Source organism: Rhizophagus irregularis, chromosome 32 (genome assembly GCF_026210795.1).
Source record: "Rhizophagus irregularis chromosome 32, complete sequence".
NCBI lineage: Eukaryota > Fungi > Glomeromycota > Glomeromycetes > Glomerales > Glomeraceae > Rhizophagus > Rhizophagus irregularis.
Window position 1 is genome coordinate 947,640 of NC_089460.1, and position 126,128 is coordinate 1,073,767.

Sequence of the window (126,128 nt, forward strand, 5' to 3'; positions counted from 1 at the left end):
ATAGTAATCATAATATAAAACTAAAGCTCTGAATGGGTTGGTTCAGTGCAGTTTTTTTTCGGCTCAAGTAGGAACCAAAACTGAATGAAAATCAAACCAGAACTAAGGTTGCTTGCTGAAACCTAGAGGTTTAGGCAAGATGGCATTTCGCCGAAAAGTGAAATTCTGCCAAAACTATATTAAAGTTATATTAAAAAACTGGCAAAACTTTAGAGAATGGTGAAACTGCCAAAACTTATTATAAATGCCGAAACTGCTGAAACTCTGCCAAAACTATAATAAATCTATAGTAAAATTTTGACAAAACTAATCGTAGGATTTTGAAGAGGTTTAGACAAGCAACCTTAACCAGAACTGTCCAATTCAGTTCAGTTTTATCTGATGTTTAAAAAAATGTGAAAATTAGAATAACTCGGCAATAGCGATCGATAGAAGACAAGCAATAGCTCATTGTAATTGTATCAAATCAAGACAATGTAAAATAATTTTTCTAGCCCTGGCTGATCACGAGATAATCAATGCTAAACAATTTTTAAGAAATTAGCGCTAGAATCATATCTATTAATCCTAAAGAAATAACCTTGGCATCATTCGATAGATCTTAATGAAACAAATCTAATGAGCCTTTTTTTATTTTTTTATGATCATTACATAACGAGTTATCTTAATTTTCACATTTTTTTTAAATTTTTGAATATCAAAAAATAAAAATTCTGATCTAAGATATAACCCATCATCTACTGATTGCATTGGAATGATCTTTGGCTCATTAGAATCGTCTCAATGAGACGAATTGAATGACAGTAAAATCATGTCTTTAGCATCAGTATATCACGAGATAAATCATGCTAAGCAGTTTTAGAAAATTAGCATTAGAAAGGGATTTATCAGTGCTAGAGATATGATCTTACCGTCATTCAATTCATCTCATTGAGACAGTTCTAATGAGCTAAAGATTATTCCAATGCAATCAGTGAATGATGGATTATATCTTAGATCAAAATTTTTATTTTTTGACATTCAAAAATTTAAAAAAATGCAAAAATTAAGATAACTCATTATGTAGTGATCATAAAAAAATGAAAAAAGGCTTATTAGATTCATCTTATTAAGACCTATCGAATGATGCCAAGGTCATTTCTCTAGGATCAATAGATACAATTCTAGCGCTAGTTTCTTAAAATTGTTTAGCATTGATATCTCATGATCTATTGAAGCTAGAGAAATGATCTTACTACCATTCAATGCGTCTCGATGAGACTATTCTAATGAGCTATTGCTCATCTTTATACTATTACTGGTTGCTGAGTTATTCCAATTTTCACATTTTTTCTTAAAATAAAATAGAACTGAACTGAACCAAACGGTTCCAATTCTAAAATCAATCTGAAAACCAAACTGAATTTTTGGTCAGTTTCGGATTGGTTTCTGGTTCAAACTGGAACTATTTGGAGTTTTATATAAAACTTTATTTTTTTTAGTTTGAAACATTTCTAATGTTTCTTTTATTTTTTATAGGTCAGGACTTTTAAATTTTAAATCATCAATTTGAAACATTAAAATTTAAAAATAGTAAGTTTTGTTGCGAAACTTTACTATCTTTTTTTATTTTTTTATTAATTAAACATTTCTTTTCATTTTTTAGAAATAATTGTTTTTGAATATTCAAAAACTTTTTTTTTATTTAATTATATAAATTTAATTAGACAATATATATTAATATAATTATTGTATTTTAGTTCAATCAGGTAAGAATTATATATGAAACTGAAATTGGTTAATTTTGACCTCCAAAATGGTCGAAATGGTTGAAATGATTTTGACTTGAGCCCCTCCAAAAGTCAAAATGGTCGAAATTACATCATAGTCATATGATTTTATAGTAAACAATAATATTAAAATTCAAAGTTAACGAACTCCGCATCCAGTGATTCGACTTTTATGATCTTTACATGGTTGGATTTAGCTCATTGAGAGGATTTCAATGATATGTATTTCATATTTGTAGCATTAATATTGACGGAGTTATTCACGTTTAAAATTTGGTATTAAATAATCTTATAATTTTTATAGTAAACAATAATTTTAAAATTCAAAGTTATCGAACTCCGCATCCAGTGATTCGATTTTTATGATCTTTACGCGGTGGATTCAGCTCATTGAGAGGATTCCAATGATATGTATTTCATATCTGTAGCATCAATATTGACGGAGTTATTTATGTTTAAAATTTTATATTAAATTATAATTATACAAATCATATGACTATGATGTAATTTTGACCATTTCAACTTTAATTTCAACTTTTGACCTTCCCAAGTTGAAATATTTCTACTTTTGGGTTTTAATTTCGACTTCATATATAGTAAGAATGGTTGCCAAAACTATTTTTTCAAAATTTTAGTTTAGTCAAAATTTAATTTGAAACTATTTTTTATAATAAACTTAATTGCTAAAACTGTTTTTATGCTTTTCTGAAACTAATTATAATTTAGAAAAGTTTTGAATTTACTAATTTTTTCATTAAAAATAAAGTTTTTGAATTTCAGATTTTTGAATTTTATTGTTAAATAAGTTTTGGGTAGCAACGCTACAATTAAGTGATTGTCAAAATCACATTTCCACAGGGCCCCTGAATACATATATAATGACCTTGTCGTACACTCAGGCTAGATTTTTTTGTGTGTTCATCGTACAGTTACACAATTTGCCTTTTTTGATGGTATTGTGGCTTGACGTTCGAAGTACACTTAATATGATTATCAAAAATTTTTTGTTGTACGGTTTATATTAATCTAAGATCAATTCGTAGTACATGACATAAAGAATCGATGTATATGATGTACAATTGAATATAGATTTGTAGTACATATGATGTACGCGTTATATAATATTTTTATGGTTAGCAATTATAATTTTTTTTTTCAACGTTCTTTGTTTTAAATGTTTTAAATGGAAGAAAAAACAGCAACAGTGAAACGTAAAGCTTATGTACAAACAAAATTGAATTTTCCTGTAAAAGTAAATGATAGTCCTTCCACAGAGAGAAAGATACAAAAAGACAATTCTACACTCTTTATAAATGCTAAACAGGCAATAAAACCAAAAGCCCAAATTAAAACTCAAAGTAATCGAAAGATACCGATACTTGGTGAATTCTTAAAAGATCCAAAATTAGAAAAACTTAGTAATAATCAAGTTTATTGTCATTATTGTGATACTGGAACGCCTATTACTTTACATCGGATTAATGATGGCTATCGATTATGGCAGCATCTTGAAACAAATATGTATAAAGATAACATAATAAATACTGAATCAAATCCTTCCAAAAAACTTCGTACCACTTTTCTGAATTTTGAAAGTAAACGAAAAGAAACTTTAAATACAGGAATGCATTTAGAATCATCAGGAAAAGGTAATTATTTAATTATTTAATAATGTTCAAAGAATAAAAGTAAAGAATCTTATCCAAATTCTCTATTTTTAGTGTGCCATGGTTTTTATTCTAAATCATTTGCAGCATTAAGCACGATATGGAACATCAACAGATAAATACAAAATTTTACGTGATGATAATCTTTTTGATAAAAATGTTAAGGCACATGGATATATCAAAAGCAACGAATGTGAAGGTTATACAACATCCAAATATTGTTCCAAATGTGGTATTTTAGCACAAATGGATGCTGTACAAAAAAGGAATCGACGTTATCGAACTTATTGCACAAATTGATTGTTTGTTTTTCCTGAAAGAAGGTCAACCAATACCTGCAAGTATTATTTCTCAATTTGGAGATAGTTGGGCTCAATACGATATCAAAAAGCTGCATGAAACAATAATTACTTCACTTAAACATCGACCTGGACATACAAAATCAACAGAATTACAACAATTATGCACATATGTTGAAAAAGAAGTATCAGATCATTCCTATTATGTAATAGTTAACAAATATCCAGCACTTGGACGTATTATTGAAGCAGTTGAGACCCATGGGCTTGAGAATTGGGTTAGCCAATGTATAACCTTTTTAATTGACAAAACATTGGAAGAAAATCGACCTATATTTGTTGGAATGGCACAAGCTGTAACAAAAGTTATTGATAAATTGCAACGTGGTGTAACTTCTATGAGAGGAATTGGAGAGTATCATGAAAGTTTTATTGATTTTTTAGTTGTGCTTATGTCTATTAGCACTTTAGCAACACGTTGGCTCACAGCAAATTTGGCTGGACCAACAATTCGATTTTTACGGCATAAAAGAAATGAATCAGATATTTATTATAATATATATGGAATAAATACATCAAGTTTTCCAGATATTATTACAATGTGGCGTAAAGCATATGATTATGCTGGTCCTACAATATGTGCAAAAGATCAAACAAAAGTTGCAGAATTGATTGAAGTTTGTAAACAGCGGCAAAAATGGATTGGATGTGTGCTATTGAAGATACTATAATTCCAACAACAATGACAATAGAGGAACTTCATAATAAAATTAGCAATTTTAAAAAAGCAACATATATTACAGTTTATGCTCTTTCAGCTTGTATTCCTGGAATACCGCCAATTGTGATTGCTGTCAATCCGTCAGACCAAACGGAAAAAGCAGAAATTAATACACATGATAACAATTTAATTATGAGAGAATTAAATCGTGCAGGAGCTATGACAATTGGTTTATATTTTGATGGTGCTACTCTTGATCGGAATTGGTTAGGTGAAGTTTATAGCGAAGATCCAACTTTTACTTGTGAACTTGCACTTAAAAAGGTAAGATCTTTAATAAAAGATTTTAAATAGCAATAATTAAAATGGACTTTTTTTTATTAGAATACTTCTATATTCAGTAAAATGAAATATCCTATAGCCTTACATTTGATGGATAATTCATTACCATTTATTTGTGGAACGGATATTTATCATTGTGTGAAAAAGGGTAAAATATTGTAAATATATGCTGTAATTATATTTGATTTTATATAAATAAATTTTTATTTGATTATTAAGGACGAAATATGCATAATAGTGAAACAAGAGTGTGTCCAATTGGATATTACATTATGTCTACTGAACATTTGTGGATTTTAAAAGAAAATTCTGAAATTTATTCAGGTTTAACAAGTAATATTCTTAATCCTAAAGATAAGCAGGCAGATGAATCAGCTGAGAGATTTTTTTCATCATCTGTTTTAAAAGGCAAGTAAAATGTGAAGTAATTTTAGTTAAAAAATACAATTAATAATTTATTTATTATTCATAGGCTTTACAGATTATTCTGTGAAAAATAATGATGACGAAATGTATGGTGACACTTGTTACCATTTTTTTTGTGGAATTTTGTTCGAATCATGGAAATCACATAGCATGGCCCATATAGATCGTGTAGGATTTGCTTGGGACGCATGCATTTTTTTTGCAGGAGTACAACATTTTTTAAAAGCAAATCAAGCCACGTGTAATGGAAATAAATTTGGAATATCTTGGCAATCATGCGATGATTTTATCTATCTGGGATTAACCTTGATATTATTAATTCAACAATGGCCAAATTTTTATTCAAATTATCCTTTATGTCCGTGGATGATTTCTACTGCCTTTCTTGAGCATATATTTGGCTGTGCACGATGGATTATTGAAGATTTTACCGTACTAGATTTCTTATCAATGAATGAAAAAATTTTAAAAAATATTATGATTGAAATGAAAGGTTAGTAATTTAACTAAAACTTATTAGTTATTTTAAAAATAATTAAATTAATTATATATATAATCTTAGGTGATTTAATCAGACCAGATAATAATGATAGTTATAATATCAAATTATCCACAGTTAAAGAAAAATTGCCAAAAAATTTGACGGATTTTCCATCAATTTTTGATATTGATAATATGATAGAAAAGGTATATATTACATTATTATCTTATATTTATCCATCATTTATTATTATTAATTGTATGTTACTGAAATTTTAGACTTCGTATGCTATGAAAATTATACTTTGCAGTCTTGGCATAGTAGTAAATAAGGAAATTTTTTCAGAATTAATTCAACAATCCTTACATTCACTTAAAAAAATAAATAATCATAATATACCTATGGAGAACACAAGTGAAACTGATGAACTTGAGGGTGAATCAGAGGATGAATTGGATAATGAATGTGATATTGGCAAATTGCTCACACGACATCAACAACGCATATTGAATAGATCCAAATTTCCTGAACATCTTGACGTTCCTAATAATGATTTAGATGAAATGGATAATGAAAATACTCAATCAACTTTGGAACTGGATTTTGAGGATAATTTTTTTGAAAAGATAAATAAGGCATTTGGAAAAACTCATGAATTGAGTCCATTAGCAATAATGCAAGCAATGTCATATTATCGAGGTAATTTGAATTTAATTTTTTATTATTCTTTATTTTCAATGTTTTAATAAATTATTTGATACTTTAGAAAAATATGATTACTTTACTCAAAAGGAAAAGAAAAAAGTTGGAAATAAAGCTACACTCAATAAAAATAATCTCACAGTAGTCACTGAACTAGGCACAATGGATATTATGGCTGCCGTTCGTCAGAACCGATTAAGTAATACTGAACATCAAGCAAGAACAAAAGGACGAATTACACGATGGAAAACTGCATGCAAAAAGGTCTTTGATTCCACAAAAATAAATCCACAATCATCTAAATTCAAAAGAGGAGATTTTTATTATTATTGCGAAAATAGTCATTCTATTGTCATTGCTGAAATTATTGCAGTATTTGAGGTAAATTATTTTAAATTTTTATTATTTTTACTAAATTTTTTTATTATTCTTCAAAATTTATGGTTTTTTTACAAATTTAAGAAACATGGATCAAGCTATGTTCGTGTAGATTTATTATCTGGTTTAAACGAAGGAAAAATTCATGCACGCTTGTATGATCTCAAGCCAGATTCAGCATGTGAATTTATTCCGATTATAAGCAAAGACCGTACACAATTCACATGTGAGTCTAATCCATTTCGTTTCATTGCACATTTGGGTTCTGTATTAGAAGAATATCATGGTACTTCTCACTGGTTAGGAAAAACACTAAAATTAGGAGATCTTCAATATGCGACATATTTCCATTTTGTTGGAAAGTCCTGCGAACTTGAACAATCCATTAAAGAAGCAGAAAAAATAATGCGGATGAGAAAAAATAATGCTAATTCTAACGATGAATAGTTTTAAAATAGTTTTTTTTCCTTCTATAACCTTTAGTAGTACATGTGATTTATCAATAAACTTTTGTCGTACATTGTATTTGCTTTTGATTCAACTTTGTCTGTACACTCTATTAGAACGCAAAAATTATATATAAATTTATGTAGTACATTTAATAATAAATTTTAAAATATATGTACACTCTTTATTAAAATTTTTATGTACACTTATTATAACTGTCAAGGACGAGGTTTCATATATGCGCCACAGTGGCATTCAGGGGCCCTATTTCCACCTTATTATGATTATATCACTAAGGGTATTATATCAACGGAAATTTAGTACATTGATTGCTTAAAATCTACAACAATCCAATTATAATAAGAGGAATTTACATTAGATAATGTATTTGTATTGATATTGTATTTTGTAAATAAATTTACAATATTTTAAATTAAATTTTATACAATAAAATATATGTTAATAAATTAATACTACATTATTAATGATTATACAATAACTAAAAAATATAATTACTAATTTGCTATATGCATTTTTAATATCAATATGCATGTTTTTATATATTGTTATATACATTTTTAAACTGTTGTTATTTTACTATGTGTAGCTTTATACTTAAATGAATATTATTTTACATATTTCTAAATATTTTTATAAGTGGCGTTGATTGATAAAGGGTTCATTTCCTTACATTTTTTGGAATTGAATAACACATAGTATTTTTCAATACTTTATACATCTGTTTAAAATTTTCTGATATATATAGATTTATATTAGACAATATATACTTTGCTAAAAATGACACTTTTTTTGGCATATATTTTTAATGTTTTGGTACTAGTGTTTCAGAAGTATTTATGTAATTATTATATTATTTTGTAATAGTAAAGTATATTTGTATTATTTTTGTAATGTATTTCAAAATAGTTTACAAATAGGTTACATATAACAACAGAAATATTGCAAACTAAATAAATTGATATTAGTTTTCTATAATTACAACATTATTTTGTAATGGTAAATTATAATTGTATTATTTTTGTGATGTACTTCGAAATAGTTTATGAATAGATTACAGATAATAATAGAAATATTACAAAATAAATAAATTGAAATACATTTTATATATTTGCAATAGTTATGTATTATTTCAGAAATAAATTTCTTGAAATATATTTACAATACTTTAAATGCATATACAATTATATAAACTGAGACTTTGGTGAAAAAATCACCTGACTCTAATCGATCTGCACAAACAAATCTGTTTTTTTTTCACATCCTTATTGTTAAAAATAACAAAAAAAAGAGATAATCATAAACTTCGTAGTCACGCTCAATTAAGGCAATGTATTACTAGACCTACACTAAAGATGACTTTAGTAAGGCTTTTTTTTTTGAATTAAAAGAAACTTCATACACTTTGCCAGCTGATGGGATAGCTTATGACCTCTAACTTCGTAAAATTTTTTAAATTTTTAAGCATTAAATCGGTAAGTTTATAAAATTTTTTGTATAATAAATATTTTTTTTTCTCTCTCACATTATTTGCATTTCTGTAGCATTTTTATTATTATTATTTTTTTTTACCTTTTTTTTTCTCTTCTTTTTTTTTCCTTTATGTATCATAGTGCATCATTTTACATTTTCATCTTTTTTCCCCATATTTATACTAAAAAACCTGCATTGCTAATAATTAATTAAATATTAAAATATTTTTTTTTTTAGTTGTTTTGTCATTTTGTGATAGTTAAGTATATCAAAAACGTAATTGCAGAATTTTGAGTAAAAGAAAAAAATAAAAAAAAATAGTTTATTTATGATTAGAAAGTTTAAATAGTTTAAATTTTAATTTTGCGTTATAACAATTTTTAAAAAATAGACCCTGTTTAATGTCACGTATAACAGATAGGCGTAGTTCAATGATGGATAATCTTTTCTTTTAAAAGCTTAAGTTTAATGTCTTTCCCACTCTTTCTCCTTTATTAATTTTTTTTTTCACATTGACGTTAACAAGCTATTGAGTATTTGAGTATGAATAACTGATAAAAATTAAAGAAAATGAACAAAGTTCCTAATGATTCAAAATTAAGAAAACTGAATATCTCACAAATAGTGTTCTTAGGTGAGTTTTTTTTATTTTTATCAATTTTTTTTCTTTTTTTTCGTTTTATATAATAATTTTCTTTTTTTTATAGGTTTATCTTCATTTCGGCCTTTAGATATAATATAGTTGGCAAAACAAGCAACATTTATTATTCATGAAGTATTTCAAGCTACTCAAAGGATTTTTTTAATGGTATTAAATGGAATATTTTCAAAATATTATATTTATTATCCTTGTAACACTTGGAAATCAGTAAGTGAGCAAAAATATGTGTGAGGTTTTGGGCTTTTTTAAAAGAAATTTATTAAATAAAAAATTAACAAACTTTGGAATTTTATTTTTCCAGGTAACTCATTCTTTTAGATGGCTGATACGGTACTTCAAATTTTTGAAATGTGGGATTTTGATAAGGAAAGACAAAGTAGTTTTTTTTTTGACACGTGGACTTTGGTAATTCTTTTTAATTTTTAATTTAATGAATGAAAGGTTATGAATCATGATTTTTAAATTATTTTCAGTTTTTTAGGTGACTTTTTCGGGGTCTTTAGGCATGCAAATTACGGTATGTTTTTATATTCTTAGACTTTATATATTAACGTAATATTAACCTATTGATTTCATTTTTGTTATTTTTTAGATGGTCTTCAGCTCTTTGGACGCAAGTTTTATTTGGTAAGATATTTTTTTTAATTCTTTTCTTTAACATTAACAAATGGTTACTCACTTTTTTTCCTTTTATAGATGACTTGCTCTTCAATCAGTTTTCATGGATATATATTTTTGGACGCGAATTTTGCAAGTTTTTCTTTGATTTTTTCTTTTAACAAATGAATGATTGCTAATATTCATTATATTTCTTTTTTCAGATGATTGGTTCTTCAACTTTGACTTCTCAGACATATAAAAACTTGGTAAGATGCTTACTTTTTTTTAATTCTTAAACAAAACATTTTACTAACATTTTATTTTACTCTATTTTAGGCTGCCAGGCTTTGTATCTATTGAGAAAGTATAGTACATATAGATATATTAATGGAAATATAGCCACTCAGTTTCTTGGAGTATTTGGACGTGAAAAATTTGGTAATAATGTAATAATAAGTTAATAATATTATGTAAAGATTGCACAATTAATAAAATATTAATTAAAAACTATACAAAATCGTTACAAAATTTTGTATGATTATTCAGACTAATTAAAAAAATAATACAAAATCATTATAAAACTATTGCTTAAGTAATTTAAATTTATTTCAAAATGCATTACAAACCCATAGAAAAATAATTACGAGCATGTTGAGATGAAATTATAAGCCTAGATAACATGGTTGTAATACATTACAAAATATTTTTGTGGGTTTTTGTATGGTTTTAAAAATATAATACTACAAATTTATGTTACAAAAAGTATCATTTTTAGTAAAGTATTAATATAATTATCACATTTTAATTTGAAGAAAGATCAACCAGGTGATTGTCAAAATCACATTTCCACCTTATTATGATTGTATCACTAGGAGCGTTATATCAACAGAAATTTAGTATATTGATTGCTTAAAAATCTATAGTAATCTAATTATAACAAAAGGAATTAATTTTACATACAATTTTATATTAGATAATATATTTCATGTTGTACTGTATTTTACAAATAAATTTATAATATAAAATATAGACTGTTGCTAACTTTCTCTCTGAGTGAAGATCACTTAGGGTGATTTCACCTAGGTGATTCACTCACAATTAATTTATTAAATTTATTAAATTTGATTGGTGTAAATTTTAATGTTTCTCACTTTGTAATTTGCATATAAATCTTCTGCAAATTTTTTGAAATTTTTTGATTGGCTAAATTTTTAAATATATAATAAACAATGCTTAAAATATTTTCACACTAAAAGTTTATAGCAATTTATTAATTTTCAATAGATTACATGAATCATTGATTAAAAAAAACAAACTCATACTATCCAAAATACTAGATTTTTTGATAGGAATAACAAAAAAAAATGAGTCACAATGATAAAGAAAAGAGAATATGTGAATAAAAAAAGGAAAAAAAATGAGGGTGAATGGGAATGAAAGAAACAAAGGGGAGATTGAAGGAGAAACGAAATGGAGCAAAGGGGAGTGAAAAAAATGAAAGGAACGAAAAAGATTAAGTGGAAATGAAAAAAAATGAAAAGAATGAAAGAGAGACAAGATGAAGCAAAGAGGAATAAAAAGAATAAAGGGTAGTGTAAAGGAATAAAAAAGATAAAGCGGGAATAGAATAAAATAAAAGGAATGAAGGGTAGTGTAAAGAAATAAAAGAGATAAAATGGAACAAAAAAAAATGAAAGAAATGAAAATAAAATAAAAAATAACAGAAAAACAAAGGAAGAGAAAAATAAAAAAGCAAAAAAAAATGAAGAGACGAAAAAAAACAAAAAATGGAGAAGGAACGAAAATGAGATAAATAAGGGATCAAGTAAAAACCAAACCCATAAAATAAAAGAAGAAATAAAGTTAGTAGGGAACGGAAATTACATGCAATAAATAAATGAAAACAAAAAAATAAAAACATACCTTAGTAGTTGCAGAGAAGAACTGAAAGATCTAAAAAAAGTGAAATACAAAATGTAAGAAACGAATATAAGAATGAAGTAAAAAATAAGAAACGGCCTAGTGCTGGACATATATACCTTAATTGCAAAGCCAAAAGAGCTAAAGGACTTAAAAAAATAAAATAAAGTTAGTAGGAAACAAAATGCAAGAAGCAAATATAAAAAAAGAAAGAAACCGTATCTTGAGTGCCGTGCAAAGAAGCAAAAGGCCTAAAGAAAAAAAAGATTATCTGAGTACATTTAAAAAAAAAATAAACAAATATAAAAAATGATCAGCACATTAATTAGCCAATAAAATTTAAATGAGATGATATCACCAGGTAAAATATATAAAATTATCAGGTTAAATCATCCTAGGTGAAAAATTGCTAAATTACCCTAGGTGAAAATTAGTTATAATCTAAAATATATATGTTAATAATATACAATAAAATATATGTTAATAAATTAATTAGTGTTAGCACTTGACTGTTTGGCCAGAGTTGGCCATTTGGCCATTTGGCCAGTTTAGCTGGCTAAACTGGCCAAAAAAATCTTTGGCTGCGGTCAAATGCCAATACGTTTTTATACATTCACTGGTTGAAATTAAAACTTTTGACTATTAAGAGCTTTTGGCATAATTTTTACCGATTAGTTATGTGATTCGTCACATTTTTTGATCAATGACAAAAATCAGTAAAATTAATCACAAATCAACTAAAATTGATTTTTAAATGAAAACTTATTCAGTCTTTTAATGAAAAATCAACTTATACCGATTGTTATACAAAAAATTGTTCTTTTAATATCACAGGTTGAAAAGTAAAAAATTAGACATCAATCAGTCACCAATCAGACAGTTTGCTAACTTTTAATCTAGTGATCAAAAAAGGATGAAATATAGCTTATTGGAATCATCTCAACAAGACGAATCTAATGGTAGTAAAATTGCATTTCTAGGATTAATACAGGATCCACTTACTTATAAAATAGGCTTTCAGGCTTAAAATAAAAATCATATATAAAATTTTTTTGCAGATCCTATTATAAAAGAAAATTTTATATTACATTATTATGATTTTTTTTCTTTTTAACTAATTAACCAATAGAATTTAAGAAAAAAGTAAGGTAAAAACTATTAGTAAAAGGCCAATTTTCTTTATTATAAGTAAGCAAGATCCTATTAATACTTGATGAGAAATTAAATAAAATATAAAAATAAAAATATATTATTTATGTTTCATTTATTTAAATTTTTTATTAACTATTAATCCTAGAAATGCAATTTTACTACCATTAGATTTGTCTTGTTAAGATGATTCCAATAAGCTATATTTTATCCTTTTCTGATTACTAGATCAAAAGTTAGCAAACTGCCTGATTGGTGATGGTATTTGGCAAAAATGCCAATCAGTCACACAATCAGTTACTAATCAACTACCTGATTGGTAACCGATTAGTGACTGATTGATGCCTGATTTTTACTTTTTGACCTGTGAGATCATTTAGTAAAATTATATTAATTGGTTATATAAATCAATACAATTTTGCCAAATTGGTCAAATAGTAAAAATCAATAACTAATTGATAATAATTTGGCAAATCAGTTGGTAAATGATTGAAATCATCAGATGATTTAGATCAACATTTTACAGGTCTTTTTAAAACAAACTTTTAAACTTTTAAAACTTTTCGCTTTCTTCGCTTTCTCTCTTTCATCTATAAATATACATATTGAATTAGGTAACTTTTTATTAAATCAAAAAAGTTTTGAAACTTTCTTTAAAAAATGTTTTTTATGTTAAAAAACATTTCTTTTTATACTTTTTGTAAAGAAGGTAAATTTTAAAAGAGTTTCAAAACTTTTTTTTAAAAAAAATGTTTTTAACTAAAAGTATTTTTTCTTTATATTTTGCAAAAAATTGATTCTGGCGTAAATACCATTTTCCTAAGTAAAGTTTTAAAAGATTTTTGAAACTATTTTTAAAAAAAAACGTTTTCTAACTAAAAAACATTTTTTTATTTATTTTAATAGAAAATCGATTTTGGCGTGAATATTGTTTCCTTAAATAATGTTTTAAAAAAAATTTTCAAACCTTTCTTTAATAAAATGTTTTTAATAAAAAACATTTTTTTTTATTATTTTTATTTGAAAATTCAGTTTCAATATGAATATCAATATTTCAGATAAAGTTTTAAAACTAAAGTTTTGAACCTTCATATTTGCCGATCTGCAGAATTAACAAAATTCGTCTAAATTAAGGAATTTGACAATAATTTAATAAAAATTAGGTAAATTAAGTTTTGCAAAAATGATCATACTTGTGCTACATGATCATATGACAGATATTAAGAAATTACTTCAACAAAAAGTAGTATTAAAAAAATTTTTTTCTTTTGTAAACTCCCTATTAAACTTCCTATCAACTCCCTCATCAACTTTTCAAACAGTTTTTACATCAAGTAAGTTGAGAATTTTTGCAAGTATATTTATAATTATTTTATATTAGATACAACTTAGAGCTGTTTTTTTATTTTTTTTTTATAGTTTAAGGGCATGCCAGAAATCACCTGATTTCGCTCAATTAGAAACCTGACCCCCACCCCCTAGGTGATCACTATTTGATTAATTAGAAATTTGATTGGCTAAAAAAAAAATTGTGGACAATTGTAAAATGAAACCGATTGTCTTAATTAAATAAATTATAAAAAATTTTTATCTGATCTGATTGTCATTTCTTTCTTTGAAAAATGCAAAGTTTTTTAAAACTGCCAAAATTTAATAAAACCTTCTTTTATAATGAATCCCAAGATAAATATCAAGAATTTTGTAATGCATATGCGTATTATAAACTAAGCTGATCTTTGTGATTGAAAACGCAGGTCGAAAAGTGAAAAATCAGGCATCTATCAGGGCACAAATTGGTCACCAATCGGGCACCAATCAGCTACCTGATTGGTGACCGATTGGTGCCCTGATTTTTCACTTTTCGACCTGCGAAACTAGAGCTCCGAATCGAGTCTGAATGCTTAAAATTATAAAAATATAAACTCGACTCGATTTCAGCCGAGCGACTTGCCCGTCAAACTGAATCGAGTCGAGTTGAATTAAATCACGTGATTTTAATTCGGCTATGCCGATCATTTCCTTTTTTTGGCGATAGCCGTTCCACAAAATTCCATTTTTGTAATTTTCAAAAAATTTTCGTCTCGGATTTTGTGTAACATAATTTCCAAAAAAGGAAATTCCATAAATTTGGCCGGAATTATGTTTAATTCGGCTTAACTCGACTCGACTCGATTTTATTAAATTATTAACTCGACTCGAATCGATTCGATTTGATTGTAATTTTCAACTCGACTTGACTCGACTCGACTCGACCAACTCGCGAGTCAACTCGACTCATTTCAGAGCACTATGTGAAACCAAATCGTCAAAAATTATTGCAAGAATGTATAACTAGGACCCTGAACAATACTAATATAGGTAAGAGCTGAAGATGCGTCACCATATTAGTGGCTATCAATATGTTAGAATTTGGGAATGCGTACAATCATCGAAAAATTTTGATAAGGTTAGAATTTGATTTTGCGTAATTTTGATTGGATTTTAGGATGGTAAGATGTCGGATTTGCTTATTGTTGGTACATTTTTGGATTTTTTTTTCGAAAAAAAAATCTTTTCTGTATTGCATACATAATGTTTCATTAGAAATATAGTAAAGAGCGATTGGCTAAACATAAATATGTTGCTCATATTATTAATGCAAAAAAAAGTAGAATGTATATGTAGGAAAGATCAAATTAAACCGCAGATATGAAGTAAATTATTTAAATAGACATGTAGCACGTTCAGAGGCATCAGAAATTTCTATTGGTAATATTTTAAGATTAGTAAGATTAGTAGATAATGAAAAAATATTATTTTGATTATTTCGGAAGAGAAGGAATTATTGAAAAGATGATTGAAAAATCTTAATGAAATGTACTGATAAAATTAATAAAAGAGCCAATTAAAATTTTAAAAACTGACTTGAAGTTAGAGGATTAGAATATGTATTTTGTAAAAATTTCAGGGGTTAGGAGCTATAAATGCATACTGATCATAGTCAAAAGTGCTGCGTACAGCTAATAGTAAATTTTTTTTCCTGGACCTTACCTATATCAGTATTGTTCGGGGTCCTGTATAACTGCTTGGAAAGAAGTTAGAAAACAGGATACTTCTTTTATTGAAAATAAAATCCATGAATATTATAATACTATAACTCCTACTATTCATTCTCATCAAAATTTTTTTTTATCACATCATACTCCTACTGCTTCTACTTCTACTCCTACTTCTACTCCTACTACTTAAAAACACACTTCCATTCCGCAAAATATTACTACTCCAAGACTGATTGTTAATGAGTTTATTGATACTACAATAATACAAACTAATGCTAGATTACAACAAAACGTGACCAATAAAATTAATTCAGCCATAAAAAACATATTGGAATGTCAACAAATGGTAAAAATTACCACAGATGAATCATTAAAGTTATGTTAAAAACTAAAATAATTGAAGAACAAAATACTTTATCAGAACAACGTGTATTATTAAGTAAATTGAAACGATATGCTGAAGCTCAATCAAAATTAAGAACAAAAAAAAAAATTATTAGAAGAAGGAGTTGTTGAACAATATAATACTCTGAAAAGACCATTTGCAACTATGAAAGATCCAGAATTATGGGATAAGATTCATGATAGTGTTGAATTTGGAGCTACCCATGCTAGACGAAGAAAAGTGGTTATTAAAGTAAGGACAATAAAGCATTTACGTGAAACTTTAGAAGAAAAGTATAATACCTACTTATCTCGCCAATGCTTATTCACTTATTTTCAACCTCACCATCAAAATACTTTTGCTGCACGTCGTCATCATCATTATCCAGCAAAAGTTGGTCTTACCTCTGTAGCATGAACAGATATGAAATCACATGTTGATGAACACTACTATTTAGCGTCTATTAAAGTAGCGAAAATATTTGCTGAAGTATTTGCAGATGAGTTAATTATCATCTCTCAAGATGATAAAGTAAAGATTGGGTTGGGTATACCTGCAGTTGGCCGTACATTTAAAACAATCCAATCTGTTAATGAACCCGTAACTGTTGAAGACCATGATTTTCTAACAGGCTCAAAAATGAAACTCATACCTTCCATTTATTTAGTTATTAATCCAGCTGATTCAAGTAATACACTTCGAACTGGTCAACTTTTCATATTCATTAGGCCAGAATATTTTATTGGAACATCATCAGCAACTCACATCGTGGATTTAGAAAGTACTGTTAAAAATGAAAATTTTTCTAATACTCTAAAAAAAGAAAATAAAGTTAGACCAATTTGGGTTCTTCTTGTTGATGGTGGACCTGACGAGAATCCAAAATATATGAAAAACATTATTCAATATGCTCACCTTTTTCATTCTCTTGATTTAGATTACCTAACTGTTCGTACTCATGCCTCAGGTCAAAGTGCATATAATCCAGTAGAGTGAAGCATGGTTTCTTTATCTGAAAAACTCGCTAGTATCACTTTACCTATAGAGGAATTTGGGCCACATTTAAATAGTCAAGGAAATGTGATAGATGAAGAGTTAGCCAGACGAAATTTTGAATATTCAGGAAAAAAATTGTGCGATATATGGAAATGAAATGATATACATGGAAAATCTGTTACAGTAGAATATGTTGATCAGGAGAGAAATCCATTTGATGAACCTGAACCTTCAATATTATGGGAATGGATAGAAGAACATACACAACTTTGCCGCTATTCACTGGATATAAAAAAATGTAAGAACCGAGAGTATTGCAGTGAATACAGAGCTCCAGATGCAGTAATACTCTTAGATGAAAACAATGGATTTCTTCCTCCAACTACCAAAGGAAAAGATGGACATTTTATTAATCCAATTCATGCACTTCAATATCATGATAAACTTAAAATCCTTGAATATAATCGTTATTGCCGTCAATTCCACACAAATTACATCAGCATTTGTGTTATGATGTATGCAGCAAATATTTTCTGACTCTCAAGTTTGTAAAGGAACATAAGCGCAATATACACTCACATTATAATAAACGTCGTACTCAACAAAAAAGAAATTCAAAATGAACGGCTAACGAAACGGAAATGGAATGTGTAGTTATTCCATTAAACTTTAATATTGCTGAAGATATTATTCAAAGAAACCCATAGCAAGAAATTGAACAGAATGTTCGTGAAGTTCAGTCGGATAGAGAATAATAGTTTGTAATAATTAAGTTTGTAATTATTGAAATTATTGAACAGTTCATTGTTTCTTGTATGAAATAAAAAAAAATTATGTCATTATGCGTTGTGCTTTGAACTTTATTTTTAATTTTAACATATGATTGGTAAACTTAAATGAGATGTAAATCACACTGCAGTTTTATGGATAATTTTTTAAACCGAATTATTATCATTTCAGGTGGTGCAGTAACTGATGATCACTAATTTTGTAATGAAAAAAAAGAATTTTTTTTTTATTTTAGATTTATAATAATATTGATTTATTTTTTATAGTTTAATAGTTTCGGAAAGAAACACTTCATATTAAATTTTTAAAATATATTTATTAATAAATAACTTTATAATACATTAATAACATTAATAACAAATATATATGAAATAAATATTAAAATAAAAATAAATAGAATAAATAAATAAAAAATATGAATTATTATTATTATTTTATAATATAAATCTATAAAATTTCAAATCAAAGATCCAGAATAAGGATTCTTTAAGGATCTGTAGCGTAAAAATATACTGATGGTATATATAAGAAATTTACCAATAAAATTACATTATTGGGTATATCACGTGATTATATCAACGTGATTGCAGGACCTGACCCCTACCCACCCTCAAAATTACGTGATTTCTGGCACGCCCCTTATAGAAAAAATTTATTTAGAAAGCAAAATTATTCAAAAAAATCTTTCAATAAATAAATAACTCTAGATATTAATAACGATATTTTAGCAAATTTAGATTATATATTGATTAGTTGTTTAATTAAAATCTATTTGATATTTATTATTGATTATTTTTCAGTTGATTTTTTTTCATTAAATTATTAAATATTCTGAATTTTGTAAAGTTTTTCTTTTATATTTTTAATAAACTAACTTTATAATATTTTTTTCCTTTTTTTTAGAAACTCCTTTTACTGGCTTCAGGTTAAAGAGGTAAATATTTTGGGAGAGATCTTAAAAGTTTTTTTATATATTTTTTGACATTTTTTCTTACGTAAGAACGGGTTTTGATCGATTTTAATCAGTACTATGCCACATAACTGATGATTGGCAAATTCTGCAAATCAGCGAATATGTTTTTAATAAATATTTTTAATAAAAAACATTTTTTTTTTATTATTTTTATTTAGAAATTCAGTTTTGGTATGGATATCATTTTCCTAGATAAAGTTTCAAAACTAAAGTTTTGAAACTTTTTTAATAAAATTTTTTTTATTTTATATAGGAAATCAGCTTCAACATGAATGCAATATTTTCAAAATTTCTTAAAAAAAATATTTATTTTAATGTTTTTTTTTTATATTTAATTATAAGGATATCGTTTTAGCATAAATACCAAATTCTAAAGATAAATTTCAAAAAAAGAATTTTAAACCTTTCTTTAATAAAACATTTTTATATTAAAAACATTTTTTTTTACTATTTTTTATATAGGGATATCAGAGAACCCCGTCTACTACTAAGATATGTTACCAGTAGAAATTTCACTTTCATATGAAACCTTACCTTAGGATTTGCTTAAATTCTATTGGTTAATTAACTAAAAAGGAAAAAAAATCATAACAATGTAACATAAAATTTCCTTTTATAGTAGGATCTTCAAAGAGTTTTATATGTAAACCTTACCTTAGATCACAAGGTGACCTATCTTAATAGTAGGCGGGATCCTGATATCAAATTTGGTATAGATACTGAATTCCAAAAATAAGTTTTAAAAAAATTTTAAAACTTAAATATAAAAAACATTAATTTTTAATGGCTTTTTATTTTTTTTGTAGGAATATTAGTTTTAGCATAGATACCAAATTCCAAAGTTAAGTTTTAAAAAATTTTAAAATTTTAATAATAAAAAATATTAATTTTAACGTTTTTTTTATTTTTTTGTGGGAATATTAATTCCAGCATGGATACTGAATTTCAAAGGTAAATTTTGAAAAAAAAATTAAAACTATTAAAAAAAACATTTTTTAACTAAAAAATGTTTCTTTTTATTTTTTTTTTGTAAAGAAAATCAGTTCCAACATGAGTACTGATATTCTAGGTAAGTTTTGAAAGAGTTTTGAAACTTTATTAAAAAATATTGATTTTTTAACGTTTTTTTTATTATTTTATTGTAGGAAAACAGTTCTGACTTGAATACCAAATCCTATTAATAAGTTTTGAAAAAAATTCAAAACTATTAAAAAAAACATTTATTACCATTTTTTTTTTATTATTTTATTGTAGGAAAACAGTTCTGACTTGGATACTGAATTTCATAAGTTAGTTTCAAAAAAAATCAAGACTATTTAAAAAATGTTTATTAAAGTTTTTTTTTATTATTTTATTGTAAGAAAACAGTTCTGACTTGGATATTAAATCAGGATCCTGGACATTACATATACAACTCAGTGGTAACTTTTTCGCAAATTGACCTAAATTTCACAAAAAAAAATCAGTTTTTTGCAATTATCTCGGCATCCAGTAGTTCAATTTGTATGAACTTTTTTTTTTGTTTTGTAGCTCTCATCAAGCTCTACAAAATAAAAAAAATCTGCATAAATCAGATTACTGGATACTAAGATAATCGCAAAAAACAGAAAATAAAAAAAAAGCAAATTTGGTTTTTTTTTGGCAAAAAGTCAGTTGTGAGTTCTATAAGAGATGTCCGGGTCCTATCAAATCCCATAAGTTAGTTTTAAAAAAATTTTTGAAACTATTTAAAAAAAATGTTTATTAACATTTTTTTATTATTTTATTATAGGAAAATAGTTCTAACTTAAATACTGAATCCTATAGGTTAGTTTGAAAAAAAATTGAAACTATTTAAAAAATGTTTATTAATTTTTTTATTATTTTATTGTAAGGAAATGGTTTTAACTTGAATACCAAATCCCATAGGTTAGTTTTAAAAAAAAATTTGAAATTATTAAAAAAAATGTTATATTAACAATTTTTTTATTTTCTTTTGTAAAGTATCAATTGTTTCCTTAGATAAAGTTTTGATAGATTTTTGAAATTTACTTAAAAAAAACTTTTTTAGCTAAAAAATGATTTTATATATTTTTTTTATAGGAAATCAGTTCCAACATAAATACTGATATTTTAAGCAAAGTTTCAAAAATTTTTAAAACTTCTTTAAAAAAAAATGTTTTATATTAAAAAAACATTTTTTTATTATACTTTTAGTAAAGAAAATCGGTTCTAATGTGGATACCAATATTTTAGGTAAAGTTTTAAAATTTTTAAAACTTAGTTGACCAACCATTTCTTTACTTTTTTTGTAAGTTTCCCCTTTGAATTTTATCAGATCAGGTAAATTTTTTACAAACCCAATTTTTTATTTAAAAAATGGGTTACTGTTCTTTTTTTTTTGCATTGGTAGGTTGTTTTCAGACTTTTATCAGGTTAGGTGAAAATTATAGGTAAATGATGTATATAAATAATAGATAAATAATAATTTAATTGCTGATCCACATGTGATCGATAGAATTTATATAATAAAATGCAGCGCAACATTTATATATAAGCCATGTCGATCATGTTTTTATATCAAACAAAATTCAACCATATTGTTATACAATTGCGTAATTTAACACCTGCAATATACGTTTAAGATCTTAGAAAAAAAAAATTTTTTTATAAAAAGTTTTTTTTCTTTGCAGTTTATAAAGTTTTATATGTAGGAAATAGAGATTTCATAGTATTTACTACTATTTTACTTCTATGGTATAAACTCTTTAACTTTTCTTTGACGCTTATAAAACTTTTTTTGATTATTATTTCTGTCAACTATTACATTTTTAATAACACTACGCACTTTTATATCTCTTTTTCTTTCACAAATATGTCCAGTTTATAAAAAATATGAATATAATGAAATATATGAATAATAAAAGGACTTTTATTAAGTTTTAGCATAATTTCAAAATAGAAATAGTTATCTTGAATTTTTTTCTTAAAAAATAATAAACAAGTCATATAAATATGGACATAATAATGAAGTTCTGATATAATAGCACCAGTTGCAACAAGTTTTTTGGGAGTTATATATGTATTTGACGTTGTTGTTTCTTGGGAAAACAGAGATTTCAAACGGCATTTTTTTTTATTAATTAACATAACGCCGCATTTTACTATGTAAATTCTATCGATCACATGCAGATCGGCAATTAATATGTAATTTTTAATAAAATAAATTAATAAAATTTAATCAATAAATTGTTATTATAAAATTAAGAGATAATTTATATATCGCACATGTAATATCATCGCATCCTAATATATCATGTGATTTTTATTTTTTCAAATGATGTAATTGATGTAAATCTATGATTTAAAAATGATGTAATACTATATGATTAATAAGCTTATTTTTTTAGTAACAATTGTTTGTCCTCTCCTTTTTTTTCGCACAAAGCCACAAAAATAAAAAAAAAATGGCCAGTTTTCGTTACTGTAAATATTAAATTTTTTGCTTTAAATTTTGTCATTGAAAGTCACTTGGAATAATACTTTTTCAACTTTTTATCATACAGATGACGATTTTACTTTGAATGAAGATAAAAACAAAAAACTAATGAAAGTTAGTATAATATATGTTTTACATTTGTGGTTATAAACATATGAATTAATGTAATTTTATATAGGTCTGGAAGACTTTGATATGACTGTCCTTCCTATGGGATCTGTTATAGGTTCAGAATTAGAAAACTTTAATGTATCTAAATATCCTTTATTAACTCAACCTGTAGAATTAGTTGTTAGTTCACGTTTTAGTTTTTGAAATATCGCTGAATATTATATAAAAGAGAATGGAAGACAGAAAGGTTTTATTATTAATCAGTATTGAGTTGAATATAGTAAAATACAGTCATCCAATACCACTGATCGAACTGTAAGAAAAAGAATATTTACTTGTGAGTATGCTGGAAAATACAAGCCTAAGAAATTAAAACCAATTGACTAGCAACGCAACAAAGAATATAAAAAGATGGATTGCAAATGGTATATTAATTTAAGCAAACCAGAAAGCAATAATTTTGTATGCATTACCTTCATACAATCTGAACATAATCACGAACTACTTGCTGATAATATAAGATTTGCTGCAAAATTTCAAAGGTTTGATCAATCTGTAATGAAGGAAATTGAATGTGCAGTTATATATGAACGATATGATGCTTACACTATAAGAAACTTGTTACAACCATTATTTCCCAACCAGATCTTTTTTACTCAAGATATATCAAATGCCATTCAAAAGATTAAACGCGAAAAACAGATTTCTGGTTCAGATGCATCTGTCTTATTAAAATTTCTTCTCAAACAACAAAAGGAAGAGCCAATGATGTTTGTACAGCCATTAATTAATGTTGATAGTAACAGATTGTGTGGCATATTTTGAATGACGGCAAATCAAATTGATTTATGGTCTCGTTACTCAGATGTTATTTTATACGATAACACTTCAAAAACTAATAAGTACAATTATCCACTGTCTTTATTTATACTAGTTGATAATGATGGAAAATCATGTTTGGGAGTTCAAGCCTTTTTAAATGATGAAACACAGGAGAGTTATGAGAAGATCTCAAAAAATACATAAAAAGATTATATTTGAGTTTGCTTAAAAAGAACTAAAATTTTCATAAAAATCTTGCCTTTTTTTAGATAGTGCCAGCCTAAATTTTATTGTCCGTTTTGATACTGGCCAGCATTATCATAATTCCAGCCCTGAAAAGTTGCTTATTTTAAGCCAAAATCTTGCCGATCATTTATAACCTCCATATGTATTTTTGGGGGTCCTGTAATGAGTGGGCCCTACAATAGACATTGGACGCAACAGGATCTAAACCAAAGGTTATTTTAATTGGTATGGATCCAGTTATAGATGCTGCATATAGAAATGTATATAAAAATACCTATCACATTCATTGTATTTGGCATATATCTCAAAATTGCCAAAACGACTTAAAGCTAAACTTGGAGTTGTAAACTTTAAACAATTTGTTCATGATTTCTGGAAAATGTAAAACTCATTATGTTTGGATGTTTTTGAGCAATGATTTCAAAATCTATTGGAAAATTATCCTAATAGTAACGAGTATTTGCATAATCCAATTTACTCAACACGACATTCTTGGGTACGTGCATTTATAAGCCGAATATTTACAGTTAGAATGCAATCAACACAACATGTTGAATCAATTAATGCAATTGTTTATAAAGCTATTTCTTCTAGTTCAACTATGGCTAAAGTTGCCTGCCGAAATTAGGGAGTTTCAGCATGTTGAAATTGTCGAAATTGTCAAAACCTAAAAATATTACGTTTCACATAATAACTTGGCATCTAATGATCGTAGAATGATGCACCATAGCTCGTTGAAATCGTCTCATAATGACGAGTCAAATGGTAATTAAATCATCTTTTTATTTTGCTATAGTTTTACGGCCAAGTCTCCCTTTACTTCTTATGAAGCATCATCGGACTAGTATCCTATCATCCTCAAGAGGTAACCATACTACTGAGTACTTATTTTTCCTCAAGCAGACAGTACCATATATGAGGACATCCCCCATTGGGCCACATTTAAGGCTGATCTGAAGCTAGAAATACACCGCCTACTTGTCCTTAAACCCATTGTATGATACTGGTATGGTAGCTGTCACCTATAAACAACAATAGTCCGAAATTTTGAAATTTATTTATTTATATTGTGTAACTTATGTTTTAAAGTACTTTGTCAAAATATTAATTGCTGCGTAAGCGGCAAAATTTTTTTTTTGTCATATTACATGGAATTCTTATGGATTTTCATGGAATTTTTGTAAAATCCATAAAAATTACATGAAAACTAGTCCGAAATTTTATATTTTTATTATTGCTACTTATTAAAATTATCCAACTTTAACCCATAATATTAATTAAAATTCTTATTAAATTCTATAAAATAATCCGATAGAAATGTTCAGTACATGTTGCTATATCATTTTATCAGTCAATTTACAATTTATAAAAATTTGAAGTCACTTAATATTAGTGTGGTTTATAGGTGACAGCCACCATACTCAATTTATTTTACGACCTTTAGAGAGCACCTACTTTCATGGAGGACTTTCAACAGGTAACATCAACCATCTAGTACCCTTCCATACCACCATTTTAGGTACGAGGAATCTTGCATCAAAGACCACTACAGTCTACCTTCACAAGCACTGATAGTACAGTTGTTTATCGTAAGTGGTATACTTTGGCAGTCATTCAGACGAGAAAGTAAAGCGAGTATGGTGGGTATCGGCCATCCAGGGATCAAATCAATCAGGGACCCAAAAACACCATGACCCTTAGTTGAAATGTGCAGCCTAACTGTACACACTAATTCACCATGATGCAGTTCAACTACGCTAATCCCTATACCTTCATGCTATTGGTTGTAGCATCTGCAGTAAAATTCGTTTAATTTCCGTGATTAGTGGAATTGAACCTGCGACCTGACACGCACTATACTCAGGCTTAATGAGGGTCTCAGTCACTTACCACTGAGAAAGGGTGATCAACCCTTTAAATCATCTTTTTATGATCACTAGATGCCAAGATATTAAGCAAAACATCAAAAATCGGCATTTTGTATTTTATGATACTGCGCTATTTGACGTTTTACTTAATAACTTGGCATCTAATGATTGTAGAAAGATGCACCATAGCTCATTGGAATCGTCTCATAATGACGAGTTGAATGGTGGTTAAATCATCTTTTTACTTTGCTAGAGTTTTACGGCCAAGTCTTTTTCTACTTCTTATGGAGCATCATCGGACTAATATCCTATCATCCCCAAGGGGTAATCATACCACTGAGTACTTATTTTGCCTCAAGTAGATAGCACCATATACTGTATGAAGACATTCCCCATCGGGCTACATTTAAGCGCCGATCTGTGGAATACACCGCCTACTCATCCTTAAACCCATTGTATGATATTGGTACTCAATTTATTTTACAACCTTTTAAAGCATTTACTTTCATGAAGGACTTTCGATAGGTAGCATTAACCATCTAGTACTTTTCCATACCACCATTTAGGTACAAGGTCTCACTCAAAGGCCACTACAGCCTGCGATTACCTAGCACCGATAGTACAGTTGTTTACCAAAGTGGTATATATACTAACTCGGACGGGAAGTAGTAGGCATATCGTTCAGTCACCTGCATGGCGGGTATCAATCACCAGTGATCACTAACCAGGACCCAAAGAGTAGGGAATTGAACCCCCATAACCATGCTATCTGTTCTGTGCACAAACACCTTGGTTGGTCTAAGACCTAACAGAAAGTCTAACTACAGGACTGCGCACATGCCAATAGCCTCATAGGAAACGTTAGAAAGACACCATGACTCTTAGTTGAAATGTGCAGCCTAACTGTACACACTAATTCACCATGATGCAGTCCAACTACACTAATCCCTGTACCTTCACGCTATTGGTTGTAGCGTCCGCAGTAAAATTCTTTTTATTTCTGTGGTCATGAGAATCGAACTTGCGACCTCACCATACTCAACCACCTATTGCCTCTTATGAGACTAATCTCGGGTCTGTGTCCTATCATCTTCACTGAGCAACCATTATACCGAGTACTTAATTCCTTAGGCAACAGCACCACTATAGAAGACATCCCCATCGGGCAATTTTAGACTGATCTGAAGCTAGGTACACGCCGCCTACTCATCCTTAATCTATTGCATGATACTAGTACTCAATTTATTTTTACGACCTTTAGAGAGCATCTACTTTCATGAAGGACTTTCAACAGGTAGCATCAACCATCTAGTACCCTGCGATTACTTAGCACCGATAGTACAGTTGTTTACCCCAAGTGGTATACTTTGTAGTGACCATTTGGACAGGAAGTAGCAGGCATCTGTTCAGGATCACCCCTTATGGCGCATCAACCACCAGGGATCACCAACCAGGATCCAAAGAGTAGGGAATCGAACCCCATAACCATGCTACCTGTTCTGTGCACGAACACCTTGGTTAGTCTAAGACCTAACAGAAGGTCTAACTACCACTAAGACATTGCACCCTCAGCTTTACCATTTAGAACGACCATCTAGCCATTACTGACCTCAAGTGGTATTGTAGAGTGATTACCCGGACAGGAAGTCCCCCCTAAGGTATAGTAGTGACCTCAAGGACAGGACGGCGCACATGCCAATGGCCTCATAGAAAACGTTAGAAGGACACCATGACCCTTAGTTGAAATGTGCAGCCTAACCGTACACACTAATTCACCATGATGCAGTCCAACTACGCTAATCCCTGTACCTTCACGCTATTGGTTGTAGCGTCCGCAGTAAAATTCTTTTATTTCCGTGGTCATGGAAATCAAACCTGCAACCTCACCATACTTAGGCTTAATGAGGGTCTTAGTGACTAACCACCGAGATAGGGTGACCAACCCTCTTAAATCATCTTTTACGATCACTGGATGCTGAGATAATAGGCGAAATGTCAAACAGTGCAGTATCGTAAAATACAAAATGCTGATTTTTGACGTTTTGCTCAATATCTCGGTATCCAGTGATCGTAGAAAGATGATTTAACCACCATTCGACTCGTTGGTATGAGACGATTCCAACGAGCTATGGTACATCTTTTTACGATCACTGGATGCCAAAATATTAAGCAAAATGTCAAAAATCGGCATTTTGTATTTTGCGATACTGCATCATTTGACGGTTCACATAATAACTGGGCATCCAATGATCGTAGAAAGATGCACCATAGCTCGTTGGAATTGTCTCATAACGATGAGTCAAATGGTAGTTAAATTATCTTTTTACTTTGCTAGTGTTTACGGCCAGACCACCCATTGCCTCTTATAAGACTAATCTCGGGTCTGTGTCCTATCATCTCCATGGGCAACCATTATACCGAGTACTTAATTCCTCAGGTAACAGCACCACTATTGAAGACATTCCCCATTGGGCCATTTTAGGCTGATCTGAAGCTAGGTACACGCCGCCTACTCATCCTTAACTAATCCATTGCATGATACTGGTACTCAATTATTTTACGACCTTTAGAGAGCACCTACTTTCATTGAGGATTTTCGACAGGTAACATCAACCATCTAGTACCCTTCCATACCACCATTTTAGGTACTAAGTTTCATTCAAAGGCCACTACAGCCTGTGATTACTTAGCACTGATAATACAGTTGTTTCACCCGCAAGTAGTATCTTTTGTAGTATTCTTCAGACAGAAAGTGCAGGCATCTGTCCAGGATCACCCCTTATGGTGGGTATCAACCACCAGGGATCACTAACCAGGACCCAAAGAGTAGGGAATCGAACCCCATAACCATACTACCTGTTCTGTGCACAAACACCTTGGTTGGTCTAAGACCTAACAGAAGGTCTAACTACCACTAAGACATTGCACCCTTAGCTTTACCATCTAGGATGACCATCTAGCCATTACTGACCCCAAGCGGTATCGTGTCGAATTCACCGGACAGAAGTCCCCCCAAAGTATAGTAGCCGACTCAGGACAGCGACGCGCACATACCAAATGGCCTCATAGGGAACGTTAGAAACACCTTACGATTCCCCGGATTGAAATGTGTGGTCTAACTGTACACACTAATTCACCATGATGCAGTCCAACTACGCTAATCCCTGTACCTTCATGCTATTAGTTGTAGCGTCCGCAGTAAAATTCTTTTTATTTCTGTAGTCATAGGAATCGAACTTGCGACCTCACGCTTCGAAGCTTAATGAGGGTCTCGTACTTAACCACTAAGATAGGTTGACCAACCCTTGGTTAAATTATCTTTTTACGATCACTGGATGCTGAGATAATAGGTGAAACGTCAAATGGTGCAGTATCACAAAATACAAAATGCCGATTTTTGATGTTTCGCTCAATATCTCAGTATCCAGTGATCGTAAAAAGATGATTTAACCACCATTCGACTCGTTGTTATGAGATGATTTCAACGAGCTATGATGCATCTTTTTACGATTACTGGATGCTGAGATAATAGGTAAAACGTCAAATGGCGCAGTATCACAAAATACAAAATGCCAATTTTTGATATTTCGCTCAATATCTCGGTATCCAGTGATCGTAGAAAGATGATCTAACTACCATTCGACTCATCATTATGAAACGATTTTAACGAACTATGGTGCATCTTTCTACGATCATTGGATGCCAAGTTATTATGTGAAACGTAATATTTTTAGGTTTTGACAATTTTGACATGTCAAAACTATTTTGGCATTTCAGCATTTTGACAGGTTTTAGTTTCAACATTTTGACAATAGTCTGTAGAGTTTCGGCAGGCAACTTTAATTATGGCTGATGTAGTTGAAGTTTTGGACTCTTGGATGTAAGGTTGCCTGCCTAAATCTCTCCAATATTCTACGATTAGTTTCGCTAAGATTTTACTATAGTTTTATTATAGTTTTGGTAAGATTTGGCAGTTTCAGCATTTTGTCAGGTTTCGCTTTTCTCCAACTATTTAATAAGACTTTTATATAGTTTCTGCAAAGTTTTGCTATTTTGGCATTTCGCCAACTTGCTAAAACCCCCTAGTTTTACCAGTAATCTTACTCAGATGTAAAAAGAATCAATGAATAAAGATTTTTTAGCATAGAAATTTAAATCAATAACATTTTATCAACCATTTGTTGTGAATAATTTCTTTAGTAATATTAATAGTGCTATCAAAAAATACTTTTCACCACGAATTGTTCAAGAAATCTATAAACAAATGTGTGAATCAGTGCTTTATAAATGTGAACAACTACCCCTTAACGAGGCCTTTGAATTTATTGATGATCAATTGGTAAGAAATGATTTGTTAGTGAAATTAGGATAAGGAATTAGTTTAGAATTAGAAGTTAGGGTTAGGATTAGGGATTAGGGGTTAGGGGTTAGGTATTAGGGATTAGGGATTACCGAATTAGGATAAGAGTTTTTTAATTAAATTTATTGTTTTAATTATTTTAGGATCAGGACGAATTTAATAAATATAATGCCAATTCTAATGATAATCAAATAGTAAGATGTGTTTGATGTGTTTTGTATTTGTGTTTAGAACTTTATTAAGTTTATTGATGATATTTTTTACATCTTTAGGATATGAGTAATCAAAATAAAGAGAAAATTGAAAATATTGAAGATTATTATGACTTTCGGCAAATATATTTAAAGGCTTTAATTAGTTCTGTTTTAAGAAAATCAACTCAAGTATATGAGCTTATTCCTTATATGCACTAACCTCATATCAGCATATTTTAATCTTCAATAACAGAACTCATTTATGTACATGTTTGTTATTAGTTTCACATGGAATTGTATGTCACCATTATTATTTTAAATTTATGATTGAGAATTCAAATGCTTTATTTCATATAGTTAATGCCAATAAGATGGCTTCATGATAGTGTCTGGAATTGTATTGACTCCATTTTTGATGAGCCATTATTTATTGGTAAATCATCTAAAAGTTTAAATCAGATTCAAGTTAATGATATTCAGAAACTGAATTTCATTCCAAGGCATCATAATAACATTCAAGAAGTTCAGATTTGGCAACATATACAAAAAAAATTGAATATAGTAGACTTATAGGACATTTCAAACGAGCTTTGGATTATTCATTGAAAGATAATGACCAAAAGAATTTGGACGATATTTTATTAGCTTATACTATTCATGAAAAAGAACAAAAGCAAATGACAGGTTACAATCAGAAAGAAGAAATGTCGTTCTTAATGATAATATAAATTTGGATAATGAGATGAAGTTATCTGATGGGCGTGTTTATGATGTAAATGATATTATAGATCCAATAAAACATCAAGGTAAAGAACAAAGGTAGACCTAATACTAAACGATTTAAGACTTATAATGAAGAAAAAAACAAAGTGAATCAAAAAGAAAATGTGTACAAGATGGATGGTAATGTAAATGATAATGATGATAATGTTAATAGACGTAAATGTGATTTATGTCATAAAATGGGACATTATACTTCTAAATACCCTAATAAAAGGAATAGCTAATTTATATACTATAGCGATTTTAATTGTATTTTATAATATGTAATATTTTAATAAAGTATTGTACGATATCACATGTAATAGATCACATGATCATATATAAGCGATGAATAATATTTTCCGCATACGCGATGATCTAAAATTAAAATCAGCTAAATGTACAAAAATCAGTAATAATTATTAGGTTTATTAATAATCATCAATTTGATTTTACTGATTTATTGCCAATTTTAGTGATCGATTTATTGATAAGTAGCAGGTATTACAGTGCAAATCACCTATAAAATTAGTTGCCAATTTTTTTGGTACTGATCGGCTAAGGTTAGACCAAATTTTATCCAACATTCAGCAATTTAAAATTTTGCCAAAATGAACTATTCTAATCAGTGATTGTTATACACATTTTTAAACGATTCAGTTATTATTTTATTATATGTAGTTTTACATTTAAATGGGTGTTATTTTACATGTTTTTAAACATTTTTAAATGGGTTAGTTTACAAAGGGTTCGTTATTCAATACTTTTTAGCATTAAACAACATATGGTGTTATTCAATATATTTATACACCTACCCAAAACTTCCTGATGAATAATAAAATTTGGAAAATATGGTAAAACTGACAGAAAATTTGAATTATTATAATATAATATAATAATATAAAATTATCGTATAAAGTAGTAAATAAAATAATAAAATATTATATTATTTATAGCAATTTTTTATGCAATGTTACAAACTGATTTAACGTATTATTCTGTATTATCTTCACAGATTCATATAATTTTACATTAATCTGTGTTGACATAGAACAATGTACTGTTTTACATGCATTTAATTTACTGATGTAGTTATAATATTATTACAAAATATATTGATTTAATATTGCTTAAATTTTAGAAGAATTCAGTAAAATTATCACTTTAATATTTATAAAGTAATATTTTATGATATTATTTTATATTATATTGATATTGTATTTATTTTATATTTTTTTTAAAAAAAATTATTATTAATATAATAATATCAAAATGATATTGATTTAATATTTTATCAAGTAATATCTTTAGTATGATATCATTTTGATATATTAAATTATTTTTTTTTTGCTGCAGCACATATAATTCTTTATTAAGATTTTGAAGAGACAAGTTTTAATACAATACATATTGAACAGGTCAAAAATCCTAATTAAATACTAGGAACTAAAGTCTATTAATCAGTTGGATCTGCCTATTAGGTGATTGTTGGTACTTCACTTGGGTTTAATCACATCCAACCTTTAAATGTAAGTTGAGCTTGCTTTTACTTTCTGACTGAATTAAAAATCCTAAAAAAAAAAAAAAATTCTTAAATTAAATAATATATTTATTTTATATATCTATTATTAGATTTATGAAATTATAAATGTAATTTCAAAGAATTTAATAAATGATTTATTATAAATGGAATAATATCAAATGGAATAATATCAAATGAACTTAATAAAAATTACAAAAATGTTTTCAAATTTACAATAATTACTTAATATACTAGAATTCAATTTAAAATTAAAATCATTATATTGCAACTCTATTTGATTTCTTATGAATTAGAAATTTTTAACATAATTACAAATAAAAGTAAATTTAGAGATTATTGGAAAATAAATACAAATTTTAAAAATAAGCTGTAAAGGGTGATTGCTTAATAAATCAGAGTTATCAAAGTATATTATATAATGAATTATGAAAATTACTAAATTATTAAACCTTATTCTCTACGTAAATTATCCAGCCTTGCCTGCAAGGCTGCATCATTACTAGATTCCATTTCCTCAGCTTGTAGAATTTTTTCTTTTTGTGATACTCTTTCAATTGAATTTGGAGTATCTACCAGCTAATATTTTAAAATAAAATATTGAGTATAGAATAATGAAATAACTCCTTGGAAATAAACTTTGCAACGTACCGATTGATCCAAACTAATACCAATCTCATCCAGAACCTGATTCACAATCTCATCGCTTTCTTCTTCATCATTCTCTTCTGCCATGGTGTCATCAATAACATCATTCATCATATCTTCTTTCATATCCATAATCTCAGATTCTTTCTCAAATTCTGACATAATTTTTTGCATTGCTGGTAGATTCATTTGTCGATTCATAGATTTCATAGCCTAATGTATTTTTTAAAAATATGATTGGTAAAATTACCTAAGAAAATTTCCTTTCGTACAACTTACCTTTGTTGCTCCTTTCATAGCTTCAGACATTTGTTGGTTAGATCTTAGAGTCTGTAAATAACAAGATATTTATAAATATTGTAATAAATAATTTTACAAATTTATTGGAATAATTAAGTACTTGAATTCGCAATGAAACAGCTTGAAGTTGAGTTTTCATTGCTTGAAACTTTTGAGAGTATCGTCGAGTTCTAACAAGATCTTTAGCCATAATTTTACATGCGCTCTATTTGTAAAAAACTATTTAGTAATTCGCTTTATAATATAACAATAATATGATGAAATTGTTCATTAATTTCCTAAAATTTGGAGTTGAATTCGAAATTCTGCCGGTAACATACCATTTGGTTTGCCTTGGCTGCTTTTTTTATATCCGCTATCAATTTTTTTTCGGATGCGTCAAGTTTTGTCTTTTCACGATCCATTTCACGCTGCGCTTTTTGAAGAGAACGTTGATGTTGCCGCAGCATTTCAGCCGGAGTCTTTTGACGACCAAACAACATTTCCTAATAAAAGAAACATATTCAAGTGAATATACGTTTCAAGAATTCATTCTTATGTTTCAGAGAAAATAAATACAAGAGTAAACCTTTACTATACCATCATTTTGAGCGTTGTTTTTATTTTCGTGTGAAAAATAGATATGTATTTGGTGGGGTTGACCTTTGAGTATTTATATCAGGAAAGGTTGCGTTATACATACATTTCAAGATAATCTTACTATGCGAGGAAAGTCTTGTGACCAAAATTTTTATCTTTTTTAAAAAAACATGCCTTCTTGTAAAGAGTTGCGCCAAGAACTTGTTAATTGTATGCTTAAATCTGACTGTGTTCTTATAAAACGGCATACTGTCAAAGGTGAAATATCGTTCATAATAGAATACAATATAAAAATAATGCGTTCAGGTCCTAAAAAAATGTTTCGATTTTTCTTACTTCGAGTTTTTTTCCCTTAAGAATGTTTACAGCCAGAACATGCCGAAGATGTTCCCAAAGAATGTCAAAGCATCCGAAAGAGTCTCTTTGAATGCCGAAGGGGTCTGGTATGTTAATTTTTCGAATTACTTTATTTTTCTATCAATATAATATATTTACCCGTAATTACTTTAGCTTGATATGCGGACGCGTTTTCGAGGCAATAAAACATAAACACATTCAAGCGGAGTTTATGCGATAGTATCTTTATATAAATTCAAAGCATTGACATTTTTCTACCAACTTTCTTTTGAGTTTAACGAGTAACAAAATTTGCAACATCAAAATATGGTCTTGATTGTAAATTTCGACACAAAACGGATAGCAGCAAGTTACACTTTATGAAAGTAAATAATTTAATAAATACAAAAATTCAATTACAGTATAAGGTTAGTTTTCACTTAGAATAAAAAGATTTATTGAATCTTAAACCCTCATTCCTCACTTAAGTTCCAAAGTAAGTTTCATACTTAAATTAACACGAGAATTAAAAACTATAGATGATTAAATGAAACAATTATGTTGTCTAACAGATAAAGAAAGGACATAAACTTTTAATTTATTGCTCGACTATAACATATCAGCTGATCTTCGGACTATACGTTGGACTTTCTTCTTGAATGCCGGATAATCTTCACGCCAGTCTTTCTGTAAACGAAAGATAAAATAAAAGAATTAGTTATTATCATAAATAGAACGTCAAACATCTAAATAAATTCTTACGGCAGCTTCGATATTTGCGGGAGATTCATCATTAGGTGTTGAAAGCATCGAGATAACACTCAACAAAATGGTCTCAACTGTATGCACTGGCATCCATCTTTCACCTGCATCCTCGTAGCCATATTTATCTTCACCAGGAGGGTGCTAATAAAGGAATAAGATTATCCCAAGCATATATTGAATATACGATAAAAAAGAAAGGATTTAATATATTTCTTACCAAGATTGAAATACAAACTTCGCCATCAGGGTAAACTACGGTGATAAAATTAATTATTATTAATATGCACGTAGTAAATTATTGTTAAACAATCGATTGTTCAAATACCATTCGGGTGCCACATTTCAGATATGAATCTCAGCTTTGGAGGCATCAATGGATAATCCTAATTTAAACAATGAATATCATCGGTACATATAATTTATTGTTTAATTTATCAAGAAATTTACAGCTATATCAAAGAATTCATCTGATCTGTTATTACTTGCCTTTGGAAACGTCATCCTTGCTTTGAAAAACCCACCTTCACTATTTAGGTTGAATCATTAGGATATTAATATCATTCAAATTAGCAATATGATTCGGATATAAAATTATCATCATTTTGTTCACTTACTATAAAGTATCTGGTGGGCCAATAATCATAATCTCCCACTTTAATAATAAAATTATCAGACAATGCTAAAATATGTAGCTAACACAGAACTAAAATCTTTAGAATCTCATACCTTTACAAGGAAAATTTAAAATTAGCTCAACTATTTTTTTTTTTTTTTAAAAAAAAAAATAATAGAAAACAAATAAAACAAAATGGCAACTTTTATACCTCATAAATGTTATCGTTGTCAACAAGTCCTGCCGAAAACCCTTCTACGGGATGTTTTGATAGTTCTGATTCATTAAACAGATAGGAGATAGGAAGAATAAATAAATAGTCTGTGATTGACTTTAAAGAACTATTCATAACGATTACCTTTAAGTTGCTTTTGAAGAAGGAGAGCGGATTGTAGAGTAGTTGCTGGAGACGCCATAACCGTTATAATCGTTAAAAGAGCTTGAATCTTGGATTGTTAATTTTGAGTGATTAAAAAATAGCAGGACTCCGAGTCGCGAGCAATTGTCATTGATCGGACTTGAATGAGAGTTCCGACAATAAAACCCTAGTAGATTGAGCAGCCAAATCAGGCTAGATCCAACGTTTGTGCAAATCATAACTACATAAATTTTTCTTAAGTTGATCTCTCTCTATTTTCGTAGTTTATTTACTATGGCTTACATTAAAACAATTGGGGATTTAGCCGCGTTCAATAAGCTTATTGCATCGCCAAAATTGGTAGATATATACGTTTATAATAGTTAATTACGCGCTTGTACTATTTTTTAATTCTTGCATGTTAATTATAGACAGTTGTTGATTATCATGCGACATGGTGTGGTCCATGTCAAACGATCGCGCCAGTTTTTCAACAATTGAGTACGCAATTTAAGCATGTAAACTTTGCAAAGGTAAGTATATATATTTGAATTCAATTAGCACATTGAAATCCATGCTTAATACTCTTTTTAGGTCGATGTTGATCATGTTAAAGAAGTCGCGACCAAGGAGGGTGTTACTTCAATGTAATTTCAGCTTTTTTTTACAAAAATTTCCTGGTCGATTTGATTCATATTGTAAATTTTTATATTTTTTTTTTTTTCTGTTAATGGCTGTAGGCCAACTTTCAAATTTTACAAAAATGGAAATGAAATTGCGAAATTAACTGGCGCTAACCCTGGCGGACTCAAAAACTTGATCGAACAACATGCTGGTACTCCTGAAGAGGGTGGATCAGGCTCTTTGAATGTTCAAGGTCATGTAAGTGAACGTTATATATTGCTTTTCCACATTTCCTTTTTTTTTCAATTTATTTAATACAATTTTGTGGTTATGAATTTCAGACGGATATCAACGAATTTATTACACTGAAACAAGTTGATTGTCTTAATCAACAAGAAAAAAATAATGTTAGAAATATCTTTGATAAAAATGACATGTATTTGGAGTCCGATGTTGATGAACAACTTTTGATCTCTATTCCTTTTAATCAAGCCGTAAAGATTCATTCAATAAAACTCGTTCCAAGAGACATGGGTAAATAATTATTTTATTTTTAAGTTTCTAATGAATCTGGATGTGAAAATTTAGAATACTCATTATCTTTATTGCTTTTTAAGAACATGCCCCAAAGACAATCAAGATTTACGCCAACAGATTAAACATTGGATTTGACGAAACAGATTCAATCGAAGAGACGCAAAGCATCAATTTGACTAAAACGGATTATGAGAAAAATGATATTATTCCTTTGAGATTTGTTAAGTTCCAAAGTATCACAAATATTGCTGTAGGTTTAATTTGAACAATTATTATATATCTATATTATTTCTTATATCTGACCCGCATTTTTTATTAGTTATTTGTAATGGATAATTTAGAGGATGAAGAGACAACCATTATCAAGGAATTGCGTTTCATTGGGTAATAAGTTTTTCCTTTTCTTTTTATTAATGCAATTTCCTTCAATAATATTTTTCTTATGATTCTTACTTTGTGTGTAGATCTCCGGTGGAGACAACCAATATGGAACAATTGAAAAAAATAGAACAATAAATGATTGTATAAGACTTTATTTAACGGTGTAAACCGTTTTTATTTTACCTCAACTTTTCATTGTTTCTGAATATGATCAAATCTTACCTTACTATACAATTAAAATGTTTTAATTTATCATGTATTATGTATTATAAAGATGGATTAATAAAGTATCGATCTGTCTACAAAAAAGTAGTTAGAGGTTCTCTTTATGTGAGTACGAAAAGGCGTCTATACAGATTGTTATTACTCCAATTACTATTTCAAAAGCTAAAAAAAAGGACAAATTAATTAAACTTAGTCAGAAATCTAAATTTATATATATTATATATTTACCAATTAGGACAATGACAATCCATTCAAGTTGTTCACCTGTAATTCAGAAAATATTTTATAATAATAGTATAGCATATAATATGATGGAAGCCAAAAAAAAAATTACAAACCGTGAGAACTTGTCAAATGCTCTTTAAGCATATCTAAAAGGTCACCTGCAAAGTAATATTATTAAATATTTAAATTGGATTATTTATAAGCTTAACATTTGATAATGAACATACTTATTACGGCAACTCTTTGATTTAATAGTTCTACACGCTGCGAAATCTCAAGATAGCCTTTGAAAAATCAAATTAGTAACTAAGTAATACAAAATATGTAATAAAAGACTTAAGGTTTCTTACCTCTTATTGCTGCATATAAAGGTTCATAAGAGGGTTCCGACCAAAATATTTCGGGAGTATCTAAAATATTACTAACCAAATTTACGTTGATTCTCATAATGAACAGCTGTAGTGATCATAACAAAGCATGTCTCAGTGAAGTTTAACAATTAAAATTTAATTACAGTAAAAGCTGAAAAAAAAATACCTGTCCAATTTTCTTAGTAATTGCCGATCTAAAGAAGAAATACTACTTTAGAATTCGTTTAACTAGAAATAAACCGATATTATAATCACAGACCTGGACATTTGAACTTTTCCTGTTTCTGCCATGGTTTGTGGAATATGTTTAGTTACTTCAATTGTTTCTTCAATTAATCCTTCAAATAATGTCATTTTCACAGATTGTGCAATAGCATGAGATATTGTAAGTTTGATCATGTAATTGCCAGAATTTTTAAGAGTTATCACATCATTATAAATTCTGAGATGTTCTCGTTGAATTAATTAAAGAACAATATTGCAATGTTAAACAAAACATAATATTACAAAAATCACCTTGGTTGATACGATGCAGCGTAATTATAGCGAAATTCCTCTGTTTCAACATCATCAGAAGCTACAAAATTTAAATAATTAAAATTTGCTGTACACTACTTAATTAATAGAAAAAATATAATTCCAACCCAATTTTTCATCTTCAAATGGAACAAGTTCGTACAATAAATTCTTTTCTTCATCTTCTTTCATGCCCCATATAACTACAACACCATATTCAAAGAGAAAAACTTCAGAAATATGCTCTTGCGGAAAGGGTAAAAGTGCCGGATCATCAAGACCCAAAAGATCAGCCGTTGATGGTGGCTCATGTATCTTGAAGGTAAATGGTGTATAGATACTAAAAAAATTAAATGGCGTGAATCTTAGAATCTGTTGAATAGATTTATTATGATACATATCTTACCATTCATCAACACGTATGGGCGCAGTCCCATTTTTTGATTTACGACCTTGAAGATTTTTGAATAGCTCATCTAACCGATAAGCTCTAAATATGGAATATTATAATCATATTGGATAAACTGAATTTAATGAATTTGAAAATTTTTTCATATATAACTTACGAAGCAGTGCAGTAAGCGGTTACTCGAGGAAGTAAAAGCTTTTCTTGTTTACTAAATTTTTCTGCTTCAATTCTAGCGGTACCTTGAGGTAATTGTCCGATTTGATTATAAATTTCACACGTTTCTGTGGGAGGAACAGTTTGTTGTTCTGTTGGGAACAACGTGAGCTTTTGTGAAGTTTTCGTTGTTCTATTTGGTTGCTTAGCTTTTGTTCGTTGCCTGCCGGAGATTTCGGGTTGAGGAATATTTACTCCTTGTCTTTGCTGAGAAGAGCTTGGCAAAGGAGCAATAGTTGGAAGTGGTGTATATTGTTGTCGCTTTTGCATTGTGAACAGTGAATGATAAAAAACCCGTGAATTTTAATTTAATATTTAGTTGATGGTTGATGAACTCGAAACCGCAGTCACGCACAGACCACCATCACCTGATTCCAATTTTGGAGTTTTTTTTTTTTTACTACGAAATTAGCCTTTTCATTTATATTCGTGTAAAAATGATCAAAAGAAAAACAAGGAACATTAGGACTAAACTCAATAGCGATGAAGAAGCCAGTACTGATACAAGTTAGTACAATTTTACTTTATTTTTAATTACCTGAATATAGATACCTTTCCTTATAGATTCCTTCTACAGGCTCTTTCATTTCTGTTATAAAGTCGGAAACAGAAAAGGATCAAAAAAAAAAACCTAAAAAGGGTAAAGCTATCCTTAGTTTTGGGATTGATGAGGTATGTTCATTTACAATTACTTTTTCAGTTTATCTTTTATAAACATTTTGGAAAGGTTCCACCTCTTATTTATATAACTATTTGAAGCAACATTGTTTGATTGTTTATAGGAAGAACAAGGCGAAACCTTTCAAATAACAAAGACTGCTGCAAGTCGTCGTCTTGCAAAGTCAAAATCCAAGAAGCTTCATATTGATCAGTTTAGTATCTTATTAGAAAATTGGCATTAATTTCTTAATATACTTGACTCTAATGTTAAAATTCTTTTTTTAATTAGTCAATCAATTTCTCAAGATTCAGATCAAATAACGCCTTCCTATACTGAAGAAATGTTATCAGAATTACGTGCTAGTACACCATCAGCGCCGGCTTCCTTTCAGTTTCAGGATAATCTTGAAAAATTTTCATCCACTCTTGGTGAAGGTATTTTATAATCGGATAAATTTTTTCGGCTGACATTTGATGGTTAAACATTAATTGTGTTTTATTTTCAGGGAATATTTTTGGTATACCCGATGCTAGTGCTATTAGTGCAGCTAAAAAGGAAAGAGAGATGCGACGAAAGAAAGGATTATCTGATGCTCCAGATTATATTCCTTTATCAGAAGATACTGATGTAATGTATTTATATTTGGGCTGGGCCAATATTTAATTTTATGTTTAACACTCTCAAGATTCTGGGATACCAAAAAATTGAGATATTTTTCTAATGAGAATTCTCATATCTGGATATATATTTATTTATTTCATATAATTTATTGTTCAGAATAGATTATTACTCTTTTCTCCATTTTCGTTCTTACTCCATCTTTTTGAGTAAAAATTATTTGTTAAACATAATTTTTAATTGGTGCAGATTTAAAATTATTAGCTTTTATTATAATTACTTACTAATTATATTTTTAAATAGATTATAACTACATCAGGCAAGAAAATGGAATCAAGGTTGGTTCGTGAAGAGGATGAGTTGGGTGAAGCAGATGAAGGTCGGTATTCAATAGTCTATTTATGATTCCATGAACAGTACTGAGCTTATAATAAAAATGCAGAACTTGAACGATACATGAATGAAAAACTTGCTATTGGAAAAAAAGCCAAAAAAGAACAGGAACGTCTTAAAAAAGCAGATATTGAAGAAATGATCATGGATGTGTATGTGTATATCTTTTCTTTTTTTTTTTCCTAAAAATTATTAAATTATTTTATAAATAAATATATAATTATTATAGAGATTTTGAAGATGAAGATGATGAAATGTTACAATGGGAATTAGAAGCTATGAAAGCGGGTGGTCATATTCCTAAAAAATATTCACAAAAAACTCCTGATCTAATGAAACAAGTGAAACAAGCTAGAAGTAAGTATTTATTTAATTTTATTTTTATTTTGAATTACTAATTAAATTTTTAAATCATTAAATATATCTAATTTCATTGTTTAAGTACCTACTGTTGTTCCTGTTCCTACATTAAGTGAAGTTCAATCGCATCTAGAGAGTCAACTGATAGATTTACAAGAGCTTTATAATAATCACCAAGCTGAACTTACTCAAACACAAAGTGTACTTGACAGTATTACGTCTTCAAACGCACAAATGGATATTGAAATGCAAAATACAAAAAAACGTTATACCTATTTTCAAGAGCTTAAAACGTTTGTTGAAAATCTTGTAGAATTTCTTGATGATAAGGTTAGAATTATAAATAATTAATTTAAATAAACAATTGTATTTAATATTTAATTTGAACTACTATTATTTTTAATATATTTTGTGTATATATCTAAGTTTCCAATACTGGAGAAACTTGAAAAAGATTATCAGGAAGTACTCATTAAAAAGTCACAGCTTATTATGCAAAGAATTATGGAAGATGATACTTATGATATTGAATTATTCAGTACAAGTAAGTACAAGTTTTTCTTACAATTGCAAATCATTATAAGTGATGAATGAATATAATAATATATATTATTTATTTTTCAAAAGATGAAGCATATGTAAATTCTGATGTTAGCAATACAATTCGTCAGCAAAGAGGACAACAACGTGATCATAGACGATCTCTTCGAAAAAATAATACACATGTAGATAAGTTAGAGGAAGAAGGTTTTTCTACAGACGAAGAATTAAGTATAAGTGATGAAAAAGAAATTGCTAAGGAAATAGGTAATCATCAAAATCTTATTTTTTATTTTTTATTTTTTTTATTTTTATTTTTATTTTATTTTTGAACTATTATATTATTTTTTATTATTAATTAAAAAGGTTTTTTTTATAGATGAAATTTCATATCACCATACTAAGTTATTTGAAGATGTAACTGATGATTTTAAATCAATTGAATTAGTAAAATCTAAATTTATATCTTGGAAAACCGAATTTAATGATGATTATACAAAAGCATATGGAGGGTTAAGTTTACCAGGTGTATTTGAATTTTATGTTAGATATGAAATAATGTTATGGAATACATTAAAGGTATAAATTATTAATGATATTTGGTATTATAAATATTATATTAATTATATTTGACAAATTATAGTTTGATCGTATGGAGTGGTATAAAGTTATTTCAGAATATTCTATTCCTGAATCAAATACAAGTCAAATAAGAACAGATGATGATTTTACTATTTTAAGCAAAGTTTTTGAGAAGATAATATTACCAAGAATAGCATATTTAGTAAAAACTTTGAATCCATATTCTTCAAAACAAACAATGTCTTTTATTGAAATATTTGGGAATATATTAAACCACATAGACAGAAAATCCCAGAAGTTTCAGGTAATTAAATCAAGTATTTCTTTTGAATAATTTTAATTATTTAATTTTTTTTTTCTTTTTTTTTTCCAGGATGTAATTAACGAAGTTTCAAAACGTCTTCAGAATGTAGTTATGTCTCTCGAAACCATACCTGAGAACATAAATATACCAGCTGATTCAAATAAGGATATTTCAACAGCACAAGACCGGTACTTTTGGCGCAAATACAAGGTTTGATATAAGTATTTTAATATTAGCGCGTTTTATGAATCTCCTCTAATTTTGTATCAATCGAATAGTTGTTAAGAAACCTTATAATGTGGAAAGAGTTTGTTTCAATAGATGTTCTTCGATCATTATCAATTGATTGTTTACTTAATCAATATTTATTATGTATTTTAAACAATTCATACAATTCATCAAAAGCAGAAAAATATCAAAAGGTAAAAAAAGCAAATTATTATACACATTATATAATTATTATATACATTTTAAATTATATTATTTTTTTCAGATACTTAATATCATTCCAAGTGATTGGCTTTCTCCGTCTTTATTAGAAGAAATTGCACGTGGAGCTGCAGGATTTTAATTTAATAAATATGCCAAAAAATCCAAAGAAGTTGTGAGCTTTTTTAGCCTATACTGTGTATGATATTTCTTCAAAGGAATACTGTCTGATCAAAATTCATCATAATAATTTACATATGTGCTCAAGTGTATAATTAAAAAAATAAGTTTCTCTTTAATATAATAATCACGACTTAATATCTCAGGAAAGAAAAGGATGAGCAAATTTTTTAGCTATTAAATTTAAATTGCAAATTGCAAATACCTAAATAATATTCTACAGAAATATGATCTATATTAAAACTAAGGCTAAAGTTGATGTTACGATAATACATTATTATACATAACACGTAATTTAGTTTTTTTTTATCAAAAAAAAAAAGTGACACAGTCACTAATAAATAGATTTTAAACATCATCTCCATAAAGTTTCTTTGAAAGCTCAACTATATGTATCAATTGACAACTAATTCATCCCTTTCTATAATAACTCTATCAGTTTCCAAATCTGATTCACCAGAAGCATCTAATTTTTGCCCAACTTCAAAACATTCTCGATCTATCTCAAAGAAACATTGTGCTGGTATTTCAGTAACTTCCCCATTGTTATGTTCTGTGCATTTACAGGGTGCTGTATCTTCTGTCGAACCATAATCACTTGATCCTTCCTCAACTTCTTCTTCACAAGTTGAAGAAATAGGTGTGCTAGGACGTCGAATAGGTGTCAATTCAAAAGATTCTACTTTCTTCTTAAGAACCGTTCTTTCAGCCTACATTAAACAGGTTAATATACGATGCGTGATAAAAAATTTTACAGACAGAATTCCCAAACAGGATCAATTCATACTTGTAACGCTTTGCATAAGTTTACTAATTTTGCTTGCTTTTTTTTTGCATCCTCTATAGCTTTCTGATCCCTTGCCCGCTGGAGTATGCGGATAAATATCGATTCGTAATTATGTGTATTAGCATACCTTCACCAAAATATCCACATAGGTGGAAAAACAATAATAAAAGAAGAAGAAATAGTGATAAAACGAAAGGTTGAAGGGAAAGACACATTGGATTGTTCAATGTGCGCTCAATTTCCCAAGTAGTATATGAAAATCTTAATATAAATTAATAGTACCTCTTCGGCCATCTCTAGAATGTTCTTGTTCATTATATCACATTTTCCTTTAATCGACGAATTTTCTTTTTCAAGTTTCTTTGTCTTTTTGGTCATCTGCGGTATTAAAACGCCTATAAGAGAGTAATATAAATGCATCTGTATAAAACTGATAAATCACAAGCGAAATGGTCAAACCTGTTCCATTTCTTTACGGAAAGTAAGAAAAAGTTCATTGCTCTTATTTAACGTTTCCTCAACTTGCTTAAACTTATCTACGTAAACATTAAGCTGTTTACGTAATTCTGTTTCTGTTTTAGTGAAAGTTTCTACTTGTTCCTTTAAAGAATTGATCTAAACAGCAAAAAGGAAAAAATTATTTGTAAACATAACATAAAATAAACTCCTTAAATAAGTAAATATTCTAACTTTTATCATTTCTTGTTCGGTTAATTGCTTTTGTTGCTGTAATTTTGCTTCATATAATTGCAATTCCAAATCTTTAGATCGAACAACACTTTTGAAGTGTTTCTCACGGAGCTCATATTGTTCTAAGAAACTGCGGAATTTATCTTTCAATCTATTACATCGGAATGAAGTGAAAATAAAAGGTTATTCTATTAGGACAATCGTACTTAAATAATTGGAAGAAATAAAATGTACTGATTTAGAAGGTTATTTATCTAGTAGATAAATTACTAACGCTTCATTATCCTCCGCTCGTTTTTTTTTCTCGTCAGTATCTTCTTCCATCTTGGATTTGATTTCCCAGATAGTATTTTCAAATTTACTCGATAATTCCTCGCGTTTCTGTTGTTCGCTAGCAGCCAAGCGCTTGCTTTCTTCCTACAAAGAGGATGCATTAACTAACGCCTTATAATTTAATAATGAGAGACTAAATTTTGCAAACCTTAATACGTTTATTTTCTTTCTGCAATTCTCGACATATGTTTTCAAATTTATGCTTCATTAAATTCGCTTTGGACAAATCACTCCTAGCTAAGAGAAAATTATATGTATGAGAATTTTATTCAATAAATGTAAATCATATTAAATTAACAAGAAGATATATGTATACCAGCATCCTTCTCTTTTTGTAATTGTTCATTGCGTTTCTTCAACTTTACATGATCTAGTTCAAGGCGTTTCATATCTTGAAACTATAAGCCAAATAAAAAATTAAAATGACTTATTATCAAAATCGGAAGAAATTAAAAATTTATAAATTAATTATGCTTACCAATTCCATGTACCTTTGCTGTATCATATCAAATTTTTCCATTTGATCATCACGGGAATTGATGGTATCTTTTATTTCTTTGCTTGCTTTTTTAACAGCTTTAGCTATTTAATAGTTAAAAACCGGTTTATTAATTGAAATAAAAGTTTTTTTTCAAAAAATATAAACAAATAACTGTTATTAAATATATAGTTAATGTAAAAGAAAAGTATTAAAGTAGTTCTGTACCGAGTTCCTTTTCCTCTTCATCCTCAATTAACGATTCATTTTCAAGCTGCGTGATTTTGTTCTGAATCATATTGTTAAGTTCCTGAGGATCCAGTGGTCTCTTTTTAGACGACGCGCCATTCTTTTTCGCATTTGCAGGTGAGACGGAGGGGGTAGTTTTAGATGAAGTAACTTTTAGATTTGCTTTTGAAGGTACGGGAGCTTGCTTCTCGTTCATTTCCGGTTGACCTGCTTGGTTTTCGGGATCGTTTGTCTTTGAAGTTTCAGTAGTTGGCATTATTAAGAAAAGTCGTTCTCGGAACGTATAAGTTAGCACAAATAACTTAAGAAATAGATCAAAAGAAAATTCCTCTCTTTATTCGGAAATGAACAAACAGTAAAAAAAGTCTACTTATAAAGTGGCTGTAAATAATAACGAATTTTTTTTTTTTTTTTTTTTTGATCCGATTCAACCCGTAAATAATTATTACTCATTTTATTAAAAAATAATTTTATTCATTATTCATTATGCAGCTCGTGGATCTCAGATCTTATAAACAATACGATCTTGTAAACTTACAGTAACTTGGTACATACGTTAATTTTTTATTCATGTATTATATTAGTTGAAAAGATTATTTAAGCAAATTGTGAGTATAATTAAAATCAATATTTATATTCCTATAACAAAATTAATCAAAATGTCAGAGAAAAAAATAAATAAATTTCTTTTTACAATGATTATTAAATTTTTTTTTTCTTTTTAGGATATTATAGATAAGTAAAAAAAGAGAAAATTGAATCCTCGTCACTTTCAGTTACAACACCTGTAAAGACCTGCTCCAAAAATTATAATAATCAGATTCTTTTTATAATATAATGAAAGATAGATTGTAAAAAGTTTACATTCCTTAACATTCCTTCTCTAAAATTTCTTAATAAATACCTCAATCTTGTCTGTTCCTTTTATTTTTCTTCTTCTTATCTTTTTCTTCTCGAGAGCTTTTCTTGATCTTTTTTTTTTGCACTTCACCTTCTTCGTTTGAGGCTTTTTTCTTTGATTTTTTCTGCTCTTCTTCGTGAGCGCTTTCGTCATCGTCGTCCTCCTGGGTTTTGCGCTTTATGGGCTTTTTCTTTGAAGATTCCGGATTAGGGTGTGGCGCACTTTTCGCGGACGTACTTGATCTCACCTTTGAACGTGATGAGCGAGAATTAGAAGGATTTGGTATATCTTCTTCATCTTCTTCATCACTTTGAGATGTGATGGACTCTGAATCAGGCGTAACAGAGTCAGACGTATCATTATTTTCTTCAACACCATCAGGATCAACTGCTGTTACCACTAGATCTTTATTTTTCTTTTCCATATAAGTCTTAAGTTCGGTTTCATAGGTTTGTTTAGCCTCCTCAAATCTATGCTCATATATCTATAATTTAAGATTAAAATTCATTAGGAAATTATATTGATAAAAGTATAGTTCTTTATTTTTTAAGTAAAATGAATAACGAACTTCTTTTTCCTCCTTTTGCAAACCCTTCCAACGGGCACTTATCAAATGCACTATTTCTGGCCATTGTTTATCTGGATTTTCCGCTTTTACTTGACTGGCAACCTCTTTTTGAAATAATATAAAAGCATTCTGTGGTTTTGTAGGTGCATTAGGATCACGAGGTGGTCTTGGCTTACGTGTAGATTTCTTGACTCCGTTTGCAGCACGTTTACCATTTTGTTGAGCCTTTTGATCATCATCTAGTGCTTCTCCATCGCCATTGAGAGCATTATTGAGCAATTTAATAAGAGTACTATTAATATCGCCTTTTAAGAAATCCTGAAGATTGACGTCTAGAGGGTTATTTTCTACTAAATTTTCATCGGTTTCGGCAGAGAGCGCATCCGCAGTTTGTAAAAGACTTACAACAGCGGCTTGTAAGCTAATAGCAGTTTTTCGTAGCCCTTGTGCCTTAAAATAAGTTGTTTGCGTTTTAGGTCACAAGGATTTCGCGTTAATATTTGATTTTAAATTTTAGAACGCTTACCGCGACTTTCAACCGCCGTTTATCATCGATTTTCGCAGACATAACCACAAAACCAACTTTAAAAAAGTATAAAAGCAAAAAAGAAGGATCTTACGCCCTTATAAATTGTGAAAAACGTTATATTATATAGAAAGAATTTTCAATTACACGCGAAGAGAAGCAATTTTAGTGTATAAACAGGACAAACAGGACAAAAAGGTGGTAGGTTTGTGGACTTTGAAATATACCAATTAGACCTTGTTATATTCATAAAATGCTGATTGAGGGGATCAGGCTGGTTATTTTTTGGGGACTGATTTGGATACTCGTGTTGTTTGGCATACATGTTATGATCTTATTTGAGTGGTTCATTCTTTTTTGGGTTACCATCAGTCATCAGGTCATCATCGTTTTGGGCTAATCTTCATAGATAAAATCAGAAGTACCTCATTTTGGATTGATCATGAATCAAATTGTATATATTAACTGTTAATACAGAAGACGTGTACTGTATAACAAGCTTTTCACTACTTATTAAAATAAATCTGAAGCCCGAGCCTGGGAATTGAAGGATTTTAAATAATGAAATAAAAAAAATTTTAATATGGGTTTTAGCGCATTTAAAAGTGACAACTGTGGTGAGAAGATAAGCAATTTACTGTAAATGATCAACTTTGTGCCATATTTATTGGGGTGTACCCTTTTTCGTTAACTTGACACAAAATTTTTGTATTCATACATTAAAGAAATTCGTATTTGTTTATTTATAAACTAGTTTAAGTTATTGAAATTAGCATTTATAGAATTTTGTAAAAATATTGTCGTGTCCAATAACTTATACTCCAGTTCATAAGTTGATCCGCTCGCGCGTTTTTTTCAAAAGAATTCAATTTAACCCTAAAAAAACTATAGTATGACAGGCGAGAACCTGTCTAATTTGTAAAATGTGAATTGAATTTTCAAACGGACTTTTTCTCAGTCTGAAAGGTTGTAGTTTTTTTGCGAGAACCGCGGAGTAGCAAGCAATTTTATTTTCTGTGTCGAAGGATCGCAGCAATTAACAGTTAAATATTTGGCGGTTTTAGACTTCGTATAGTTTATTGGAGGCGAAACGTCAATAACATCAGAAATTCTGCATCACGAAGGACTAAAGAATTGATATCCACGTTTTATGTTTTTGGTCACCTTGGACCCATTTGAACACTTTTTAATTCAAAAACAATTTATAACAACTAACCGCGTTAATCTTTTAAGAATGATAATCAGATCTTATGAAGGAGACCGATTGCATTTGCAGATTCTGATGTGAGTCTTGCCACGTTCAATCTTAGATATTTCTCGGTTTTTATGAATGTATTTAATGATATTAACTAAGAAAGGATTATAAAGGTATAATAAAGTTAATAAAGTTCAAGTTGAAAATTTGGGCAAATTTACCGCATGTTATTTTCTTGGTATATATACGTAATATCACTGTTAACCAATATATAAGACCTGAAACATCATAATTAAGGTAGTGATAGGATAAGTGATATAAACAGAATATATATTAAAAGAATATATTAAATTAAGGTTATGTGGAGTTAATACTTTATACTTAATATTATTGAACATCTTTATAGTCACTATGTGCTTTTTACAATAAGTGGTAAAGCCAGTTTACCTTTAAAAAGAAATACTAACTTAAATGTTGTTCGTTGTTAGAAACTCCTATAAACTGTGATAATGTTGTATAATTGTTAATATACCTCCAAATATCTAATGTTATGCGATATAACTTTTATACATTCTATTAGCAATCATCTATAACCGACATATTTTAAGACGTTGCTACCATAATTCTCATTTAATGATTGGATTGAAAGAACATAAGTGTATAAGAATGGACATCTTATTCTCAAATAAAATTAAATCTATTAAAAACTTCTCTAATTATTGTCATTTATCATTTTGAGCGTATCTATAAAAAGCTTGCCTCATTTTCTTTAAAAACGTAAAGAAGTTACGATTGGTATTTAATTGTGACAATATTTCATCCAAATGTTCTATCGGTGGACTACATTCTAGAACTTTCGATCAAATCAAATAAATAAATAAATAAATAAATAAAAAAACAAACCAGCATTATAAAAAATTCTTAAAAATTATACTTTTATATATAGAGTGCCGTTCTTCTCCTAATTGAATCGTGAATTTGCATGGACGCGACAAATCTTTCTCATATATGCATGTAAAAGAAAAAGTTATAACATTTTCTAAAATTGATTTGTAAATATTAATAACACGTTTAATGAATAATACATGGTACAATAAAAATCACCTCTCAATCCAACCATTGCGAAGGCTAATTTATCCGCATAGCGTTTTAACTCTGGCTCATTTTTTGAAAGTTGAAGTTGTAATGCTTGTTGCTTTGCCATATTGGCTTTTGTTTTGAGTAAAAGCATTAAGATAAAATAAAAGAAAACAAAAAGTATATTCGATTAAAACAAATAATAAAATTACCATCACGTCGCTTTTGAATATCTTTTTTCACATTCTCGATTTGATTCTTCCAAGTGTTGATACATTCTTTTATCATTTCTTTTTTGTACTTCTTTTCTGAAATTTCTGTTTGTAACTTGCTAATATCCCTTTTCTCTTTTTCCTTTACTGACGAATAAGAAACACAAATTCAATAATTTCGAAAAAGATATGAATTGATTATTTGAATGGATCAATTGCTCACTTGCAAGATCATCTTTTTGTTTTTTCTCAGCTAATTTGACTTGTTCTATTAGTTGAGATTTTGTTCCTATATTATAATTGAATAATTTTAAAAATTATTAGAAGCATTAAAAGTAATAGATAATTTTACTAGAGTATTTTTTTTTACCCATACCCTTATCTTCTGAAAAAGTACTTTGCCATTGTTGTTTTTTTAATGTTAAACTATCTTTTGTATTATTAATATAATCGATAAATTCGTCTTCAAATAATTTATTTTTATGTCGGACTGTTTCATAATTAAAGTTCACTCTTGATATGAAAAAAATATTTGAATTTTTAGTATCATCTTTATAAACTACTGCTTTTGAAGGAGTTCTAGATGGCGTTGAAGAAGCAGAATACATTCTAAAAAAAAAAAGTGAAAATAATAAGCTAATCTGAGTCGCGTTAAAAACGCGTTTTTTATTCCGTAGACTCAGCCACTCAGGTCACTCAGGTAATACAAGATCAGCTGATGAAATTCGGCTTATCAGTTATTTCTATGACTCATATTTATCATAAATACTATGATCCGATTCGTTGATGATCAAAGTGACGTATGAAAAAAATTATAAAACGAGAGAAGTGCAATTTATTCTTCTCCCTTCTGAATCTCCACCCAAGGAAAAATACATCCAAAAGTTAAGATTATGTGAGTATCCAATTCATCAAATTACAATATTATCATAAATTTTGTATCTTGGCTCCGTATCTACAATTATTCCCAATATGTGTTTTATCTTCTATAATTTTTTCTTTATTTTTTTTTTTTTTTTTTTTTTTGAGAGTGACCTAACTTCCAAATTACTGTCTTGAAATTAAATATCCATCATAGCACATGGCTGACTCAGGAACGGCCGATAGTCGTGGTGGTAAGTTAAAGCAGTTCATTTAAAACAACGGGGAAACACGTAGCCGAGTTCAGAGATTATTTATATATATATATATATCAAATATTCGAAACTTTATTTTTCTTTTCATTTAAGTAGATAATAATTGGTTGATCTATTAATATAACTTGTTATCACAGGACGTGGTGGTTTCGGACGTGGTTTCGGACGTGGTGGCGATAGAGGCCGAGGCCGGGGACGCGGTCGAGGTCGTCGTGGTGCACGTAAGGAAGACGATAAAGAATGGTGATTGTTATTTAAATTATCGAGTTATATAATTCTTTAATTTTATAGTAAAATATTTACGTAAATTTTTGATGTTTTATTGTTTAATTTATTAATTTAGGGTTCCTGTTACGAAACTTGGACGTCTAGTCAAAGAAAACAAGATCAAAACCATCGAAGAAATATATTTATATTCATTTCCCATCAAAGAATTTCAAATCGTAGATCGCTTAATCAGCACTACATTAAAAGATGAAGTCATGAAGATTATGCCCGTTCAAAAGCAGACCCGTGCTGGTCAGAGGACTCGATTCAAGGTTATTACAATTATACAAATATTTGATTTTTTTTAAAAAAAATTTATTATTTAAGATTATATAAATAAATGGACTCTTTTTTTATAGGCTTTTGTTGTAATTGGTGATTCCAACGGACATGTAGGTCTTGGGGTTAAATGCTCCAAAGAAGTGGCGACAGCTATTCGCGGTGCTATTATCCTTGCTAAACTTTCAGTAATTCCTGTCCGACGTGGATATTGGGGTTCGTCTCTTGGTGATCCTCACACTGTTCCTTGCAAGGTTACTGGCAGATGTGGTTCCGTTATATGCCGTCTCGTCCCTGCTCCTCGCGGAACCGGTATCGTCGCTGCTCCCACTCCTAAAAAACTTTTACAATTAGCCGGTATCACTGACTGTTATACTACGTCTCGTGGCTCAACTCGTACTTTGGGTAATTTTGTTAAAGCCACCTTCGCTGCCATTGGCAATACCTACGGCTTCTTGACCCCTGACTTGTGGAAAGATAACGAACTTAAGCAGTCTCCATATCAAGAATTCAGTGATATGTTGCAGAAGGCTCCTGACAAGAGGAAGAGTTAAGCTGTCGATGTGTCATTCTAATTATTCAACTGCTATAACTTTTTTCTCAAGAAGACAGACTCTTATCTTAATAACAATTTGTGTTCATTCAAATAATAAAACAAAAAATTTATTTTATGTTTGTGTGAATAATCAATATTGGTTTATTACTTTGTATAATCAATTTGAAAATTTTTTTCTCTATGTTAGAACTTACAGACATTAAATTGTACAAAAAGAAAAATCATATTAAACGTTTTATTAAGTGTTTCGTAGTTTCGTAATGTCTATTATTATAATAAACTGTCTAATTAAAATCTAAAGCAAGAATTTTAATAGATCAAGTGAACGTATTAAAAACAGATATAAACAAGTGTGATACAATCCGAAATCCATTTCTAGATTAGGAATATAATTAAAAATTTAAACTTGCAAACTTATTGAACAAGATAATATATTAAAAATCATAATCTTCGAAAGACTATTCGTAAGATATTGTAAAATATGGTTAAAAAAAAAATTTAATATTCTAATTAAAGCGAATAAAGTTATGCAATAAATAAATAAATAAATGAAAAACACGAATGATGAAAAGAATTTAGGCAATGATCGGCAGAATAAATTGATAACATAATCTAGGATAAAAAGTTCTTTTCCCAATGTAAAATTTGAACCAGTTCTAAGAATGATATAGTCTTTTGGATGTCGTAATATTAATAACGTTATACAAACTCTCTTAAAAAATTCGATATTATTTGTTGTAAATCAATTTCTAGAAGTGTCTATGGACCTTCCGATAGTGGATTAGCGAAAAATGACTTTGCCACAATATTAGCCACAATGTGATTCAAAGACGCGACTTAGAGATTGCGAATACTTTGCAAATTATGAGGTTAAATAAAGGAAAATAATTGTATCGTTCTCTATTCCTTTCTCAAACAAATTATACTACTACTCACTATGAGTTGACTGGCGCATTAATACATGATTGACTTCGATGAGGTTTCAGCCGGAGCAAATTTCTGTAGTTTTTTTTGAAATTCTTGAAATCTTTTATATTTTTTTAATTTTGATAATTAGATTGTAATAATATAATTATAATTTAACTTTTATTTGAACGTTATTAATTGAACTAATAATGTAAAATTGTGAATGATTTTAATATAGACGATGAATTCAAAATGCATATGTAATACAAAATTGAATTTTCACATTTTACATAACATTGCCTCATATAATGATAATATAAATGCAGCACGGCTTTAAAGTTTTAAAAAGACTCTAAGTATGTTTTAAATCTATTACAATTATTATAATAATTACTCATTTCTCATCTTTTTTTTTTTTTTGATAAACGCATTTCTTTATTTTAAATTTCATATTACATCGTAAATTTAGAAATACATATGAAATTAAGCATTTCTCATCATTTAAAAATGATTAAAGAGAAACACTAATTTATGAATGAGATTACAATTTTTTTTTTTACCGAAAACATACGCCAAATATGAATACGATTTTTAGCTTAGCATACAATTAAAAAAAACAACAAAAAAAAAAATCAAAAAAGTATTCCCAAAATTGGTCATTATATTTGCATGTATATGCAAACGCCACATCTGACATCTGATCAACAGATTTAGCTGCCACAATGAAAACTAACAACTTGAGCAGCCGCACTTACGAGTTTATTATAAACTCGTGACGTGGAGTAACACCATCTCTGGGTATAAATGCGGTATGATTCTGGATAACATTTCGTGGAAATTTAATAGCTATTGATTCCGCGTCAGCTTGTTAAAAAGTTAACTGCTAAAAAATGACGAATAAGTCGGAATCAAAGGCGTTTCTTGAACCTGGCACTTTCCACTTTGTAAAATGGAAAAATGACATACGTAAATGTTATAAACTTTTGAGTATTTTTGCTTTTAACTTTTTTCCATGAACGTAAACAAAATATATTAAACAGGTATAAGTTTAAACATGTAGCACGAATAATCTTAACTTTTAAAAATTTTTATGAAAACAGGCAAAGCTGAAATTCTCGAAAAAAGGATCTGTGAGGATAGTTCTAACGACTATATTTACTACGTGCACTATGAAGGGTGTAAGTACTACTACTTATTTATTACATTTTCGTTCTTATCACCGAATAATCCAAATAAACAACATAAACCAACCTAATTTTTTGAAAATATCGTATAAACTTCTTAGTTGACCGAAGACTTGACGAATGGGTCACCCCTGAAAGATTTGTTAAAGCCGTGGTTACTTCCTCGTCAGGAGCAACACCAGCAAAACGGGCTGGAGTTGACGAAGAAGCAACTGACGAGGGAGAAGCATCTTATCAAAGTCGATTTCCCAAAAAGCGAAAACTTAATGACGGTGGTTCTGTAAAAGGACCAAAAAGGGTATTTACACTTCAACTATTTTTGCTCTGTATACCGCTACATACAACTTTGGCAATATGTTGATTGAGATCATATCATTTATTCATTAAATGGTGCAGGAAGATGCTCTTGAAAAAGAGCACGAGAAGAATACAAAGGTCCGAAACATTGGTGCTGCCGTGTTTGGACAATACGAAATCGACACGTGGTACTATTCACCTTTTCCTGACGAGTATAAGTACCTCGAAAAAGTATACTTTTGTGAGAGATGCATGAAGTATATGAAGATGAAAGAGACATGGGGGCGACACATGGTATGTAATGTAAAGATACATTAAAATATAGATCTTTTACTTGACATTTTCGTTCTAATTGGATTCCTCTTTATATTTCTATTATAATATTTTTAAGTCTCTTTGCGATCACAAATGTCCTCCAGGAGGGTTAGTTTATGAAAGTGGTCGAAATAAGATATATGAGATCGACGGAAAACTGAATAAGGTAACTTTATATCTTGCGCACGTGATCATACTTGTATAAGGTTGTATGACGTATGAAGTATGAGATCATATACGGTTTTAACGTTCTGTTATCTTATACATATATTACATTATATTTGCTCTTTAGCTTTACTGTCAGAATCTTTGCCTTTTGGCAAAATTTTTTATCGACCATAAAACTATCTACTATGATGTAGAAGGGTTTATTTTTTATATACTGACCGAGAATGACGAGAACGAGGAGCATGTCGTAGGATACTTCTCGAAGGTATGGATAATAGGGTTAAAAAGAGTTGTTAATAAAAGTTGTTAATTTTATTACGCTATTATAATTGTTATATCCAGGAGAAAGTATCGTACGATAATAATAACTTGGCCTGCATATTGGTCTTTCCGCCTTACCAAAGACGAGGACATTCGCAATTGCTGATTGAATTCAGTAAGTATTCTTTATCTTTATAAAATTTGATATAGAGAAAACTTATATGAAGATTTATTTATATAATTAGGCTATGAACTTTCTAAAAAAGAGGGTAAAATTGGTTCCCCAGAGAAACCTATTTCCGATTTAGGAATGAAAGGATACCGCGCTTATTGGAACAAAGCAATACTTCGTCTTCTAAAGAATTGCAAAGGAGCAGACGTAGGTATAGGATCTGTTTCAGAATCCTCGCCGTTTTCAGTGACACCACCTGAAGCAGATAAAATCATTACCGAGGATCATGAAGACACACTGCAAAAAAAAGATGAGATAATCACGATCTCCATAAATAAAATCTCCGAGATGACTGGCATTCGTCAGGACGACGTTATTGAAACTTTTCGTGAGTTAGGATTTCTCAAATATAGAAATCCACTACCTTTCATAGAAACTACGGCTACATCAGCAGTTACTATTCATCCAATAAACAATGTAGTGAACGGAGATCATCGACACGAGCCATACCATCAGGTTCATAATCATAACTCGCACAAGAACCAACAACACAAATTGCATCATGATGAAGAATACACTCAGAAACGTAACCAAAACCGTTTTGTATGTATAACGAGAAGAATGGTCGATGACTACATTCGAAGCCATGGTATAAGGCTCGAGAATAGGGTATTCGACGTTCGTGGTCTCAAATGGGTTCCCGATGGAAGCCGTTAAGACGCAAGGGGCTAAAGTAATATGACGATGAACTTTCTTTGTTTATCGTCTGTCACAAAGTCCTTTACTAAGTATTAAAACATCTATCGAAGGGAAATGAAGACTTTGACCGTTGTTATTGCATTTTTTTACAAAGATAAAACCTTTCCTCACGTTTTATCATCCAAAGTATATCAATAAGGCAATTGATAAATAACTTTGGCAGTTTCAATTAATCTTTTTAATGACGAAGAACTTTTCTTTGTTTATCGTAGGCAAAGCCTTCATGTCAAGGGGAAATGACACGGCTGTTGCAGATAATTTTTACGTCGACTTGTTTTTCGTCCAAGAGCAAATATTTTATGGTTATTTATAATTATTATCTCATTAATTTCTCGTCGCAAGATCGTCAACAAAACCAAAAAAGCCTATTGATTTTTTTATATGACACTTTTTATTTATTTACGAAAAGCTAATGGCATCTTAAATACGATATAGATTTATTATTTTCATGGGCCGTAATTTCTTTTATTATGCAAAATCTTGCTGACTAGCTCTTTCTTCTAGATCTTGAGCATCAAATTTTTGAGATAATACAACACAAGTTAACCTACTTTTTGTATCATATGTTGCCAACGGTAAATTGAAAATCGGATTATTCCCTTCTTTGTAATTGTGTGGTAACACTTTATTAAGGTTCCATACGTTAATGACACCATCAGAAGAGATGGATGATAATAATGTAAAAGGCGCACTATTATTTGGCGGTATTGATTGAATAATTGATATGTCCTTGATCCTATATATGAAGGTTAGTACTATATTCTTTTGAACATGATTTTGTTTATATGCAATATTAACTTACCTATTTTTATGTCCCAATAACGTTATCAAACAATTACCGCTCTTAACTTCATATACCCTTATGGCCTTATCTTCGCTTCCTACAATCAGCAAGTCACCCAGATGCTCATGTTCATAATATTGCATACAAAGAAAACGAGAATTGCCACTTTGAAATCTCTGCAATATTTGAGCATCCTTTATTTATTTATATTATAAATAAAAGTTTGTTGGAAACAAACATTATTTATTTTTAATTTAATACATATTTGATTCAACAGATAACTTAATAACTTACTGAAGTGCTGTATATTTCTATTTCTCGAGCCATTAAAATTGCATATTGTTCACCTGATGAATTCCATAAGATGATTTCACCCTCTAATGAAATAATTCAAGATTATAAGAAAATGGTCACTAAGAAGAAGTTTATTTCAATAAATACCTCTTCCAAGTTTGTTTACGCTGGCCTTTTGGCCAGCCAATAAATTCCATAAGCGAACAGTTTTATCATTAGATACCGATAAAGCTATTTTGCCAGATGGATGAACCGCTAAAGAATTTACACGTCCCTTGTGACCTTTTAAAGTTTTTAAACATTCCCAATCTTTGGTTCTCCAAATACATATTGTACCATCTTCGCTTCCGCTAAACATATGAGTTTTATTAAAGAATTGAATAGTTGTTATAGAACCTTCATGTTGTAACAAGGATCCAAGTTCCTTACGTTTTCTCAAATTGTATAACCTTTTATAGTAAAAAATGTTATTTCTTATTTTACTAATCAAATATTACTTTCAGATTGATGTATTTAAACTCACTTTATAACCTCGTCAGTACTTCCTGAAGCTAAAAATTTGCCTCCCACCGATACTGTTTTGATACATCCAGTATGAGCTGAAAAGACAAAGATCGGATCTAATTTTAATGAAAAATCATCCTTCAAGAATAAATTATTTTATTAGATTCGATTCAAAAAGAAAAATTAAAAATAAAAAAATAAAATGTATACATCATCAGAGCTTTCGCCGGACTTTATCCAATGAGCATCAATTCCATATAAAATCCTTTCATAGCTTCCTGCAATAATTAAAAAATCTTTAACAATGATTTTGTCCTCTGTGTCTAACGAAATAAGTTCATTTGTTTGTTCCTTAATTTGTAATTTGTTATTAAGTTTAAAATCAGACTTGGTCGTAGGTTGGTTTGAAATAGCTTTTTGATCAATTTTTTCTTTTTTCTTTAATTTATTTTCTTGTTTTGTTATAGAATTCGAGAGGCGCGTTTTCTTCGACTTTGGCATATTTTTCGAAAGAGATGTAAAAAAAATATTCAATGATCCAAATAATCAGTACCAAATATTTGGATCTTATCACAAAAAACGTATTCCGAATTGTCGGATGTACTAAAAAAAAGCTATAAATAGATTTAAAAAGAATTTGTGCGAATATTCTTTAAAATTTGCAGTTAAATTTATATTACAATTTTACAATTACACCCCTTTTCAAATCACGAAAAAGATTACGTGTTTTGCAGTTGAAAAGGGGAAATTTTTTGGGTTTTCTCTTCGTTAATAAATAAACATATATATAGCTGTTTAACTTTCTTCATTTTTCTCCTAAAATTTTTTTTTTGGTCATTTTTCGCGTTTATTTATTAATTTTTTTCTTTATTATTTATTTAATTTATTTGTTTAAAATTTCTTTTTGATAATAAAATTTTTACGTACATTTTTGTTTACTTTTTACTTTGGCTATATTTATAATTAACAATGGTAATGTGCTTTGTATAATAAACTAGATGCTTTCATTACAAAACTATTAAAAGGCGATTCATTATTTTCAATTTATTCGTTTGTTCAAAATAGAGTTCCTCTACCCAGGCCGATCCAGAAGAATTTTATGTCAAACAAGATAGAATAGGCAAGAGCTATATTATTTGAAATTATGTAATGAACATATCACATAATAGGAGGCTTGTTAGAATGGAAGGAGGAGTGCTTAGGATTGATTGGTTTCAATTCATTGATCATCATTAACATTTTTAAACAAAAACTTCATGATATTTAGGTAAAGGATCTTTTGGTGAAGTATTCAAAGGGTAAGTAAATAATTATTTTTTTATAGGAATCTTCAAATAGTAAGAAAAAAAAAGGATTGAATATTATCATGGAGAGCTTTCGAAGAAAGCATAATAATATAATTAGAGAATAATTAAAATATTTAAGCAGACTGTTAGATGTGCAATGTTTGAGATGAATAGTATAGCAAATAAGAGTATTAAGTAATATTGTTTATAACAATCACTTAGTTTTGATAAAAAGACGAAAACTCCAGTAGCTATTAAAATTATTGATCTTGAAAATGCCGAGGATGAAATTGAAGATATTCAACAAGAAATTTCAATCCTCTCACAATTGGATTCACAGTATGTTACAAGGTAACTTCAATAACATTATTGAGCTATGCTACATTTGAAGTACAAAATTAAAATCTTACAATTACGGTAAAAATGTATTGTAAAGATATTATGGCTCTTACCTTAAAGGAACTCATTTATGGATTGTAATGGAATATTGTTCTGGCGGTTCTTGTTCAGATTTAGTAAGGATTACTTTTTTAAATTTTCATTTCTTTAAAACATATATTGATTTACCTTTGAATATAGATGAAGCCAGGAGTCATCAAAGAAGAGTATATAGCGATTATATTAAGAGAACTACTGAAAGGATTAGATTATCTTCATAACGAAAATAAATTACACAGAGGTTTGTACCTTATTTATTTTAATTTTTCATATAAACATTGTATAATACATCGTATATAACTAATAAATTCGTATTAAAAATAGACGTCAAAGGTTCGTTAAACAGTCTTTATTGAATATTTGTTACAAAGAATTTTTTCTTTGAGTCAGAACTGAAAGTTGAATCATTTACAACAGCGGCGAATATTCTTTTAAGTTCGACTGGTGATGGTACGTAAAAGTGATATAAATTTATAATCATGATGAATCGCAATATCTATTTGTACTAAATTTTGCATTATCGATCCGCAGTGAAGTTGGCCGATTTTGGAGTTTCGGGACAGGTAGACAAAATCTATATATAAAGCCTGTATTTTGTTATTTGTTAGATTCCTTTTGTAGGACTGGGTAAACATTTAAGTTCATTCATATAGCTTACAGCAACTATAACAAAGAAAAATACTTTTGTTGGGACGCCGGTAAGTGTTACGAAATCATTTTCCCACTTTTCATATATTAGTAGATTTACTTTGATTGATCTGATATTTTACTTTAGTTTTGGATGGCACCTGAGGTTATAAAGCAATCAGGATACGACTTCAAGGTAAATAAAAAAGGGTTCAAATTCTTGTTAATATATCTTAGCTGTTTTAACAAATATGCCGATTTTTTAGGCGGATGTCTGGTCGTTAGGTATAACCGCCATCGAACTTGCCAAGGGTGAACCGCCTTATGCAGATCTTCATCCAATGAAAGTACTTTTCCTTATTCCTAAAAATCCACCTCCAACATTGGAAGGTTACTATTCTAAAGCATTCAAGGAATTTATCGCATTATGTTTAGATAAAGATCCTAATAACGTAAGTACAATTTAATTATAAGTCTTCTACAAGTTTAATAGTTATCAAATGAAATATTAAATTTACGAGTAAATATTTAGAGACCTACGGCAAAAGAATTACTTAAACATAGGTTTATTCGTAGTGCGAAGAAAACCTCCTATTTAACAGAGTTAACCGAACGACATGAAAGATGGTTGGCTGAAGGAGGTTGTCAGATAGATTCTGAGGAATCAGATAATTCAGAGAATGGGTATTTCTTTCTTAAATTACTTTTAAATTTTCCATACCTGATCTATTTTATTTATTATACTTGAATCTTTTTACTGACTTTAGTGTCGATGATTATGACGAGACAAATTGGGAATTCGAAACTATTAAACAATCCAAAACAAGGTCACCAAATTATTCAGATGATGATGATGATTTGAAAGATTCCGCTACAATTGGACCATCAAAAGGAAAACAAGCAAAGGTAATAATTGATTTTTGTCGTTGATTTCAATTTATATTCATCTTAATATTAACTTTTAATGGTATTAATTCAAGGCTATGAAGGAAAATGATTCTGGTTACGATACAATCAAACATGTAGATAATGAGTGCGTAGAACTCTATGGTCATCCAGTATCAGGTCCAGATGTTTTCAAAAAAGTGATTGTACCATCAATCGATAAGGTATGCATGTAACAAATTCTATAAATAAGATTATGTATTCTATTATCTTAAAAATTACTTTTTTATAATTTGGAATAGTTGCGTAAAAAAGCTCCCACCCAAAAGGCTCAATTCACTTTGGATGCCTTGAAAAAAGCTTTTGAGGACGCTGAAAGGGAAAATCCGGGAATAAGTGAGACATTTATGCATGCAGTGTTTCAAAGATATGATGAAGTTAATCCTTAAACGTGTTATTATATTTAAAAGAATGTGAACGAATGCAATTTTTATTGTATATATTATATATTAAATTATCTCGCTCTAAAAATTGAGTACTGTTTATTAATAATTTTATTGTTTATTATATAAATACTTTTTATTTCTACTCTCCTTTGTTATTCAGCACTTATTCCCCCTATTTATATAGTTCGATTTAATTATCCTTATTATAAACAGAGAAACATTGGTATATACCCAACAAGTACACTTAAATGTTCTTTAAAATATCGTTATTTATTAACATGCGGATGAATCACTTAATGAGTCTAAAAAAATTTATCGAATGTTCTATTAATAATACAAAAATTGATTATGCAATGAATAAATATAAGACGAATAAAATCATTCAGAGTAAATTAATTACTTAATTAAATTAAACTATTTTACCAAAAAGTCAAAAAAAGTTTTAACTCTTCTAAATTACAACATATATCTTTAATCGGTTTTCCCAGATGTTCTTCCACTAACATTTGCCAATTATTCTCAATATCTTGTCTATAAGTTACTAACATTCTAGAAAGATTTGGATGAGATACCGAAATATCATAATTGTCATTCCAAGCTCGATTTGTAGGCAAAAATGTATTAAATAATGATTCTACCCATTCGGAATATGAATTAGTATTTGCTGGATGATAAAATTCAAATTGATTACGTTCTGATGGCAAGTCACTTGGTGAAGCATCGTTATCTAATTCAGAGCCGGAATCAGTATCATCAAAAATATTAATTACAGAACGACGTGAAGATGGGGGGTCAGCAAGAGAGACCCAAGCGTCGATTCGGTTTAAAGTAGACTTATTCATGACAACTAAATTCATTAATGTAGAAAGAGGTAAAGCACCTCCATCAATATCATGCCAAGTTATTAATTCTTCTAATCCTTTACAGTGTTTAGAAAGAATAAGAAAGTCCTCTCCTTCATGAAAACTGGATACTTCAATAATTAATTTTTTTAAATTTTTACATTGTTGAAAAATAACTTGATAAAGATATTCTTCTTCTTCTTTGTTGAATTTAGTACCCCACCAAGTTAATGAATATAAATTTGGTAAATTAACAAAAATTGATACAAGATTTTCAAACTCTAAATCATCAACGACATAATAATCTAAATTAAGTTCTTTTAAATCATTATTTTCAATTAACTTAACTATACATTTTTTACCAACTTCTCCTAATGGCCTACCACTTTCATGCCAAAATTCTAAACTTTCTAAATCACGTAAAAGACTCAAAGCTGAAGAAAAATAACTCCCATGTCTTTGGAATTCTCCTAAAAATCGTAGAGATCTTAAACATAATTTACGAACTTTTCTAGAAGAAAGAATTTCTACCGCTTTAGCTAAATATTTTGTAACTAAAGTTGTAGATTTAACGACTTCCATAACCGCAATGACTTGTGACTCTGCATATTGTTCTCTGGGACTAATTAAAATTCCATTTGCGTTAAAACATTGTGTTAAAACTGATGGCAAACGAAACCAAGGGAATTCATTTTCTCGATCACAAGAAGTAATTGAAATTGTACGAACTAAGGAAGCATAATTGTAATATGCTATTTGTTTACCATTAACATTACTGCTAATCGAGATCGAGTCTGCGAGTTTATTAAAATCTATATGAGGCCCTATAATAATTTTATCATAGAGTTTACGAACAGCAAAAGAGCTAAAAGTTTTATTGACCAATAGTAAGGAACGTAGGCTTCGGTAATCGGAAAAGAAATCTACGATCTCTTTCCATAATTCAGGCGGTAAGAGGGCCATAAGAATAAGAAAAAAAGATCTTCAATACATATAATAAATTATTTTAATTTGCATATTATACAAAAATAGTAAGACAGTTTTCACCAAGCTTTCGGGTTTAAGTAATACATTCTGATTATCATTTCAATTTCAGGAAGTTATGGAATACCAACAAATTTAGCGTAAATTTGAATACTCGTACTTAGTTTCGTTGGTCATAATGAGTCTTTCTGTGAATTTCAACACCCATTCTAAAGCACTTTCGTCAACTTATCAATCTGTTCTTAATGGCGATAAAGAAACAAGCTGGGTGCTTTATGGTTATGACAAGGGAAACAACGATTTGAAAGTTTTAGAAAAAGGAGGTAAGAACACTTTTGTTATTTTAATCAATTTCTTAGTCTTTAACATTACGACAACGACTTTATAGCCGGAGGACTTGAAGAATTGGTGGAAGAATTTAACGATGGAAAAATTCAATATGCTTTTGTTAGAGTGATAGATCCAAATACTGAATTACCGAAGTTTGTTCTTATCGGCTGGGTAATGTGTTTTCTACATTAATGTTTATACTCTTTTTTTCATTGATTCTTTATTCAATATATTTCCGCTCGATCTTATTTAAATCAGTGTGGTGAAGGGGTACCGGAAATCAAAAAAGGATTGTTCAATTCACATTTTAACGAAGTTTCAAAGTTCCTAAAGGTTAGTGAAATTTTTTCATTTGTCTAAATAAAATTTTTTTTTTAAAAAAAACAAAATCTAAATAATGGAATCTATGTAGGGTTATCATCTCCAAATTAATGCCAGATCAGAAGTAAGTTTCCCTACGCTATTATAATATGAAAGAATTTTTATATACTTACATTTTTTATCTTAGGATGATGTTGATCCAGAATATATAATGAAACGTATTAATGAAAGCGGTGGTTCTAAATATTCAATTAATACTAATAAGGAAAAGTCGAGAAAGGAGGATCCAATTTTACCTGTTGTATGTTATTGTTTTAGTAGTTATTATTTATATTACTTAAAATATTTCAAATATATATTTCTAATATATATTTTTTAAATATATAGCATTCTGCATATGAACCAGTAAAAATTCCAGATATTACTGCGTTACAACGACAAGCTCCTCGTGAAGCAATTAAGCCTGTTGTATGTGTACAAAGAAAAAAAGTCTTAGCTTATTAGGCATTATATATTAATTAATTAATGTTCATAAAGGGTTCGGTGTATCAACCCGTTCAACTTCCAAAACCAAAACCGCTTGGTACACGATCAACGTGGACAACCCCCGCCGAGGAACCATTACCGTCTGGATCATCTCCAGCAGAATTAAAAGCACTTAGAGAACGCGATCGCGCTGAGAAGGAACGTGAAAGAATAGAACGCGAAGAGAAAGAACGTGAAAACAAAGAACGCGAAAGAATAGAACGTGAAAAGAAAGAACGTGAAAGAATAGAACGTGAAGAGAATGAACGTGAAGAGAATGAACGTGAAGAGAATGAACGTGAAGAGAATGAACGTGAAGAGAATGAACGCGAAGAGAATGAACGCTTAGAAGCTGAGCGATTGGAAGCAGAACGCCAAGAAGAGGCTGCCCGTAGAGAACAAGCAGAACGCGAAGAACAAGACAGAATCAGACATGAGAGAGAATTAAGACAACGCGACATAGAAGAAGAAAGATCAATAAAAGCTAAAGAAGATCAGGAAAGAATGGAGAAGGCTCGTAAGGAGAAAGAAGAAAGAGAGAAACGGGAACGAGAAGAAGAAGAAAGACAGAGACTAGAATTTGAACGCGAACAAGAGGTTTGTTATTAATAAATTAGTAAATCTTAAAAAAAAAACCGATTAAGAAATTTTTTAATATTTTTTCAATTTTCAAAATTCTCACCAGCAAGAAGCTGCACGTCTTCAACTCGAGCAAGAACAACAATTGGCCCAGGCATTATTACATTCATTTTAATTAATTCGTACTCATTATGTTTAATGAATTATTTAAAAATTACTATTTAATAAATTTAGACCACCACAATTTCTGCTGAATCAGCTGATAGTATAACAGCAATAGTTCAATATTCTTATGATGCTAGTAAGTAAACATAATTTTATTTTCACTTCATAAAATGAAACTTTTTTACCAGATTTTTTTAAAAAAAAATTTTAGGTGAAGACAATGAAATGTCGCTATTAGAAGGTGAAATTATTAGAGATATTATCCAATTAGATGAAGGATGGTGGCAGGGTACTAGTGCGGATGGATCCAGGTCTGGGCTTTTTCCAGGTAAATGATTTATATAAATAAATAAACCTTTTTTCCCTAAAATGCATCAAAATAAAACTCTTCAAATATACAGCAAACTATGTCGAAATTATTGAGAATGTGCCTGAACAAGTTGAAGAAGTTGAAGCTGAACAACAACAAACAGTTGATTCGGTACAAGAACAACACACTGCTAAAGCAATAGCATTATACGATTATTCTGCAAGTGAAGAAAATGAAATCTCATTTTCGGATGGAGATATTATCACAGACATTGAATTTGTTTCAGAAGATTGGTGGAGAGGCAAAGCTCCTGACGGGACAGTCGGTTTATTCCCAGGTAAAAATTAAATTATATGCTATATAAATTTTATCAAAATTAAGCAATTTTATTTATATATTAATCTGTTTATTTTTAGCTAATTATGTGGAATTACAGAATTCATAATAGTGTATTTGGATACTTGGTAGATTTTATTAAATTAATTTATAATAAAAATTGTATAAATTATAACTTTATTTCACGTGGTGCTTATTTTAGGAAGTTCAATAATTTATGACAATCTATTTATTGATTGAAAATTATATATAAATGTATAAAAAGTTAATGAATTTTTCTAAAGTTCATAAAATACACCAATATTTTTTTAGTTTGACTAAACTTCGTTATTTGTCATCTCCGTAGAATTGGGCTTTCTCTTTTAATTTAAAGAAAATTACAATATACAACCCAGAGATCTCCATCATCTCTAGTTTTACCATAGCCTTTGCCGTAAATAAAGCTTAAAATGGAGGACAACACATCTAACAAGACGGAGTTTTGTATTAATGGTTGTGGATTTTATGGGTAAGCAGACGCAGAGCTTATATTATATCTATTAAGAAGTCTAAACTAAAGAAATATGTTTTTTCTTGGTTTTAACAAGAAAAAACATCTAGAATATAAATACTTTCGTTCAATAATTTATTATATGTATACTATTATACTAAATCAACCTCTCTGTAAAATTAGCAACCCCATTTACAACCACATGTGTTCCAAATGCTTTAAGGAATGCAATGCAAAGAATGGACAAAGTGGTACGGATTGTTGCATAAAATGAACGTTTTGTTTAATACTGTATAATAAATAACTTATTGTATCAATTATTTCTAAAAGCTGAGAAGCCTATAGAACCTGCCATGCCCTCTTCCGCTTCAACAAATCAGCCTCTTACATCCACACCCTCATCCACAACTACAACTATTGCTACAGAAGAAATCCAAGAATCCATTGCTACACCTACTTCTGAGCAAGTCTTACCTCAATCCAGTCCTCCGATTCCTACTGAAGATCAACCAAGCCAACATACACGACCGGTTCAATCTAACAAAGCTCGTTGTTTCATGTGTCGGGCCAAAATCCCTTTAGCTAAGCAAACTATTAATAAATGTCGATGCGGTTAATATCATTTTATGATTGTTATAAGAAATTTACTTTATAAATTTTTGAGAATTAATTCTTTATTTTTAAACTTTTATTTTTGATCTCTTTAGAGTATGTTTTTTGTGATACCCATAAAGTACCCGATAAGCACGATTGTGACTTTGATTTCGCCAAGATGGGTAAAGATATTTTGGCAAAGAACAATCCGAAGTTGAATGAAGTGCACAAAGGTGGACGTTCTTTCAACAGAATTGACTAAAAACATTATTTTCGAAGGACTATTTGAATGCGGATTATATTTGAAATATGGTCTTATATGCTTTCGGAATAACGGTCATTGCATTTCGTTTATTGTCGTGAAGCAATTTTATGGACATTATTTTTCGCTAGTTACTAACGAAAAATCAAAGAGTTTTTTTTTCCTCATAGACTTACAAACTTTTTTTTTTTGAATTATTAAATCAACACTTGATTTTTCCTTTTACATTCATTTTTTGGGAGTTTAATGGAACTAACAAAACGCATGATATTTTACAATATATTTGATAACAGATACACTTTGTGAATAATGGACTTGGCTCCATGATTCGATCTTATTAAGTAAATGGCAAATATTATTTTTATATTTTTTTTATTAAATCCGACTGTTGTTTTTTTACATGTTATAATCTCTTCATGTTTAAAACGTTGCGTAGCTTTGAACAAATCATTTAAAATGATTTGGATGATGGTGATAATAAGGACGATTATAGTGTTTGTAACTCTTCCTAAAATTTTATTATTACTACTATTACTACTATACTTAAAGATATTAGTTGAATTGAAAAAAATGTAAATTTTAATATGAACCTTGGGGGAATTTATTCCTTTTTCTTTTATATTCCCTAATGAAAGTTTGTTCAGTTGTTATTTATTTCAAATATTTATTAGTTACAAGTCCTTAGCCTCCTTTAATACATATATTTTTTTACCTGACCTAACTAAATTACCTTAATTACAAGATAAAAGACGTGCAACATAATTTCACAACCTTGAAACAAATGATAATATTTTATTAATTTTATTAATTGAGATTAAACCAACATAAATAATAACGAAATCAAATAAACATAGTTTTCTTTATACAACTATTCTTGTTTTATAGGAAAAAAAATATATTAAAATTGTTATTTCTTTCCCTATAAATAAATAAAAGTTAATTTGATTTAACAGAAAAAATGAGAATATAGTACAGTATAATTACACACACCTTTATCATTTTGGTTAAAGCATACGCTGCTCCAGTCGTGCCAACAGCAAGACCTCCAAAGAATAAAGCCACGAAACCTTTTCTAGAAGGACCACCAAGAATCCAAAGAGGTGTACTAGAATTTGTCTTGAATAAAAGATAAATTGTTATTCAACGAAACCAAATATAAAAATAGAAATATCTTCGTAACTACCTGAAAGAACTTTTGATATTCAACAACTCTATTTGGCTTATCTACTAATCCTGCCATTTTATTTAAAGTGAAGTTTTTTTTTGTTTTTCAGATAGGGAAGCTGAATGATAAATTAATCGATTGTTACACGACAAATTTCACAAAAACTTTGCGCGTAACTGAAAAATCATGAGATATGAACATCAAATCCTAATCTAATCTAATCCCTAACTAAGTAACTATCAACTTACCTAATTAACCCCCTCCGATATAAAATCTTTTTAAAAAAGTTTTATCAATTAATTCAGCTATTAGTCTTTGAGCATTGTATCGAAATATGGAAGTTAAATCTAAATTTCCATATTTAGACTAGATCGTTTACTTATTGACGCGAACATAGAGAGTAGATTATCAATAATTTTATTACACTGCCACTTTTATTTCATAGCCACATTTTCGTCTTTTTCATTGTTGATTACATATGTTTAAACCTCTCAGAAAATGACTTTTTCTTTTTCTTTTGCTTCTTTTGTCTAATTCAATATTTTATTATAAATATGTTACATATCGAATACCTTGATATCCTTCAAAATCATGGCTCAATAATAAATGAACAGATGAAGGTATTTTATTGTAATAAAAAGTTATTAATAGCTACTTTTTTAGAAGGTTTAATATAAATTGTATTTGACTTTTAGCCATCTTCTTTACATGAAATAGACCTAAAACGAGAAAATAACTGTAAGGCAGTAGAGGAGTATAATGATGATATAAAGAACCATCAACCGTTTACATGCAAATGTGAGAAAGCAGCTAATCAATGTGATAAACCTACACATTTCTCTGCCAACCTCGCGAAATCCACAACTTCTCATAATGAAGAATCTTCTCGCTGGTTACCTAAACAGAATAGTCCGATTTTAGAAACCGAGAATAATACTGAAGATAATGTCAGTTTTTCAGAACTAAAAAAAGTTAACGAGACCTTGGAAACACGTGATGAAGCATATGATGAAGAAAAAGAATTATTAAATAAAATTAATGAGATTTTGAAAATGGACAATAGAAAAATAAGGGATAAAGTCAATAAAATGCGGGTCAACGAATTGAATCGAGACTCAAAATCTCATGATTTCCTTTTGCCTTGCGATGAAGATACTGGATGCGTTTGTGACTTTTTGCAAGTATATGAAAAACATGCATCGTTTGACAATAATCGTTGCAGAATGTATGAAAATGTGAACAATGATATTCCGCGCATTAATTACGTGCCGACTACAAACGATTCGATCCATGAGGTATTTTGATCGTTTACGATTATTTTAATACTCAGAAAATCATTATTAAATTTAATTTTTAATTTACGGAAATAATCAAGAATGAATTTAGATATTTGATACGTAAATATACTCCCTTGAATAACATACCTCGCGGTGAGATTGATGAACCAACACGTGTATACGGAAATAGCTTTTATAATCCCGCGTGTTTGAATAATGAAAACAATACAATTACAAATTTAGAAGAGCAGCTTACAGGAGCATCATTAGAATACTGGGGAAATAATTCTATCGGTAGCGTTGAACATTCTTTAACGCAATCCGAGTGGAATATATTAAAATCTTCTAATGAATCTGCGAATTGGCTTCAACATTCATTTAATCAATCTAATTGGCTTAGAAGCAACACTTCTAGTCCTAATATGAGACAACGTGATCTTTATGCATAATATTGTAAATAATAAATGTTGTAATTATTAAATAAATATTTCAATAATTTATTTTATAAGAATAAATCTGCTTTTAAGCTTTTTCTTTTTAGGTATTTTTAACCCATTCATCATGTCTTTTAACTAATTCGGGAATTATCTTTGATTCAATTTCAACATCATTATTTACTTCTTCTTCAGATAATTGTATTTTAAGTTCAGAATCTTTTGTTATAAATGTTACTTCCAGTTTTCTTGTAGTCAGAAGATTACCAATAACGATTTGATGCCCATATCTTGTCAATGCTTGTCTTGATTTATCAACTAATAAAGAAGGATCTGTTTCTAACTATATAATAAAAAAAAATGGATAAATCATATAATTTTTTCATAATAAAATAAAAAAAAAATTATTCCTAACCTTAAATGAAACAATAAATCCTTCCGGTACCCAGTTTGTGACCATTGGCTTTAAAAATTTTGGCACTTGATCCATTGTAAGAGTTAAACCACCTTCCGCGGATTGAATTTTATGTTGAACCTATTTAATATTCAAGATTCTAGTCATAAACGATATAAATAATTTGAATTATTAAAAAGGATATAATAATATTTGCTTACCATCTTTTGAGATGGAATAAAAAAATCACTGACAGCAGCAGCAAGGTAATACATTGCATTTTCTTTTAAATTTCTCATGATTTGCGTAACACTACGAAGAAGAAAAAGATAATCTGCTACAGTAACGAAATTAATTAACAATAGTGTCCCATCTTGCTTTGCCTAAAAAATGTAATAATATATCAACAACTAAAAAAAATTATATTAAAAGAGAAATTCTTAATTCTTCATTATTTACTTTTTTATATTTTTCCAATATAGATTTCATTTTTGGAATATATTGTGAATTAACTACTAATATAAAATAATTAATTTTTTGTCTCCTTTTTTTTTAAAAAAAAAAATTATTCAATTACCTTCAATTTTGCCATCATTTCTTAATTCAATAAAATCAAGAAAACAATTTGTTGAATGAGTGTAATGTCTACTATATGGTTGTAAGCTAAATTGTCTATGCATAAAAATCACTGCATAACCTATCTCGAGAAAATATGTATTATTAAAATTTTTTGTTAAAGATAAAGCAAAAACTTCAACTAAAAAGATTATAGAAATGAATAAAAGGATATTCAGCTGAGGTAGCTCCTCTAGTTCCAGCACTAAAATTATCTAAAAATCTTACGGTATTATTTTCAAGTGGTACAGTAGTACCCCCACTCTTATTTTAAAAATAAAATAAAATAAATAAAACACTATTTTCAATAAAATTAAATAAGTAAACTTTATTAATTACCGTAACCAAAACAATTCTTCTACCAGCTTTATCATGCTTATTTACAAATTCTTTTACTTTATTTTCATCTTCAGGTAATGTACTTGGTGGTAAATTATTTTGAAAATACGTGTCCGGATTAATTACTTCATTTGTACCAGTATCGAGCAAACTTTTAGAAAAAATATTAGTGGTCATATTTTTATATTAAAAAGTCTCGTAATGAAGAATTTTTATAACACAAAGTGAACCAGGTGACAGAATAAATTACAAAGATTTAAAACTAAAACCGGGAGCAATTCAACAAACTGACAACCAAACCGCTACGAAGGCGATGTCACCATGGTGTCTTAATGAAGAATTTTTTTTACTGATAACAGATAATCTTAAAAACTACAGTTTCACGTGATGAATTATTTTTGTGGCGTAAAATCCCAAAAGATTACAAATACAATATATTTTCGTTTACAAAAATTAAGATATTGTAATATGTTTTTTTTTGTTTACAATGAAAAAAGAAAGATTAAGAAAGGATATAGTACAATGATAAAAATAATGTTTAAACCTAAATCCTATATGTGTATAAATATCCTTATTTTATAATATATATATATATATATATATAAGGTCACTGAGCTGTTGAAGGTTTTTTAAGTAAAATAAAGAACATTGGAGTAAAAATCTCCAATTCTCCTCCTTTAACTAAAGCATCAGCAGTGTTGTTAAGAAAGGATGCAACATCAGTTGAACCAGGAGCGACGATGCGAAGACATTCGAGAAAATAAACTAACTTATGAGTTGTCCTAAAATAACTTAAATTAGAAAATCATACTATAAAATACACTCAGAACTTAGAACAAATTTAAACCGTACCATCTTCCTATACGAGTCATCCTAAATCCACTGAAGGAAAAACTTCCTTTTAAAGTCAAATACCATGGATCATGACAATCTTCTAACATAGCCATATCTTCGTACTCAAGCACTTCGAAGCCAACGCTTTTCGCGGCTTCAAGAGCTTGTTCATAAGAGCTCAATGATGGAATCGAGTTACCCTCCTAATTTAAGATCAAGAAAATATTTAAATATTTCATTTCAATTATGCCTAAAAGAAAAACTTTAATTGAATGAAAACCTCGATTCCATGAATGATTCGCCCATGTTCAGGATTATTTTCATCATATTTTGGTGTCGTAACCCATTCATAAGTTGCAAAGAGACCTCCAGGTTTTAAAGCACGAAATACTTGTCCATAAACCATTTCAAGTTTAGGAGAATGTACTGTAGCTTCAACCGCGTAAGCTGAGTCGAATTTACCATCCAGCTCACGTGGCATGTTCGTGAAATCCCCCTAAATAAAATATTTGACATTTAGTTTAAGTCAAAATAAAAATATATTCAGATTTATGATTACTTTAACAAAATCGGTTCTGCTTTCTATTCCAAGGTTCCTCGAATACGCTTTACATCTTTCAATCTGATATGCATTATTATTAATTCCAGTTATATGAGCGCCAGATAACCTGACAATTTCACGGAGTGGGCCACCAACGCCACAACCAACATCCTGAGCACGTGCAAACCCATCAAATTAGTGTTGGTAATAAAAAATTTGAATCTGATTGATTAAAAAAATTTTTTTTTAATCTTACTAAAGTTTTATGTTTATCATTCATTCCTAACTTTAAAGATAAATATTGTTCGTGACGTTTAATAGCTTGCTCAAAAGTATCACCTTTATAGATACGAGCAAAATGAAAAGATTCGCCCCATCCTATACATTTATTATCATTTATATATTTTTTTTAAAAAAAGGTTAATCTTTCAATTCTTGCAAATTTCCTTATACTGATAACATAAATACTTGCCATATTCATAAAAATCTGTGACAATGTCATAGAACGCGTTTGTCATTTTTTGGGCATTTTCGCGTCTTACTTTGGTTGTTTCTTCCTTATTAGAAAAATCTTTTTTATCCTCTTTCCACATACCAGTATAAGTATTAACGGTACGTCGGTTCAATTGTTTATCTTTCCTATGAATTTTACTAATAAAACCATTAGTCTCATAGATAATTTCTCCATGATGCCGTTTAATATTGTCAATTTCTGACACGTGCTCTTCCAACTTGTTTGTTTCAGCAACTGGTGACATTTTTTATCTAATATCAAACTATACAAACTGTATATCATTAATTTGTCGCTAAATAAAAAAAATGAAAGGAATAGTAAAATGTTTTATAAAAAAGGGCGTAAAGGGTAAAGGTAAGAGACAAAACCTTTAGACAGTAAATCCATACAAAAAAAAAATAAATATCAAAATCTTGTCCTACAAAGATATGAACACAACCGATTTTGTATTAATAATTAATAATATGAGCGAACCCTCTTTACTTAATAACAGATGAAGTTAATCAGCAACAAATCTTTTAAAAATTTTGTAATACTCAATCAAGTTCAGTATTTTTAATTTATGACGTAAATCTTGTAAATCTCGTAAATCTCGTAAATCTGATGTTCTCAATCCGTTTGAACGAATTAATTCAGATTTTAAATGATTAATTTATAATTATTATTAAATATTTATTGATTTTAAAAGACTTGTCTAACATTAACATTAATGCGAGAAGAAGACATAAAATCTCCGTAAATTTTCCATTCGGGATCATCATCATAATTGGGCTCAAGATATTTTGGGAGAGTTCCTTCAAGAATTCGTGGAACACCTTAAATTTTAATTTCAAATAAATTTGTTGCCTTTTTTTTCGAAAAAAAAGGAGATAAAATTTACAAACCATGAAAATTAGTTCTGCAAGGACCACACATAATTGATATATCACCACTGCGCAAATATAATGCGATCGGTGCAATATCCTTAGTTGGTCCCCCAATTAAGAAAATACAGGTATGTCCAAAACTAATTTATTTTAAAATAAATAATAATAATATTAAATGAAAATAAACATATATTTCTTTTACATACCTAAAAGAAATCAGAGGAGCTTCCATATTAATTTCGCTTTTATCAACATGAGCCATTATGTTATCTTTAAGTTGATAATAATTTACAACGCCAGCTTCAGGTTTCCATTTTTTATGATCATAATCATTAACAAAATATTGTTTATCATTATTTTCGTTTGTTTCATTAGTATAAAATTTAATTCCATTAATTGATTTTACAACAGAGGTTGTCAATAATTCAATGTCTTTAGGAAATGGGAGTCGCTTATCTAAATGATAAGTTTTTGTTGCCCAATGATATTGATAACCTAATGTAATCCATCTTAATTTTTTTATTAATTCTGAAGGCGATAATATTGGCACACCTGATGATGGTAATGGTTCGCCTTTTTCTTCTCTTTCTTCTTTCTCCTGATACTCTTTTTCAACTAATGATTTTTGAGGACATTCCTTCTGAGTTATTTCTTGTTTGGCATCAATTTCTTCTTCATATAATGAATTTTGTCCAGTTACAGATGCTTTTAATGGAACAACGCATCGTGAATCATTTTTGTCTAATTCACCATTAATTATTTTTTCATGCAAATTCCATAAACCTTCTTTTGGTAATACATAATGAGTGTCAAGATTATTTTTATTTGGATATTTCGCAAAATCTTTTAAACATCTTTTTATTATGTTTTTTTGTGCTTCGGGTGTAAAAGGATTAGGAATAAATATAAATCCTAATAATAAAACAATAAAAAATAAAAAATAAAATTACATTGTTTATCCTTTATTTTTTTTTGTAAGAAAATAAAAATCCACTTACCTGGTAAATCCTTAACAACATAAGCAATCCTTCTTTCCCCTTTAATAATTTCTTTCTCTTCTTTTAGTTCATTATAATCGCCAAATATATTTTCTTTTTCCTCGTCATCATCTTTACCTAATTCAACTTTTAATTCAATTTTCACAATTTTACTTTTAATTTCATCACTAGATAGATCTAAATTATAAAAATCTATAACATTATCGAAATTTGGTGGTGGTAAACGCGATTTAAAATTTCTTTCGGCGTCTCTAAATGGAGTTTGTGTTGAATGTGTAAAAGGTTTCGACTGTGATTGTCTTTGTTCTAATTTTTGTTGTCTCTTACTTTTATACTGTGCTTTTGAAGAAATCATCGTACTTAATAAAAGTTTTTTTTTTGGGCACATATTTATATTGTAGATCTGTCCAATGAAAAAAGATCTTTAATTAGTAGATCTTTATTTTATTTAGCAGTTACACTTAAAAAAGTTGTTACGTAAAAAAAAACTACACTTATCTATAAAGCGAATATTACAAATTATTATGTGTACATTTAACGTCTAGAAGGGATCAAGTACGAAATTTAATAAAAATGTATGCAATTAAATCTTTTTAATAGAAAATTGGGGTTGCAACATATGATTTATACGAATGATAAATTAATCTGCTCCTTGTCATTCTATACACAAATAGCAATAAACTAAAGAATTATAAAAGAAAAGAAACTTTTGTAATCTGTAAAATTAAAAAATTACAAATAGACATTACTTTTACACTTTATTAAGATGTTTTATTTTAATTTGAAGTATTTTTTTATTTGTTAATTTTATTTTAAAATTAAATATTTACTGATATTAAAATAAAATAATTTTAATCACCCTTTTTATTGTATAAAATAAAATATAAAGAATTGATTGACTTATACAAATATTAACTTTTTAAAATATTATATAAAATTTTTTTTAGTATAGGTTAGTATAATATTTCAGAGGTAATGTAAATTTTGAAATATTAGTTATATTACAAATGTAATATTTCATAAATGTATAAAAATTTAAAAATTATATATGGTGCAAATAGTCTAAAGCCACCACTTTTTATCATGTAACTTCAAATGAATAGAAAAAAAAATTTTTAATCAATATTTTTTTAAAAATTTTCTGTAATATTATAGTTTAAATATTATACTTTTATGTAACAGAGAGTTTTTTCAAATTGAATTACTGTAGCATAAGATATATAAGTTTTAATTTTGGTTATTTTACTATATTTTGAATAAATTTGAAGTTTAACACTAATATAATGCAGGCCAAAATTTATAAACTGGCCTAAATTAAAAATTAATATAAAAATATTCTTGAATAACTGAATAAAAATTATTTATCTATAAATTTTATTTTTTTGAAAGAAATTAAATATATGTTTATTATTCTTAATAAATATAGAAAAGATTTAATGGGTATCACAATTTTATATATAATAAAATAACAGATTCTTTCTGATAGTATGAATTTTATAAATCATTTTAGCCAGAATTAATATTAATTCTAGCTAAAACAATTAGTATTCTATTCTACAAATCCACATATATATATATAATTAGTAAATATTAACCAATAAAATTTTGCTCATGTGATTTTATAAAAATTTGGCAAAAAAACAAAAAAGTAGTGGTTTTAGACTGTGTACACTATATCTAAAATTTATAGCTCATTAAATTTTATTAAAAAAATTGAATATTTGAATAATAGTAAATTTATACTAATAGGATTATAGGAGTAATTTTTATTATATTAGTAAATATTAATATAATTTTATTTTAAGAGTGAATTTATTTACTGCACTTTGCATTACAAAGCATCCTTCCTTTTTTGTAAATTATTTATGTCAATCTTTAGTTTATACACCGCAACCCTTTAAAATGGCAAATGATAAACATAAAAATATATATAAATTTGTAATGCAGAGTGTGGTAAATACATTATTTCTTATTTTAAAATTCTATTTTTAATAAGATAATTAATATTTAAAAATAAAAATTTATTATTTCTTTATTTGTAATGCAAATATATATTATATATGTTATCAAAATTTAATATAATTTGGAATTTGGAATTTAACTTCAAAATTCAGCTTACAGTTAATATTTTGCATGAATCAATTTATGATATGATATAACTCTAATTGATTCTGAAGAATAAAAATATTTTTTGCAAAAACTTTTGATCTAACAGTCTGATTTCAATAATTTTTTTTTTATTTTAATCAGAAAAACAAGAACTATCAATTAAATAAAATTAATTATATATAAATACTTAATTTTTAAAGTAAAAAGAATTTTAATATTTTAACCAAAGTAGCTAAAATAAAAAATCAATTCTCTAATTAAAAATTAGCTTATTTTTAAGATTTAATTAGTAGTTGTTAAAAAATCCACTTTTACAAATTAGCAAATTTGATAATTTAAATATAAAATTATAAAAATTTCACTAAAATTCTAATAAATAAATATTTGGAAAATCTTAAATATATACATATATAAGGCTTACATAATCATGATAAACATCAAGATATAGAAAAAATATGTTATAGTTATCATATTGATTGACTTCAATGTAATAACTATAAAATTATAAAATAAAGAAATTTTAATAACTTCCTTAAGAGGTATTTTTGTAAGATAATTTTCAGCTACTTTAAATCTAAAATAATAAAAGAAATTTAAACAATTTCAAACTATGATGATAGATATTTTTACTTAAATTTACCAATATTACTACAAGTATTTTATACTTAAATAATCTTATTCATTTTATTATTTATCTCTAATACCTACATCAGGAAATTTGTTTAGGCGTAATTTAGTGTAATATTTTGAAGGTGGTGTAAAATTTTGAAATATTACACTAAAACATAATATTACAAAAGTATACGCTCTTAAATTTAAATAATTATAGTAATTTAAGAATATCTCACTATCTACTGATCCAATTAAGACGATCTATAGTTCATTGGAATTAGCTCATCAAGACAAATCGAATGGTAGTAAAATCGCATTTCTACAGTTGATAGAACGCTCTATAGTATACAATAAAGTTTTAAATTAATAGAAAGCCATCTATCAAACGTAAAGATGTGATTTTACTACCATTCGATTCGTCTTGATGAGCTGATTTCAATGAACTATAGATCGTCTTGATTGGATTAGTAGATAGTGAGATATTCTTAAATTACTATAATTATTTAAATTTAAGAGCGTAAATTTTTGTAATACAGTCAACTCTTAATATAACGAAGTTGGTATCCGGGTTGATCAGGCCTTTGTTATAGGAATATTCGTTAATATGATGGGAAAATCTGGTATAACCCGGAAAATTTTTGTATATTATGGTATATTGTCGTATAATAATTGTATCAAAATGCAAGTTACACAAAATATCTTCGTTATATTGAAAAAAAATTCGTTATAAAAGAAAATTCATTGTTAAAAGGGGCATTTTTCATATACGGTTTATAAAATTTACTTCGTTAAACGGTATACGGCATTTAATTAGTAAAATTCGGTATAATGAGATTTTTTTCATATGTTAAAATCTGTACCATACTGAAGATCCGTTATATTGTAAAATTCGTTATATCAAAATTCGTTATAAGAAGAGTTGACTGTATTACGTTTTTAGTGTAATATTTCAAAATTTTACACCACTTTCAAAATATTACACTAAATTACGCCTAAACAAATTTCCTGATAGTATAATACAGTTTAAGGGAAAATATAGGACCCCACTTACTTATAATAAAGGTTACTGTAGAAAATTAGCCTTTTACTAATAGTTTTTACCTTACTTTTTTCTTAAATACTATTGGTTAATTAGCTAAAAAGGAAAAAAATCATAACAATGTAACATAAAATTTCCTTTTATAGTAGGATTTGCAAAGAATTTTATATATGATTTTTACCTTAAGCCTGGGATGACCTATCTTATAAATAAGTAGGGTCCTGATAATATACTATTAACTGATTATTTTACTGGCAATATTTAAATAATATTAATAAAGGCCAATGCATATCTTTCAATACTAACAATAAGTTAATTTATTTTGTAAAATACTCTAATAATCTTCTTCTTACTATAGATAATTTAAGAAAGCATAACAATTTATATGATTAAATTAAATATCTATTGTGCTTTAGAAAAAGTAAAACTATTAAGCATTTTGTTATTTATCAAAAATAAAAATTAGTTTTTCATAACTAAAATTAAACAAAAAGTTATTAACAAAATTTTTAAGTTTATCACAAAAATAAATTCAAATAAAAGAAAGAATTTTTTTTGTAATTTATTGGAAAATATAAAGGTTGTTACTTATAAACTACACTAATATTATGTGAGAATTCTACTTACTATTAAAATAGGTCATCTTGTGGTCTAAGGTAAGGTTTACATATAAAATTCTTTAAAGATCCTACTATAAAAGGAAATTTTATGTTACATTTTTATGATTTTTTTTCTTTTTAGTCAATTAACCAATAGAATTTAAGCAAATTCTAAAGTAAGGTTCATATGAAAGTGAAATTTCTACCGGTAACATATCTTAGTAATAGGCGAGATCCTATTATATGACTTCAAATTTTTATAAATTATAAATTAAATAGTAAACTAAACTGATAAAATAATAAAGCAACATATATTAAATATTTTTATTAGATTATTTTATAGAATTTAATAAGAATTTCAATTAATATTATAGATTAAAGTTGGATAATTTTAATAAGTAGTAATAATAAAACATAAAATTTTGGATTAATTTTTATTTAATTTTTATGGATTTTACAAAAATTCTATGGAAATTTATAAGAATTCCATATAATATAATAAAAAAAAAATTTGCTACTTATGTAGCAATTAATATTTTAATAAAGTACTTTTAAAAATAAATTATACAATATAAATAAATAAAATTTCAAATTTTGGATTATTGCTATTTATAGGTGATAACTACCATACTATTTTTGAATATAAAAATAATGCATTTCCAGAATTTAAGATAAGAAGCTAAATAGAACTATCCAATTATCCTGTGATTTAATATCAGACACTATTATGAAAAAGCTTAAATCTTTCATATCAAAGAAGTAAACTGCTATTATTACTATAAGAATAATTAATTAGTTTTACAATGCCTTTAAAAAATATGTATAAATTCTAAGATGCATAAAATTAATTAAAATAAAAGATCACTTCGGTATTGGAAAAAAAGAAAAATTATTTGCTATAAAATCTTTTGCTTCTCTACAATAACTTGATTATATTTCTAAACTTAAAAGGAAAAAAAATATAATTTGTAAAAGTATAATCTGATGCAAAAATTACATCTTTTGTTACTTATTAGATAGATTACAATAATTATAGAAATTCAAGAACTGGTATAAGTTAAAAGATTGTAATAATTTTAAAGAAAAAAATAATGATAATAATTTGGTTGTAGTATAGTAAATCTTATAATTATTTTTACTTTAAAAATAAAACCTTTGATTAAAAATGATTTGTTTCATATGTAATCTATTTATTTAACATAATTAATTACTCAACAATATATATGTGAATAAGGTTGCTTGCCGTAACCTAGGGGTTTAGGCAAGATGGCGTTTCGCCGAAAAGCGAAATTCTGCCGAAACTATATTAAAGTTATATTAAAAAACTGGCGAAACTTTGGAGAAAGGCGAAACTGCCAAAACTTATTATAAATGCCGAAACTGCCGAAACTCTGCCGAAACTATAATAAATCTATAGTAAAATTTTGATGAAACTAATTGTAGGATTTTGAAGAGGTTTAGACAAGTAACCTTATATGTGAAATATTTTCTTGATATAATAAGCAATTTCAATTATAAATTAATAATATTAGAATAATTCTATAATTCTTTATTTTTTGTAATTTGTGTTACTTTAAATATTTTAATAAATTTATAAATATGCTGTAATTTAAAAAAAAAATTATAATATATTATTTATATTTTTAAAAAATAAAGTTCAAATTATATAAAAATTCAAATAATATATAATTTTAAAAATAATCATATATTTTTTAAAAAATTAATTGTTTTATTAATTATTTTTTTTATTATACTTAATAGTACAGTAATATGGTTAAAAGAAGAAATTACAAGAATCTATAATTTTATAATAATTAATTATGGTACTTTATTTACTGAAATATAATATGCAAATATATCTTATGAGTTATACAAAATTATTAAATAAATCAAAAGAAATAAAAGAAAATAAAAAAAACAAAAATGTAAAATAGGAAAATAATTAATAATAGAAATCTTTTTATAAAATTATCTACATTTTTAAAACTAAAAGTATTTTTACAAATATTGTTAAACCACTTATAGTTTTTTAAGCATTAATTGAATTTTATTTAAAACTGTAAGTTTTTTATTATTATTACTTAAAAATTTGTTATTTTTTTAATGTACTTAGCTAGGACCCACCTACTACTAAGATATGTTACCGGTAGAAATTTCACTTTCATATGAAACTTTACCTTAGAATTTGCTTAAATTCTATTAGTTAATTAACTAAAAAGGAAAAAAATCATAACAATGCAACATAAAATTTCCTTTTATAGTAGGATTTTTAAAGAATTTTATATGTAAACCTTACCTTAAGCTACAGGGTGACCTATCTTAATAGTAGGCAAGGTCCTACTTAGCTTCTTTATATTTATATTTAACTGTTAATTAATATTCTGCAAATTTTTAAAATCATCATCTTGATTTTTTTTTGATAATGATCTTTTCTTGGTGATTTTAATTAAGATTTATTCAAATTTGTTATAAAATAATATTTTCAAATATTTATAGCAAGATAAATTCTGTACCAATAATTTTATTCAAGTCAGTTCATGTTTTATAATATGTAATCAGTTTATATTTTTGCCTATCTTGAATAATCTTAAATGCTTTATATTTCTATATATATAAAGTTAAAATTAAAAGTTAAAAGTCAAAATATTTCAGTTTTGGAGGTCTTAAAGTTAAAATTAAAGTTAAAATTTATCATATCATATGATTTTAAATAGTTGTGAAATAATAAAAATTTTAAATTGCAATAACTCTATTAATATTAAAACTATAAATATGAAAATAATGAAATTAGTGTTGCTGTCCAAAATTTATTTAATGATAAAATTAAAAATCTGAAATTTAAAAACTTTATTTTTAATAAAAAAATTGGCAAATCTGAAACTTTTCTAAATTATAATTAGTTTCAGAAAAGTATAATAACAGTTTAAACAATTAATTTTATTATAAAAAATAGTTTTAAATTAAATTTTAACTAAACTAAAATCTTGAAAAAATAGTTTTGGCAAGCATCTTTATATAAAATACATATTATTTAAATCCTTTCAATAAAATAAATCAAATAGTATAAAAATTATTGGAATTTAATTACTAAATACCAAAATCATAAGCATAATATTTAAATAAGTAAGTATAAATTAATATTAATATTATCAATATAATCTTACTATCATATGATTAAAACTTTTAAATAAGTTATAGATTATTAAATTCTTTTTTTTTTTGCAAGGTAATGCAATTCATGAGTTTATTAGTTACATAATAGTAGTACAGAAATTTCTGATATATACATAACTAATCTATTAAAACTCTGAACCAGTTTCCCATCCTATAGATTGCTTCTGTGTCCTACTATCACCAATATGAAATTCATCTATATCTAAAGTTGCTGGAGAAACTAGGGGGTTTTGGCAAGTTGTTAAAATGCTGAAATGGCGAAACTTTGCTAAAACTATATAAAAGTCTTATTAAAAAGTTAGAAAAACTCTGGAGAAAAGCAAAACCTGATGAAACTTATTATAAATGCTGAAACTGCTAAAATCTTGCCAAAACTATAATAAAACTATAGTAAAATTTTGAAGAAACTAATCGTAGAATTTTGGAGAGGTTTAGGCAAGCAACCTTACCTATATTCTCCTATAGTAGCTATTAGATTATATAGAATCATTATTATCATATGGCTTCAGTATGTGCTTTCACTACTTTCTAAATAAAAGAAAAAGGATTATATCTGTATTTGTATATCTTGATATTATTATATACCTTCCAAATTACCCTATTTCCTTCCCTAATAAGTCATCAGGAAATTTGTTTAGGCGTAATAATTTAGTGTAATATTTCGGAGATGGTGTAAAATTTTGAAATATTATACTAAAAATGTAATATTACAAAAGTTTACGCTCTTAAATTTGAATAATTATAGTAATTTAAGAATATCTCACTATCTACTGATCCAATCAAGACGATCTATAGCTCATTGGAATCAGCTCATCAAGACGAATCGAATGGTAGTAAAATCGCATTTCTACAGTTGATAGAACGCTCTATAGTATGCAATAAAGTTTTAAATTAATAGAAAGTTATCTATCAAACATAAAGATATGATTTTACTACCATTCGATTCGTCTTGATGAGCTGATTCCAATGAGCTATAGATCGTCTTGATTGGATCAGTAGATAGTGAGATATTCTTAAATTACTATAATTATTCAAATTTAAGAGCGTAAACTTTTGTAATATTACAATATTTCAAAATTTTACACCACCTCCAAAATATTACACTAAATTACGCCTAAACAAATTTCCTGATGTTATTATTATAATAGATATGTAAAATATACATGCTGCCCAAATTATTTTGGGATGCCATAATTATAATTTGGGATGCTATAATTCATTCAGTTTATATATAATTTACTATGTAAAGTGCCAAAATAATTTGGGATGCCATAATTGAATTTGGGATTTTACTTATAATTACGGCAGTCCAAAATAATTTGGGTGGCATGTATAATGTAAAATAACAACTTTCATAATATTTAAGGTGGTATGAAAATTTATTTTTCAATAGTGAATTTTTTATAATCATTTTAAAGTCCAAATCTCAAATTATAATGAGAACTTTGGATTGTTTTTGAAGCAGTATATTAAGAAGATGGTAATACAAAAAAAAGAAAAAAATTTTACAAGCCACTTCTCAATTTATTTAGAAAAAAGTAAAATAATTTAGAAAATAGTATAATTATTAATAGCAAGGTTATTGGTGATAAAGCACACAAAATCAAATTGAAGTATATGTTGATGCAAATAGAAGTCAAATTAAATATTTATTGAATAATAAAATATATGTATTTTTGACCTTTTTTTTTGAAAATAAAAAAAGATTTCATAGCTTCATTATAAAATTTATGTGCTATATTAAAAAAACTGACTGTCATTACTTTTGCCAGGGTCTGTATCTTATTTATCTCTTTAACTTTATTTTAGTTATTTGCCTGGAATTTATTAATAACTTTAGAAAATTACAGTTAGAAGAATAATATTCTTTAAAAAATAAATAACAAAAAAAAATTATAATATATCAATATATAATATTAAAAAATAATGTGATAAATGTATTTTTGCCTTTTTGCAAATTTACTTAAGATGGCAAAGGTGGTTTTAAATGTCATTTGTGATTTATTTGACAAAAACCATTTTTTTTATCAAGTGATTGGCAAAGAAATTTCCTTTTTGGAAATTGTGTGATCCTTATGTATAAACACAAATTTCAGTAACAAAATTTCCTTTTTGGGTTCGCGTAATCGCGTAATACAAATTGACCAATAAAAAGCGCACATCATATACAATTAAAAGTTCGTTCATATTAATTTTTCACTATTTAGTAATCAGATGTCTATAAAAATTCAAATGGTAAAAATAAAATTAAATTCTTGTATGTAAAAGCTAACTACAGTCAGCTCGCGTTTATAACGAATTTCGATATAACGAATTATTTAGAACATAAGAATAATAATGAAATCTCAAATTTTTTTACCGTTTTTTAAAAGTAGTATTCTGAAGGCCCATTTAGTTTTGCAAACATTAATTTAGGGAAAATGCCGATCTTACGTTCAAAACACATTTTTATCACCATTATTTTCGCCGGGAACTGTATTGATCATTATCAAGTATTACATAAATAAATATATTTAATAAATTTTATTTATTATTTCTTTTTAATCATTTCATCTTTGATTCATCTTATTATTGATGGATGTTTTATTAAAAATTTAGCCAAGATATAATATTAATATATAAAACATTATAATATATGATTTATAAAATTTTAAAGGAACTTATTAATTGTTGATTTTCCGTTCTTCATACGATCCGATCGGAGAGAAAAATAATAATAAGTGAATATATAAACATAATTCAAATAATTAATTCATCAGAACATAGAAGTTGCATATTAAAAGGAAAATTTACGAATAAATAAGTTTTTGCTACTATGCTTCATTACTTCGCGTCGCGTCTTTTATTTCTTTTATTTCTTTTATTTCTTCAACATAATACAATTTATCTAGCAAAAGTTTTAGTTAACATCGAAAAAAGAATTGGTAATCGGTTCTATAATAACGACTACTTTGACTTTTTAATTACAGTAGCTACAAATTTGATATTTTTAATGTCCGTATGTTTCTTTCTTTATACGATATCAATCAGCTGCGGATAAATTCAATACTATCTTATCAATCAATTAACAATCTTCAATCAATATGATTTGATTATACTTTATCATAAGAGAAATCTTTTTTTCAGTCGAGTTTGGATTTCATCATGATCATTTAATCAGTTCATCATTCTCATGTAACAGAAAAAAAATGTCGTAAAGATACTATTATTTAAACTCAAATCAGTCAATATTTCCGCAGTCTATTGAATACAAATACGGCGTTTCTTCTCTTAACTCAGTTTTGAAAATTCTTTTCTTTATTTTTACAGAAACTCTATTCAGATAATTATATTTCCCACTATATATTTGATCACTATATATTTGACCTATTATTAAACACTTTATAATTTCTCCGAATAACAAATATTATATATTATTTCAACATATTTAAAGAAATTAATATGTCTGTATCATCAGAAGAGGATAATAATTTATATCAACAATTGCAACATCAACTGCAAAGAATTGCTCTTACTGCGCCAATCACAACACAAGGAACCACATGTATACCCTCTTTTGCTGGATCTATGCCTCAACTAGCACCTCCATTAAAAACAAAGAGAAAACAAGTAAAAAACGCTTGTGGTAAGTAAAACTTTCATTTATTTATTTTTTTTTCACGTAACTTGTCTGTAAAATATGTTTTATTGCTTATTACCATATTTACCTATTTTGGAGTCTTTTTTTGGCTATAAAATAATTTTGTACTACTTAATTCCGGGAGCTCGGAATTTGACATTTTGTGTAACAATTGTTTAAAATTTTGACATTATTAGTAAACTGTCAAAAGGCATGCAAGAGATGTGATGATGGAAGACCCTGTCAACGTTGTATAAAATACGGGCTTACTGAAACATGTAAAAACTCTATTCGAAAAGAGAGAAAAAAAGGTATCAAAAGAGGTCCATATAAACGTCGTACACAGATAAAAGGTAAAAATCCTCATAAAATAATGTACTATTATTAAAGATTTGTTAATTTTATTTTATTTTTTTTTTAAGACCAAGACGATAAATATACGACATCAACGAGTTCTGTTTCCTCTGAAGTTTTTACAGTACCCGCTTCTTACGGACAAATTGGTGAACTACCTGTTAATCCCCTTCCTATTAATCTTCCGTCAATCTCTTCACAAATATTTGGAACACAACTGTCAACACTCGATAGCGGTGAAAAATTTATTCTCATTCCTCAAAGTTCAGGAGGCACTTCATATTATGTTCTTATGCCAGTTCAACAACAAAATCAAATTTCTATTTTACCTACTAGAATTTGTGCTAGTAAAGATTTAACTACCGATTTAGATCAAGATATACAGGTTAAAATAGAATCTGAATTTCAATCAGGAGTATCTGATGGATTACTTTTAGAAGAAGATTCTAAATTCGCTGTCAATAAGGAAGAAAATTACGAAATCATCCCAAATAAAGAAAAAGAAAAAAAAGATAAATCGAATTTATCTGTTCTTTCTCTTGTATGTAGTGGTTTATTGAATCAAGAGACTGATACTTATGAACAAGCAAATAAAGAAATGGACGGAAATTCTTCACAAGACGAAGATAATGAATCTTTGAAATCTAATATATCTGATATACCTGTTAGCCAGAATCTAGTAAATAATGAAAAGCAACAAGTGTCAGAGTACAATAAAAAGAACCAAATACTTGATTCGGTTAAGAACAAAATCGTCAAAGAAAATTTGGAAGAGTCACTAAAGGCACATAATACACCTGGAGATTCGGTTAAGAATACAACACATGTGGAACCACGAGTTTATAGTTGGGACTATCATTCTCCATCATTTCAAACACCTTCAGTCGAGAGTCCTTTGTTGTTTTCAACTCCTGCTAATACTTATCCTGTAGCTCAAGCTCAATATGTGCCAATAAAGTGTGAATCAAATATTTATGATATGAAATGCACGAGACAACAAAATGAGGAGTTTCAATTACTTCAACATGGTGACTCATTTTCTCAAAATCAAATACCAATGCGACAACAATATTATGAAATATCCCCTTTCACACCATCTCATACGAATCCATCTAACGCTTACATGGTACAACAAAATCAAACATCATCTTTCTATCAATTTAGAGGTCAACAATTGCCACCACAATTCACACCAACTTCTTTGTCATTTGCTTTTAGTCCGAGAATTTCTAATAAAAGCACCCCTCAATCGCAAATTCGTTGTTATGCTGGCTTATCTGTCTCATCAAATGGCTTGGAAGATTCTTCTTAAGGTCAAATTGATGAAAATGAAGGAATTTTATGTATGTATTAATTTATCAGAAAACTTCATCTGAACGAATGAGAAACTAAAGATGATGATGTAGACATTGATAATTTATAAGCAGATTTCTTTGGAATTTTTCTTAATTTTCTTGCAATTTCAAATTTTTATGAACAATAATACTGTTTATGTATGCAAATTTCTTGTTTTTATGCGATTTAATTTTTTTTTTTGCATTTAGCTTTAAATTTTATTTAGAAATATTATTTACCAATATTTGAAATTGGTATTTGAAATAAAAAAAAATATATATATATAATAATATTTTACGCGTTTTTAAACTGCGCCACGTAGAATTAGCCGTTTTTAATTAAACCCATCGTTTGTGACGCAAATATAATGTACACTCGGATGCAATAATTATTTATAAATAGTTGATCGTAAACTCTTTCCATCTGGGGAATCAAAAAACAATACTCTAATTATTTCGTTTGTCATTTATTCTATTGAAATGACATCTTCCCCCGAAAAATCTCTTGAAACTGAATCTACAAACTCTACAAACAAACGCCAATTTCAGAAACAACCACATAGATGTTACAATCACTTACACGATGTTTTAATTGGTCTTCAATCAAACCCATTGTATTTTCGGGAACCTTTTACTTTATTTTGGAAATGTCTCAAAAGCGAAAAAGGGTATATAGTTTAATTAATTTTAAAATATTTCTTTTTACAGACTAATAAGAACAAAATTATTCATGAAACTAATATTTTTAATCTTTAGAAAAGAACCACCTCGTTATCGGCCGAATGAATGACAATTGTGAACAATTGGAAATAATTTTCTTTTTAAAACATTTAAGAAAAAAAAAAAAAAAAAAAAAAATAACAATAGGTTTTTATTATAGTTTAGATACAAAATCACTCTATAAGAGAGAAATATTCAAAGTGAACACGACTTTATGAATGTAATAGTAACGCATTATTTCATCATATAACATCCATTATTGGATGCATGTACATTGTGATTATGCTTCTCGTATGCTATAAGAAAAGAAAACTCAATGAATCATTGATAAATTATAAATCTTACATATAATCTTGTGAAAAAGAGATTTTTTTTTCTTTTGTGGGAAAAGTTTGATTTTTTTTTTAAAAAAAAAAAAAAAATATGCAAAATTGTTCTGGGGCAAGAATCTTTAATTTTTTTTTTAATAGTGGGGTGAGAAAGAAAGCAACCTTCTTTTGATAATATATGCAAAAAATTTTGAAAATATATATATATATATATATATATTTTATGTATATATATTACATTTTTATCCGAATTTGTATTCTTTCAATTAATGAGAAAAAAGATGCATGCAATAGGCAAAATATTAAACATACGTTTTGCAGATCGAAAGAAGGGGTTAAATAACTCAATAGTACCATATAAATGATAGATAAGCGAAAGTTATAATATTTTTTTAAACCGACAAAGTTAAATCGAAGTTTATGAAAATGAGACCCGAAAGAGGATATAAGATTTCTTTGTGTTTGATTGACACGTGCATATATGCGGAGTGTTGTTATTTCGGGATATTACCCACCTCTCAGGCTGGTAATTGCTTGTGGCTTGAGAAGTTGAACTAACCAACTTTTTTTCAACAAGTCACGTGAATATGTAGGAACTCAATGGAATATGTTTCAAAATTGAAGATTTAGTAATTTATAAATCCATTTCCATACAATGAGAATTTTCTTATCTCCTCTTAAAAGCGAAACCTTAAACAGAATTTTCAACAGAAAAAAAGTTATTTATAACCGGATTATCTCTTAAATTTTTTTTGCTAAACTAAAATAATTTACAATTCCACCTAAATCAAGTTGTATTCAATTAACTCATATGTCACGGAATTTTTTTTGTGTTCAATAAAATATATTTTGACTGTTAACGGTTCTAAATGAATTTATCTGTTACAACAGTTAATGATTAAGTAATCCTTTAACTAAATCCGGTTTTGTATTTTTATTGTATTTTTTTTATTTATATTTTTATATTTTTATTATATAAAAAAAAAATCTTTTTTATTTTACACTAATTTTTATTTGTTCGAGTAATATATACAACAAACATATATGACTCCTATTGACACAATACTCCAAAAATATTAATTTTTGACTTTCTTTATATTTTTTCTTTACAAGTACTTTTTTTTCCTTTGAATATTTTTTAATATATAACCAACTTCATAAAAAAAAATTTTTTTTTTTTTCCTTTCTTTGAACAATAAAAAAAATCGAAAACAATTTCTATTATCATTTTATTTTCTTGAAAGTCACTGCAATCATTTTGTATCACGACTTTTCTACTTTTTGCCGTCTAAACTGCTAAGCCATTATCATTATAATACCCCTCACCCCACCTTAATATCTATTCATACTCAGACTATATATAGCAGCGGTATTTTTGTTCTTTTTTTTTTTTTAGCTTTGTTCACCGAACTATTTGAACAAAAAAAAAAATCTTGGCTGTGGTCTCTAAGCCAATTTTTCCCCCCTTACCCCCTTTGCAACGGCTTAGGGTTATTTCCAAATTAAAACTCGTTTTATTGATGCGATAGTTTACATTTTTGTAAACTTCTAAAATTATACGTATTTTTTACGATTTTTAATTACCTTTTTATAATTATAATAATATAATGACCACGGCCGCCGCGCCAGCAATGTCTAGTGAACGATTTCAAAATACAAAAAATAGGATCGCGTCACTATCAAGTAAAAATGAAGAGGTAAATAAAATAAAAATAAAATTTATTATTTTAATAAAATAATTTAGTCTATTTTATTTAATTAATCAGCTAATTTATGATATTTTTATTTTATTTTTTTTTTTGAATGGTCACTTTTAATTTCATTATTACTTTTTTTTTTCTTTTTCTCTTTCTAAATAGTTTCTCGACCAAATAAACAAATTACAACATTCACATTCTCAAGCTTTAACTGCATTAAATAGTCAATTGGAAACCATTCCTACAGATGATTCAGAACAAAATATTGATAATCTAGTTAATAATTTAAAATTTAATCAAAGGCGTAGTAATAATTTACAACAACAATCAATATCTACTGTACTTAGGTCAGATAAATTAGGTAACGGAAAAGATCTTGAAGATGTAATGGAGGTGGAAGATGATTATAAAATGAAAATGAATGGAACAGGAACAATTACTGCTATTGATGATTCTTTATCATCGAGAAAATCGGCAAAACTTGCAATGGTAAATCGTACTGTTAAGGAATTAAAAAAAATTGAATCTAATGGAGAATTGGATCGAAAATATTTTTCAGCTGAAAATAATTCAGATTCTGAAGATGTTAATGAGAATAGTAGTATTGAAGATAAAGATTTTGAAAATATTAACGATCGACGAAGAATTCTTAAGAGTCATCCTACTTTAACTATTAATACTAAAACTACAAAATCATCTTCACGATTAATTACACCAGAATCTTCTGATTCAGAATTTGATATTTCAAAAGCACATATGCCTCTTGCTCCTACATTAGGTGGAAGTAGAAATTCTCTTCGTGCTGCTCGTCATAGTTCTGCTGAACATTATAATGGTAACATAACAGAACGACGTGGTCGGGGTATATTTTCAATGGATGATGTCATTGAAGAAGAAAGAGGAGGTTCTTTATCAGATGTAGCTGAACAAAATGAAATAAGTACTGAAAATATTAATCGTATGCGGGGTAAGCAAATAATTTCTGCAAATGGTAGAAAGCGAACACAAAAATATATGGATGAAAATGATGTTCCTAAAACAATTAAAATGCATCGAAGACCACAAACAGATGATTCATATGCTGATATTCCAGATGATAATAGTAGTGTAATGTCAACCGATTCTTATCTTCAAATAGAAGAACTTAGAGCGCGCATTCAAAAACTTGAGTCAGAACGCATTGATGATGGTATGTTTTATTATCTTTAAAATCATAATAAAAAATATATAAATTAATTATAATAATAATTATAATAAAATTTATAATAATTTCTTAATAACAATTTATTTATTTATTTATATTAAACAGAACTTATGTCTGAACGAAAGAGCCAAAGAAGAAAGAAACATCATTCTGATTCAATATCTCCAGCTGCTCTGTCTCCTGATAGTTCCCAAGGTGGGACCAGTTCGATCACAGGTGTTCCAAGACGTTCTCCGGCATTGGCCCAACATCAAAAACATTTGCAAAATGCCTTTGATATGTTTGAGAAAGCATTTACAACAGATTATCCGGTTGATGATTCCTCACCCCCACCTTCACATTCAATGGCAATGGTAGTGTCATCGGCACTTTCATTAAATCAAAAGTTGCGTTCAATCATGTCACAAATGGAACTTGATGGTCAACTTGAAAGAGGAATGAAGGCATTATTAAAAACGAGTGATGAACAGGTCCGAAGTTTAACCGAATGTTTATTAGCACTTGCTCCTCTTTCTCCAAAAAGAGTATCATCAAAGAAAATGGAGAGAGATCAACTTGGTATAAAAGGATATGCTTATTATCCTGGTGATTCATCCCTCTTGCAAGCTTCTACTCCTTCACATTCCACACGATCTATTTCTCCTCCTATACCAAGAATATCATCTGCTCCAGTTATTGCTTCCCATGAATCACAGATTAGTGAACATGATCAGCTACATGATCAATCCTCACGAAGAGTTTCTCCAGGTCCTCCATCTGATCAATCATCTCCACCTAATTCATATTATGTTCCACAAAGAGCTACATCACGTTATAGGTCTTCCTCTCCAACCTTACCAGAATATAATGATTCACAAATTTCAGCTACACGTGTATTAGAACGAAAATCACGTCGTTCCTCTGGTACTGCATATTCTGGTACAAATCCTATTTCATCAACTTCACCTTCTCCACCACCAATGCAACATCCACCTTCTCATTATGATCAACCGGGGTCGCGTGTTTATTATGAACGCGAAATTCCACGTGAAACACCTCGTGAACTACCTCGGTTACAAAGATTCAGTATACAAGGATATAACAATGTTTCATCCCAACCGGCCTCTTCAGCATATCAGAGAACTGCATCACGTCCATTAACACATATTCGAACCGATGAATTATCTTATCCTTCTAATCACGTTCGAACATCATCTACATCATCTACATCATCTATTCATCGTTCTTCATCGGGAAGATCATATACGTCACGTGTTGCTAATGAAGAATATGTAAATAGTCCAGTTTCAACTACAAGATCACAACCACGATATGAGTATACTCGAAGGTATCCTTCTGATGGTCAATCTCCAATAGAAAGACGTCCAACGCCTGGAATGGAGACGGATCGGAGATATTCAAGACGTTTGGTAAATCAAATATACGAGCCTGAAGATGGCTATGATGGGTCAAATGGTTACGGAGAAAATATTCCTGAAAGAGATTACATTAGAGATGATAAAATGGGAATAAGAAGAAACATCTCTAATGGTAGTGGTACTTTTAGACAAAAAATGGTACCTGCTCAAGAACAAGAAGTAAACAGAAATGTTGGAGTTGGTAATGAAGAAAGTCGAGGTGGTCAACAAAATGATGAAATAAATGATCAAAATGTTCAAGTAAACGGCACGAATGTTGAAAATAGTGAAGAAAATGACGGATATATATGATGAAAGTCGTATTCCTACCACTTGCAATTATTGCTCATTTTCTGCAATTTTTTCTCCATAACAATATTGAACTTTATTTTGCAAGCTGGTCTTGACACGCACGTTGAATACTTTTTCTTATAAATATTTAATCAAAAAATTATTTCGTTGTAGATATTTTTTCTCCCATTTATTATTTTTATATATTATTATTATTCGCATATGTTTTAACAATTACGTTTTTTCCCAACCTTATTGAATTATTTATTATTTATGTTTTTATCCCTCTTCATTATATAAGAGTTTCTTTTTTTTTGAATATATATTTTCAAAAAAAAAAAACACAAATTATTGATTATTGATTATTATTAAATGAAATTATATATATTTACATATATTTATCCTATATTGTTTAGTCAATTGCATATTTTATATCAGAAAAAGCGTGACAAAACGTTTAATCTAAAAAAAAAATTCATTTGTTGAAAGAAAAAAAAACTATATTTTAACTCATTATTTTTATGACAAAATTATTTTCAAAATGTATAATTTTATTTTTTTTTTTGTAAAAAATATTTTCATTTTAACATGATTATTTTATTATATATTACATTTTTTTATTTTTATTTTTTTTTTTTAAAAAAAAAAATTATTTTGTAATATTTTTTATACTATCGACTTTTTCTTTCGAAATGAATTAATGAAAAAATCTAATTTTTACTTAACTATATTATATCTAAGAGTGTGCTCATAATATTTTATTGTGTGATTGTATGGATTGTATTTGAATGGTTAAACCTGTGAACCTTTTACGTATATGAGTATTTGAAGAATAAATTATAAATTGTTCCGACTCTTGATTCCCAGGTTATGTACATCGATTTATTTTAAAAAGAAATAATATTTCCCATAAATATAGGCGTTGGACAAAGCAAGTGATGTCATTAAAATAGGTAAAGGTTTTCTTGATTTAATTGATTTTTCAGCATTAAATATACTGTATATTAATGACCAAGCTTATAATAAAAGGTGATTCAAAGTTAGTTTTTTTTTTGAGAAATAAAAATACAATAATTTGGTAATTTAAAAAGTACAAACATGCTGTAGTTCCTCCTCCATTGCTTAAATCGCCTGTATAAGTCATATATCTAGAATTAAAAATGATTATTTTAGGATAATTTAAAGAATAAAGAACAAAAAAGGGAATGAAATGAATGATTTATAACTACCCTGAAAAAGAAAATATTAAACCAAAACCTACGACAGTCCATATCGAAGACATTCCAGGATATTGTCTTACTGCCATTCCTGAGGACCCTAAACCTTTTTTATTTTTTTTTTAAGAAAAAAAAAATAATTTTAAAAGTTTCTTCAGTGCTTTTCTGGTTTTATATTCGGGTTTCTTTCACAAATAATAACTTAATGTACATAACGTCGCCATTGTCCAAGCTGGATATGGGGTATCGGCTAATTTTTTAGTAATAGGTTCATTTTCCTTCGTTGTTTTCAAAGACTCATCATTATTTGTTTTAGAAGTATTCATTTTTTTTGGGAACTTAAAACTAATTTTTCACACTGCGTCCCTTAAGGGTAATTTTTTTTTAAAAAAAAAAATGTAGATGAGATATCAGATATTTAATTATTTATACATCTCATCAACAAAAATTTAGTCCACGTGACCATGTGGCGCAACTTCATTTATACCACACCTCGTCACTTTTTCCCCACGTGACTTTTTGGCCGGCATTACGGAATTAAGAAATTAACCATGTGATGAATAAGTATGTGAAAAATAATTTTTCACCCCTCGAAAAAAATCGTCCCCAGAATAATTATGAAAAAGGAAAACGCAGAGGGTGTGATACCATGTGACAAATGTTTTTACTATGATCACATGGAGGAAGAAAAGTGACAGTGATACTGGGTAAGATGCGCAACTTCATTCTTCGTATTAAATTTGTAAGATTTTTTAAATTAAAATAAGTAATTGTAATGTAGTACCTTATTTCTTTATATATTTACAAATATTATTTGCAGCTTTTATTATCTTGATTTTTATTATATACAGTTATAAAAAGTTTTCAATTAAGAATGAATAATTAAAAAAAATGGAAGAAGAGTAGTTTTTTATGTAATTGACAATATAAGATAAAATCAATTCATTTTTTTAAAATGTAAATTTATTTAACTGAATAAAAATAGTATAAAAATAAGATTTATAATTTATAAGTTTTATAATCTCTGCTATTCAGATTTTTATCTAGTTTTTAAAAACTGAAAATAAGAATTTAATGAATACTGCAAATAATGTAAAAACTAATAAGTAATTTTATTTTATTTCATTATTATAGGTTAACTTTTTACAGTGCTTTTTTTTTATTATAACTTTCATTTAATAAACTTATTTAATAAAATAATTATTAAAATAAAATTATTTTTAATTATATTAAAATTACCAATTGTATTAAAAATTGAATTTAAATATCCATTTAATTTTATTTTATAATATTGGTTTGAAAAGCAATTTTATAATTAAAATTTAAATTTACAAAAAGATTTACTATTTAAAGATATTTATATTATAGCAGATTATTTATAATTTTAAAAACTATTTATTTAATATATTATATAATTTTATCTTTCAGTTTTTTTTATATAATATCTAGTTGTACCTGTTGCTTCGTACCAGAATTGTTTGTAATGCTGGCTGGAATAATATAATCATCATATAAATTTCACTTTTTTGAATTTGTTAACGTTATGACATCACATAATAAACTGATTAATGAAAAGTAATATTACACAATTTAGAATTTATTATACAGGTAATCTAAATGTTACAAATTATATAGATTCATTATATATATAATCAAAATTATTTTGGAATTAATTTAAGATGTTATAATAAAACTTATCGCTATTTTCAATTTAATTGAAACTGATTAAATTATAAATAAAAATAATAAAATACTGAAAACACTTGACAATACATCACTATCATCAAACATAACGATCAGCCAATGAAATTTAAACACATAATAATTTACTGAATAAAAAAATTATTTTTTGCGTTCAAACGTTCAAAAGAAAAAATTTTAACATGCCTTTTGCAACCTTACAATAATTAGAAAATTTCACCAACCATTTAAAAACAATAATTACTACTTTATAATATTTTGATTATCTGTAATTTGATTTGAATAAGTTTTTATTTAAAGGTTTAAAGTTTATATAATTATAATAATTTTTTTTTAAAAAAAAAATCAAATTTTAGTGTTCTATTAATTTGTAATTTAAATGATTTTTTAATTTTTAAAAAAAACAAATCTTTTTCTAATCATAATCCAAAAATTGCCTTAACTCAAGTACCCACTGCATTTATTTATAGATATAAATATTTATCTCTAACTGTATATAAAAATATCTTGTTTATCCAACAAGGTTTATAATAAAGTGAATAAGAATAAAAATCAGTAATTATTACTTGCTAATATTATACAGTATAGCCAATATAATAATAAACTTAGTTTACCTTTAAAATAATGTTAAACTTTGCAATCTAAAATACTGGTAAGTACTTTATTATTATTTAATAAGTATTTTCAGTTAAATACTCCAGTTAAATAAAAAAAAATAATAAAAATAATACAGGAGTGGCTTAGCATGATACGTCAATCAAAATATTTTATATGTTCATATGTGAAACATGATGCTTTATTAGTACAGTTTCACAAAATTATGAGTTTTCGGTCTTTTTATTATAATTGATCAACAAGCCGCAGTTTTAACCAAATTGAAAATGGTGATAAAAATATATATAGATTTTGCTATTTTAAGAGTTGGTAATTGGATTTTAATAATCTTAGATTTGTTTTATTAAAACAAATATTTTGATATATATTTCATTTTTGTAAATATAATATTAACCAAAATATTTCATTTAAAATTTTTATTATATAGTGAAATTTTAATATATAACATATCCACCAATTTGTGAAATTAGCCAAAATTAAGATTTTTATAAAGATTTGCACATTTTAACAAGAATTATTATGTTTCACAAGCTTAAATTATATGTGTTATATAATCAGATAATATAAATCTATCAAAAAATAAATAAAAATTTTTTAACGTTTATTCAAAAATAACAATGGTAACTACTTTCTTTTTCAATCACTTTTCAATCAGATTTTTGTTAAGTGATTTAGAAAAGTTTATAGGCATATATAGCAGGTTTTTTTTTAATCAGTAAGTAAGAAAACAAATATTAATAATTTATATTAATAAGAAAAATCTTTTTTCATTTATTTTTAACCTTAGTTCCTTCTTTTTTTTAGTAAAAATATATACAAAATAAAAATGTGAGTTATAATTTAGAGTTTTTGAGATGTTTTTTTTGTTTTTTACTATACTGATTTTATTCTACTTGTTAATTACTTTTTAAAATTGATTTTATTAATTTATTCAATTTAAAATAGAAATAGCAAATAAAACCTTGTTAAGTAAAGTAAAAAGAATTCAATAATACCTGTAAAGATCATTTTTTGGTAAGAATTATAATTTTAAAAATTTTTGTGTCAGAGTTTTATTCAATTAACAAAATTGTTAATATCTCGGCGTACATGCATGCTAAATACATATATTTATATTTATATAAAATCCCTACCTGAACGAAAAAAAATCATTCAGATCGAATTACTAGATGTGAAGATATTAACAATCAAAGTCAAAAGTTAAAAATAAATATATTGAACGTAATTATTCAGCAACTTGTGATTTAATTCATGCGATATTTGGTTTATAGATAGCTCTTGATTACCTCTTTCTAATGAATATAAATTCATTCGTCTAGCACATATACACATTAAGTTATTCAATATTTTGTTATGACAATTATATTTAAATTTTTTAATTTTAATGATATTATTAAAATAATCAAAAGATAATATAATTAAATCAATTTTATTTATGTCAGCTGGTGTGAATCTATCATTTTCATGTAACTTGCATTTGCATTTGCTTAATAAAGTTAGTTTTTTGAATATAAAAACTTAATTCCATAAATCAGCCCATATGAATATATTGCTATTATAGTAAAATTAAGTATAATAAAGTTATTATTTACATATAATTTAAGATTTTTTTTTGTTTATAGTCATAGTTTGCACTTTACATCTTCATATAAATCATATCTCCTTTCTTTCATAATTTCCAGAGTTGGTAATAAATTGTTTATAAGTTTCAAGTATTTAATAAAAATTAGTTTAATTTTATTTATAATTAAAAAATATAAATCATCATAAGTTTATAAACTTTTATTTTATTTATTTAATATTTTTAAAGTAATATAAAATTTTAATACAAATAATTAGATTACTATTTAATATAATTTTTTAAAAACATATATAGTTTATTATTTTATTTTAAATAATAATAATAACTAATCTAAATATTTTTTATTTATATTAAATAAAAATTTATTTATTATATTTAAGAAAGTAATAAACTTGAAGATGATTATTACCATTAGCCAGAATTATCAATTTTTATTAGCACTATATTTTTTTAATGCTAGTCGATTATCATAATTTTAGTTATTAGTGATTATCATTTTTGATGATAGTTAGAAAAATTTTTTAAAAATTATTATTATTAAATTTCTTTTATTAAGATAAATTTTATTGAATTATTATAAAAAATAGGAAAATAAATAATTTTTTGAAAATTTTATTCTATATGAGGACTTTTATAGCAAAAGGAAGAATAATACTAGTCAAAAATTAGTTTAATAAAGCTTATGCTTGAATTTTATTAATTTTTGCCATAAGTAACTTTAGATAATACCAGGTATTCAAGAAAGAACCACAACAAAGTGCAGAACTAACTAATTCAAGAACAAATAATCTTTTGAAAAAAAAATACATAAAAAGAAATGCAAGATTATAAACCCAACACCCTCTCTATATAAATTATTACAGTTACCCTCAAATTATATCTTAAACCCAGTAGAATCGACTATGCTATATGTACCTAGCGAAGCATTCCGCTACATTTAAAGATCAAGTCACCCTATAAGCCAAGTACTATTAGCGCAATTAAAAAGGAACAAAATTCAATTTTTCCTATTTAACTACATACTATGGATAACAAATCTACTTCAAAAGACCTCAGGAAACTTTTTAGTGTCATGCAGTCCAGCCGCTAGAGGAACTTTTTAGTGTCATGCAATTCTCAAAGGGACATCCACCTCATTGCGAATGATCCGTCAGTCTAAGATCTACCTAGATAAATCAATCCAATGATAGTCCAACATGTGACTACCTTGATCAGCATACTACAAAACTGCAGTACCTAACCTGTCACCCCCTTATCACTCGAATGATCATCAATTTTGAAAATTAGTAATACCAAGCCATCATGACGATCAAATTTTCCAGTATCCCCTACCCCCCAAAGAAAATAAGGTTACACTGAAAAAAATGACCAAGAAAAACAAAAAGCAAAAAAATAAAGACATAAACTTCAGGAAAACTCGAAGTGCAATGAGAAAAACTTGAGTAAAAAACACCAAACATACACCTCAACTCCGTCTCCTTATTTTAGAAGACTAACTTCTCCGTTAATAACATCAATTAGCAAGAAATACGTTGGTCAAGAACTAGTCAAAAATTAATATATTGATAGCAGATATGTATCAGATATATACCTAATATATGTAGTAATGGGTACCTGATATAAGATATATATAAATATATATATTATATACATTTCAGTATCTAATATATATAATATATAAATGATATATATATTTATATATATCTTATACATATCAGGTTTCAGATATCTGATTTTCTGCATTTTTACTACACATATCAGATACATATTTGATATATATTTGCTACCTGATATATTAATTTTTAATTAGTTTAATAAGCTAATTGTGAAATTTTGAAGAATCGCAATTTTAAATCACATGATTAATTTTATAGATCATTATTTAATTATGAAAAATTCAAATTTTTTTATATAAATTAGAATAAAATTTTGCAAGGAATTTATTAAAATAATGATTTTATTTTGACAAATTTATATAATTTATTAATATTATAAAAGTAAAATTTTTAAATAATAAAAAATATTTTTTTTTTTTTAATAATTTATATATGGTTTATTGATATTTAATTTATATATCATACAAACAAATTATTATGAGCTATATCTATCCAGTAAGATAGAACTCTGGAAAACTAATATAAAGATTATAAAGGACTTTTGGCCAAAAACATCACTTTTCGCTAAAACTCAAAAAATTGTTTTTTTTGTAAATATTTCAGCATCCAGTAATTTAATTTTAATGAATTTTTTTATTTTGTAGCCTCATTCAGATCTACAATTTATAAAAATTTTATCAAAATTGGACCACTGGATGCCAAGATATTTGCAAAAACGATTTTTTAAACCCTTAAAAAAAAGGACATTTTTTCACCCCTGTGATGGTCATGACAGTACTTGGGCGTGATGTTTAATGCATATTTATCACGTGATATGTGCGTAACATTTAGGTGTTAGTGAAATATCTATTTTGTAGTGAAATATGAACCCAGCTTAAAAAATGGGTCAATTCACCAAAAGTATGACTTATGACCTATATTAAAGAATTCCGGGGTCCTAGTAAGATGTAATCATCAAAATAAATAATAAAAAAATATTAAATTTACAATTTTTTTTATTATTATATATATTACTAATAAAGAATTATATTTTTTATATAGTAAATACTTTTTTATAATTATTTTATGAGTTTCATATCATGTAAAATACCTCTTAAATAATTATATAATAGTGTAATTTAATTATTTAATGAAAATTTATTTTTTAATAGTATTTAAATAAATTAAATTTTTTATAGAATTACACTATAGAATTAAAACAAGTAATTTATTTAATAACATAATATTTTAATAGAAAATTATGTAATTATATAAGTTAATTATAAATAACATTATTTATTAATCCTAAATACTTTAAATTTAAAAATATTTTTATTATTTTTTGATTTAATATATTATAAAAATAATAAAATATTGATTTTTAATTTATTAAATTTGGTTTATTAATAATTTAAATTTATAATAATTAGATAATAGTATTTTTAAATTTTATACAGTATATTTTAAAATAAATATTCAAAAATAAGATATAGAATTTTGTTTATTGTAATTATAACAGATAAATATAAAATTAGATACCATTTATATTATTACAATAATTAATAACATATAATAATTTATATAATTTTAGAAACAAACTGAATAGCTAATTACATCTAGTATTGCTGCCCAAAACTTAACAATAAAATTCAAAAATCTGAAACTCAAAAACTTTATTTTTAATGAAAAAATTGGTAAATCTGAAAATTAAGTTTTGGAAAAGCATAAAAACAGTTTAGGCAATTAATTTTATTATAAAAAATAATTTCAGATTGAATTTTGACTAAACAAAAAAAATTACTACTATCTGTAATATATAAGTAATAATATAATAATATATAATATTGATATTAATTTAGCAAACTATTTTTTTTTATTTATACTAATTGTATTTAAAGAATATATTTTTTTTGCTTTTAATTTGGCATTTTTTTATTAGTAAAAGACTAATTTTAACCCTGGTGATTTATCAATCTGGATGATTTAATCTACTAATAAAGTTTATGTAATTATATAATTTTGCCCAAATTTTCAAAAAAATAAGTAAATTATGGTCATGATCAAAAATAAGAGATATTGTCAAAAATATTAAGAAAACTTGGTCATTATATTCTATAATATCCAAATAAATAAAATTTATATAACGTGAATAATAACATAAATAATTTCTTTTTTTTTAAAAAAAAATGATCGATATAAAATATAAATTTTAGGGGGGTGATTTAACCCAGATTATCTAACCCAGTTAGCAAACTCTTTTATTATTACAAATTTTTTATGAAAAACTGAAAATCCGAAAATAGTAAAATCAGAAAATCAGGTTTTTAGTTGGCTGAAACTATTTTACTTAGAAAGGTAATTGGAATTTGTCAAATACATGAAAAAGGAATTGGCTGAAACTATAGCCAATATTTTTTTTTAGAAAAGTGCAACGATTATTTGTTCTAAATAAGCTTATTTTTATTCGGGGAAGCTGATAAATTTCAGATCAAAATTATTTTAAAAATAACAGAAAAGCGCGCCTCATTTGATTGTTTGGTTCCTTTTAAAATAGAATAGCCTCTAATTAAAGGGAATGGATGTAATGAACAATGCGCAAACACTTGAAGCACAAGCACGTTTATAGCTAAAAATAGAAATTATAAATTTGATGCATATAACAGTATGTACCGAGTATGCAAGAATATGGACCAGTAATATAAGCATTAAATTGGAATTTCTTGATTTTTCATTGGATGATCTTTGAAAAAAAATTTTTTTTTTGTATCCTTTCTTAGCTATAATTATAAATTGTTATTTTAGAGAACGAAAACTTTGAATATCAATAATACCCCTTCTGCACACTGCGCTCTTTCTAGGAGGCACATTCGACATCTAATAAATTTGAATTGGTTAGCAAAGAAAGTTCATGCGTTATTAAGCACTAGCATTAATTACTCGAAATTACATTAGGCGAGTAACACATTACAATGCTTACAATGCTTTAATCAATCAGATTTGTGTTACAGATTGTCGAGATAACTTTGACTATCAAAACAAGAGTTTCTTTTTTTTGTGCGCCAGTCGTGGACAAAAATAAAAGGCGCGACATTCTAAAAAAGGGGTTAGTCCCCTTGTAAAAATGTATAAATTGTCCTTCTCCACGCTCTTTTTTGTTCCTCTCTCTTCACATTTTGTATTTTTATTATTCATTCACCCTTCATATTAAAATATCTACAAAATAGATCAAAATGTGTGGTATTTTTGCTTATCTTAACTACCTTATTGCCAAAGATCGAAGAACAATTATTGATATCCTTACGAGTGGTTTATCTCGTCTTGAGTACCGTGGTTACGATTCCGCAGGTTTAGCAATCGACGGGGATGATAGCGGAGTAGTACTCATCTATAAACAAGTCGGAAAAGTTGCCGCGTTAAAGAAACTCGTTGCTGAAGCAACTGTTGACTTTGAAAAAGAATTTGTCAGCCACTGTGGTATGGCACATACTCGTTGGGCTACTCACGGTGAACCTTCTCCAACGAATTCACATCCTCATCGTTCTGACCCAAAGGGCGAATTTACTGTGGTTCATAATGGTATAATTACTAATTATAAGGAATTGAAGACAGTCCTCGAGAAGAAAGGTTATATGTTTGAATCGGAGACAGATACTGAAGCTGTTGCCAAACTTGCGAAGTATTTGTATGATACTCAAAAATCCAATGAAAACTTGAGTTTCACCGCGCTTGTTAAAGGTGTCATCAAGGAATTGGTAAATATTTCAAATTGATATCGTTTTTATACAAGCATTGCTAATTATATTGATTAATTAAAAATACGCGTTATTCTTTTCTTTCAATAGGAAGGAGCTTTTGCCTTGATCTTTAAGAGTGTACATTTCCCCAACGAAATTGTTGCCACGCGTCGTGGATCTCCTTTGTTAGTTGGTGTCAAAACTGAAAAAAAATTAAAAGTAGACTTCGTCGATGTTGAATTTGGAACAGGTAAGAATCGTTTTATAGGTTATCATATTTTTAGTAATCGGGCATATTAATGTTATTGTTTCTTTCAAATGGCGAATTTTTGAGTTTTTATTATAAGTGGATAGATACATGAGCCAGTTGTTATTAACGTCGTTGTTATTATCTTCGGCAATAAATTTTATTTTGTTTTTATAACGAGTCTTGTTTCTTTTCGCTTTTTATAAAGATTCTGCATTTGCACCAACGGAAGAAAAGGTAGAAGGAGGTTTATTATCTCCCACTGATGGTCATCCAAAACTAAGACGTAGTCAATCGCGCGCTTTCTTAAGTGAAGATGGGTTACCTCAACCGATTGAATATTTCCTTGCATCTGATCCTTCTGCTATCGTTGAACACACTAAACGCGTACTTTACCTTGAGGATGATGATATTGGACACATCTGTGATGGAGGTAATAATAAAATTAATAATTCAAATTAATTTAATTCCATTATTTATGTAATTATCATACTACTACAATTATAGAACTTCATATTCATCGTTTAAGACGTGATGATGGGATATCAGCTGTTCGTTCTATTCAAACTTTAGAAATCGAATTAGCTGAAATTATGAAAGGTTCCTTTGATCACTTCATGCAAAAGGAAATTTATGAACAACCTGAGTCAGTAGTAAATACTATGCGTGGTCGCGTTAACTTTGAAAGTCATAAAGTCACTCTTGGTGGTCTTAAAGCATATTTAGCAACTATTCGACGTTGCAGACGTATAGTATTTTGCGCATGCGGCACAAGTTATCACTCTTGCGTGGCTGTAAGTTTGCAATAAAATCTTGATAAAACGGATCTATTGTATTTTTTTAAATAATATATTGACCATTTGAATAATTACACTGTAGACCCGTGCCATTTTTGAAGAGTTAACAGAAATTCCTGTCTCAGTAGAGTTAGCCAGTGATTTCTTGGACAGGAAGACTCCTATATTCAGAGATGATGTGTGCGTGTTTGTGTCACAATCTGGTGAGACAGCAGACACAATCCTTGCTTTAAGATATTCTCTCGAACGTGGAGCTCTTTGTCTTGGAATTACCAACACTGTTGGCTCAACTATCTCACGAGAGACACACTGTGGTGTTCACATTAATGCTGGTCCCGAAATTGGTGTCGCATCCACTAAGGTATGAACTTTTTTTTTGATATTTTAATACTCTTCATTTGAAGAATATAATTCGATTAATACCGTTTATTTATCGTTATTAGGCCTATACTTCACAATTTATTGCTTTGGTCATGATGGCCATTCAATTGAGTGAAGATCGTTCATCAATGACTCAGCGACGAAATGACATAATTGAAGAACTCAGAAAATTATCTGATCATATTAAACAAGTTTTAAATAGTGATAAAGAATTACAACAACTTGCCAAAGATGTTCTTTATAAAGAGAAAAGTCTTTTGATTATGGGTCGTGGGTTTCAAAATGCTACATGTTTAGAAGGTGCATTGAAGATCAAAGAAGTTTCATATATGCATTCCGAAGGTATTTTAGCCGGTGAATTAAAACATGGTCCTTTGGCTCTTATCGACGAAAATATGCCAGTCATTCTTATCATGACTAAAGATTCTTTGTATCCGGTATGTTATTTAACCAATTCGATTTCTTATGCAATTAAATAAGTCATAACACTACTATGTATACATTAGAAAGTACAAAGCGCTCTTCAACAAGTTACAGCCCGTAAGGGACAACCAATCATTATTTGCAATGATGGAGATGAGGGAATATCGAGTCAATACAAAACGATTCGTGTTCCCCAAACAGTTGATTGTTTACAAGGACTTCTTACAATTATCCCCTTGCAATTGCTATCGTATCATTTGGCAGTTCTGCACGGAGTTGACGTTGATTTCCCACGAAATTTAGCCAAATCTGTAAGTTACTTTATATTTTCTGTATAAACGTGTTAATTTTATAGCATATTAATTAATCAATCAACTTGTATTTATAGGTAACCGTTGAATAGAAAGGGTCATATTTATAAGTAACTGTTGAATAGAAAAGGTCATTAATGACCTATTAAAAAAAAGTAAATATTTCTACCCTAAAATATTTCATCAGTCTTATTTGTTTTTCAACCTGATAATATATTTATTTCCAATGATATTGTAATAATGGACTTTATTTATTAAGGAATCCAAGAAGAGATGTTTTTTGGTATAGATTTATTGTTGTTAATTATTATTTCAATTCGTATATTATTCATTATTTATTTTTTCATAATAAAATCATATTTACTGTACTACATTTACATGTTCCGTATTGAATGTAACATAGAAAATCATGGTCACGCACTAACTCAAAGGGTAAGTCAATTCATTTGTCGCCGGATAAACTACCCGATCTAGTCGTAAATCGGAGGATATCGGAATCGATTCTAAAGATCAAAAACTGCAGCGAAAGTTGTAAAGTAAATAAAGTACAAATTATTGATAAAGTATATGACATATGATAAACATAAATTTCTTAATAATTTGTCTCGTGTAAAAAATTTGCCATATGATTGATAAAAAATTGTGTCTCATTACATCAAATTGGCTTTGATGTTCTAACACTCGAATTTTTGTCTTGCATCACTAAAACAAAATATACAATGATCATTGATCATTCGGTTGTATCTAACCACGGGGGTTTGGAGGCCGGAGTAGCCTTACTTTTATTCCATGACGTACGTCCTACTTACGTATACTACCCATAAACAGATATAAAGCATGTACAACTGGAAGAACCACTTCTTATTAATTAACCCTCAAAGAAAGATTTGTAAAAAAAATGACCCCCGAAGACAAAATAGAAGATTTCTGTAATGTCACAAACGCGAATAGACTAGCCGCAGCAAACTATTTGGAGGTAAATTACGTTTGGAAATGAGCAGAAATATAATTTTTCGTTCTCTAAAGTTATATACTTTATTATATGTCTTCTTTTCATTTTCTTTCTTGCAATGACTCGCGAAACTTAATAGCTGTCTGGCGGAGACGTTGCGCAAGCTGTTTCTCTTTACTTAGAGATGGGTGGACAAGATCTTTCTGAAGTTGTAAATACTAGTACTGCTACAAATTTTCAACAGTCCACATCAGCAACTCCCGCAGACGCTGAAAGAAGAAGTTTAATCGATTCAGATGCAGAGCTAGCGAGGGCGCTTGCTCAACAAGATAGCCCTACGATTCGAGCTCCCATCGCGCCCAAACGCGAAATTCTCGTTGGTGGTGATCAAAATGACCATGTCGGTCTTGATGGCGGAATGAGTAAGGATCTTTCTCGATTTTTATTAATTCTACACGTTTTTTTAAAAAGTTTTTTCTTATTTATAATATTATATTTCGATATAACTTGCAACTTGTTCCACGTTGCTTTATAGTTAGGAGAGGTGTACCACGCAGTAATCGTTCACGTGATAGTAATTTTCAGACCCAGACTTTCGCAGGCAATGCTTTACCTCATCGAATGGGTATGATAAAAAAATAATCGGAATTATAAGAAGGATAATTTAACAAACGGTTCGATGTGAATTTATAGGGCCTTCTGAGGCTACTAGCTTGGTTGACTTATTCAGTCCGCCTTTCGATATCATAAACAAAGAAAACTTTGAAGGGGTAACTAATGATTTTTGTGTTGATAATTGTATAGATTATCTAAAAATTAATTTCTTGATGGTTAACTTGTTTAATTCTCAATCTAGACACGGAAAAGAGCGAAAATTGAGAACAAATGGGTAATGGTTGACATCCAAAATATAAAAGAATTTGCTTGTCAGGTGCTCAATCGCGATTTATGGCCCAATAATGCGGTTAAAGAAGTTATTAGAGCTGACTTTCTTTTCCTTCAAGTAAGTAAACTCGTACTTTTATTTTATATTATTTTTTAAAACATCAATTCAATTATCTACTTTTTTCCCTAGTTTAATTCAGAAAGTCCCGAAGGACGACAATATATAAATTACTATCCTATTGACAGTTATCCACATATCGCAATTATAGATCCAAGAACTGGTAAATTATTTTTAAATTTATTTGATCAACCAATCCTTATTTATACAGCGATTTTATTTTATTTTGTTTTATTTTTTTGACAGGTGAAAGGGTGAAAGTATTGAATGCTAATAAACTTTCACCCAATGAATTTATATTACATAGTAAGTGGTCTTCATTGTTCATTAATTATGACGCGTAAAAAAGTAACTATTAAAATTCTTGCAATTTTGAAGTTACGGACTTTTTGGAACGCTATTCGTTGAATGATCAAAAGAAACTGACACCTCCTACGCCGATTAAAGGCCCTGCCAAAGTAATTTTATTTTCTTTTTGACATTCAGCTAAGTTACTTATTGAACTTATTTCTCACAATTATTCATTCTATTGTAGCCGGTTATAGCAATGAGTGAGGAAGAACAAATAGAGGCAGTTATTAACAGGTCACTTGAAGAAGATAGATCTGCATCTGAATCTAATGATGAAATTGAAGATACAGAAGAGGAGGAAGATTCAACACCTGGTAAGTTTAATTCTATTGGTTTTAGAAAATTTATTGCTATGTTAAAATTAATTTTCTTAAATTACCTTTTGTAGAAGAACCTAGTTCGATATTTGATTCCATTCAGCCTATTGAAAGAGAAGAAGCTAAAGGTCCTACAACAGCAATGATAAAATTCCGTTTAGCGGGTAATTTGATGATCAAATTTGTATTAAATTTATGTCTTTTATTTTTATTTACTAATACAAAGAATTTAATAAAGATGGACAAACGGTTATTCGACGGTTCGAAAAGATGGACCCTGTCCGATATTTATTCGAGTTCATTAAGACAGTTCCCAACTTAAAAGATCAAGAGTTTGAGGTAATGTACACTTTTCTTATGTACACCATAAAATATTTTTGATCTGATAACATTATTTAAATATATATTTTTTTGTGTTAGCTTGTTTGTCATAGGAACAATTTGATTAATCAAGTCAATCAGACTGTAGAAGATGCAGGTTTATCAAATTCTCTTGTTAATGTAGTCTTGGGATAATAACTCTTTAAAAGGACGTTAATTAAAGGAATTGATTTACAATTTATGGAGAAACGTTTTTTGCTTTTTTACTTTATTAACGAGATTATGAATACGTGTTTTCGAGTACAATATATACATATTAAGTCAAGATTACCTTGAAACACTTTGGAAATGTCAAGTTAGGTCAAAATTTAAATGTAAAGTTTATGAATTTTTATGATGAATAAAATTTTGTTTCCACCTTATTGTTTTATTGATAAAATCAAAGTATATTTTTTTTTAAAAAAAAAAATCTCTAGATAATATAAAAACAATCTTTTACTTTTATTTCACAAATCCACTCCCAATAATTTAATTCACCTAAAGACAAACAAGTAAATTCTCAATCTTTATACTTAGCTGCATGGAATTAATTTATTATAGAAAAAAAAAAATTTTTTTCTTTAAAAAAAAAATGTTTGATTATTTTTGTCGATTTTTCTTTTTTAATACTAATACAATTTTTATTGTCGATGTGCCTATTTTTTTTCGAAATGATTAATAAGTTTTTCTAAATCAAAGTTTGGATCATCTGGATCTGTTATGACTGTAAAAGAAGTAATAATGGAAAAAAAATAATTAGCATTCAATTTTAGTATATGTTATCTATTATTTTTCCCATTGGCTGATATACAACATATTCCTCATTATCTCATTATCATAAACTGCCATTGAATGAGAGAAACCCTAAAATGATGTAATATATATATAAGGGTCACATGTAACTATCAGACTGATATAGAGAATCCTGAATACGTTCTTGCAATGATAGAAAAATCTATTTGTGAATCTAATTTAAATTATTCCTATATTCGCACTAGATAACCATTTATACGAGGACAATATAAATTCCTTTCCCTCAAGCGAAAATGAGAAAAATAAAAGTAAAAATATACCATCATCATGCTTTTTAGATGCGGAATAGGCTAATTTAGCTTCGTTAATTAGTTCCTCTCTATGTTTATATTCAGCTGTCGCTTTTTTCTTTGCTTCAGCGTTAACCAATGATCTTCTATGTACTAAACCATATGTAACCCCAAGAGCTAGTGCGGTCCATCGAGCAACCTATCAAAAAATGTAGGAATTGATTGCTCGTGGTCCGCATTCAACAAAATTCATTCTAAAGTGTCTTTTAAAATTAACACTTACTTTAACGTTAATAGAAGCCATTTGATAGTAGTTTTTTTCAAAGATAAATAAAAAATTGAAACAAAAAGATTTGTTGTTAGGTCTACAGAAGAAAGAGAACCACCAAACAAAATTCGAAAACAATTTTGTGGATTATCAAAAACTTTTATGGAAATACACGTGATTTTCAAAATTATTTTTTTTTGATTAGATGTGTCGTCTCCCGAATTTTCATCTTATCTCAAAGACTTTTGCCAACATCCATTGTACAATTACGTAGATATATATCTTATATTTATTAAGTTCCAAATGTAAGAAATTATTACGTATGAAATCTATAAAGTCTTGGATGAAACTCTTTTTAATGCTTAAAAACGTTAGTTACATTTTCAATTCAGTTAGCATACGCGAATTAATTAAACACAATTTTTTTTTTTTCATATAAAAAAATTTATCGGACCAAGTGTTAAGCCGGGTGATAATTGATTAGTGCCGGTTTTTTTTTATACGCGTGAATGTAAATCGTTCAAATTTACTATATTCGATGTAATTCGATGTACTCATTTATAAAAAGGCTTTAAAAATCATTTCAAACATTTTATTTTTAATTTTTATATATATATATATATATATTTTTTTAAAAAAAAAAAATTTCCAAATTCTAGAGGATATTTTAATTTTGTTTCATTTCATACTTATATCCGTATTGAGATATAATAATATTGTGATACATTTTTTATATTGGCTCGCGTGACATTTCGCGCGTGAAACCGCATACACCAAATGTAGTAATGCCTTAGCAGTTTGCGGATGTTTAATCGACACGCAGTTTGATGTGCATTGTTTGTCCAACAAAATCGCTCCATGATTTCCAAATTTCAATATTACTGGTAACATAATAATACACAAGCTCATCTGTACTTATAAGAGACTTTTTAATGCGCAAGTTGTATATATAGACAACAAGTTTTTTCCTATTTTATTTTCTTATTTATATCAAAATATTTCGAAACAAAGCTAAATTTAATTATATCATCTTTTTACCATTCTCTTTTAACGTGATATTCTAAAAGGGGAAAGGAGAATATTTCTCTAAAAAAAAAGAATCTTTCTTGGAACCCCAACTTACACTCTTTATATTCACCCCCTAACTTTTCCCTTTCGCTAATTTCAACTATACTTCAAAAAGTAATAACACTATGGTAAAATTTGGAGATTTTAATGGTATTTGTGAGAAAGTAGCTCTTACTGTGTGTCCTCTTGTTGGAGCGGAAGAAGGTATTGAACCAACATGTTATTCAAGAAATGTTGAAATTGCTGGAACACTAATTTTCCAACCAGGTAATATAAATAATATATGTATTTTTATTATTATTATTTTTTTTTGGTTTATAAACTAATTTTTTTTATTTTTAAAGCTACCATTATTATCCATATTATTTCACTCATCATGACCTCCATCATGATTTACCACATAAAGTCAAAATATACAGCAGTCGGTTTGTATTTATTTATTCACCTTTTATTTTAGAAAAATTCCAGTCTGAAATTTTGAACAAAAATGATCTAAATTTAACATGTAATATTCTTCCTATAACAGGTCGTAAAGAAATTGTTATGTTCTTTTACTTATACATGATGGTTACCTTCCTAGAATTATTGCTTGTTTCTGGTATTATTCCAACAGCAGCGACTATTTATTCTGTAAGTTTTTTATTAATATTATTATGTTGAAAAGCTTGTTTTTTCTACTACGACTCATTATATGCTTATTGAGATATTATTCAGTTTATTTTTCTATGATTTCCTTATTATTTTAAATTAAATTTTAAATTTCAATATTTCCATTTAGTATTTCACTGCTGCACATATTGGACTTATTACTGCTACATTCTGGTGCTTATTATTAAATGGTTTCGTCGGATTCCAATTTGCTGAAGATGGTACACCATTGTCGCTTTGGGTATGTGTTTCGATCTAAAAGATTTATATTGAATATATATTACATTAATGTATTCATTCAATTATCATGTTTTTTAAAAAAAATTTTTTTTTTATAGTCGATCCGTATTTCTTCTTTGGTTATTTTCGTTGCAGTTTTCTTCTTGAGTATCGCAACATTCTTAAATAAAGCAGGATTTAGTGCTTTAAATCCAGTAGCACTTTGGATCGTATTATATATATTTAATGGAGCAGCTCTTGTAATTTATGTAGTTCTTCAAATTGTACTTGTACTTAACACCCTTGATGATCGCTGGCCTCTTGGTGATATTTTGTTTGGAATCTCTTTCTACGTTATTGGACAAGTTATTCTCTACCAATTTTCTGTACGTATCTGTGATACAGTCAAGCATTATATTGATGGGTTATTCTTTGGAACAATCTGTACACTTTTAGCTGTTATGATGGTTTACAAATATTGGGATTCCATCACAAAAGAAGATCTTGAATTCTCCGTTGGTAGTAAACAAAATGTATGGGAAGTTAAAGAATTACTTGGAGAAGATGAGGTATATTCAAATCAAGGTGGTTATGGTGGTGGTTATCCCCCTCAACAACAATATGGCGGATATAATGATGCATACTAAAAACTTTCTAAAAAAAAAGATTATTAATATTTTAATACACAATAAATTTACTTTAATTTATTGGGGAGGGTAAAAGAAAAATAGACTTAAATAAAAAATTTTTTCAGGTGAATCAAAAAGAACTTTTTTATAAAATCATAATTTAGCACCCTCCAAAAACCAATTAATTCTTTTTTGTAATTTTATAAAAATATTTTTGGCGTTTATACAATTTTACTTCCCTTTCCTTTATATAATTCATAGATAATGACCGGAAATTTTTATTAGCAGGGAAGTAAAGTGGTTTTCTTTAATATATATATTTTTTTTCATTTTTTTTTGTTATAATATATATATATATATTTCTTTTGTTCATTTTTTTTGTCATTTAAAAAATTATTATGTAATCTCAAAAATTATTTTAATGATGTTATACAATAAGGCACCATTTATAAATTTATTGATTTCGTATACATTCAAAAACTATGGTTTTCGTTATTACCAGGCTTTAAATTTTTAGGTGATTGATTTCTTTTAGATCATGTGTATGTTTAATGTTTTGACTATCATGGTGAAGGTTTTATTTTGACTAGCATGGTGAAAGTGTATGTTTAATGGTTTGACTAGCATGGTGAAGTGTATGTTTAATGTTTTGACTAGCATGGTGAAGATTTTATTTGAGCCCTGGCGATGCTACGGATCATGTGTATGTTTGATGTTTTGACTATCATGGTGAATACATGGATCAAAATTATAAATTAGTATGACTTTCGGCTTTTTTTTTTTTGAAGAGTGCAGGTTAAGGTTAGAATTAAAAGTTAGGATAGAGTCATATTAGCATGATATCCAGCCATCAGGTAAAAAGAAGCCAAAAACTTTTTCTCTCTCATTTCAAAAAAGGCGTAGGTTTAGTCCTTTTTTCCACAAAAATTATTAAATTTAACCTAACCTTAACTCGTGCCTCCTTTTCTTATCCTTTTAATGAGGCTTCCTATAAAAACAGAAATAACTAATGGATTTTATATCTTACAGGATTGGGATTGGTATCCGAGTATCTTATACTAGAATAGTTCTTCTTTACTTCTTTGTATCTAAATACCCTATCAATGTATAGATCTCTGATCACTTCTCTTTATGAAATAAAATAAATAAATAACAGAAATAACTAAAGCAAGTTTCAGATGACCAAAGATATTTTTTCCTTGCTATTTTTTGATAAATCCGAGTATTTAGGCTGGATTTATTGAATTATGACCAATTTTGTTTCGGAAATTGCAATTTTGTCACGTGGAAACAAATAAAATGCCAAAAAATCATGTGATATTTATCTATTTCGTGAATATATAATATATTTTGGGCACATTTTTCAATACCTTTTTTTTTCTTTTTTTTACTTTTTTTTGATCGTGATTCTTTTTAAACGTGATTATTCTTTTTTAAGCGTGATTCTTTTTGAGCTTTACGAAATTTGTACATAAAAAGGATTAGTAATAAATCACGTATTACCTAGCCCATGTTTAATCAAGTAATCTGGGGCTGAATGAATGAAATCCTTATAAGGAGGTTAATAGCGTTCGATTTATTTTTATTTCACGATTTGTAAAAAATAGAATCGCGAAAGAAAATCGGAAAATTTCGGGTAGGGGTTGCAGTAAAACTTGTTTTTGTTTAAAAAGTTAAAAAAGATAAAAAAGATAAAAAAAGATAAAAAAAGATAAAAAAAAAAAGATAAGAAATCTTTTTTATCCAATAAGAAGAATCAATTATCACACATGGAGAAATCCATTTTTATCCTTTTAAGAAAAGAAAAACTGTAAATACATTTTCGGAAATTATGATTAGAAAGAAATTTTTATTTTTAAATTTTATTAATGTCATGTTTTAAACCTAAACATATTTAATTTTTTAAATTAAAAGCTCATGATTTATGAGATCATTAAACCCATTTTTTTCCTAATTCAATTTCCATTTTAAGAATTTTCAAAGTAAATCCCAAAAAAACATTCAAAGAAAAAGAAAAAAAGAAAAAAAGAAAGAAAGAAAAAAGAAAGAAGTCGTGTGATCAATATCAATAAAATTAATCAATCAATACATAAAAGTTTATATAAAAAGAAAAAAAAACCCACCTCTAATTTTATTAGTTTCCAAAAAAGAAATCATTAAAAATTATTAAGGAATTAAATGATTTTTTACCGACATATTTTAATTATTATACCGACATATAATAATATAATTACCGACATATAATAATATAATTACCGACATATATATAAATTAAAATATATATATATATATTTGAAAATACTTGAATTAATACTTGAAATAAATTTTAATTTACTTTTTTTTGTAAGAATGAAAATATTTTTATTTTTTTTTTAAAGTTTTGTTATATGTTTAACGCGTTGGGGCGAAAAAAAGAATTTTATGACATAAACAATAAATTTTAAATGAATGCGTTGCGTTTTAAAAAAAAAGATGGCTTGTTTCGTACTTTTTATGTAACGTAATTATTATTAAATAAAAAATATATGTAATATATAGTAATTATATGTAAATAAATGTAATAAATGTAATAATATATGTGGTCATTTATTTGATGAATCGGATTTAAATGCTGTTTACCTTATTTTAGGTTTGAAAAAAGCGAAACATGGATTAAGTCAGCTTTTTTTTTTTCGTTTCATTAACAAAGCATAATCTCGGGTTCCTAAAATGGACTAATTAAGACTAATTACATTACATGTCTACATGTCAAAGTTTTCAAAATAAAAAAGGGGTGGGGCTTTTTTAGAAAAATGAAAATGGGCGTTTTTTTTAATTATAGTATAAATTCAATGATATAAAATGTAAGAAAAAAAAAATTTTTTTTTTTTTGAATATGATCAAATTAAGAACCTTTTTCTAAATTAAGCAATTAAAATCTTTTCTTGTCGCGTTTTCTTTTTTCAATTAGTAATCATTTATTTTAATATTATAAATAAAAAATCGCGTTTTAAAACAAGTTATTTTAATTTTATAAAAAAGAGATTTCTAATATTATTTATTTTAACAATATTCAAACTGACAATAATAACACATTTAATGTGAAATTATTTTTTTTTTTAAGGTTTGTACTTTTGTATATCACAAAAAAAAACAGACTAGCCAACTTACTAAAACATCATACTGCGTAATCTTTTTTTTTCCCCACAAAAAGAATATTTTTTTTTTTGTTTATATTATATTTTTTTGATAGTAAATCTTATTTTTTTTAATCATGTTACATGAATATTTTTTTTTTATTGTTGCTTTTTGAATAAAATGTAAAATGAATGTAAAATGACAAATTAGTATATATAATTTTCTTTTATGGTTTTAACTATTACAATGTTAATTGTTAATAAATGAGATAATATGATTTTACTTTTTACATTGTTGGAATTGGATTTTATTTATTTATTTATTTATTTTTTAAAAAGAATAATAAAATGATTATATTTTTTTTTCATATTATAACTATAATACCTATTATATATTTTATCAAAAAAAAAACCTTAATTTTTTTAAACTTCGTAATTGATTATTGATTATTTTAGAAAAAAAAAAATTTTTTTTTTATCCTTTTTTTCCCCAACCCCTCGATTTAACAGGTTATTAAAATAAAATCAATAAAATCATTATTATTATTTCAAGAATTATTTTTTTTAAAAAAAAGTATTATTATTATTATTATTATACAAGTATTTATTATTATAATTATTACGGTATTATAATTATTTAATTATTACGGTAAAATTATTATTATAATTATTATCATTATTACGAAATATTATTATCAGTTATCATTATTATTATTATTATTATTTATTAATTATAAAAATTAGTAAATTTCGATCAATCTTTTTTAATCTTTTTTAATCCGGAGAAATATATTTTCCCCACAAAATGATTTTTTTTTATTATTATTGACGATATTGACGATATTGACGATTAAAAGGAAAAACAAATAACAACAATAAACAATGCTTTATTTTTTTATTTTTTTTAAAAAAAAAAAATTTTTTTCAAAGGATCCATACCTTTTTGATTTTTTTTTTCTTTTGAATTTTTTTCATCAATTTCATCATCTTGAAAAAAAAAAAAACGATATCAAACAAAGTAAACATAAATGCAAAGTAATCTCTTTTTTTTCAAAGGATAATAACCAATAATTACTTATTTTATTATCAATATTTCAAATATTTCTCACACTACTCTCACTTTACAACAATAACATTTTGATCACATTTTTTTTATGGTTTTGCATAAAAAAAAAAAACGGCATATTGCATATATTGCATAAAATAAAATAAAATTATCTAATATTTACTTTAAATGAACGAAAATGTTGTAAGGAACAATAATATGAAATCATTTCAACATTGTAAAAGGAGTTCGGTTTCTTTGACGTGCATCTATGCATCCAAAAAAAAAAATAAAAAAAAAATTTTTTTTTTGATTTCCTGATAAAAAAGAAAATTAAACTGTTAATATAACGAAGAATATCATAAGAGATAATAAGGATATGCATAAAATTTTGTCAAATAAGACAAGTGTGATACGCAATATTAATAGTTTAAAAGGCGGAAATGTACATAATTTACATACATAAAATATATAACCCAACAATATAAATTTCTTCGGAAGGAAAAACTTTATTTTTACAAAAGGACACAATTTCCTGGAATCCTGGTATCATGCTTAAAATACTAACCAATTATGGAATAAAAAAAAAGCATAAGCCTTTCAATGGGTCCCTGAAACTTAAATACGTATATAAAAAAACTTGTTGTTAATATGTCCAAATATGTCCTTTTTTATAAAAATTTCTGCGCAGAAAAATCATTTGTTAAAGTAGTACTACTTGATTAATGATACTGTAATAGTACTGTAATAGTATGCTAAGAATTTGCCTTGATACCTAAAGAAATGCACAACACCACAATACGTATCACATGATATTATTGTAATTAAAAATCCAATTAAATTGATCAGTTAATTTAATATCCTTTTTTAATTATGTAAGATTAGTTATGTAATACAACTGTTTATTTTCGATTTCGAAATATGTAACACCGCGTTGCGTTTTGGTTCCTGAGTCGGTTCCATGTCCGATAATTTCTTTTTTAAGGTTTACCTTTATGCCCTTTAATACCGCAGTAAAAAAAAAAGCCGAGAATTTTTTTTGCCCGAAAAATAAAACTTTAAAAAAAAAAACGGATTATTTTCTAAGAAAGAAATCTTTCTAAATTAGTTCGGCTTATCTTATATTAATTATGCCAGTTGGCTGTATGATACTTTTTGCTTCACAAAAAGTCAATTTAAAAGAAATAAATTAAAAATAAATTAAAATAATTAAAAAAAAAAATTTCTTTCTTTTCTTTCTTTCTTTCTCTTTTTTTTTTCTTTCTCTTTTTTCTTACTTCTTTGGTCTTGTCAATCAATCAATCAATTTTAAGAAGTAAGTACACAAAAAAAAAAAAACCTTCTAAATTTTTTCCAAAATTCTTTTTTTGTAACAACAAAAAAAATTATTTTTTTTATATTATCTTTTATATTATCTTTTTTATTTTACATTCAATACAAAAGAATCGTCATTCAAAAATATTTTTACAATGAACATTTTTTTTTTTTTAATATAGTTTCAAAATTTTCAATTAGTTTCAATAGTTTCAATTAGTTTCAGCCCTTTTAGAGAAGAACCTTTCTGAAAATAATAATTATTATTATTATTATAATGCGGAGTCACGTTCCGTGTTTGAAATTATTTTTTTAATGATAAATTTTTATTTTCTCACACATCCATTTTCAAAAAAGATTTTATTATTATAGTTTATAGTGTTACCAAAAAGATAAACCAAATTTTTTTTATATTACGAATCCTTTCTATAAAAAAAAGTAAAAAAAAAAATAATAAATAAAAAAAAAATAATAAATAACATATAATAAATAAAAAGGTAATATAGTTTCTCCACATCGTCCTATTACCATTTCTGGAAAATAACGTGTTTATTTAAGAAAGACATCTTTTTTCATTCTTTCATTCTTTTTTTTTTTTTGTTTTAACTAAAATTATAGTTTAGTAATCGGAACGCCATTTTAGACATTATTGAAAAAAAAAAAATTCTTTTTTTATTATTGTTTATTAGTCTTATTAGTCGCAGCCCCGATTTACCCGATTTTTTTTTTTAAATTAGTTAAAAGTGTTATATTCTATCTAATATTATTATTATTTTATTATTTATTGTTATATTATTATTAATAATGAGGAAATTTTCAGCAGTAAAAAGCCATTCATTCAATCAATCAAAAAAGATAATTAATTAAAATTATTTATTTTTTTACTCCCTTTTTAACGAATCAAATGGGACGGACATGTGCGATAATAACCAAAAATGAAAAAAAAATCTTTTTTTTTTTCCCTTGTAAAAAAAAAACAAAATGGAAATAAAATTGGTCTTTTTTTTTTTTTCATGATTATGATGATGTTATTATGTTATGTATATGTAAATTGTATATGTCAATAACAAGAAGAAGAAAAAAAAAAGTATTTGTAACAATAACAAACATCATCAAAAATTTTCCCCCCGAAAAAAAAATTTTTATATTTTTTTTTTTTTATGTTACATTTATATTATATATTATATTATAAAAAAAAAAAAATTTGGGACAATCATCAACAAGTCATCAACAAGACATCTCGTGCGAAATTTTTTCTTTTTATGTAAAATGAAATCTTTTTTAGATGATTTATTTTTTTTTTTTAGTTTAAAAAAAATATTACATCAAATCATAAGCCTTTTGATAAAAAAAAATATATTTTTTTAAGGTTAAAGAATTAAAATTTTTTTTTTTATTATTATTGCCAAGATTATAAGATTACACAGTTTAAAAAAAAAAATACGATGATTATGATGATAACACAAAGAATAAATCCGGCTTTTTTTTTTATCATAATCAAATCTAAAATTAATCTAATTATAAATATTATTTATTATAAAAAAAAAAATGGACACAACAACATATATACGTACAATCCAAAAGGATTTCATTCATATGAAACAGAAGTTTTTGGATGCTTATTATAGGTTGTCAAAAAGTAACCTAATTTTGGAGCGCCATTCAATCAAATAAATAATAATTATTATTAGTTAAAAGCATATTTTTTTTTTTCAATTATGATAAATTGATAATAAATCAAGTAATTCCGGTAAATACCGAATATTTATTTGTAATGCCAAAATTTTTTTTTATTTGAAAAAAAAAGATGAATGATGATTTGATTTGTAGAACAAGTTTTTTTTTTATATTATGTACATTATATGTTTGGTGTTGGGTACAATATGTTGAAATATGTATGATATGTATGTGATTTTTTTTGTCTAACCATTTATCAAGATATCATTTTTTTTTTTTATCATCATTGATTTAATATTAACAAGTCAACAATCAAGTTCATCAATTTCATTAAAGTTTTTTTTTTAAAAAAAAAAAAGAAAAAAAAAGAAGGTTTAGTTTAAAATATGATACGATGTTCGTTTCGTTTCATAATAGTTTTTTTTTTTTTAAAAAAAAAAATGTGGTGAAGCGTAATAATGTAATGTGCGTGCATGATGTATGTATGTATAATTAATAATATATTTATTTTTTATTATTTTTTTATTATTTTTTATTATATAAAAAAAAAAATTACTTGTCATTAAACTTGATTATTATAATATATTAGACTTGTTGTTAAAATTGCCTCTTTTAGAATAAATAAATAAAAGAGAATTCCGAATGTGGGACAGAAGTAATAATACAAATACCGGAGGTATGATGATCATTCTTATATATGTAGAAAAATGACCGGAATTAACGAACGGGATTACAAAGAATTTTCGTAGTTGTAAAGGTAATCAATCTTACGATATACGTAATCAAATAATATTATTTCCTGAACAAGGGGGTTTGAAAAACCTGTTATTTATCTTGACAATTTACCATATTTGAATGTCGCATACTTTTTTCATTTTGATGGACAATCAAACAAAGATAACTACCTAATTCGGTAATTTTTAAAGATCATTATTCGGCAATGGAAACTTCATCATTCGGTGTTTATTGTTTATGCGTGCGTTTATGTTGTTGTTAATGGAATTTGTCCATGTTATTCTATGAAAATATTAATGGAAATTATGTTCAAAAATTTCCCAGTTTTACTTGTTTTGGTTAAGAGGCTTTTCAGTTTGATATTTTTGGAATATTTTTTTTTTTTTTTTTAACTTTTTTAAAAATTAAAAATAAATAAACAAAAAAAACTATTGAGAAACAAGATAAAGAACGGGGAAAAAAGAAAAGGGAGGGAAAAAAAAAAAAAAAAATCTTTTTTTATCAAAGATATCCATTTAAAATTATTTTAGAATGGAAATGGAACAGTTAAGGAGATACATATTTTAAATAACAACAATAAGTTTATAAAACAATAGTATCTTTTTATGAACTTATCTTTTTCGTAAATATATCCAATCTTTTTAATTAGCCCAAGTTTTAAAGCTAGTCTCGTGGCATTACCTCGTGCTGTTGAAGTATTTTGAAGTATTGAGTGTTAATGTGGCGGATGATAGGACCGCGGGGTTATTTGTTTTGGGGCCATGAAAGGACTAAGGAGTGGGGGAAGTTAAATTGTCTTACCGAGAGTAACTTGTTTGTACACTGTGTATGGGTAATTCGTTTAAAAGAAAATAACAAAAAGCTTGTGATTCTTGCAGACAAATAAACAATTACTATAATTCATTAATTTAAAAAAAAATAAAAAAAAATTTTTTTTTCCTCTTAACCTTTAATGATTTTAAATTCCCTTGTAATACTAAAGTAATATAACGAACGCCCTTGAATTTATTATGAACTAAAATTATATTAATAATAATTAATTAAAATTAATTATTACAATTTTTTTTTTTGGTGGAAAATCTAGAATGAAAGCGCGCAACACATGTTAACAAAAAAAGCGAGAGAGATGTATGATAACGCCATATTTCTTGAAAAGAGATCGTCCCACAAAGAAAAAAAAAAGAAAAAAAATAAAGAAAAATTCAACAGATTATGCATCATTGACTCACAAAATTCAAAAAAAAAAAAATTTATATAATAATAATACTAAAAATAAATAATAATAATAATAATAATACGTATTAGTTGTTTGTGTGATTGTGTATGTGTGAGAGATGCAAAAAAAAAGAAAAAAGAAAAAAAAAAAATAATAATAATAATAATAATATAATAATAATAAAATAAAATAAAAAAAGCTTATTGGCTTATTATTGGGAATACTTTAATAAGACGGCATCGCGGCATCGGATAATAATTTTCTGATTCGTTTGTCAATCAAAAGAACAAGAAAATTGAAAATGAGAAAGGAATAAATAATTATTATGGTAAGTTTATTAAATAAGATTAAATAAGATTAAATAAGCATTCTCCAATAATCTTGCAGGAAATTTATTATTTGCTGATCAAAAATAGTTTCTCAAAGGGATCATCAAACCTTGGATGATGCAAATGTTGCAAATGATGCAAATGATGCAAATGATTCAAATGATTCAAATGATTTAAATGATTCAAATGATTCAAATTATTCAAAATGATGCAAATACCGCATAATACCGTAAAATACCGTAAAATACTATAACCCACTACAAATATACTACAAATATACTCCAAATATACTACAAATATACCTAAGACTTTTTTGTTACCAAAGTTAAGATTTATAGTATTTCTATTCCTTTTTTATTATTTGATAAAAACATTCTCAACGAATCATTGCCATAAAAAGATAGACGCGAAAGCGTGCGTGTAAAAAGGAGAAGAGGGGCAGCATTTATTAATTATATATTATGCGTATATTATAATATAAATTATAATATATTTGGTGTGTATTTATGTGTATGTGTTTGATGCGTGTATGTGCGTAAAAATAATTTCTTTATTCGTTTTCGCGATTCTTCCGATTAAACAAAAAAAAAAAAAACAAATATAAAAACTTTATCATTCATTTTACTTTAAAAGAAAATATTTTCGGTTTCGGGTTTCGGGATTTCGGATTTCTTTGATGTTGATTGATGATGATTGATATGATTAATAATAATAATAATAATAATAATAGTTCGTTGTTGTTGTTGTTTGATTGATAATATTGTTTGATGACTTTCGTTGTTTATGAATATTACGAATCAATTTTTTTTTTATTACATATTACACGTTCCATTTTTTCTATGATCCCAAAGATAAGGAGTGATCTTGTAAAAACCGGTAATTAGAAGCCACTTGGCGTACATTTTTTCGCGCGATTAACATATGCGTACCCGCAGTTTTTTCGTCAAAGAAGGATAAGCCAGCCACACAACATAAGGATGTTATATGTGATTCGCGTGGAATGTTTATGTTTCGGGATAAAAAAAGTATGCATCAAGGTTGACATCAAGTACGTCATGCTTTTCCCTTTTTTTGATTTTAATATGTCCTTTAATATCAAATATAAACAAGTTAATAAACCAAAAAGTCAGGAGGCTTTTTACTATAATTAAATAATTTTATCACATTATTTACATTTACGATAGTAATTAACGCAGTAAAGATTGTAAGAGAGTAGGACTTGTCAACGGTCAACTGCAATGGGGAAGTATGAGGATAAAGTATGATAAAGTATGTAAAATTATGTAAAGGTAGTAAAAAGTATGTAAAAGTATAAAAAGTATAGTATTATAGTATGATAAAGTTTCCTCCAATCAACTTTTTTTTTAAATTTTTTTTTTTTTTTCTTTTTTTTCGCTTTTTTTGGTTCAAGTTTTGAAACGCGCTTTATCTTTTTCCTTATCAATTATCTTTAAATTATAAATTTATAATTATAAATTATAATCATAATTATAATTATAATTATTATTGTTGTTATTTTTGTTGTTGTTGTTTTTGTTGTTATTATTATTATTTTTATTATTATTATTAACATGTTCTGCGAGTCGAGTTTTTTTTTTTTTTTTGATAAATAAATATCGGAAACCTTGATTTTTTAGTTTAGGTTTATTTTAATTTTTTTTTTTCAATTAAAATTAAATACATAAATCAGCATAATAAAGAATTAAAGATTAAACAAAAAAGAAAAGTCCGGATTAAACTAATATTACAATTTATTACCAATAAAAGAAAAATGTCATACCAAAAGATAAACTTAACTTTGCCACTTAAAAAAAGAAAATGATGTTTCTCCGTCATAGGTTACATAAATGTTTTACAGGAAAAATATAAATAAACATATATATGTATAAATTACGTATATATATAAATGTAAATATGTGTGTATGTTGTTATGTGTGTGTATGTGTTATGTGGATGTTTTATGGTGTTGTTATATGTATATATATATATATATATAATATATATATATATAAAATAGATTTCCTCGGAAAATCGGCGTAAACTTGTTTTAATTCCTGTTTCATCCAATTCATTTTAAATAAAGATTAAGAAGAAGAGAAAGAATATGTGGTTTTTGTGTTTGCATGGATAAAAACAATTGATATGACAATTTACCATTTGTGTATAATCAAATAAATATAATTTATAATAATTTTTTGAAAATTTATTACCATAATTAAGTTTTTACTTTAATAATTTACTTTTACGAGTTAAATGAGTTTAAAATTATAATTTATTGAGTTTTTATTTATAATTTGCATACATATATATATAAAAAAAAAATAAATATATCAAAATATCAAAATCTTGACTCGGTTATAACTCGGTTATATCCCGGTTTTTTTTTTAAAAAAAAAAAAAAAAAAATAATAATAATAATAATAATAATAATAATAAAATAATAATTCTCATAATTCTCATGCAAATTATACTTAAAATGTCAATATAAATATTTATTAAACCTTCCCGACTAGTCATAATGATAAACCGGTTTTTATTTTTTTTGTAATTTTAATTTTATATTTGTATCACTATCCTTTTTTGGAAGAGAGATGACTTTTTCAAAAGTTCAAAAGAGCGGCTGCATTTACACCAAGTGGTTGGTGCCGTGCGGTGTTTATGGCTTAGCCGCACCGTAAAT

At 27.4% G+C, this 126,128-nt stretch overlaps 29 protein-coding genes across 35 annotated transcripts; 16 read left to right on the top strand and 13 right to left on the bottom strand.

Annotated features, from left to right (window-relative positions):
* Nucleotides 1-2,952: 2,952 nt before the first annotated feature.
* Nucleotides 2,953-7,232, top strand: OCT59_023008 (uncharacterized protein; the record flags this gene model as incomplete). The annotated part of the gene is made up of 11 exons (XM_066150495.1): nucleotides 2,953-3,418; nucleotides 3,531-3,668; nucleotides 3,757-4,443; nucleotides 4,539-4,780; nucleotides 4,841-4,946; nucleotides 5,018-5,131; nucleotides 5,271-5,717; nucleotides 5,787-5,911; nucleotides 5,984-6,404; nucleotides 6,472-6,788; nucleotides 6,870-7,232. The coding sequence occupies 11 exons, from the start codon at nucleotides 2,953-2,955 to the stop codon at nucleotides 7,230-7,232; spliced, it is 3,426 nt and encodes a 1,141-aa protein (XP_066006521.1).
* A 25,495-nt stretch (nucleotides 7,233-32,727) lies between these two features.
* On the bottom strand, nucleotides 32,728-34,185 carry OCT59_023009 (uncharacterized protein). 2 transcript variants are annotated; one of them, XM_025320101.2, is made up of 6 exons: nucleotides 34,143-34,185; nucleotides 33,884-34,048; nucleotides 33,664-33,768; nucleotides 33,543-33,593; nucleotides 33,267-33,476; nucleotides 32,728-33,194 (listed from the first exon to the last, which is right to left on the bottom strand). In XM_025320101.2, exons 1-6 carry the CDS (start codon nucleotides 34,146-34,148, stop codon nucleotides 33,069-33,071), a joined length of 663 nt encoding a protein of 220 aa, XP_025172118.1. In that variant the 5' UTR covers nucleotides 34,149-34,185; the 3' UTR covers nucleotides 32,728-33,068. The 2 variants fall into 2 exon arrangements, with proteins under 2 accessions (XP_025172118.1, XP_066006522.1); XM_066150496.1 differs by having other exon boundaries at nucleotides 34,132-34,185.
* Nucleotides 34,186-34,266: 81 nt separating this feature from the next.
* On the top strand, nucleotides 34,267-34,946 carry OCT59_023010 (uncharacterized protein). The gene is made up of 3 exons (XM_025320102.2): nucleotides 34,267-34,400; nucleotides 34,500-34,585; nucleotides 34,653-34,946. The coding sequence occupies exons 1-3, from the start codon at nucleotides 34,313-34,315 to the stop codon at nucleotides 34,689-34,691; spliced, it is 213 nt and encodes a 70-aa protein (XP_025172119.1). The 5' UTR covers nucleotides 34,267-34,312; the 3' UTR covers nucleotides 34,692-34,946.
* OCT59_023011 lies at nucleotides 34,840-36,388 on the bottom strand. 3 transcript variants are annotated; one of them, XM_066150497.1, is made up of 8 exons: nucleotides 36,215-36,388; nucleotides 35,970-36,132; nucleotides 35,858-35,895; nucleotides 35,730-35,769; nucleotides 35,569-35,626; nucleotides 35,461-35,495; nucleotides 35,241-35,384; nucleotides 34,840-35,165 (listed from the first exon to the last, which is right to left on the bottom strand). In XM_066150497.1, the coding sequence occupies exons 3-8, from the start codon at nucleotides 35,884-35,886 to the stop codon at nucleotides 35,088-35,090; spliced, it is 384 nt and encodes a 127-aa protein (XP_066006523.1). In that variant the 5' UTR covers nucleotides 35,887-35,895; nucleotides 35,970-36,132; nucleotides 36,215-36,388; the 3' UTR covers nucleotides 34,840-35,087. The 3 variants fall into 3 exon arrangements, with proteins under 3 accessions (XP_066006523.1, XP_066006524.1, XP_066006525.1); XM_066150499.1 differs by having other exon boundaries at nucleotides 34,854-35,165; nucleotides 35,479-35,495; nucleotides 36,068-36,132; XM_066150498.1 differs by having other exon boundaries at nucleotides 35,241-35,495; nucleotides 36,068-36,132.
* A 101-nt stretch (nucleotides 36,389-36,489) lies between these two features.
* OCT59_023012 (uncharacterized protein) lies at nucleotides 36,490-38,598 on the top strand. Of its 3 annotated transcripts, none has more exons than XM_025320104.2 (8): nucleotides 36,490-36,574; nucleotides 36,646-36,747; nucleotides 36,809-36,861; nucleotides 36,955-37,096; nucleotides 37,180-37,372; nucleotides 37,456-37,625; nucleotides 37,695-37,759; nucleotides 37,840-38,598. In XM_025320104.2, exons 1-8 carry the CDS (start codon nucleotides 36,509-36,511, stop codon nucleotides 37,889-37,891), a joined length of 843 nt encoding a protein of 280 aa, XP_025172121.1. In that variant the 5' UTR covers nucleotides 36,490-36,508; the 3' UTR covers nucleotides 37,892-38,598. The 3 variants fall into 3 exon arrangements, with proteins under 3 accessions (XP_025172121.1, XP_066006526.1, XP_066006527.1); XM_066150500.1 differs by having other exon boundaries at nucleotides 37,717-37,759; XM_066150501.1 differs by having other exon boundaries at nucleotides 37,456-37,608.
* OCT59_023013 (uncharacterized protein) lies at nucleotides 38,070-39,985 on the bottom strand (the record flags this gene model as incomplete). Its single annotated transcript, XM_066150502.1, has 11 exons — nucleotides 38,070-38,143; nucleotides 38,210-38,245; nucleotides 38,320-38,364; nucleotides 38,434-38,490; nucleotides 38,557-38,662; nucleotides 38,744-38,771; nucleotides 38,837-39,019; nucleotides 39,094-39,154; nucleotides 39,222-39,433; nucleotides 39,500-39,583; nucleotides 39,660-39,985. 11 exons carry the CDS (start codon nucleotides 39,983-39,985, stop codon nucleotides 38,070-38,072), a joined length of 1,212 nt encoding a protein of 403 aa, XP_066006528.1.
* A 159-nt stretch (nucleotides 39,986-40,144) lies between these two features.
* OCT59_023014 (uncharacterized protein) lies at nucleotides 40,145-43,744 on the top strand (the record flags this gene model as incomplete). The annotated part of the gene is made up of 16 exons (XM_025320105.2): nucleotides 40,145-40,222; nucleotides 40,293-40,387; nucleotides 40,498-40,586; nucleotides 40,665-40,810; nucleotides 40,882-41,003; nucleotides 41,298-41,373; nucleotides 41,437-41,539; nucleotides 41,617-41,744; nucleotides 41,830-42,077; nucleotides 42,174-42,291; nucleotides 42,375-42,554; nucleotides 42,667-42,866; nucleotides 42,931-43,173; nucleotides 43,243-43,383; nucleotides 43,452-43,595; nucleotides 43,667-43,744. Exons 1-16 carry the CDS (start codon nucleotides 40,153-40,155, stop codon nucleotides 43,742-43,744), a joined length of 2,181 nt encoding a protein of 726 aa, XP_025172123.1. The 5' UTR covers nucleotides 40,145-40,152.
* Nucleotides 43,745-43,871: 127 nt separating this feature from the next.
* Nucleotides 43,872-46,676, bottom strand: OCT59_023015 (uncharacterized protein). The gene is made up of 10 exons (XM_025309484.2): nucleotides 46,299-46,676; nucleotides 46,071-46,174; nucleotides 45,909-45,990; nucleotides 45,741-45,829; nucleotides 45,534-45,676; nucleotides 45,260-45,410; nucleotides 45,029-45,184; nucleotides 44,852-44,964; nucleotides 44,570-44,696; nucleotides 43,872-44,492 (listed from the first exon to the last, which is right to left on the bottom strand). Exons 1-8 carry the CDS (start codon nucleotides 46,573-46,575, stop codon nucleotides 44,956-44,958), a joined length of 1,011 nt encoding a protein of 336 aa, XP_025172125.2. The 5' UTR covers nucleotides 46,576-46,676; the 3' UTR covers nucleotides 43,872-44,492; nucleotides 44,570-44,696; nucleotides 44,852-44,955.
* A 179-nt stretch (nucleotides 46,677-46,855) lies between these two features.
* On the bottom strand, nucleotides 46,856-48,525 carry OCT59_023016 (uncharacterized protein). The gene is made up of 4 exons (XM_066150503.1): nucleotides 48,315-48,525; nucleotides 47,789-48,238; nucleotides 47,224-47,704; nucleotides 46,856-47,114 (listed from the first exon to the last, which is right to left on the bottom strand). Exons 1-3 carry the CDS (start codon nucleotides 48,354-48,356, stop codon nucleotides 47,225-47,227), a joined length of 972 nt encoding a protein of 323 aa, XP_066006529.1. The 5' UTR covers nucleotides 48,357-48,525; the 3' UTR covers nucleotides 46,856-47,114; nucleotide 47,224.
* Nucleotides 48,526-49,872: 1,347 nt separating this feature from the next.
* Nucleotides 49,873-51,431, bottom strand: OCT59_023017 (uncharacterized protein). The gene is made up of 6 exons (XM_025320108.2): nucleotides 51,175-51,431; nucleotides 51,022-51,087; nucleotides 50,799-50,945; nucleotides 50,614-50,718; nucleotides 50,444-50,548; nucleotides 49,873-50,362 (listed from the first exon to the last, which is right to left on the bottom strand). The coding sequence occupies exons 1-6, from the start codon at nucleotides 51,404-51,406 to the stop codon at nucleotides 50,232-50,234; spliced, it is 786 nt and encodes a 261-aa protein (XP_025172127.2). The 5' UTR covers nucleotides 51,407-51,431; the 3' UTR covers nucleotides 49,873-50,231.
* Nucleotides 51,432-51,619: 188 nt separating this feature from the next.
* Nucleotides 51,620-53,340, top strand: OCT59_023018 (40S ribosomal protein uS5). The gene is made up of 5 exons (XM_025320109.2): nucleotides 51,620-51,693; nucleotides 51,877-51,913; nucleotides 52,072-52,177; nucleotides 52,278-52,473; nucleotides 52,561-53,340. Exons 2-5 carry the CDS (start codon nucleotides 51,880-51,882, stop codon nucleotides 53,032-53,034), a joined length of 810 nt encoding a protein of 269 aa, XP_025172128.1. The 5' UTR covers nucleotides 51,620-51,693; nucleotides 51,877-51,879; the 3' UTR covers nucleotides 53,035-53,340.
* A 1,492-nt stretch (nucleotides 53,341-54,832) lies between these two features.
* OCT59_023019 (uncharacterized protein) lies at nucleotides 54,833-57,056 on the top strand (the record flags this gene model as incomplete). Its single annotated transcript, XM_066150504.1, has 8 exons — nucleotides 54,833-54,908; nucleotides 55,043-55,120; nucleotides 55,228-55,424; nucleotides 55,523-55,717; nucleotides 55,815-55,904; nucleotides 56,031-56,171; nucleotides 56,249-56,342; nucleotides 56,413-57,056. The coding sequence occupies 8 exons, from the start codon at nucleotides 54,833-54,835 to the stop codon at nucleotides 57,054-57,056; spliced, it is 1,515 nt and encodes a 504-aa protein (XP_066006530.1).
* Nucleotides 57,057-57,477: 421 nt separating this feature from the next.
* Nucleotides 57,478-59,221, bottom strand: OCT59_023020 (uncharacterized protein). The gene is made up of 6 exons (XM_066150505.1): nucleotides 58,891-59,221; nucleotides 58,700-58,818; nucleotides 58,324-58,625; nucleotides 58,177-58,259; nucleotides 57,901-58,076; nucleotides 57,478-57,834 (listed from the first exon to the last, which is right to left on the bottom strand). Exons 1-6 carry the CDS (start codon nucleotides 59,179-59,181, stop codon nucleotides 57,567-57,569), a joined length of 1,239 nt encoding a protein of 412 aa, XP_066006531.1. The 5' UTR covers nucleotides 59,182-59,221; the 3' UTR covers nucleotides 57,478-57,566.
* Nucleotides 59,222-59,352: 131 nt separating this feature from the next.
* On the top strand, nucleotides 59,353-62,747 carry OCT59_023021 (uncharacterized protein). 2 transcript variants are annotated; one of them, XM_066150506.1, is made up of 17 exons: nucleotides 59,353-59,652; nucleotides 59,746-59,800; nucleotides 59,948-59,978; nucleotides 60,189-60,317; nucleotides 60,403-60,481; nucleotides 60,546-60,645; nucleotides 60,729-60,737; nucleotides 60,822-60,854; nucleotides 60,936-60,967; nucleotides 61,058-61,102; nucleotides 61,180-61,227; nucleotides 61,298-61,483; nucleotides 61,564-61,715; nucleotides 61,799-61,937; nucleotides 62,012-62,140; nucleotides 62,219-62,312; nucleotides 62,387-62,747. In XM_066150506.1, exons 1-17 carry the CDS (start codon nucleotides 59,650-59,652, stop codon nucleotides 62,449-62,451), a joined length of 1,329 nt encoding a protein of 442 aa, XP_066006532.1. In that variant the 5' UTR covers nucleotides 59,353-59,649; the 3' UTR covers nucleotides 62,452-62,747. The 2 variants fall into 2 exon arrangements, with proteins under 2 accessions (XP_066006532.1, XP_025172132.1); XM_025320111.2 differs by having other exon boundaries at nucleotides 62,219-62,747.
* OCT59_023022 (uncharacterized protein) lies at nucleotides 62,401-64,167 on the bottom strand (the record flags this gene model as incomplete). The annotated part of the gene is made up of 1 exon (XM_025311391.2): nucleotides 62,401-64,167. The coding sequence occupies one exon, from the start codon at nucleotides 64,165-64,167 to the stop codon at nucleotides 62,782-62,784; it is 1,386 nt and encodes a 461-aa protein (XP_025172133.1). The 3' UTR covers nucleotides 62,401-62,781.
* Nucleotides 64,168-64,298: 131 nt separating this feature from the next.
* On the top strand, nucleotides 64,299-66,863 carry OCT59_023023 (uncharacterized protein; the record flags this gene model as incomplete). The annotated part of the gene is made up of 12 exons (XM_025323593.2): nucleotides 64,299-64,511; nucleotides 64,577-64,689; nucleotides 64,777-64,851; nucleotides 64,931-64,963; nucleotides 65,027-65,140; nucleotides 65,227-65,307; nucleotides 65,377-65,961; nucleotides 66,050-66,097; nucleotides 66,178-66,244; nucleotides 66,320-66,436; nucleotides 66,510-66,755; nucleotides 66,835-66,863. The coding sequence occupies exons 1-12, from the start codon at nucleotides 64,367-64,369 to the stop codon at nucleotides 66,861-66,863; spliced, it is 1,653 nt and encodes a 550-aa protein (XP_025172134.1). The 5' UTR covers nucleotides 64,299-64,366.
* A 171-nt stretch (nucleotides 66,864-67,034) lies between these two features.
* Nucleotides 67,035-67,927, top strand: OCT59_023024 (uncharacterized protein). The gene is made up of 3 exons (XM_066150507.1): nucleotides 67,035-67,262; nucleotides 67,428-67,495; nucleotides 67,575-67,927. The coding sequence occupies exons 1-3, from the start codon at nucleotides 67,204-67,206 to the stop codon at nucleotides 67,859-67,861; spliced, it is 414 nt and encodes a 137-aa protein (XP_066006533.1). The 5' UTR covers nucleotides 67,035-67,203; the 3' UTR covers nucleotides 67,862-67,927.
* Nucleotides 67,928-69,743: 1,816 nt separating this feature from the next.
* On the top strand, nucleotides 69,744-71,085 carry OCT59_023025 (uncharacterized protein). Its single transcript, XM_025320113.2, has 3 exons — nucleotides 69,744-69,885; nucleotides 69,961-70,560; nucleotides 70,641-71,085. Exons 1-3 carry the CDS (start codon nucleotides 69,820-69,822, stop codon nucleotides 70,989-70,991), a joined length of 1,017 nt encoding a protein of 338 aa, XP_025172137.1. The 5' UTR covers nucleotides 69,744-69,819; the 3' UTR covers nucleotides 70,992-71,085.
* On the bottom strand, nucleotides 71,078-72,501 carry OCT59_023026 (uncharacterized protein; the record flags this gene model as incomplete). The annotated part of the gene is made up of 7 exons (XM_066150509.1): nucleotides 71,078-71,319; nucleotides 71,392-71,511; nucleotides 71,592-71,753; nucleotides 71,830-71,882; nucleotides 71,948-72,067; nucleotides 72,129-72,249; nucleotides 72,325-72,501. 7 exons carry the CDS (start codon nucleotides 72,499-72,501, stop codon nucleotides 71,080-71,082), a joined length of 993 nt encoding a protein of 330 aa, XP_066006534.1. The 3' UTR covers nucleotides 71,078-71,079.
* A 223-nt stretch (nucleotides 72,502-72,724) lies between these two features.
* OCT59_023027 (uncharacterized protein) lies at nucleotides 72,725-74,583 on the bottom strand. Its single transcript, XM_025320115.2, has 6 exons — nucleotides 74,172-74,583; nucleotides 73,956-74,077; nucleotides 73,718-73,870; nucleotides 73,439-73,654; nucleotides 73,177-73,361; nucleotides 72,725-73,106 (listed from the first exon to the last, which is right to left on the bottom strand). Exons 1-6 carry the CDS (start codon nucleotides 74,455-74,457, stop codon nucleotides 72,932-72,934), a joined length of 1,137 nt encoding a protein of 378 aa, XP_025172139.2. The 5' UTR covers nucleotides 74,458-74,583; the 3' UTR covers nucleotides 72,725-72,931.
* A 228-nt stretch (nucleotides 74,584-74,811) lies between these two features.
* On the bottom strand, nucleotides 74,812-76,433 carry OCT59_023028 (uncharacterized protein). Its single transcript, XM_066150510.1, has 4 exons — nucleotides 76,078-76,433; nucleotides 75,286-75,991; nucleotides 75,098-75,219; nucleotides 74,812-75,028 (listed from the first exon to the last, which is right to left on the bottom strand). The coding sequence occupies exons 1-4, from the start codon at nucleotides 76,430-76,432 to the stop codon at nucleotides 74,895-74,897; spliced, it is 1,317 nt and encodes a 438-aa protein (XP_066006535.1). The 5' UTR covers nucleotide 76,433; the 3' UTR covers nucleotides 74,812-74,894.
* A 10,618-nt stretch (nucleotides 76,434-87,051) lies between these two features.
* Nucleotides 87,052-88,895, top strand: OCT59_023029 (uncharacterized protein; the record flags this gene model as incomplete). The annotated part of the gene is made up of 3 exons (XM_066150511.1): nucleotides 87,052-87,235; nucleotides 87,427-87,582; nucleotides 87,652-88,895. 3 exons carry the CDS (start codon nucleotides 87,052-87,054, stop codon nucleotides 88,893-88,895), a joined length of 1,584 nt encoding a protein of 527 aa, XP_066006536.1.
* A 446-nt stretch (nucleotides 88,896-89,341) lies between these two features.
* On the top strand, nucleotides 89,342-90,043 carry OCT59_023030 (uncharacterized protein). The gene is made up of 2 exons (XM_025320119.2): nucleotides 89,342-89,585; nucleotides 89,674-90,043. The coding sequence occupies exons 1-2, from the start codon at nucleotides 89,398-89,400 to the stop codon at nucleotides 89,705-89,707; spliced, it is 222 nt and encodes a 73-aa protein (XP_025172143.1). The 5' UTR covers nucleotides 89,342-89,397; the 3' UTR covers nucleotides 89,708-90,043.
* Nucleotides 90,044-91,366: 1,323 nt separating this feature from the next.
* OCT59_023031 (uncharacterized protein) lies at nucleotides 91,367-94,951 on the top strand. The gene is made up of 3 exons (XM_025320120.2): nucleotides 91,367-91,663; nucleotides 91,826-92,852; nucleotides 92,973-94,951. The coding sequence occupies exons 1-3, from the start codon at nucleotides 91,574-91,576 to the stop codon at nucleotides 94,574-94,576; spliced, it is 2,721 nt and encodes a 906-aa protein (XP_025172144.1). The 5' UTR covers nucleotides 91,367-91,573; the 3' UTR covers nucleotides 94,577-94,951.
* Nucleotides 94,952-95,124: 173 nt separating this feature from the next.
* OCT59_023032 (uncharacterized protein) lies at nucleotides 95,125-96,167 on the bottom strand. The gene is made up of 4 exons (XM_025320121.2): nucleotides 95,984-96,167; nucleotides 95,785-95,878; nucleotides 95,654-95,703; nucleotides 95,125-95,571 (listed from the first exon to the last, which is right to left on the bottom strand). Exons 1-4 carry the CDS (start codon nucleotides 96,096-96,098, stop codon nucleotides 95,438-95,440), a joined length of 393 nt encoding a protein of 130 aa, XP_025172145.2. The 5' UTR covers nucleotides 96,099-96,167; the 3' UTR covers nucleotides 95,125-95,437.
* An 8,259-nt stretch (nucleotides 96,168-104,426) lies between these two features.
* OCT59_023033 (glutamine--fructose-6-phosphate transaminase (isomerizing)) lies at nucleotides 104,427-107,528 on the top strand. Its single transcript, XM_025320122.2, has 8 exons — nucleotides 104,427-105,017; nucleotides 105,108-105,249; nucleotides 105,455-105,679; nucleotides 105,754-106,040; nucleotides 106,126-106,404; nucleotides 106,487-106,861; nucleotides 106,931-107,158; nucleotides 107,236-107,528. Exons 1-8 carry the CDS (start codon nucleotides 104,496-104,498, stop codon nucleotides 107,248-107,250), a joined length of 2,073 nt encoding a protein of 690 aa, XP_025172146.1. The 5' UTR covers nucleotides 104,427-104,495; the 3' UTR covers nucleotides 107,251-107,528.
* A 496-nt stretch (nucleotides 107,529-108,024) lies between these two features.
* OCT59_023034 (uncharacterized protein) lies at nucleotides 108,025-110,654 on the top strand. The gene is made up of 12 exons (XM_025320123.2): nucleotides 108,025-108,134; nucleotides 108,250-108,532; nucleotides 108,646-108,735; nucleotides 108,804-108,880; nucleotides 108,967-109,113; nucleotides 109,186-109,276; nucleotides 109,360-109,419; nucleotides 109,492-109,571; nucleotides 109,649-109,778; nucleotides 109,853-109,945; nucleotides 110,020-110,120; nucleotides 110,202-110,654. Exons 1-12 carry the CDS (start codon nucleotides 108,057-108,059, stop codon nucleotides 110,295-110,297), a joined length of 1,326 nt encoding a protein of 441 aa, XP_025172147.1. The 5' UTR covers nucleotides 108,025-108,056; the 3' UTR covers nucleotides 110,298-110,654.
* Nucleotides 110,453-111,582, bottom strand: OCT59_023035 (uncharacterized protein). Its single transcript, XM_025320124.2, has 3 exons — nucleotides 111,468-111,582; nucleotides 111,215-111,383; nucleotides 110,453-110,865 (listed from the first exon to the last, which is right to left on the bottom strand). The coding sequence occupies exons 1-3, from the start codon at nucleotides 111,486-111,488 to the stop codon at nucleotides 110,798-110,800; spliced, it is 258 nt and encodes an 85-aa protein (XP_025172148.1). The 5' UTR covers nucleotides 111,489-111,582; the 3' UTR covers nucleotides 110,453-110,797.
* An 857-nt stretch (nucleotides 111,583-112,439) lies between these two features.
* OCT59_023036 (uncharacterized protein) lies at nucleotides 112,440-114,491 on the top strand. Its single transcript, XM_025320125.2, has 5 exons — nucleotides 112,440-112,787; nucleotides 112,865-112,945; nucleotides 113,047-113,150; nucleotides 113,299-113,409; nucleotides 113,507-114,491. The coding sequence occupies exons 1-5, from the start codon at nucleotides 112,646-112,648 to the stop codon at nucleotides 114,032-114,034; spliced, it is 966 nt and encodes a 321-aa protein (XP_025172149.1). The 5' UTR covers nucleotides 112,440-112,645; the 3' UTR covers nucleotides 114,035-114,491.
* The last annotated feature ends 11,637 nt before the right edge of the window (nucleotides 114,492-126,128 follow it).

Bases quoted from the DNA above. Each gene is read 5' to 3' on its own strand.
- OCT59_023009 (XM_025320101.2), bottom strand. The intron at 33,769-33,883 runs GTATGTTACCGG...TTTTACAAATAG, and splicing joins CAGCCAAGGCAAACCAAATG to AGCGCATGTAAAATTATGGC. The intron at 33,594-33,663 runs GTACTTAATTAT...TGTTATTTACAG, and splicing joins CTGTTTCATTGCGAATTCAA to ACTCTAAGATCTAACCAACA.
- OCT59_023010 (XM_025320102.2), top strand. From the start codon at position 34,313: ATGCCTTCTTGTAAAGAGTTGCGCCAAGAACTTGTTAATTGTATGCTT. The intron at 34,401-34,499 runs GTGAAATATCGT...TTTTCCCTTAAG, and splicing joins AAAACGGCATACTGTCAAAG to AATGTTTACAGCCAGAACAT. The intron at 34,586-34,652 runs GTATGTTAATTT...TAATTACTTTAG, and splicing joins TTGAATGCCGAAGGGGTCTG to CTTGATATGCGGACGCGTTT.
- OCT59_023011 (XM_066150499.1), bottom strand. From the start codon at position 36,272: ATGGCGTCTCCAGCAACTACTCTACAATCCGCTCTCCTTCTTCAAAAG. The intron at 35,770-35,857 runs GTAAGTGAACAA...CAACCTAAATAG, and splicing joins GGCCCACCAGATACTTTATA to TGAAGGTGGGTTTTTCAAAG. The intron at 35,627-35,729 runs GCAAGTAATAAC...TGTTTAAATTAG, and splicing joins CAAGGATGACGTTTCCAAAG to GATTATCCATTGATGCCTCC.
- OCT59_023012 (XM_025320104.2), top strand. From the start codon at position 36,509: ATGGCTTACATTAAAACAATTGGGGATTTAGCCGCGTTCAATAAGCTT. The intron at 36,575-36,645 runs GTAGATATATAC...TGTTAATTATAG, and splicing joins TTATTGCATCGCCAAAATTG to ACAGTTGTTGATTATCATGC. The intron at 37,097-37,179 runs GTAAGTGAACGT...TATGAATTTCAG, and splicing joins CTTTGAATGTTCAAGGTCAT to ACGGATATCAACGAATTTAT.
- OCT59_023015 (XM_025309484.2), bottom strand. From the start codon at position 46,575: ATGCCAACTACTGAAACTTCAAAGACAAACGATCCCGAAAACCAAGCA. The intron at 45,830-45,908 runs GTATACATATAT...ATTTTCTCTTAG, and splicing joins ACAAAAAGAGAAGGATGCTG to CTAGGAGTGATTTGTCCAAA. The intron at 45,411-45,533 runs GTTAGTAATTTA...CCGATGTAATAG, and splicing joins CGAGCGGAGGATAATGAAGC to ATTGAAAGATAAATTCCGCA.
- OCT59_023016 (XM_066150503.1), bottom strand. From the start codon at position 48,356: ATGTCTGCGAAAATCGATGATAAACGGCGGTTGAAAGTCGCG. The intron at 48,239-48,314 runs GTAAGCGTTCTA...ACTTATTTTAAG, and splicing joins AACGGCGGTTGAAAGTCGCG to GCACAAGGGCTACGAAAAAC. The intron at 47,705-47,788 runs GTTCGTTATTCA...CTTAAATTATAG, and splicing joins TGCAAAAGGAGGAAAAAGAA to ATATATGAGCATAGATTTGA.
- OCT59_023017 (XM_025320108.2), bottom strand. From the start codon at position 51,406: ATGTATTCTGCTTCTTCAACGCCATCTAGAACTCCTTCAAAAGCAGTA. The intron at 50,946-51,021 runs GTGAGCAATTGA...CTTATTCGTCAG, and splicing joins ACAAAAAGATGATCTTGCAA to TAAAGGAAAAAGAGAAAAGG. The intron at 50,363-50,443 runs GTATAATTTTTA...TTTGATCGAAAG, and splicing joins ACGGCACTCTATATATAAAA to TTCTAGAATGTAGTCCACCG.
- OCT59_023018 (XM_025320109.2), top strand. From the start codon at position 51,880: ATGGCTGACTCAGGAACGGCCGATAGTCGTGGTG. The intron at 51,914-52,071 runs GTAAGTTAAAGC...TTGTTATCACAG, and splicing joins AACGGCCGATAGTCGTGGTG to GACGTGGTGGTTTCGGACGT. The intron at 52,178-52,277 runs GTGATTGTTATT...TTATTAATTTAG, and splicing joins AAGGAAGACGATAAAGAATG to GGTTCCTGTTACGAAACTTG.
- OCT59_023020 (XM_066150505.1), bottom strand. From the start codon at position 59,181: ATGCCAAAGTCGAAGAAAACGCGCCTCTCGAATTCTATAACAAAACAA. The intron at 58,819-58,890 runs GTATACATTTTA...TTATTCTTGAAG, and splicing joins CCGGCGAAAGCTCTGATGAT to GATGATTTTTCATTAAAATT. The intron at 58,260-58,323 runs GTATTTATTGAA...TTATTTCATTAG, and splicing joins CGTAAACAAACTTGGAAGAG to AGGGTGAAATCATCTTATGG.
- OCT59_023021 (XM_066150506.1), top strand. The intron at 61,103-61,179 runs GTAAGTGTTACG...ATTTTACTTTAG, and splicing joins ATACTTTTGTTGGGACGCCG to TTTTGGATGGCACCTGAGGT. The intron at 61,716-61,798 runs GTATTTCTTTCT...TACTGACTTTAG, and splicing joins TCAGATAATTCAGAGAATGG to TGTCGATGATTATGACGAGA.
- OCT59_023024 (XM_066150507.1), top strand. From the start codon at position 67,204: ATGGAGGACAACACATCTAACAAGACGGAGTTTTGTATTAATGGTTGT. The intron at 67,263-67,427 runs GTAAGCAGACGC...CTGTAAAATTAG, and splicing joins AATGGTTGTGGATTTTATGG to CAACCCCATTTACAACCACA. The intron at 67,496-67,574 runs GTACGGATTGTT...TATTTCTAAAAG, and splicing joins TGCAAAGAATGGACAAAGTG to CTGAGAAGCCTATAGAACCT.
- OCT59_023025 (XM_025320113.2), top strand. From the start codon at position 69,820: ATGTTACATATCGAATACCTTGATATCCTTCAAAATCATGGCTCAATA. The intron at 69,886-69,960 runs GTATTTTATTGT...TTTGACTTTTAG, and splicing joins TAATAAATGAACAGATGAAG to CCATCTTCTTTACATGAAAT. The intron at 70,561-70,640 runs GTATTTTGATCG...GAAATAATCAAG, and splicing joins CAAACGATTCGATCCATGAG to AATGAATTTAGATATTTGAT.
- OCT59_023027 (XM_025320115.2), bottom strand. From the start codon at position 74,457: ATGTCACCAGTTGCTGAAACAAACAAGTTGGAAGAGCACGTGTCAGAA. The intron at 73,655-73,717 runs GTAATCATAAAT...TATTTTATTTAG, and splicing joins GCAGAACCGATTTTGTTAAA to GGGGATTTCACGAACATGCC. The intron at 73,107-73,176 runs GTACGGTTTAAA...AAGTTATTTTAG, and splicing joins ATGACTCGTATAGGAAGATG to GACAACTCATAAGTTAGTTT.
- OCT59_023028 (XM_066150510.1), bottom strand. From the start codon at position 76,432: ATGATTTCTTCAAAAGCACAGTATAAAAGTAAGAGACAACAAAAATTA. The intron at 75,992-76,077 runs GTAAGTGGATTT...TTTTATTATTAG, and splicing joins TGTTGTTAAGGATTTACCAG to GATTTATATTTATTCCTAAT. The intron at 75,029-75,097 runs GTTTGTAAATTT...TTAAAATTTAAG, and splicing joins TTGCAGAACTAATTTTCATG to GTGTTCCACGAATTCTTGAA.
- OCT59_023030 (XM_025320119.2), top strand. From the start codon at position 89,398: ATGACATCTTCCCCCGAAAAATCTCTTGAAACTGAATCTACAAACTCT. The intron at 89,586-89,673 runs GTATATAGTTTA...TTTAATCTTTAG, and splicing joins TGTCTCAAAAGCGAAAAAGG to AAAAGAACCACCTCGTTATC.
- OCT59_023031 (XM_025320120.2), top strand. From the start codon at position 91,574: ATGACCACGGCCGCCGCGCCAGCAATGTCTAGTGAACGATTTCAAAAT. The intron at 91,664-91,825 runs GTAAATAAAATA...CTTTCTAAATAG, and splicing joins TATCAAGTAAAAATGAAGAG to TTTCTCGACCAAATAAACAA. The intron at 92,853-92,972 runs GTATGTTTTATT...TATATTAAACAG, and splicing joins GTCAGAACGCATTGATGATG to AACTTATGTCTGAACGAAAG.
- OCT59_023032 (XM_025320121.2), bottom strand. From the start codon at position 96,098: ATGAATACTTCTAAAACAAATAATGATGAGTCTTTGAAAACAACGAAG. The intron at 95,879-95,983 runs GTACATTAAGTT...AAAATAAAAAAG, and splicing joins TTGGACAATGGCGACGTTAT to GTTTAGGGTCCTCAGGAATG. The intron at 95,704-95,784 runs GTAGTTATAAAT...TTTTAATTCTAG, and splicing joins TTAATATTTTCTTTTTCAGG to ATATATGACTTATACAGGCG.
- OCT59_023033 (XM_025320122.2), top strand. From the start codon at position 104,496: ATGTGTGGTATTTTTGCTTATCTTAACTACCTTATTGCCAAAGATCGA. The intron at 106,041-106,125 runs GTAAGTTTGCAA...ATTACACTGTAG, and splicing joins GTTATCACTCTTGCGTGGCT to ACCCGTGCCATTTTTGAAGA. The intron at 106,862-106,930 runs GTATGTTATTTA...TGTATACATTAG, and splicing joins CTAAAGATTCTTTGTATCCG to AAAGTACAAAGCGCTCTTCA.
- OCT59_023034 (XM_025320123.2), top strand. From the start codon at position 108,057: ATGACCCCCGAAGACAAAATAGAAGATTTCTGTAATGTCACAAACGCG. The intron at 109,420-109,491 runs GTAAGTGGTCTT...GCAATTTTGAAG, and splicing joins CAATGAATTTATATTACATA to TTACGGACTTTTTGGAACGC. The intron at 110,121-110,201 runs GTAATGTACACT...TTTTTGTGTTAG, and splicing joins TAAAAGATCAAGAGTTTGAG to CTTGTTTGTCATAGGAACAA.
- OCT59_023035 (XM_025320124.2), bottom strand. From the start codon at position 111,488: ATGGCTTCTATTAACGTTAAA. The intron at 111,384-111,467 runs GTAAGTGTTAAT...ATTTTTTGATAG, and splicing joins TGGCTTCTATTAACGTTAAA to GTTGCTCGATGGACCGCACT. The intron at 110,866-111,214 runs GTATATTTTTAC...CTTCTTTTACAG, and splicing joins ATCTAAAAAGCATGATGATG to TCATAACAGATCCAGATGAT.
- OCT59_023036 (XM_025320125.2), top strand. From the start codon at position 112,646: ATGGTAAAATTTGGAGATTTTAATGGTATTTGTGAGAAAGTAGCTCTT. The intron at 112,788-112,864 runs GTAATATAAATA...TTATTTTTAAAG, and splicing joins AACACTAATTTTCCAACCAG to CTACCATTATTATCCATATT. The intron at 113,410-113,506 runs GTATGTGTTTCG...TTTTTTTTATAG, and splicing joins GTACACCATTGTCGCTTTGG to TCGATCCGTATTTCTTCTTT.